The 129,619-nt window shown below is 45.1% G+C and overlaps 2 protein-coding genes and 1 pseudogene across 4 annotated transcripts; 1 reads left to right on the forward strand and 2 right to left on the reverse strand.

Annotated features, from left to right (window-relative positions):
* Positions 1-6,330: 6,330 nt before the first annotated feature.
* LOC147000626 (Nuclear RNase P) lies at positions 6,331-6,661 on the reverse strand (annotated as a pseudogene).
* Positions 6,662-10,126: 3,465 nt separating this feature from the next.
* Positions 10,127-11,897, reverse strand: LOC147000627 (uncharacterized). Its single transcript, XM_085832492.1, has 3 exons — positions 11,544-11,897; positions 10,783-11,103; positions 10,127-10,459 (listed from the first exon to the last, which is right to left on the reverse strand). Exons 1-3 carry the CDS (start codon positions 11,895-11,897, stop codon positions 10,127-10,129), a joined length of 1,008 nt encoding a protein of 335 aa, XP_085688618.1.
* Positions 11,898-46,605: 34,708 nt separating this feature from the next.
* On the forward strand, positions 46,606-121,437 carry Osbpl11 (oxysterol binding protein like 11). 3 transcript variants are annotated; one of them, XM_021184876.2, is made up of 13 exons: positions 46,606-46,829; positions 72,928-72,996; positions 81,546-81,721; positions 82,801-82,880; positions 86,455-86,631; positions 91,082-91,283; positions 93,457-93,602; positions 100,916-101,056; positions 102,958-103,456; positions 105,078-105,264; positions 111,161-111,343; positions 114,106-114,259; positions 119,858-121,437. In XM_021184876.2, the coding sequence occupies exons 2-13, from the start codon at positions 72,935-72,937 to the stop codon at positions 119,918-119,920; spliced, it is 2,070 nt and encodes a 689-aa protein (XP_021040535.1). In that variant the 5' UTR covers positions 46,606-46,829; positions 72,928-72,934; the 3' UTR covers positions 119,921-121,437. The 3 variants fall into 3 exon arrangements, with proteins under 3 accessions (XP_021040535.1, XP_029326250.1, XP_021040534.1); XM_029470390.2 differs by lacking the exon at positions 46,606-46,829 and adding an exon at positions 55,260-55,751; XM_021184875.3 differs by lacking the exon at positions 46,606-46,829 and adding an exon at positions 61,548-62,541.
* The last annotated feature ends 8,182 nt before the right edge of the window (positions 121,438-129,619 follow it).

Below are 129,619 nucleotides of genomic sequence, written 5' to 3' on the forward strand. Positions count from 1 at the left end.
GCCAGCCTCCAACTTGGGATGAGTCTCCTATCTCAGCCTCAAAAAAAAAAAAAAAAATTGGAATTATGAGTCACTATGCCCAGATCTTTGTTTTATTTTTAATTCTGATTTGCAACCCCTACACAAAAATTAAAGGAACTACAGACAAAAGAAGACTCAGAGACAAAGGTTAGAAAGTGGGTAACTCCTTGTGCTGAAAGGAATATAAATGTCGGGATGTAGGGGCCTGATTCAATCACTAATGCAGTGTTCCTCCCCACAGCACACAATCCACCAGCACAGCGTACACATCTGCTCTGCACAGGTCTCTCCTGCTCTGGCTGTCATCCTCCTGCCTCAGATAGGCAGCACAGCTGTCCCAATGGCTCGGTCACATTCTTGAAACATGGTCAGTCACCTTTTATTGAAGTGACCAGGCCTAGGACATAGGATCATCAGGAGGGCAGCCAGCAGGCTTTTTGGAGGGAACTGTTACGAATTACTCCCAACATTTAAAGCGCCGTTCCACGGTGCTGATCTGGAGCGCTGCCCTTTTGACCAAGCAAGCTATAGACAAATCCAGGAGACTCTAAACAGACCAGAGGTAAAGTTCAATAGCTGATACCTGACTAGCTCAGACCTTGCCAATGCCATGTACTCAAAAGAAGGAAGGACAAACAAGGTCTCACTTGTGTAGCCCTGTCGGCCTGGAACTTACTGTGTAAGGCAGACTGGCCTCCAATTGAGAGGTTTGCCTGCCCATGCTTGGGACTGAAGGCATGAGCCACCTTGCCCAGCAAGAATGCCTTTTAAAATAAATAAATAAATAAAAAGAAGCAAAGACCATTGCTAGCGTTGTCAGGAAGCCACATTTAAACCAGGGGCAGGTGCCGGAGCTGTGGCACGCAGACAGAGAGCCGAGCAGGGTGGTCCTGCTTTGGGATGGCGGAGGAGCCCAGTGTTCCAGAAAGCAGACCCACTACTGAGAATTTCACAGCCTGGCCATGCCAGATGTTGTGGGACGCGTTACGATGGGAAAGCATTCCAAGATTCAAACCACAGGAGTGTCAAGATGCGGAGTGCGTGCTTCATCATGTGTGCGTAGGGAGGGGGTGGCTACCTTCCCAGACAGAAAGGCTGCTGTGTCAGCAGTGTCACGGGGAAGAAGTCTTCATCTGGCAAGGTTTGTGCCCAAGTGTTGTGGAGGTGACCTAGGCAGACAGAAGCCCCTGCAGCTTGGGCTTTCCTGGTGGAAGCCAGTTGCTGGGTTCCTGCCGCAGCCTCTGCCGCTCACCCATTTCTTCTATTTACCAGGTGCAGCACAGTCAACAGCACATCTTCCAAAGCAGGTTTTCCTCTTCGTAAGGAGTGTGCTCACGAGGGGAGCATTTCCCTCTAGTAATTATTACTGATGGAGCAGTGTTCCTGGCTATTGGATTGTAATGCACTTTTTGTTGTTGTTGTTTAATCTGGAACTCACTCTGTAGACCAGACTGGCCTCAAACTGGCAGAAATCCGCCTGCCTTCGCCTCCTGAGTCCTGGGATTAAAGATGTGCACCAATCTCCCTGGCTTTTAGTGCACATTTAAACTGTATTTCTCTTTGATAGTCACAACTCTCTGGGTATGTATCCGACACTGCATTATGCTGGGGCTGGAGAGATACTCAGATAGTCTTCATCCTTTGACACAGGGTCTTAAATATCTTTTTTCAAGGTATCAGCTTTGAGGACTAGCCTTGGCTATCTAATTCCTTTGGTATTACCTCATCTTCCTGAAGAGGTCACACCCTTCTTCCTGCTGCTGTATTTTTCCACCACAAGCTAACAGTTAAATCCTATTAAGTCCTTAAAGTTCACTTAAAGGGGGCTGGTGAGATGGCTCAGCGGGTAAGAGCACCCGACTGCTCTTCCGAAGGTCTGGAGCTCAAATCCCAGCAACCACATGGTGGCTCACAACCATCTGTAACAAAATCTGACTCCCTCTTCTGGAGTGTCTGAAGAGAGCTACAGTGTACTTACGTATAATAAATAAATAAATCTAAAAAAAAAAAAAAGTTCACTTAAATGTCACCTTCCGGAAAATATTGATATTCTTTCCAGGTAGATGTATGTTTTGAATTATCTGTTCAGCTCCTCATGATGGTGACTTGTCTGTCAATATTCTGCATTCTTCCACAGACAGGATTATGTGTTATGTAGTTGTGTGGGCCACTACAATGTAACAAAAGGCAAATAAACTTTGGGACTTAAATCTGTCATCTTATTTTAAAGATTAACATATTTATTTTATATGAGTACACTGTCTCTGTCGTCAGACACACCAGAAGAGAGCATAGGATCCCATTACAGATGGTTGTGAACCACCATGTGGTTGCTGGGAATTGAACTTAAGACCTCTTGAAGTCCTCTCTTCAACCCCAAACTATTACCTTTTTTTTTTTTTTAAAGATTTATTTATTTATTATATGTGAGTACACTGTAGCTGTCTTCAGACACCCCAGAAGAGGGCGTCAGATCTCTTTACAGATAGTTGTGAGCCACCATGTGGTTGCTGAGAATTGAACTCAGGCCCTTTGGAAGAGCAGTCAGTACTCTTACCAGCTGAGCCATCTCTCCAGCCCCAACTATTACCTTTTAAAAGCATACTTTAAACAGATAAAATGCCTGATTAGGTCAGGCTGGCCTTGAACTCAGATCCACCTGCCTCTGTTCTGGGATTAAAGTTGTGGGACAGCACCTGGCTAACTCCAGGATCTTTACAGACTAGTGAGAGGACTGAGTTAGCCAGGGCCAGGCTGACTCCATGACAGGCTGCAAACTGACAATCTGGGAGACTAAGTTTCTGTTTCCCAGAAATGAGAACCCGGATCCAGGAACCCAGGGTCAGTGAACTGCAGCTGTGGGCAGCCACTCGGAGGACACCTTGTCATCTGGCCTGAAGAGGAAATAGGTAGCTAGAGTGAATAAGCAGCCTGGAAAGTCTCTAGATCCCTAACCAATTATAGAATCAGTTGGGACCCCTAGAGAGAGAGCTAACCAACCAAGGTAAAAGGATATACACCCCTCCCTGGAATTCCCCCAACTGACAATAGAAACTGGGCCACTAGGGGTCTCCATTCTCAAATGGGGAAACCCTTGCATGCAGGAAATTCAACTGCTTAAATGCTCTTTGCTTTTGCCTACTATTTGAGTCTGGGGTATATTCTTTGGCGATTCTTAGACCCTAATAGTAGGACTTCTTATGGCCAGAGCAAATGACAAAGGCAGGTGTATTGGGGTGTACCAGTCTGGCCAGTACAAAGTTAAGCAGTCCTCGGCAGGGGAGGTGTGGGGAGTGAAGATGATTTATAGGAAAGACGGAAAAGAGGACTCAGAGACAAAGGTTAGAAATCGGGAGTGCTGTCCAGTCAATACTGTGGCAGCCTGAGTTCAATTCTCTTAGGCTTTGTATACTTTACAGCATCGTGGGAGATGGAGTCAATCATGGGAAGCAGAGACAATGGCTGGCATACGTTCGATATCTGTACCCATCTGGAGGCCTCCTTATTCCTCCCTGTTGCTTCCTCCAAGACTAACAGAACATTCTGCCCCTTGACTTCTTGAGCTTCGTGTACATCCATCCACTCCTGTTCTAAGCATCAGCAGGCCAGGAAATCTACCAGTAGACCCTGCTCTGCCTTGACTCTGCCTGACAGGCAGGTTCTCACAAAAGCAGGCAACATAGCTGCCGATATCTCCCCTTTTTTTATTTTATACAAGCCAAAGCTGGCTCACCCAGTCCTCGTGGTGTCCCTGGAGTATGGGTAGGGGCCCCATCAGTGGTAGACAGGAGGGAGTCCTGAGGCTGAGTTTCCTCCTGCTGGTCAGGGTTGTCTTCAACTGCAAACGGGCTTGCAATTTGGGCTTTTGTAATGAGGCTCTAATCACCCCTGTTTCACAGAGGACATGAAGTTTATGAGTCCATTGGGCACCTTGAGATGGTCTAGCAATTGGTGATCTTCCAGTTCAGTGATGATCTCTGCCTATATAATAAAAAGAATTGGGGGTGGGTATCTTGACCTTGATTTCATGGTGAGTCCCCATCTGATAAGGGGAGTTTCGTGCCCAGTAGAGAGCAAAGGGAAGGAGAGTTATCCCATCATCACCAGTCGCTTAGGTCAATTTAGTTAAGGTCTCTTTTAGGGCTTTGTTCATTTTTCTCTACCTGTCTTGAACTCTGGGGTCTATATGTACGATAAAGTTTCTAATCAATGTCTAGAATATTGGCTAGACATATTCTGTGTCCCTGACTTACCTGGGACACAGAAACTGGTCCACTGTCTGACCCTATCATCTGGGGAAACCCACGCCTTGCCAGTATGTCCTCTAAGAGAGTCTTTATCACCATGGATGAAATATCATGCTTGGTGGGGCGTGTCTCAGTCCAACCTGAAAAGGTTTCTATAAACACCAGTTAATATTTATGTTTAAATGTTTTTGGTTTTATTTCAGTGAAGTCAGTTTTCTACTAGGCTTCAGGTCTCCTTCTATGGAGCCTGCTGTCAGAGTTTTTTTAATTGGCCACTACATTGGTGGCTTTGTAGTCTTTAACAATTTTAGCGATTTTGGAGTTGGCATTTCTTATCCTGTCATGTGTATGCCTGATCAGGTCATTCAGATAGCCATGTGGGAGGAACAATGAATCTTTTTCAGCGTGTGAGGTCCAAGCTCCTCAGAGAGAACAAATTTTCTGTCTGTCAGGGGCTGGAGAGATGGCTCTGAGGTTAACAGCACAGGCTGCTCTTCCAAAGGTCCCGAGTTCAATTCCCAGAAACCACTTGGTGGTTTATAACCATCTATAATGGGATCAGATGATCTCTTCTGGTGTGTCTGAAGAAAGCTACAGTGTACTCATATACATAAAATAAATAAATAAATCCTTTAAAATTTTTCTGTCGTTTTCTATCATATATTGAGGCATTGGACTGGGACAATGAATGATTTGGGGGGCCTTTTAATGTCTGTAGAAGGCAAGAATCTCTTTTGATAGTCTCTCTTAGAGCTGTCAAGAGGCTCCTCTCTATAGATGGCCCCATAGATATGGGCTGTGGCAAATGAATATAGTCCCAGCCTCTGATACTACCACTGCTCCTGCATACCTGTGTTCTTTTTGGATGAAGCTGTTGTCATAGGTAAACCTCATCATCTATCAAGGGAGTATCCTGAAGATCTGGTTTGATCCCATGGATGTGGGCCAAAATGTCCGAGGAGTCATGTAGTGGCCCGTTGGGGTCTGGACCAGGGAACGGGTAACTGGGCTCAGGGCAGTTGGGGTCTGAAAGGTCATGCTAGGAGGATTTAATGGAGAGAGTGGTAATGAGCCGTTCTGGCGTTGGTGAGCCATTGATTGGAAGTGGAGGCTGTTTGGATACCCATTCAATAGCTTGAGGCATAGTGATGGTCAGACTTTGGCCCAGTGAGTTTGTCAGCATCCTTAACCAGGAGGTCCATGGTTGTGATGATGCCACAAACAGGAGGGCCAGCCTCTGGAAACTGGGTCTAAAGTCTTTGACAGGTAATCCAGCGCCAGGGTCCGAGTCTAAGTCAAATATGTCTTTGGCTATCCCAGATCTCTCGTCCATGAAAAAATGAAAGGGCTTATTCATTTCTGGCACCCCTAAAGCTGGTGTAGAAATTAAGGCTTTTTTTCTTTCTTGGCCTCGGTGAGCCACCTCTGAACTTTTCTTAATATGTAACCTAGATAGGTCACCTGTGGTTGGCAGAGTTGGGCCTTTTAGTGGAGGCTCGACAGTCTAATTACCCAGGGCCTCCAAGAGGTCCTGGGTCTCCTTTAGTCATTGTGTTTGGTATCTGCTGTCACCAGGAGGTCATTCACAAACTGTCAGAGGGTCAGGTTAGGACGCCAGGCTCTGTACTCACTCAGGTACATGAAGGGCCTCGTCCTGTTGCTCCCTCAGACCCAAGACCTTTATGAAGAGACTTTGTCTTCAGGTTTTAGCAAGACAAAATGTTGAGCTCTCATTATCAACAAGGGAGCTGGTAGGTTTTTTGTTTGGTTTGGTTTTGGTTTTTTGTTGTTGCTGTTGCTGCTGTTGTTGTGTTAGGATTTATTGGTGCTCTACTTTTAGGACCATTTTTACCTCCTTCTCCGAATATCTGGTGGTACCTGGGTGATAAAAGCTAGAGCTACCACTGCTTTTGCTTCTGGTAATTCCAGGTCCATGGGAGTGTACTGTCAGAATGTCTCTATGATCCTCTCTAAGAAAGCTGGGGGGCTCTCATGGTCTTCCTGACCAATATCTTTATCTTTGGCTAAAGTAGTGGACTGTCCTGAAGCCACTTTGAGACCTGCCAACAGAGGCTGGTGATAGACTGAGAGTCCCCCCTTATATTTAGCTGTGTTGAAGTCCCAACCTGGGCAAGTTAAGGGAAAGTCAGCCTCAATAGCTGCTGACCAGGAGTCTGTTCCAAGCTCTGTCAAGGGAGACATCTACCCACTCAGGGCCTCTCCTGCCCAGTCTGTCCATGCTTGGAGCCCTGCTCTCTGGGAACTTACCTTCCTACTTTGGGAGACCCTGATTGGGGCCTAGGGAGGCCTCAGCCTCACACCTTCCCAGGGGCCATGGACATCTGTGTGAGGAGCAGGTGCGGCCTCTGCCCCAAGATGGCATCTGGGATGGCTGCCAGGTCTTAAGACTTCCTCATTACCTCAGACTTAGCCACATCCCAGCCACCTGCACTGTGCAGACTCCATGCCTGGTCAGCTTGCCTGAGGTGTTGTCACTTGCTGTGAACCAATGGACTGCCATTACGTGACTGGGGTGATTGGAAGGAGTCAGTAGGGTATTTAAGGCGTGCCCCGGGGTTGTTCACCGGATTCCCATTCCTGCATTGCAATGCAAAGTGTTCCTGAATAAACCTGCTTGAAGAAGGACAAAGTGGTGTTGCATCTTTCCTGCTGGTCCGGGTGGATGTGACACATCTGCACACAACAGAGCCACCTGCCTGATGTAGATTTAGGCTTGGAGTCAGCACCACACACACACCAACCCCCTTGTGGAGGCTTCTTCATGAGATGGGTATAGGAACAGACCCCATATTGGTCTGGGGTCTTATCACATTAATCAAGCTTCATCAAGCCTGAGAGAAATGGTGGTCCAGCAGGCATCTGGCCAATAAAGCAACTGAGGTCAGTTTGAAGGTATCTATGTAATGTCACAGGCAGGCTCAGTCCATCACAAAGACACAATGGGTGTATACTCCAATTGGTGTAGCCCAGCTACGGCTTTAGAAACCTGGGAGTCTGGTTCTGTTTAGAATCCAGCGTGAACATCTTATCATAATCAACAGAGAGATGTAACCAGAGGGATGTATATGAGCCAAACCTATGGAAAATTGAGAAGCCCTGAAGACCGTACACTTGTGAATTCCTCTCATGACAAGATCAGTGATGTCCTTGCCCATGGTGTATGCTCTTGGTCATAGTGATTGGCAGCAGCCTCCTTGTCTGAGATGAACCCTGGGCAGACAATGAGTACCAGAGCAACCATCATCAGTAATGTGGGTCCTGGTACTGTAGGACCCCAGACCTAGGGACCCCCACTCTAGTCCAGGGACAGAGGGCACCCACGAACACAAGAATCCTTTCTTGTTGCAAGACGCACGAGGCTTTATTGGCAGAGCTCTGGGTCAACACGTACCTCACACAGGAGGCAGGGGAATCGACGACAAGGCTCGGGAGTTAGGGGTTTTTAAAGAAGCAAAGGGTTAGGAATACAAAGAATTTTGACAAAGGCATGGGATTGATTCATTAACAGAAAGATTACATATCAGCAAAAGGGGCATCAGAGCTTTGTTCCGGTGGGCTTGGGGCTTATCTTTGTACCCGGCGCCAAGGGGTAATAGAAGGGAGGTTCCGGCCAGATGGTGTGGACTAGATAAGATGACCCTGCCTGTCTTCGGATTGAGGGGAGATTCCGGCCAGATGGTGTTAGCTTAGATAATATAGTCCCATTTGTCCTTGAATACCTTTTCATCTTTACGGCCAAGATGTTCTTAGGAATGCCTTAACAACAGCCCTGCCCTGGCATGCCTGGGGGCTGTTCTGCTTTGTTCTCAGTCCCAGATCAGGGCTGTGGGATCTTAAACAAGTTACAATATTCCATCTTCCTTCATTCCCCTCTTCTTCTACTAAATAATTCTAATCCTAGAATTCAGAACCCTGTGTCTCCTAATTCTTCTTCTATCTGAATTATGGGTTGGTATTGTCGTTGTAAAACCAGGAGTTTGACTGCATCTATCCTGCTCTGGATGAAAGCCATTCCCCTATTAATTATGCAGGGACCAAAGATCAGAATTAGACATATGAAAATAACGGGTCCAGCTAGGGCAGAAAATAAGGATGTCGTCCACGGTGACTGAGAATACCATGACTCTAACCATCCCTGTTGTGTCTCCCGTTCTTGCTTTCGCCGTTCGAGTCTTTCCCTCAGCTTTTGCATCGAATCCCTGACTATCCCAGTGTGATCTGCATAAAAACAGCACTCTTCTTTCAGGGCTGCACACAATCCTCCCTCTTTTAGGAAGAGCAGATCAAGACCTCTCCTATTCTGTAACACTACTTCTGATAGTGAGGATAAAGATTTTTCCAAAGCATCAATTGACTTCTCTAACATCTCTAGATCTTCGTTAACAGCATCTCTTAAGGATTGGATCCCTTGTCTCCCTTCAATTAAGGCCGATACTCCCGTCCCCATTCCTACTGCCATCCCAATGCCCAAAAAGGTGGCCAAGGTTAAAGTAACAGGTTCTCTCTTAAATCTTGTACCAGCGTACATTTCTTCTAGGCTAGATATAGAATGATAATACACTCGAGGTAACAGTTGGATCATAACACAGAAATCATGGGAAGATTTAAAAACCTTAGTTGATACACAGGGGGTAAGTCCTGAATTACAGGCCCACCAGCCAACTGGAGACGGCACAAGATAATAATTAGTTTCTGTTCTGGATACAGATTGAATTCGGCCACACAGATGTTTGTGGGTAGGAGGGGGGGTACCTATACAGAGACCTGGGTTTCTTGCCAATACCTCGGTCAGAGTCAATTTCTGCCCTGTCCCCCATGAGCAGGAGGCATGGTTGCTAGTTTTATTGAAATCTCCATCAAAAGCAATTCCTTCATAAAAAGGGGGGCCCAAGGACAAGCATAGCCAGCAGTCCTCAGTGGCATCTGGATTTGTTCTATGGAGGGCATAGAAAGCTCCTCTCACTAAATTAAACATTCTCTGTCCCGTCGAAGGGTTTGTTGGGGCCACAGTTAGGGGGTTTTGTAAGGCGGCGGTGGGAGTGAGAGAGGCAGTATAAGAGGGGTCCGTGGGCAGGGCGGGCATTTGAGTCGGGGATTTGGATTTGGCTGGGGGGCCCTGTTCCATAAGGACCTTGTTGGGCCCTATGGGTGCCACTGCCGGGTCTCCCACTGTCAGTCTGATCTTAAATATGAACCCAGGGTCTGTTGATGGAGCGTATACTCGCCAGCCCCACCTATTTCCCTTAAGCCAGCTCTGACGATCTTGTTTCCCTTTCTCGGTGAATTTTATAAGTAGGGGGTTGCAGTATTTACCTTTTCATGGTCCTGGGGGGCTGTTTCTAAAAGCACACCCATTTTCCGTATATTTAGAGGGGTCCCTTTCTCCTTGGTTTGACCCCTCATGGCCACTACCCCGTTTTACCGTGATTAGATCCCAGGCAGAGGAAGGATTCCAGTAGGCGTCTCCTGTTGTTTCGCATCCCCATGTACCGCAAAAAAAACTTGATGCCCCTCCACACTCCTGTCGAAGCCTTCTGCTCTGACCCTGACCAGGGCAAACATAGAAATCTGCGGCTCTAAGATTAGCTCGATAGAACTGCCCCGAGCATCCATACGTGCTCCCTATCCCGTTTGGGACACACCGCTCTTCAGGGGGTGGGTTACTAAGATCGGTATGATCAGGGAGGTCCCAAGTGAGAGATCCTGCCGCTAACTTACAGATGTCGGGTGTGAGATCAGGCCACCAAGTCCAAGGGGGGTGCACTGCAGTGGCCGCCCACACAATGTTTCCCTCTTCATTAAGCACTTCCCAAGACTGCTGAATTGGAGTGTGAGGGTTAAAGTCTGGTGGGGCCGCTCCTGCACAGCAGGCGTAGCTTAAGAGGATTAGCAGTTCTTTCCAAAGTCCACTCATCTGGGTCAGTTTCTGGGGGAGCCTTCTTGACATGGGACGCATGAACCCAGGCAGGGATTCCTTCTACTTTGATGGCAGTGGGTGTTGTCAGCAGCACCAGGTAGGGTCCTTTCCACCGTGGCTCAAGGTTCCCCGCTCGATGTCTCCTCACCAGGACAGCGTCTCCCACTTCGAACTGGTGCGGCACCTGAATATCACCGGCGACATAGGTTTCTTTTAATTGTTCCCAGACTTCTTTCCTCACCGTTTCAAGAGCCTTGAGACGGGCTAAAAGGCGAGTAGAAGGGACAAAGGAAATGTCTGGGCAAGTCTTACTTTCTACCGTCATATAGATGGGCGGGGGTGCCCCATATAATAATTCAAAAGGTGTTAGACCTAGGGCTCCAGGAGTGTTTCGAGCCCGGAATAGAGCACAAGGGAGAAGGGCTGTGCAATCATTCTCGCCGGAAATAACGCTAATTTGGTTAAGGTCTCCTTGAGAGTTCTATTCATTCTCTCTACCTGCCCTGAACTTTGGGGTCTGTAGGCACAATGTAATTTCCAATTTGTCCCCAACCGTCTGGCCAATCCCTGGCTTACCTGAGAGACGAAAGCAGGCCCATTGTCTGACCCGATTACCTTGGGTACTCCGAAGCGAGGAAGAATTTCTTCAAGTATCTTCTTGGCTACTATAGTAGCTGTTTCTTTCTTGGTGGGGAACGCTTCAACCCACCCTGAAAAGGTATCTATAAAGACTAACAGATACTTATTTCCATATCGGGCTGGCTTTACCTCTGTAAAGTCGACTTCCCAGTAGGTCCCCGGTATATCCCCCCTTAGACGTTTTCCACCATAGAGCTTACTGGATCCGGCATTGGTGAGTGCACAGGCTCGACAGTTTCTCACTAAACCCTCTGCAGCCTGTTGTAGTCCAGGGATGCGATAAGGGGACCTACTGACCAGTCTTATCATCTTTTTAACTCCTAAGTGAGTCAGGCGATGAATGTCAGCTAAATATTTTTGCCCCTCTTCTTCTGTGAGAACTCTTTTTTCAGTCCTCCCTTCAACCGTCTGGGGCGCGGTTTTGATTACCAAAGTCATTGGCCCCTGGGCCGCCTCCTTAGCCACTTGGTCTGCCATCTGGTTTCCTCTCTCTATTGGTCCAGTTCCTTTTTGATGTCTGGGCAGTGGATGATCGCCACCTTGAGAGGCAGGTGGACAGCCTCTAGCAGGCTAAGAATCTCTTCTCTGTTTTTGATGTCTCTCCCCACAGAAGTTAACAGGACACGCTGTGTATAGATTGCCCCATGGACATGAGCCATAGCAAAAGCATATCGGCTATCCGTGTAGATGTTGATAACCTTGCCCTCAGCCAGCCTCAAAGCTTGTGTCAAAGCAATAAGCTCAGCTTTTTGGGCTGATGTTCCTTCAGGCAAACTGCTGGACCATATAACAGATTTTCCATCTACTACCGCTGCCCCTGCTTTGCGCTTACCTTCCACCACGAAGCTACTTCCATCAGTGTACCAAGTCGCTGCTCCCGGCCATGGCTGATCTGTGAGGTCTGGTCGAGTTCCAGTTTCTTCTGCCAATATTTCTTCACAGTTGTGCACTGGAGTCTCGTCAATTTCGGGTAACAAGGTGGCAGGGTTGAGAGAGGTAGGAGCGGCGAAAGTCACTCGTTCAGTGAGGAGCAGGCTCTGATAGTGGGTCATTCACGCGTTGGTCATCCATCGGTCCAGCGGCTGCCTGATAATGCTCTCAAGGGAGTGTGGAGCCACCACAGTGACATTTTGCCCCATGGTTAGTTTATCAGCATCCTTTACCATCACTGCCATAGCCGCTACCACACGCAGGCAAGAAGGCCATCCGCTAGCCACAGGGTCCAGCTTCTTTGATAGATAAGCCACGGGACACTTCCAGGGCCCCAGAGTCTGAGTGAGGACCCTACGTGCTATACCGTTCCTTTCATCGATGTATAGGGTAAACGGCTTATTTAAATTTGGCACTGCTAGGGCTGGAGCCTGAAGCAAAGCCTTTTTCAGAGTCTCAAAAGCTGACTGATGGTCTTGGGTCCAGGTAAATTCCCCTTTTTCTTTCGTCAGGGGGTATAAAGGGGCTGCTAGGGTGGCAAATCCCGGTACCCACAGTCTGCAGAATCCTGCTGTTCCCAGGAACTCTCTTACCTGACCAGGAGTGGTGGGAGTTGGAATCCGCATCACTGTTTGTTTTCTGGCATCAGTCAGCCATCATTGTCCATCCTTCAGGACGTATCCCAGATAGGTCACCTGGGTCCTGCATAGCTGCGCCTTCTTAGCTGAGGCTCGATACCCCAACTCACCTAACTCGACCAGGAGATTCCGAGTTCCCAGTTCGCACTCCTCTCGTGTCCCTGCAGCTAGCAAAAGGTCATCTGCATATTGCACCAGAGTCACTTGTGGATTATTGACTCGGAAAGAGGCCAAGTCCCGGTGTAAGGCTTCATCAAACAGAGTGGGCGAATTTTTGAACCCTTGGGGCAGCCTTGTCCAGGTGAGCTGTCCCGCCCTTCCACTCTCCGGATCTCACCACTCAAAGGCGAACACTGGTTGGCTATTGGGATGCAATCTTAGACAGAAAAAAGCATCTTTAAGATCTAAAACAGTGTACCAAGTTCGTTCAGGTGGCAAGGTGCTGAGCAGGTTATAAGGGTTGGACACTGTAGGGTGAATGTCTTGTACTCTTTTGTTTACCTCTCTAAGGTCTTGGACTGGGCGGTAGTCATTTGTTCCTGGCTTCTTTACCGGGAGCAGTGGGGTATTCCAAGGAGATTTGCAGGGAACTAGGATCCCCTGCTGAAGTAATCTGGTGATATGAGGACTTATACCTTCTCATGCCTCTTTGCTCATAGGGTACTGGCGAACACCAATGGGGGTGGCCCCCGACTTAAGCTCGATCACTACAGGGGGAACTTGTCTTGCCAACCCCATTCCTCCTGTCTCGGCCCATGCCTGGGGAAATTGATCAAGCCAGTCTTGTAACCCCTCAGGGGGTTTTGACTTGCTTTGATAAATCTGGTACTCTTCTCCCAGTTGCAGAGATAGTGCTAGAGTCTGAGGCTGTTCTATTCCCCATGACACTATCGGCCCAGGAGGGGAAAAGGTTATTTGTGCCTTCAATTTAGTCAATAAGTCTCTTCCTAGCAGGGGCGCAGGGCACTCCGGAATGACCAGGAATGAGTGAGTCACCTGATTCCGTCCTAGGTCTACTGTCCTGGTAGTAGTCCATGGGTATGACTTTTGTCCTGTGGCTCCAATTACTAAGGTTTTCTCATTTTTTTTTTTTAACTTTCCTAGCGGGGTTTTAAGCACTGAAAACTCTGCGCCCATATCGACCAGAAAATTTATAGGAGTCCCCTCCACTTCTAGGGTTACCCTAGGCTTGGGGAGGGGGACCGAGCCCCGTCTCCCCTAGTCTTGACCTTCTCCGAGAGACAATACTTGTGTCCCTTGCTTCTTTTTTGGACACTTACTGGCCCAGTGGCCTTTCTCCTTGCAGTATGCGCACTGATCTTTTTCTAGGCGCGGTCGGTCTTTTTTGGGTCTCCTTGGCCCCTGCTTTTTTTCATCTCTCAGGTCCCCTGTATGTCTAGCTCTATCCCTTTCTCTACCTACCACTGTGGCCAGAATTCGAGTCAGAGCTCTCTCCTGTCTCCTGTCTCTCTTATCTTCATCCTCTTTTCTCTCCTTCTTTTCTCTCTCTAACTTTTCCTCCTCTGTTTCTCTCTTGTGATACACTTTCTCAGCCTCCCTAACCACATCCCTTATAGTATAATCTTGCAATCCTTCAATCCGCTGCAGCTTCCTTCTAATATCAGGAGCTGACTGCCCTATGTAGGCCATAATCACTGAAGCCTGCTGCCCCTCTGTCGTAGGGTCGAACGGGGTATACCTCCTATAAGCCTCCATGAGTCTTTCTAAAAAAACTGAGGGGGGCTCAGCTGGCCCCTGCATAACTTCTCTTACCTTAGCCAAATTTGTGGGCCTTCGAGCAGCCCCTCTGAGACCCGCAACTAGTGCCCGCAGATAATTGGACAGCCGTTCCCTACCTTGTGCTGTGTTATAATCCCACTGGGGGCGAGTTAAGGGAAATCCTTCGTCTATCTCGACCGAGGTCTGGACCGGCCGTCCAGCTCCATCTCGGACATTCTTCCGTGCCTCGAGGAGAATTCTCTCTCTCTCCTCCGTGGTAAACAGGGTTTGTAGGAGCTGCTGGCAGTCATCCCAGGTGGGCTGGTATGAGTACATCAGAGACTCTATCAACCCTGTAAGTCCTGTAGGATTATCTGAGAAAGAAGGATGGTTTACTTTCCAGTTATAAAGGTCAGAGGACAAAAAAGGCCAATATTGCAGAAGCTGTAGGTCATTCTGGCCGGTAGGGGGAGCTCCAACAGCTCTAAGTGGAAGCGCCATCTTAGAATTGGCTGGCCCCTCTGAGAGCACTCCCCGCTGGCTTCTCGTTCCTGCTGAGGGACCTCCCTCCCCACTCCCTAGACCCAAAGGTGGAGCCGAGGGCTGGGCTGCGGAGCTGGGAAAGGGTGCAGGTTGGAGGACTGGGGGATAAGGCGGTGGTAGAGAGTCGGGCCATTCCGGAGGTTCCTCTATCTCTGGATAGATTTTAGAAACAGCCGCTGGTTGCGGTGGGGTGGATTTCTCGCTGGCTCCTTCAGGTAGTATTTTTAATTTCTCCTTCTCAGCATTCTCTCGAACCGTCAGAACCTTGGTACCTGGACGTAGGGGTGGAAGAAATGGGCGAACCCAGGCAGGCGGGAATCGTGCTAAATCTTCCCACACTGTGATATATGGCTGCTGATCTGGAAACGATCCGGAGCCTTCCTGAAAAACAACGGCTTTTATGGCCCTAATAGTGGGGAGGTGAAACGTCCCTTCTTGAGGCCAACCCACTCCGAAGGTGGGCCATACCGAGGTGCAGTAAGACTGCCAGGGTTTCTTTTTAACTACTACTAAGTTTTGTCCTCTTGCCCTAACGTCCGTCCAATGGTCCTCAGTCAAAGATAACGGGGTTGAGATAGTCTGACCCATAACGAAAAACAAAAACAGAGACAAAACGAATACAGAGACAAGGGACACGAGAACGTCCAAGCACACTCGTCCCTGCCTGGACTTGTACAACCAGCCAAACGCTACCTCTGACGGAGTGGGATTCCACGTCCACTCCCGCTCTGGCAGAAAGAGCACTCTATCTCCCTCACTCTGCCAAAGGACAGCCGGGTCTTTCCAACTGTCTCTGACCCTGGGCACTTCCTCCTCCAGGATCGCCCTAGAAACATCTCCCCAGGGCTGCAGTTTTGCGGCTCAGGACGTCTCCTTCCGCGCGCACACACACTGGATCCTCACGGATCTCAGCGGCAGCTGCCAGAATACTAACACTGGAAAACCGAGACACAGATTCAGCAGCACCACACTCAGACACACCAAACTCACACAGACGTACCTTCAAGGGGTATTCTTGGGGTTCTGGGTGCCCCCAAAATCCCGGACGAGCCCCCAAGATGTAGGACCCCAGACCTAGGGACCCCCACTCTAGTCCAGGGACAGAGGGCACCCATGAACACAAGAATCCTCTCTTGTTGCAAGACGCACGAGGCTTTATTGGCAGAGCTCTGGGTCAACACGTACCTCACACAGGAGGCAGGGGAATCGACGACAAGGCTCGGGAGTTAGGGGTTTTTAAAGAAGCAAAGGGTTAGGAATACAAAGAATTTTGACAAAGGCATGGGATTGATTCATTAACAGAAAGATTACATATCAGCAAAAGGGGCATCAGAGCTTTGTTCCGGTGGGCTTGGGGCTTATCTTTGTACCCGGCGCCAAGGGGTAATAGAAGGGAGGTTCCGGCCAGATGGCGTGGACTAGATAAGATGACCCTGCCTGTCTTCGGATTGAGGGGAGATTCCGGCCAGATGGTGTTAGCTTAGATAATATAGTCCCATTTGTCCTTGAATACCTTTTCATCTTTACGGCCAAGATGTTCTTAGGAATGCCTTAACAATAGCCCTGCCCTGGCATGCCTGGGGGCTGTTCTGCTTTGTTCTCAGTCCCAGATCAGGGCTGTGGGATCTTAAACAAGTTACAATATTCCATCTTCCTTCAGTACATGAATACTACCTGAGCGCATGGCTGCTGGCATCTTACTAAAGGAGCCATCTCCTCCCTAAATGATCTCTTCCTTTGGCATCTGGCCATCTGGCTGGATGCATGTCCCTATAGTAACAATCCCAGCAGGCATTGCCAGTTAGATCCAAATGAAACTCCAGTTTTCCCAAACCTCAAAAGGCAGTCCAAATATCCAGAAATAGGATCAACCTGGACTATAGGAGGATGTGTGGTGGTTAGACAAAAGGCAGCATTTCTCAGGAACTTGTGAATCGGGTTCCCTTCTCCCAAAAGAAGTTGTTTCCCTTCCCTCTGGCAGAAGGGACAAATAGCTCTATGAGGTGCCCACTGGCATACCAAAGCTCATGGTGGCCTCCAGGCTCCCTCACACAAGTACCTGCGGCACATTTCAGAGTCTGTGCCAGCAGCTCAGCCCTTCTCACCTCCTACCCCAACCCTAACTTTCTCCAGCTCATGGGAAACTTCAGGTAGCCACTCACCCTCCTCATAACCCTGCTATTTTGCTATACTCTCCTTTCCTCTCTCTGTCCCCCTTCTCTTCTGCTCTCTCTCTATCTCTTTGTCTCTCTGTCTTTCTCCCTCTCCCTCTCCTTTCCCTCTCCCTCTCCCTGTCTCTCTCCCTCTCTCTCTTTCTCTTCCTCATTCTCTTGCTCTCTTGCTCTCTTGTTCTCTCTGCTCTGCTCCTAGTCTCTCCTGGCCAGATCCAGTCTGCTGGCCATGTTTAGCCTATGTCATTCTCTGTTCTGGTTCCTTCCAGATATATCCGCTGTTCTCTCTCTCATATTTATAATAAAAATCTTCCCCTGTGGTGACCATACCTTGGAGCAGTCATGTTGATAGAGACACTAGCCAGGCCAATTTAATTTTGGGCTATTTTTAGCTTCTAGAACAGCCATTGCTTGCCCCACTCTGTATCAGAACTAACATCTTGTGATAATTAATAATTAAAAAAAAAAACCTTTTAGAATCTATTGACTTAGCAGACCAAATGTAATTAGATAGCATCTAGACCTAAAGACTAGCTCCTCACATCTTGCTATACCATCCTCTCTGGCATACCTACCTGTGGTGGTTTGAATGAGAATGGGCTGTGCCCTTCCCCCAGTGTTTAGTAGGAAAAAGAACAACAACAACAACAACAACAAAACCCTGTTGGTTTTCTGACTTAGCAGGAGTCATTGGGCCTTGCTGTATTTGCAGTTTCCTACCAGAGCTTTAAGGAATTGACCACCTGCTGAGCTTGCTTTGCAACTCAATCTAGCTGAAACAAAGGATGGGTCTGTGGGTTTTCTCAATATAAACACAGAGCTGAAAATTAAACTTTGGGCCTTGATCAAGACCTTTGTCTTGGCTTCATTCTTCTCTCACCCCCCCCACCCCCACCCTCCCTCCTTCATTTCCAGCTTTCCTTTCAGGTATCCAGTTCTTCCATGGCTGAGGGACAGCTACAATGGGCCTTAAAGGCTCATATATTTGAATGCTCAGTCACATGGAATAGAACTGTTTGAAAGAATCAGAAGGACTAGGAGGTGTGGCCTTGCTGGAGGAAATATGTCACTGGGAGTGGGAATCGATGTATTTTAAGCTTGATTTATGATTTTATTTCTTCAGGAAATTTATAAAAGCTTCATAAAGTTACATCCACATTGGAACATGGAGTTTGTGTTCCCAAGGACCATGGTCACTAAAAATGGCTCCAGAATAAATTGTCTCTTATTTTCTTTAAGAGGTGAGCTGTGGTTTTGCATCAACAGATGACAGGAACAAATTCTGAACCCCAGCTACTAGATCACAACAAGCTAAGAACAGAGGTGGACAATGAACTCCTGTCAAAGATGCCGGCAAGAAACATAATGTTGCAGTAATTCTCCAACCTAAATGTGCCCCGGCAATAAAAACACAACTCAGTTAATATGAATACATGCTGTGTGCCTAGATTGGGCAGATCTACTGCTATACCACCATCTTCCACATCTTATGAGACCCCTTAGAACTTGCGGCTTCTCCAGACCACGTGCTTCTGCTCAGCTTTTCTCCTTCTTCCTCCTCCTCTGCATCCTCTCCCTCTTCCATTTTCTCCTTCTCTCTCTTCACCTTAAGCTCTACCTTCCCTTTCATCTGCCCAATCAGCTCTCCTTTATTTTACAAATTAAGGTGTGAAGCAGGTTTACAGGATATCACCTGAGTGCTGGCTCATTCGAAATCACTCCCAGGAGATCGGAATTAACATCAAATAAAATTAGCCCCAGAGCATCCACAACAAGCTAAGAATAGAGGTGAGCAATGGACGCCTGTCAAAGATGCCAGCAAGAAACATAAGACAGAAACGATCAGCTCTTTCTCCTGTCCCTTTAATGTCCTTTGCCTTTCTGTCCTGCCTGGGTGCTGAGTCAGTAGTGTTTATGTACAGTGGCACCGAGTCATCTGTCATAGCTCTGCCTATCTATCTCTCTGTCGTTTATATTTGTACCTATATACTTATCATCTACTGTCTATCTTTATATCTATCCATCATCTATTGTGTGCACACATAGCTCATGTGTGGAGGTCAGAGGGCAACTTGCAGATTCAGTTCTCTCTAGCACGTAGAGACTGAAGATCAACCTCCGGCCATCAGGCTTGGTGAGAAATGCTTTCCCCAGGGGTCAACCCCTCCAGCCCAAGAAAGAATGTCAAGGTAAGCCAAACTCTGCACCTCAGAGTCTGTGCCTTGCAGCCTGATCTGCCAGATTCTCAGTCTTTCAGTCAATTACATTAGGAGAAAGAGGCTGGTAGGTGTGGAAGGGAAATCTCCCTTGGAAGCTTTAGTTTTGGCTTAGGTTTGCAAATGCAGAGAAGGTAATCAGAAAATCTTCCTGGTGTTGGTTGACTACATATGGGACGGGGAGTGGGTGTTTTTAATGCCCCAAACTCTAACACAACAGTCCAATGAAATCTGTGTGAAGTAATGCTTTTTACCCAGCCAGTGTGAACAGGTGTTGAGGGGCTTGTGCTGCAAGGACCCTTTGCCTAGGGGAGCTCTGAATCTCACCAGTCTCTCCCTCCTCCCCTCCCTCCTCACCTCCCTCTCTCCCTTCTTTCCTCCCTCTCTCATGTATATAACAGCTTTTGTGTGCATGTATGCCTGTGCGCCACCTGTATGCCTGGAGCCCTCAGAGCCAGAAGAGGGCATCAGATCCCATTACAGATGGTGATGAGCCACCATGTGGTGCTGGGAACCCAACTCGGGTCCTTTGGAAGAGCAACCAGAGCTCTTAACCACTAAGCCTCTCTCCAGGCCCTCTGCAAAGGTTCATCTCTTGGTTCTCTCTAGGCTTTGTCCAGAGGAGAGGACAGAGCAGGCAGAACCAAAGGCTTCTCACCAGGCTCACCAACGGTTGTGTCGGAATGTGTCTCTGAGAAGGAGCACTTCCTGTCACTCACTGAACAGGCTCTCAAGAAATATTTCTTACGTGTTTAAGGAAATGGATCCGGAGAGATGGCTCAGTGGTTAGTGCTCTCCTGGCTCTTGCAGAGTGAAAGATCCTGACACATGTAAAAGGTCACAGAAGCCCTGAAATTGGCAAAATAGATTTCATTGCTAGCAGAACTAGCTTCACTGACTTAGAAAAATAGAGGTGCACAATGCTCTGGCCACTCCTAGAACCCGTGTGTCTGCCAATGTTTTGACCGTTCCTTGAACCCATGTGTGTGCCCACTGATGAAGCCCATTGCCAGGTGTTTGTGATATTGGTTGCTGGGAAAGAGTCGAAAAATCTCCCCAGCAACCACAGCCGGGCCAATCTGGAGTTGCTACACCTGCACCAGACTCTTTCCTTGTACCCCTCCCATACCCATTTCTTGGGAATAGACATTGTTTAGGTCTGGAAATCCCCTACTCCCCCCCTTCTCCTTTCCTCCCTGAGGGCCTATAAAAACTGAGACCCCTTTCCCCTCAAGGTCGACTCCTCTACCCCTGCCTGGGATATGAGTCGTCCCCAGAGCTCTGGCTTTCCTCGAACAAAGCCTCATGTGGTTTGCATCAAGCTTGGTCTCTTGTGAGTTCTTGGGTGTCCACTATTGTCCCGAGGCCTGAGCGTGGGGCTCCTCACAGAGTCTTTTAAGAGCACCTGGGTTTGGTTTCCAGCACCCACATGGTAGCTAACAACCATCTATAACTCCAGTTCCAGGATATCTGACCCCTTCTTCTGACCTTTGATAGGCCAGGCATATACACATACATGCAGTCACTCACACATATACAGAAAGTGTTTTAAGATTAAAAAATTTAAGAATATTTAAGCTCTAGGTTTTTTTTTTAATAAAGAATATTTGAAGAAAAAATGAGCAAGACACCTTTGCCTCAAGATGCCTGCTCTAAAAGCCCAAACTCTAGATTTGATCTGTCCCTTAGTCTAGTCTTTTTGGATTTTTGGACTTCCCTAGTTCTAGCAAATAACCCACAAGCCAGGATCCCATTAGTGGGAAAAAAAGGAAAAACAAGAACAAAAACAAAACAACCAAATAGTAACAACAACAACAACAACAAACCAAAACCCACCTAAGCCAGATGCATAAGGCTGTACTTAACCTTGAGGGCAGATACTTAGCACTTCCTTAGACTGAGGGCTGGGTTGTGAGGCTGCAGCAGCCCTCAGGACCTGATGAACTAGCTCCACGTAGTCACACAGTCACGGGAAAGGCAGTAGTTAAAGAGGATGAAGTTCCTTCCACATCACCAACAGTGTGCTAGAACCAAGCCCTGATCCTGCTGGGAAATTCAGAAGGTGTTGATAGCAACTGTCCTGAGCACTTACCTAGCAGTCCTCAGAGGACAGCCAGGGTTGAGTTAGGATATGCAGAGCTCCTTTCTTGGGCCCCAAATACTCCTGACCACACAGCAAAGCAAGAACCAGTTAACTGTATCCTAGCAATTAAAATGCTGGTCATGTCCCCTGTGTGGGTACAAGTGGGGATGAGGGTGGGGAGGTGAGGGTGTGGGGGGAGGACATTGCCATCAGCTCTGCCTTGCAAGCATTGCATATGCTTCCAGCTTTCCCACGTTTTCTTATCTAAGATACCCTCTCCCTATGTGCACAATGAATCCCAACAGGAAATATGTCCTTCGGACCATGAGCCTAAGTTAGTATTAAGGCCTTAGTCTTTGCTCTGCTGGGACTATAGGTACTCAGGCTTGTTGGAGTTACTTGTGCCTTGGCTTCTCTATTAGGGGTCTTTTTAAAAAGAGTTATTTATTTTATGTATATGAGTATATTGTTGCTGTCTTCAGACACACCAGAAGAGGGCATCAGATCCCATTACAGATGGCTGTGAGCCACCATGTGGTTGCTGGGAATTGAATTCAGATACTTTGGAAGAGCAGCCAGTGCTCTTAACCACTGATCCATCTCTCTATCCCCTAGGGCTCTTTTTCAATACAAGATTTCATTTTTATTTTTAATTTTGTGTATGTGCGTGGGAGTATGGGTGTGTGCACTGGACTGTAATGCCTAAACAGACCAGAAGAGGGCATCGGATCCCCTGGAGCTGGAGTCACAGGTGGTTGTGCTCGGCCTGATGTGGATGCTGGGAACTGAATTCCACTACTCTGCAAAAGCAGCTCACACTAAGGCTGTGTGTGGTGATGCATGCCTTTATTATATGTGGTTTCAGGGAATTGAACTCAGGACCTCTAGAAAAAACAGTCAATGCTCTTAACCACTGAACTATCTCTCCAGCCCAGAAAAGAGAATCTTAATTTAGAAAATGCCTCCATGCTGGGCATGGTGGCGCATGCCTTTAATCTCAGCACTTGAGAGGCAGAGAGAGGTGGATTTCTGAGTTCAAGGCCAGCCTAGTCTACAGAGTGAGTTCCAGGACAGCCAGGACGACACACAGAGAAACCCTGTCTCAAAAAAACAAAACAAAACAAAAAAAAAAAAAAAAAGAAAAGAAAATCCATAAGATTGGCCTATAGGCAAGTCTGTAGCATATTATTGTCTTGGTTGATGACTGCTAAGGCAGGGCCAGCTTCACAAGGGGGCAGCAGTGCCACCCTAGGCTGGTGGTCCTGGGTTGTGTAAGAAAGCAGGCTGAGCAAGCCAAGAGGAGCAAGCCAGTAAGCAGCGCTCCTCCAAACCTCTTCTTTCTTTCTTTCTTTCTTTCTTTCTTTCTTTCTTTCTTTCTTTCTTTCTTTCTTTCTTTTCTTTTCTTTCTTTCTTTTCTTTCTTTCTCTCTCTCTCTCTCTCTCTCTCTTCCTTCCTTCCTTCCTTCCTTCCTCTCTCTCTCTCTCTTTCTTTCTTTCTTTTTTGTTTTTCCATTTTCAGCTTCCAGATTCTTGGCTGGGCTTCTTCTGATCTGTAAGCTAAGTGACCCTCTCCCTGCCCCAGGCCCCGGCCCTGGCCCCGCCCCTGCCTTGCCCCCACCCCACCCTCACCCCCAACCCGCCCCAGTTGCTTTTGGTCATGTTACCACAGCAGTTGAAGCTCTAAAACAGATTGTTATTAAAATTTAAGAAGTCAGTGCATCCAGCAGCCCGACAACCTACTAATAAATGACTTAGAATAGATGCATAGAAATTCCCATCACCAAGAGCACAAGAGTAAGTTTTGTTCTCCTTCAATGACACCTTTTGCTTTGTATTAGCTTATTAAGTTATTTTACTCACTTGTAAAGATTTTATTCTTTTTTTTTAAAGATTTTTGTTTATTTATTATTAAAAGTAAGTACACTGTAGCTGTCTTCAGACACCCCAGAAGAGGGCATCAGATTCCATTATGGGTGGTTGTGAGCCACGATGTGGTTGCTGGGATTTGAACTCAGGACCTTCAGAAGAGCAGTCAGTGCTCTTACCCACTGAGCCATCTCACCTGCCCCCAAGATTTTATTCTTAATTATCTGAATATGTACGTACCTACGCGTGGGTATGTGCACATGAGTTGCAAGTGAATTGGAAACCAGAAGAAGGTGTAGGATCCTTAAATCCTAAATCCTGGAGCTGGAGTTACAGATGGTTGTGAGTGCTTGAAACTGGACTCTGGTCCTCTGCGAGACGAGGTGCCATCTCTCCAGTTCCACTTTGTTTTCTTTCCCTCCCTCTATATATCCCCAAAATGTCTCCCAGAAAGCCAAGCACACCTGGCCACACTCCTAGCACTGGAGAGGTTAAACTGGGCAGATTGCCAAAAGTACTAAAAAAAATAAAAGGTGCTTCTTTCCTCTTGGAAATACTAAGGTTTATAGCTTGGCGGCTCTCTTTTGTAAGCCATGAATTGTAACTCCAGTTCAGTATTTCAGGTCTTCTTTCCATTCTCTCTAAAACATCCCGTTAGTGCAAGTCAACCCCGTGTTTGCCTGTCCTGAACCCAGGTCAGGTCGGCGACATAACATCTCTCAGTGTTAGTCCTTCTGCTTTGTCTCCTTAAATCCCAAACTCAGGAATATGGACCGCTTTCACCTGCATCCATCTCAGTTCTGTGCACACACACACACACACAAACACAGACACACCATTCCTGCGGCACCCCACCAGATTTAACAGAACCAGTCTGGCTGCTTCCCATTGGGCTACAGAGGCTTAGTGCAGCAAGCCTCTACCAGGCCCCTATAACTAAACATCTCTTTCTGTGGTGCTAGATCTTGGGATTAGCCATGCATACCTGTGCTTTTCACCCTGTGGCAGTATTGCTCACGGAACACTCCTCTCCCTTGGCAAATGTTCATAATTTAGGTTTAGAGTGCTTATAAGTGGGCGTGTGTGCATGTGTGTGTGGTGTATGCACATAGCACGCAAGTAAAGGCCACACAGGTGGCTGCCCCCTAACTTATTGAGACAAGGGCTCTCAGTGAACCTGGAGCTGTGCTGGCAGCCAGCAGGTCCTGTCTGTAGCCCCAACAGTGCTAGACGCATGGCCACGCTCAACTTTTTTCAGTGCTGAAGTTTTGAATCCAGGTCCTCACCCACTGAACCATCTCCATAGTCTCATAATTTTATTTATTTATTTATTTATTTATCTATTAAAAATTGTTATAGGAGTCTGGAGAGATAGCGCAGCAGTTAAGAGTACCTGCTGCTCTTGCATGGGATGAGAATTCAGTTCCCAGGACCCACGTTGGGGAAGTCCTAACATCTTGTAACACCAGCCTGAGGAGATCCTCCGGCCTCCTAGAACAGCTACATTTACTTAAACATACCCCTCACACACACATGTATAATTAAAAGTAAATCCCTAAAAACTTGAAAAAAAATTGTTCTAAACAAAACAAAGTTTGCCACTTTTGGCATATCTAAGACTTTAGTTCAGGGTCACTGACTAGATTCAGCATGGTGTTAACCATCGCTACTACCCACAATCCTCTCACTATCCAAACAGCAGCTCTGGACCCTGCAGCAAGAACTCCTGGTTCAGTCCCCTCTCCCTGCAGCTCCTGCGGACCTGTAAGCTGCTTTCTGTTTCAGTGAACTTGCGTATGCTAGATATTCAGAATATCTGTTGTTTTGTGTCTGGCTTGTTTCACTTAACAAGTGTTGTGAGGACCTTGGGCATTCTGTCTTGTTATTTGGTTGTGTGTGTGTTGTGTGTATGTGTGTGCGCATGTGGAAGTTAGAGGCCAATGTGGGGCTTTTCTTCTATTGTACTCTGCCTTATTTGTGAGAGTCTCCTATTGAATCAGAAGCTTGGCATTGTAGCTGGTCTGGATGAGCGACAAGCCCTCACACACTACCTCACACACTAACTACCTCACACACTGTTGCCCGCCCCTACCCCAGCTCTGAGGTTACCGGCAAAAACCATCATGGCCAGCTTTTTACACAGAGCTGGGGATCCAAACTCAGATCCTAAGCTTGTACAACCACAAACACTTCACCCGCTGGGCCCCCTTCCAGTCCCTAGTTTTTTATTTTTTTGACACAAAGTCTCACTACGTAACTCAGGCTGGCCTTATACTTGTGGCATTTCTCCTGCCTCAGCTGCATAATATCCCATTATATATGCGACTTTTATCTCTCCATCTGCTGGCTCCACTGATGGACATGCGAGTTCTTCCCGCTTGCTTTCTGGTTATTGTGAACAATACAAACGTGCTTCAGTCTGTTTTAAAGTGTCTTAGACACTGTATATACGAAGACTGGAATGCCTATGTCTGGAATTACCAAACTGTCCTCCCGCCACCCCAGCATTCCATCTGTGTTAGGGATGTTTGTGGCTTATTGATTTATTCGTTCTTAATACAAAGTAATATGTCTTCCAGATGCATTTTAATAATTCAATCTTAGTTAAATCTGACAGATAGAGAAGGGGGCACGGCATAGAGAGAGATTTCTTGTACTGTGAAGACAGACAGGGTGGATCAGAGCATTTGACTCCATGGCTTCTTTCCATCATAGCAAAGACCTCTGCACCCCAGGGTCCAGGGACGTACTGGGACAGACTAATGACGGGAGCCATCCCTGTAAGCTTGCTGTTCACCACGCTGAAGGGTCCTGGGTAAGAGTCACTTGTCCAACAGTTTCTGGGATTAGATGCTTGTGTGATGGGAGCGGTGGATAGATACACTGGCCAGACTTCACTGGGGAGCAACTTTATAGCATTCTCAGTGCCTGGGCCCAGTGGGCAGAAGTGGGCACTAGCTGGTCCTACAATTTGGACCCTGCTGGGTTGGACTTGTGCAGTCAGATCTTGGTGACAGAGCTGGTGTCATCTTCATAGGCATTGCCACTTCCCACTGGCTGCTAATGGGTGGGATGAAGTCAGGGTGTGGCGACTTTATGGGTTCCCTTGCTACCTCATCCCTTGCAACAGCTGCCAAACCCCCTCCCCCAAGCACTAGGTAGGAGAGAGAGAGGTTAGAGGGGAAAGAGGGCATCAATATTGTTAGACTACTTCCTGCTGATTGTGGGCATCGGATTCCTTGGGGAAAGTCTGATCTCTGTAGTCAGGATACCAGCAACCACAGCAGAAGGAGCAGCAGGAGGAAGAACCCCCCCGTCCCCCAGGGCTGTAGCATTTTGATACTTTCTCAAGAGTTCCCAGAATTCCAAATGTCATATCATACATTTGCAGAAACTATTTGCAGCTGGCAAAAAAAAAAAAAAAAAAAAAGAATGCCCCTGTTAGAGCACGAGGCAAATCATAAAACCTACGGCCGTGGACAATCTAAAGCAGTCCCACATCTGATACCTAGGATTAAAAAAATATATATCCCTATAAGATTTTTGGGTTTTTAAAGAAATCAAAATTCCTACTACACAGGGTCTCCCTGTGCAGCCATAGTAACCTCCACCTCCTGTCCAGCCACCAGCTTGTCATCCACCGGGACACCACCTCCAGCAGCCATGGAGGACCCTGCAGACACCTCACTGGCTTCTTGGTCCTTCCTTTGGGTCCATGGCCAGTGCTGCAGCTGCACAGAGTGCAAGGTTCTTTGTTTTGTTTTAAACAACTATGAAAGCTGCTACTGTAGGTTGCAGACAGACTGTGCATTTAAATTTTTTTTCTTGCAGCCTAGAGTTCCTCCCAGCCTCAGATGATAGGCTGTGTTCCTTTTTAAATTCCGGGCCAGTTGGGAGAACAGATTGCACAACGAGAGAGGAGGCCCTTCTGGTCCTTGTAGATCTTAACATAGAGCAACCAAAAAACCAACACCAGAGTGAAAACAAGAAGCGAAAGCTGAGAGGATAAGCTTTTCAGTTGATCTGTTTTACTATTCCTCCCTCGTCAACTTGACAAATGTTCCTTGAGTTTCGTGTGGGACCAGCACTCTGTGCTGGAGCTGGGGACGCGGCAGGCAAGGAGGTCTCCAAGCTGGCAGACACAGCTTGGGAGACGAGATGGATAATGATGCCAAAAGACATCCATGCCCTAATCTTGGGACCTGTGAACCTGTTTGGTGCCTGGCGCCCAAAGTCTCACACGGGTTCCGCATTAGATAAACCATTGAGCTGTATTCCCGACTTGGGTGAAGGTTTTTCAGATATGATATTTTTCTCCATTATCTGAATGAGTCTGATATAATCACTGTTTTTTTTTTTTTAATAAGGAGCTCAAAGGGTTGGGGATAAGGCTCAGTAGATAAACATGGTGGGTGCTTGTACACACATGAACACATGTGCACCCCTCCCACAAGAGGTTCAGCAAGTAAAGCATGACCTTGAGGTGGCTTGGGGGTAACAATGCATGCAGCCAAGCCTGGTGTCCTGAGTTCCTCACACATAGGGTGAAAGTCAAGATCTGACTTTGGCAAGTGTTCTTGGGACCTAGCACAAGTACCACGGTTTGGAGCTCCCACACTCAGTCTTACATACACAGCAAGTAAGTAAGTAAATATGAAACATCTTAATAAAAATATAACATTGCCTTGGGGCAAACATTTTTTAAATAGGGACGCAGGAAGGTCACATAGAGGAGAGCTGTGGAGATGGAGGCAGGGTCACAGAGGTTGAGTGTCACCCTGTTGTTCTTGCCACAGAGGGAAGAGCCACCTAAAAACACATCTTTTTTTTTTTTAAAGATTTCTTTCCTTATTATATGTAAGTACACTGTAGCTGTCTTCAGACACTCCAGAGGAGGGTGCCAGATCTCGTTACGGATGGTTGTGAGCCACCATGTGGTTGCTGGGATTTGAACTCTGGACCTTCAGAAGAGCAGTAGGGTGCTCTTACCCACTGAGCCATCTCACCAGCTCCCTTAAGAACACATCTTAGGGGCCAGGTGTGGTGGCGCACGCCTTTAATCCCAGCACTCGGGAGGCAGAGGCAGGCAGATTTCTGAGTTCGAGGCCAGCCTGGTCTACAAAGTGAGTTCCAGGACAACCAGGGGTACACAGAGAAACCCTGTCTCGAAAAACCAAAAAAAAAAAAAAAAAAGAACACATCTTAGGGGGGCTGGAGAGATGGCTCAGCAGGTAAAAGCACTTGCTATGTAGTCCTGATGCCCTGAGAACCGGGTCATGAATTCACCTATTCTGTCTACATACACTTACACACACAAACTAAATAAATAAGTAAACAACAAAACCTAAACCCACTTCTGTTTAGTAAGGCATGCAGATGGGTAATATAGGACTTTGGAATGAACAAGAGGAAGGAGCAATTAGAGGTTCTGTCCTGGGAAGGTAGACTGGGCTGCCCTCCCCTCTCTTGCTGTTTTATACGGCACTATCCTGTTCTTCATTCCCCAGGTACCCAACTGCAGAGTGCTCTCTGCCCACCCCTCCCCTCAAGCCCCTCGTTGTATCAGTGAGTATCACCCAGAAGCAAGGATGTTCTGTTTTGTCCCTGCTCAGTCACGATTCATCTCTCTTGGGTAGATCACACTTGGTCATCTTCTACTTCCTTAGACAGCACAGATACCCTGTGTAGATCCATCTTAACAAGTATGCTTTGCTTGCTTGGCCTCTGGTGGCCACTGGTTTCAGGTTTTCCTGCCCACAAGGAGCTCAGTGGAGGTGGTAAGGGGGGAGTAGAGCCCTCAGGCAAGCAGGGCAGCAACCTGGTGGCTCTGTGGTTCTGGTCGAGGTACATCCAACAGCTGTGTCATGTGACTGCCTTTGCGTTCCATGAGATAACACCATTACAGAGACTTGTAAAGACTCTCCCTTTTCCCTTCAGCCAACTTTAGCTGAATTTTGTTATGACAGCCAGAGAATGTCAGTCAATTAAAAAAAAAATAGATTTCTGGGGCATTGTCTCTGGAGAAAAGCTGTTGACAAGGATGCTTCTGGGGACCCTCTGTCCTTTCATAGGACAGAGGCCAGAAAGCCTCTGTCTGCGTTTGCTGTGTTGACTGCTTTGGAATTTTGTTGATTTGAATTGCTGACCTTTCCTGCATGCAGTGAGGACTAGCCTGGAACTGACCTTGGACTCCTGAGCCTCCTGTCCCCACCTCTTCCACTGTGGAGAGGTGTCAGGAAAGGAACTTGAGATGAGAACTGAGCCTCAAAAGATCCCTTTGTCTGGGCTTCCTCTTTTCTGGAACCGAGATGCATGCCCTCTAACAAATTAATAATCCAAATATTTATCTAGTGAGTGCCTGTGAGTCTGTTACTGAGGATCCAGGGCATCTTTCATCACCTTCTTCATTTTACTTACTATATTACGTGTTCACATTCGAGTTTGCATGCCCGTGTGCACGTGTGTGTGTAAGTCAGAACAACTCATAGGAATCGGTTCTCTTCTACCACATGGGTCCTAGAGATGAGCTCAGATTACCAGGCTTGGTGACAAGTGCCTCTGCCCAATGAGCCACATCGCAGGCCACAACCACCTTCTGAAGTGGTCAGGTGCAATTATATGGACACAGCCTTGGGCTGGGGGCACCTGAGAGAAGGGGTCACATCCCTGCTTCTGGGTGTTTCCTGGTCCCTCCTTGTGTGAATCATCCTTTCCCATGTCTGGAGGGATTCTCAGGAGTCTCCCGGCTGGCCGCAGAGCATCCAGGCTGCCCACCCTGCTCACCCAGGGAAGAGCCCTGTTGTAGCAGAGGAGTGACAGATGGGACTCTAACAGGGACACCTCCTCTGGAGTCTGTGCACCCTGCCCATCCCTCTAAGCCCTGCATCCTGATGCGGCTTTTCCCTAGGGCAGGCAGGGAGCTGGCAGACAGGCCAGCCAAGCTGCTCCTGTTTTAGTCAGGTCACTTCTGAGCAGGGTAGCCAGACTTCAGCCAGCCGTGTCTCCACAAGCACATCAGCACAAGATGTAGTTGCAGGCCAGGCGTGGTGACACACGTCTTTAATCCCAGCACTTGGGAGGCAGAGACAGGCGGATTTTTGAGTTTGGGGCCAGCCTGGTCTACAAAGTGAGTTCCAGGACAGCCGGGGCTATACAGAGAAACTCTGTCTCCCCCCCCCCCAAAAAAAAAAAAAAGAAGAAGCTTCAGGAAAAACCAAACACACCCACCCGTAGCCTGCAAACCTCTCGATTTGGTGCTATCTCCATGCAGTCTATTTTTGTGTGACTCCCTCTATCTGCAGCCACTGTTTAGGGAACTTTCAATAACGTATGAGAAAACACAAACACATTCCCTTACTTAAAAAAAAAAAAATCAATAGATAGGGGCTCAACAGTTAAGAACACTGGCTGTTCTTACAGAGATCCTGGTTCAAAACCCAGCACTGAAAAGGTAGCTCACAACTCCAGGTCCAGTGAATCTGATTCTCTGCTGGATTTTTTGGGTACAAAGAGCACATGTGGTACTGAAAGAATCTGAGAGGAGCCCCTCGCTCAGGCCTCAGGACAATAGTGGACACCCAAGAACTCACGATAGACGGAGCTTGTTGCAAACCACATGAGGCTTTATTCGGGGAAAGCCAGAGCTCTGGGGAACGACTTGTATCCCACGCAGGGGTAAAGGAGTCAACCTCGAGGGGAAAGAGGTCCCAGTTTTTATAGGCCCTCAGGGGAGAAAGGAGAAGGGGGGAGTAGGGGATTTCCAGATCTAAACAATGTCTATTCTCAAGAAATGGGTATGGGAGGGGTACAAGGAAAGAGTCTGGTGCAGGTGTAGCAACTCAGGATTGGCCAGGCTGTGGTCGCTGGGGAGATTTTCTGACTCTTTCTCAGCAACCAATATCACAAACACCTGGCAATGGGCTTCATCAGTGGGCACACACATGGGTCAAGGAACGGTCAAAACACTGGCAGACACACAGGTTCAAGGAGTGGCCAGAGCATTGTGCACCTCTATTTTTCTAAATCAGTGAAGCTAGTTCTGCTAACACTGACGTCTATCTTGCCAATTTCAGGGCTTCTGTGTCCTTTTACATTCTGTCAGGATCTTTCAGTACACAGACATATATGTAGGCAAAACAGCCATACATCAAAAATAAATACATTATCAAGAAGCTGAGTATGCATATTGGCTTTTGGACGGGGGACCGGTGGAGGTCAAGATGTAGGCAGCTGAGCCCCCCAGTTCAGGTGGTGGATCCGTTCAGGGATCTGCTACCGGATTATTTAACTTAGAATGGCTTACAGACTAGGATGTTAGTTGTTGCGCTCATCGATTGAGTTACCTGTTGATTCTGGGGGCGGGGGGGGGGGGAGGGAGAAGAAGCTGAGTATGGTTAGCACACACCTTTAACCCTAGCACTCAAGAGGCAGAGGCAGGTGGATCTCTGAGTCTGAGGCCAGCCTGGTCTACAGAGTGAGTTCCTGGACAGCCAGGGCTACACAGAGAAACCCTGTCTTGAAAAAAAAAAAAAAAAGCAAAACCATAAACAAACAAACAAACAAAGATCCCACTGTCCACAAGGCTCCTATGCCAGCTGTTCTGTACACATCTTTGTTAGGTCTGAAAGAAGCCCAGGACAAATGGTGCCTATTGGCATATGGAAGATCATGCTGGCCCCCAGGCTCTCACTGCATTGTGAGTGCCTGTTCCAGAGTCCGTGCTGGCACCCAGGCTTCTCTCAGTTCTTCTTACCCTGCCCCCTTCCCTAAACTCCTCACTCTTGGTTTTCCCTACCCCAACTTCACATTCCCACATAACCCTGCCATTTCAGTTTTGTGCCGTTTTGCGCTCTTGGTTCTCTTGGTCTCTGTCTTAGTCAGGGTTTCCATTCCTGCACAAACGTCATGACCAAGAAGCAAGTTGGGGAGGAAAGGGTTTATTCAGCTTACACTTCCATAGTGCTGTTCATCACCAAAGGAAGTCAGGACTGGAACTCAGGCAGGTCAGGAAGCAGGAGCTGATGCAGAGGCCATGGAGGGATGTTCCTTACTGGCTTGCTTCCCCTGGCTTGTTTATCCTGCTCTCTTATAGAACCCATCCCAGCCCAGAGATGGCACCACCCACAAGGGGACCTCCCCCCTTGATCACTAATTGAGAAAATGCCTTACAGCTGGATCTCGTGGAGGCATTCCCCCAACTGAAGCTCCTTTCTCTGTGACAACTCCAGCTGTGTCAAGTTGACACACAACCAGCCAGTACAGTCTCTCTTGCCTCTCTCTCTTCTTTTACTTCCTCCCCAACCCCTCTTTTCTTGTGACCCTGTTCGATTGGCTGGCCATATCTAGTCTACTAGTTTCTCTGTTCTGGACTTAGAAGCCTCTGGCAGTCCTCTCCCTCATATCTTCAATACACGCCTCTTCAACCATCCCTTGGGCCAGTGGTGTCCTCATGTCACTTGGGCTACACACAGTCTGTCAGTACCGTGAAGCCGGGAGCAGGACGTGGAGCACAAGGATTCTCTGTAAGGTTTCAGGCCAGGAAAGCAGAGAGAAAAGCACAAAGCTCCTGCTTGTCACGTGGGTCCTAAGCAGCGGCCACTGTGGAGCCATGGGGTCCCCTTCCCAGGCTCTATCACTGGGAAATGCCACTCAGCCAACCCATCCACGTGAACTCCAGATCCAAAAATCTGACATGAGGCAGAGGTGTTTTGTTTATATTATGTTAATTTATCACATGTGTGTGTGTGCATGGGTGAACACACGTGCAATAGCCTGTGTGTAGGGGTCAGAGGGCAACTTTCAGGAGTTGGCTCTCTCCATCCACCACGTGGGTCCCAAGGGTTGAATTCTGATCATTAGGCACCTCACTGCACTATAGCTACACAGTTTTTTTGTTTTTATTTATTTATTTATTTATTTATTTATTTATTTTTGAGACAGGGTTTCTCTGTGTAGCCCTGGCTGTCCTGGAGCTCACTCTGTAGACCAGGCTGGCCTCGAACTCAGAAATCTGCCTGCCTCTGCCTCCCAAGTGCTGGGATCAAAGGCGTGCGCCACCACGGACCACAGCTACACGTTAAAGGAATGGAGCTTGGGGCATCTTCTCCCAGGACCCTGGGATCTTCCGGCTTTGCTTTTCTCTGTGTGGGTATCTGGGGCTTTCGTGGTCCTGGCTGATAACAGCAACCTCCCCCACCATACCAGTTTCCTTTACTCTGAATTTTACTTTACAACCCAATGTTTCTTTGGACAATTTGAGATATGGTACTTGTTATGGTCTGTATATGCTCGGCCCCGGGAGTGGCACTATTGGAATGTGTAGCTCTGTTGGAGTAGGTGTGGCCTTGTTGGAGTAGGTGTGTCACTGTGGGGGTGGGCTTTAAGACCCTCATCCTTGCTGCCTGGAAGTCAGTCTTCCACTAGCAGCCTTCAGATGGAGATGTAGAACTCTCAGCTCCTCCTGCACCATGCCAGCCTGGATGTTGCCATGCTCCCCCCTTGATGATAGTGGACTGAACCTCTGAACCTGTAAGCCAGCCCCAATTAAATGTTGTCCTTTATAAGAGTTGCCTTGGTCATGGTGTCTGTTCACAGCAGTAAAACCCTAACAATGACAATATTAAAAAAAAGAGAGGGTTTTATTTATTTTTTTATGTATATGAATGCTTGCTTGCATAAATAAATATGTGTGCACCACTTGAGTGCCTGTTGCCTGCAGAGCCCAGAAATGGCATCAACCCCCTTGGAACTAGAGTTACAGATGGCTCTGAGCCACCATCTAGGTGCTGGGAACTGAATCCGGGTTCTCTGAAAGAGGACCTCATGGTCTTAACCACTGAGCCATCCCTTCCAGCCACCAGGCCTTCAGTTCCCTGCCAGGCTCTACCTCCCAAGGCTGAGGTTAGAGTTCTGGGTTTACCCCTGGCAGATGAGGAGAGGGAAGAGCATCGAGCTTCAGCAGACTAAAGGTTGTGGGGTTGACGTACAGCTCACAACTGCCCAGGAAGCCTCCTGCCCAACCACTGGAAGGGCATAGCTCTGTGTAACAGGGGAACAAGTTTCTGTCCAGCTGGCTCTGGGCGGGAGGGGCGGCGGCGAGACCACGTTAAGTACTCCTCGTGAAATCCTGAAAGCTAAAAGCTCCAGCAAAGGAGCCAAAGCCGGGCCTGACCATCTGCTCCAGCTGGACAGAAAAGGGGGATTAGGCAGACATTAGAAATGCCGATCCAGCCGGGCAAGTGGCGCACGCCTTTGATCCCAGCATTTGGGAGGCAGAGGCAGGCAGATTTCTGAGTTCGAGGCCAGCGGTCTACAAAGTTCCAGGACAGCAAGGGCTACACAGAGAAACCCTGTCTCGAACCCCTCCCCGCGCCCCCTCCCCCCCCCCCCAAAAAAAGAAAAGAAATACCGATCCAATCGTGACGCTTAGAATCAGCGAGGAGGGTAGAACCTAGGGCCTCACACGTGAGCCGTGAACACTCAAGTCTGAGATGTGCGCCGGGTCCTTAGATGGGAGCTTTTGATTCTTTCAACTCAGAAATGAGGAATCTAAGGTTCTAGAAGGGGAAGTGTTTGGACAGAAGGGCACAGGTTTGTACCGCGGTTGGGGGGCGGGAGGGGGGCGGCGGGGGGATGCAAACTTCGCTCTTTTCATTGGCCTTCAAACCATCTGTTCAGCCCAGGAGCTCTCTCCAGTGTGTTCCCTTGTGCTGCATGGACAACAGCTTTAGCACCAGGCTTCTATGCTAATGTACACGTGTCTAAGATAGTGCATAATTTCCAGACTTTCCAAAAATTTACTTAGCCACGTTCTTTTTTAAAAACCCTGTATCTATGTACAGTCTCCAAAAGAGGATTAAAGGATTCTCCTCAAATGCTTAGGAAATGAGGCCTCGTAATGTACTCCACTGTTAGCCTCGGGGATGCACGCTCGATGTTAGCCTCCGGGATGCATGCCCACACACACGATCCTGATCATTCACACAGCCAAGCAATGATGCAGGGGCGCAGGACCCGGGATGGAAAACCATCTCCTACAGGCTGCATTGATCTCAAAGTGCTGGAGTCTGTGTGGTGGAGGGATGGGAATGTGTCTAGGACATAGCTGTTCCCTGGGATGAGGGGTTACCTCAGCTTATCTGGGGTCAGGGCTCACCCAGCCTCAGCCAGATTTAACATACACTGTTTCATTGGTGTATTGCAGGTCATTATCTTCCTGGACATCATAATCGGTGAACCAAGCATACCAGGTAGGACAATAGGGACACAATAAAAAGAAACTAAATGTCTTATACATGGACAGTTAGAAGACAGGCCTAGAGAATGGAGTCAAGGGAGGGCCAGCATGACTCACAGAGGCCACTACCACTGGATATTAAAGAGCAATTGAGAACTTTCCAGAGTCTGAGTGGGAGAAGGGAGGATCTTGTATGCATAGGCATAGAAGTGAAACTGCTGACTCAGGTGGTTCTTCCTCCCCGCCCATCCCAGGAATAAGACTCAGACTCAACATATATTATAAATACCTTGGCCATATAGCTAGGCCCTTCCCTGACTAGATCATAAAATAACCCAATTATTCTAATCTACATTCTGCCACGTGGCTGGTTACTTGTGCTCAGGTACCATGTATCTGTCTTGGGTGATCTTCCATGCCTGACACTCTCCCAGAATCCTTTCTGCCTACAGGATGTTCCACCTCCTATTTCCTGCCTAAGCTATAGGCCATCAATTTATTATGGACACCTGTCTTAGGATTTTACTGCTGTGAACAGACACCATGACCAAGGCAACTCTTTTTTTGTTTGTTTGTTTGGTTGGTTTTGGTTTTTTTGAGACAGGGTTTTTCTGTGTAGCCCTGGCTGTCCTGGAATTCACTCTGTAGACCAGGCTGGCCTGGAACTCAGAAATCTGCCTGCCTCTGCCTCCCAAGTGCTGGGATTAAAGGCATGGGACACCACGCCCGGTTTCAAGGCAACTCTTATAAGGACATTTAATTGGGGCTGACTTACAGGTTCAGAGGTTCAGTCCATTGTCATCAAGGTAGCAATATGGCAGCATCTAGGCAGGCATGGTGCAGGAGGAGCTGAGAGTTCTACATCTTTATCTGAAGGCTGCTAGTGGAAGACTGATTTACAGGTAGGATGAAGGTCTTAAAGCCCAAGCCCACAGAGACACACCTATTCCAACAAGGACACATCTCCAAATAGTGCCACTCCCTGGGCCAAGCATATTCAAACCATGACAACAGGTCCCACATACCGACCCATATTTTCTCTACATGAAACCACATGAGTCTTGTTGGTAAGAAGGGGACAGCATGCCAGGGTAGGGAGTGAGGATCTATGAGGGACTGGCTTTGTGAATCAAGAGGAGGGGGTGACTAATGAGGCCCATCTAAAGGCGTCAGTCAGATGGAACTGACTGGATAACACAGGAGGTCAGTTAAGGAGACCTCTCTGGGGGAGAAGTCTTGGTATTTGGTTTACCTTGGAGAAGAGAAGCATCCCACACAGACTTGTAGGAGGGGCTAGAGTGTAGGTAGTTTGGGGGAGGATTGAGACAGACAGCTGAAGCTGGAAAGTGCTTGGGACCTAAGAGTTAACGTTTGTGCTCCATACTCTTACCGTGGTCTGTGGGCCTCAGAGCAAGCCCACACCAATCCACATAAATTCCTGTTCCTCGGCTGCTACTCTAGGCAGAGCTAGGTGGCCCAGGAGCTCATCTGAGGAAAACACCTCTCGCTTGCAGTAACAGGTCCTCCTCCTTTTCAACTGTCATTTAAAAACAACTACACTAGAACCCCATTCTCACTGGTGATTCTTGTTCAAAGAGAGGAAGGCGGGTCTTAGAAACCCATGACCCCCAAGGACCTCCACTCAGCCTCCTCGCCACACCTCTGCTGGGAGCGCCAGTGTTGGGATTTGTACCCACAATGCTGTTCTCCTCTTCAAGCTCTGGCTGATGCTGGTTTCCCACTGACTTCCATGTGCATAGCCCTCTTCTGGCTACCTCACAGCTAAAGCCTTACTTATCACCTGAGATTTGTTTACTCAAGGCTCCTCTCCTCCAGGCACCGCCTCACTGCCACACTGATCCTGCCCTGTGACCTGTGCTGTCTCATGCTGCCTTTGCTTGCAGCGAGCACCTGAACCGCATTTGTCATGCTGGATTATGGAACCTGTGGAGGGATCCATCATTTCCTGCTATGTTATGGTGCTGGGGATTAAACCCAAGGCCTTTAGCATCCAGGCAAGTACTTTACAGCTAAACCATGCACCCAGCTCTGGCATCCTTCTTCGTCTTTAGACTTGAAAGCCTATGGGTACAAATGATTTCTGCCACTGTGTTTTATTTATTTGATTTGGGGACAGGGTCTTACTATGTTGCTGTAGCTAGCATGGAACTTGCTATATAGATAGACCAGGCTGGCCTTGAACTCACAGAAATTCACATGCCTTTTCTTGTGTGTGCTACCCAATAGGCATGCAACCAATAGTTCTTTTTCAAGATTTATTTTATTTTTAATTATATTTGGGGGGGGTACCTCTGGATGCCATAGTTGACGGATTGCCCATCTCTCTGGAGCTAGCATTTACAGATGGTTTTGAGTCATGTGATGTGGGTACTGGGAACCGAACTCAGGTCTTGTGGAAATGCAGCATGCATTCTTAGCCTGAGCTCCAGACCCCACTGAACTGAAAAGGGGGTAGGGCATGGTAGCACACACCTTTCTTTAATCTCAGCACTAGGGAGACAGACGCAAGTGGATCTCTATATGTTCGAGGCTAGCCTGGTCTACAAAAAGTGTCCAGGGCAGCCTGGGCTATACAGAGATACCCTGTCTCATAGAACAAAACAAAGCAAGCAAGCAAGCAAACAAACAAACAAACAAAAAAGAACTGAAAAGGATTCAAGACAGTATGTGTCCAGCTGTCTTCTTTTTTCAACGACAGAAAGCACTGAGCCCCCCCTCCAGGTCTAACCTCAACCACACTCTCCCATACACAGCTATCACACAAGTAAATAAATAAAATTTTATTTTTTGAAGAGTTTAAAAGTAATATTTACACAGATTGTCTTAGTTAGGGTTTCATTGCTGTGAAGATACACCATGACCAAAGCAACTCCTATAAAAGAAAACATTTAATTGGGGCTGGCTTACAGGTTCAGAGGTTCAGTCCATTGTCATCATGGTGGAAAGCATGGCAGCATTCAAGCAGACATGGTGCTGAAGAAGCTGAGAGTTCTATATCTCCATCCAGAAGGAGCCGGTCTGTCTTCTGCACTGGGAGGAGCTTGAGCATAGGACCTCAAAGCCCCCACTCACAGTGATGAACTCCCTCCAACAAAGCCATACCCCTAACAGTGCTATTTCCTATGGGCCAAGCATATTCAAATCACCACACAGATAGACTTGAAGGATTTGCAAAAACAAAGGATGATGTCACATTTAAACTTCAGGTGTGAGAGCAGAGGTATCCCCGAGTGAATGAAGCCAAGTGGATGTGTATATTGCTTGACATGAGTACAGTCGTGTCAAGGACCCTCGCTTCAGATCCACATACCTCCTGCTGGGTGAGAGGCTCAGAGGGCAGTGGCAAAGCCTTCCTTTGGCCCGAGTGTGAATGTTGATAGTGTGCAGAAAATACCTATTATGGCTCCCTCTACATTTATAGCCTGCAGAGTGCCCTCCAGCTCCCATGGCTGTTAGTTAAGTCTGCCTGCTTGCTCATCAGTGTCTAATAACCCAGTCTCCCTTTCATCTGTATAGAACCCTGTCACCTGTTCAGATGTATGTAATAACCCTTCCTCCTGTTGATCTGTATATAACCCTGTCTCCCGTTCATCTGTATATAATAACCCTGCCTCCTGTTGATCTGTATACAATAACCCTGCCTCCCATTCATCTGTATATAATAACCCTGCCTCCTGTTAATCTGTATACAGTGACCCTGCCTTTTTGTTCAGATGTGTAGTGAACACTCTAGGCTTCCTGGGTGCTATGATTTCTCTATCAGGAAGTTCGTTGGACCCTGTCCTAGTGTTTTTTTGTCCATGTGTCTTTGTCTGTCATACCCTCATTGCTCCAAGTCAGGTCAGTCCCTGGAGCTGAATGAAGAAGACACAGCACTCACTGTTAGCAAGCATTGACTCGTCTACACCAGGAAACAAGACTGAGTGACCTTTGACCCTTTGACTAAGCAGCCCGGGCTTCTCCGGCTGAATGGCATTCTGTGACAAGTATTAATGTCACCATCCACACCAGGCACAGTGCCGCACACCTGTAATCCAGTACTCGGGAGGCTGAGGCAGGAGGATAGGTACAAATTCAAAGCTGGCAGGGCTACATAGTGAGAAAAAAAAAGAAAAAAGAAAAAAGAAAAAGAGGGCTGGAGAGATGGCTCAGTGGTTAAGAGCACTGACTGCTCTTCCAGAGGTCCTGAGTTCAATTCCCAGCAACCACATGGTGGCTCACAGCCATCTGTAACAAAATCTGATGCCCTCTTCTGGTGTGTCTGAAGACAGATACAGGGTACTCATAAAAATGAAATAAATAAATCTTTGAAAAAATATTAAAAAAAAAAGAAAAAGAAAAAAGCTTGGTGGACAGTGTTTGCCTAACAAACACCAAGCCCTGGCTTGTGCTGTTTGATCTCAGTGCCTGGTGAAGACCTGTGTCACAGCAGTTGGGAGGTGGAGGCAAGAGGCTCAAGCAGTTCAAGGTTACCCCCCTCCCCCGCTCGTGATAGAACAAAATTATTGTGATCAGCTGGGGATACCAGAGGCTCTGTCTATAAACAAACAAATGAATAAATAAATAAAAATGTAAAGACAGCTCAGGGGCTGGAGAGATGGCTCAGTGGTTAGGAGCACTGGCTGCTCCTTCAGAGGATTTGGGTTTGAGTCCCAGCACCTACATGGCAGCTCACGACTGTCTGTAACTCCAGTTCCAGGGGATCGGGCACCCTCTTCTGACTTCCTCAGGCACCAGGTACACACATGACACACAGACACACGTGTATCAAAACATCCATATACAATAAATAACAAACAAGACAGCTCTTTTTTTGGTTGGTTGCTTTTATATACAGATGAACAGGAGGCAGGGTTATTGTATACAGATGAACAGGAGGCAGGGTTATTGTATACAGATGAACAGGAGGCAGGGTTATTGTATACAGATGAACAGGAGAAGCCGAGACACGTTAGACCTGTTCTCTAATAGGGAGCTGCAAACACAAGCCAGGAAAAAAAAAATCATTCATTTCTGAACTTCTATTTTTCTTATCTGTTAAAACAAGAATCCTAAGAACAACTGGAGAGAGTTGTTGGAAGTGCACATAAGACAGTGGGCTCTTGGGAGTAAGAACATGTCACTTGTAAACTACAAACCATAGTGCAAGCATATTGACTGTGACTTTAATTCCTTACTCAAAATCAGAGGTCGGGGGAGTAGGGAGTAATAGGTCTATTCCTGTCCTGAGGTGCAAAATCAGACGTCTGCTCCCAGGATAATCTGCCTTGCTCCCAACCCCTCTCTTGGCACAGCCTCAAACCCTGGCTGTTGGCCCAGGCAAGGAGAGTGATGAGAGCTGTGTCCTTGATTGCTGAAGTTGCAACACAGTACCCTGAAACGAGGCCGTGCAGTTGTTAGGAGCAACTAATCGATGCCTGGAACACCTGATTGACAACATTCCGGCCTGGATAGCCCACCCCCCCCCACCCCCCAGAACCTGTCTGTGGCTGTGGGAATTGGCACTGTAACCTGATGACCTTGAAGGTACTATAGAATGCATAGGCTATTCTCAAGAAGGGACAGCTTATATAAAGTTAGACAGAACTGCAGGAAGCATGCGTGCGTGGCAGGCACTCTAGAAAGAATTCAGAGCCAGAGCAGAGCACGGCTCACTGAGATTCCCCACGGTGGCTCTTCTCCCCATCTTACTGAGAGAGTCACAGTGCATATTGATCATCTCTAGGACTAAACCAAGGAGGAAAGTAAGAGTGTGACTCATTCGAGCCAGGCATGGTGACACGTGCCTTTAATCCCAGGTAGGCAGATTTCTGAGTTTGAGGCCAGCCTGGTCTACAGAGTGAGTTCCAGGATAGCCAGGGCTATACAGGGAAACCCTGTCTCGAAAAACTGGGAAAAAGAAAGAAAGGAAGGAAGGAAGGAAGAAAAAGAGTGTGACTCACCAAGAATATGGAGAAGTCTGGGTGTGGTAATGCAAGCCCGTATTCCCAGTATTCAGGAAGCCAAGAAGGGAGCTTGGAAACTCCAAGGCCAGCCTGCACTGTGCAGCGAGACCCTGGCTGTCCTGGTTAGTTCTATGTTTGCTTGGCACGGGCTAGAATTACCTGGGAAGAGGAACTCCATTTGAGAAAATGCCTTCATCAGATTGCTTGTAGACAAATCTGTAAGGCATTTTCTTGATTAAGGATTGATGTGGAAGGGCCCAGCCCACTGAGGACAACACGACCTCTGGGCAGGTGGTCATGGACAGTTAAAAAAAAAAAAAACAAAAACAACCAAAAAACCAAAAGCCAACCTAAGGGTTGGAGAGATGGTCCAGTGGTTAAGAACGCTTGTTACTCTTGCAAGCGACCTGTGCTCAGTTCCTAGCATTCACATGGTAGCTTACAGCCAGACAGCCATAACTCCAGTCCCAAGGGAACTGACCTCTGTAGGTACCAGGCAAGTGCATGGTGCACATACATGAAGACAAAACACTCATAAACACACATTCAAAAAGAAAAAAAAAATCAATTAAAGAAAACAGGCTGAGCAAGCCATAGGAGAGAACCCTAAGAAGTATCCCTCTACAGTCGTTTCTATTGCCTTGGCAACCGTGAAGATGGGCTGTGACTGTAAGCCAAAAAAACCCTTTCCCAAAGTTGCTTTTGGTCATGGCTTTTATCACAGCAGTGGGAATACCTAGGACACTGTCTCAGCACCCCTTCATTTCCTACAAGAACAAGTGACAGGTCAGGCATGGTGGTGCACGCCTTTAATCCCAGCACTCAGGAGGCAGAGGCAGGCAGATTTCTGAGTTCGAGGCCAGCCTGGTCTACAGAGTGAGTTTCAGGACAGCCAGGGCTATACAGAGAAACTCTGTCTCAAAAAAAAAAAGCAAAAACAAAAAACAAACAAACAAACAAAAAACAAGTGACAGACATGGTAAGACGCAATATGAAGCTACAAGGGAAGATGCTCATGGGAAGTTTCTGTGTGGAGTATGATGTCAAGAGAGCCCTGCAGGCAGACGGGAACCCTTCATCAATACAGCTTTTAAGCAACTTTCAATATCCTCTCAATAATGAGTCAGACGAATTCCATCTCCAAATACAGCTGATTTTGTTAGCTGAGGCGGTGTGGCGAGGTGTTATAAAGTATAATGTGATATAAAGCGGCAGCAGGAGTAAGGGTGTACCTGCTGGGTCCCTGCCAAGGCGTCCCCCTGAGAAATCACGACAGACCTGATTTATTTATTTATTTATTTATTTATTTATTTATTTATTTATTTATTGTAGGGGAGGGAAAGGGAATGGGCTCCTGGAAAAGAAGCAGAAGCAGAGATAGGGGGGACAGAGAAGGACAAAGAGAAAGAGAGGTCGGCTGAGAACACATGGGAACTGAGAGAGTAGAAGAAGGGGGTGCTGGGTAACTAGCAGTCCTCTGGCAGGCAGCAGGTGATGGTGAAAGCCGAGGTCCCTGGGAGGAGCCTAGCCAAATCAGCTGTTAACCAGCATAAGGTAACAACATAGGCTGGTTCTCTTTCCCTTCTGTGGTAGCTAGCTGTAACTGTCAAGTTGACACACCCTAGATCATTTGGGAAGAGGCTCCAGCGACTATTTAAATTGGGTTATCCTGTGGGCAGTTCTGTGGTGACTGCCTTAACTGATTGGGAAGACTCAGCCCACTGTGGGTGGCACCACTTCCTAGGCTGCTGGTAGTGGTGGGGTATCCTGAACGGTGTAAGAGTGGAGAAATCAAGTGGAGAACAAGCAAGCATCATGAGTGCCTTTGGTTTTTTATGGTTTTTCTCTAGAGTCTAGACTGAGGACGTCTCGTGACCAGCCTTATTCCTTCTTATGTTGAACTGCAACCTCGAATTATGAGATAAAGTTATTTTGTGTCAGGGTATTTTATCATAGTGACAAAAACAAAACCAGGGCAACAACAGTCAGAGGTATTATTATTCCCTCGCCCCTTTTTTGTATGTTAGTGGTACATTTTATTACTATATTATGATTTTATTTGTTTTTATAGGGTTAAAGATCAAACTTGGGTCATTGTACATACTAGACAAAAGGGCTCTAGTTCCTGGCCCTCTGTATTAGTTTTTAGTTGTTATACAAAAGTCATACATACGGGAACAGAGAAACGGCTCAGCTCGGCAGATAAGAGCCCTTGTTACTCATGTAGAAGACTCAGACTGATTTAGAACACCCATTCAGCGGCTAATGGCGATCTGTAACTGCAGTTCCAGTATATCTGATGCCCTCCTGTGGCCTCTAAGGGTATTGCAAGCAGGCAGTGCACTGACATACATACAGGTAAAAATATACACATAAAAATAAACAGCTCAATTTTTAAAAATCACACGTGTTTGAGAGGGAACTCACTGTGTAGCCCAGGGTAGCTTCAAACTCCTCCCTCTACTTTCTAAGTGCTGCAATTACAAGCATATAATGACATATATATTATGAGGTACCATGTGACAGTTCAACCAACAGGATGTAGAATGATCAGATATTTATTTCTGTGTGGTAAGTAAGCCTTCAGGATGCTATAGTTTGAATAAGACCATGCAATTATAAACAGGTGAAGTCAGGATTCACATTGAGGGCTGCTGAGATGGCTCAGTGGGCAAGGCACTTACCGCTCATCGGACCATCTGACTTCCAGGCCTGAAACCCATAGAAAGGTGGAAGGGAAGCCAAGTCCACAAGGTTTTCCTCTGACCTCCATATGTGTGTTGGGGTGTGTGTGCACCCATATATGTCATAAATACACACACACACACCAATAGTAAATAGTATTAAATTGAAAGATAAAGGGATTCAGGGAAGGTCTTTCAGCCTCTACTACAGAGACTGGCGAAGGCCACACTACTGACTACCAGCTTCCAAACAGGGTGAGAAGAATTACTCTGGGAATAATTCTTCTCAGTCGATTGTTCTCAAACACTCGTTCAGGAACTTACTTTCACTTGGGCTACAGACAGATAATTTGATCTGGGAGGTTTGTCTTTCTGATGTATATACTCATAGAAGAATCTTCATTCATTCATTCATTCGTTTGTCTTGTTTTAGAGACTGTCTTACTACAAAGCCCTGGCTATCCCAAACTTGATCTGTACACCAGGCTGGCCTTGAACTCAAAATGTTCTGCCTGACTTTACCTCCTTAATGCTGGGATCAAAGGCAGCATGTGCTACCACACCCAGCAGTGTTTATTGTAGCATTTGTCTACATCCTAGGGATAAAAAGATGTGAGAGAATGGAGAGATGGCTTAGTGGTTAAGAGCATTGATTGCTCTTCCAAAGGTCCTGAGTTCAATTCCCAGCAACCACACGGTGGCTTACAACCATCTGTAATGAGATCTGATGCCCTCTTCTGGTGTGTCTGAAGAGAATTACAGTATACTCAAATAAATAAAATAAATCTTAAAAAAAAAAGACATGAAATAGTGCCTTTCTACAACTTACTTACACACATGCTATAGTGTGTATGTGTGTGCATGTGTATGTGTGAGTGTGTGTATATGTATGTGTGTGTATGTGTATGTGTGAGTATGTGTATGTGTGTAGGGAGAGAGCGAGGTTGTGTGTATTAGGGATTGCACCCCAAGCTGTGACTTTGATAGAGTGCTTTAACGCTGATCTACATTCTGATTTCTTCTCTCCTATAATCATATTTTATATCTTATAAAGATTATAATTTATAGATTATAAACAGGAGTCTGTGCTGTGGGCTTACTTTTTAGTGGGGTTGTGAAGGGCTCCCTCTGGACGTTCCTCAGTTAGGGACCAGAAGGACCAGTGACACAGGGCTGAGTGCCTTGCTTCCCTTCAGCAGTGAATTCTGACAAGTTCGAGTGCGTATGCAGACTGAGCATCCTATAGGAATTAATTTCCAAAATGCTTGGAATAGTTTCATACTTCAACATGGGCGAAAAGATGTAGTCAATAAAGACCCCCCCCCCCCAGCCTGCAACAACCTGGAACATATCCAAATGAAAAGACTAAGTTACACCAAATGTGGTGTCAAATCCGGAGATTGGTTTGACCTATGAAGTGTCTAAGGGCAGAGGACCTCCAGGAAATGGAGACCAGGTGGGCTCTGGTACTGTGACCCGGCCCCAGCCTTCGTCATGACAGTTCGAAGCTACAACTTTGTGAGCATCACACTTAGGCTCTCCCTTCCCCCAGCCAAACATTTGGAAGCATGCTTTACTTGATTGATTAAAGCTTAGAACATGTGTGAGACAAGTCACGCATGGAGCCATCCCCAGCCTGAGCAGGCTGGCTCAGACTGTTCTTTCTGCCACTGTCAGCTAGCCCACCGAAGGTGAAATCTTCCGACCTAGGTCTATTCTGCCACCTCTGTGGATTCCTCCAAGACGCCACTACCCACTGAGAGGCTGAACCTGTTCTCCTGACACTATCCCGAGGAAAGGAGATCCTGGCGTGGTGGGGGATGGGATCCCCCCTATATAAGCTCAGACTCTCAAGTAAACTTTGGGCCTTGATCAGTATTTTTGTCTTGGTCTCCTAATTTCTCTCGCCATTTTCTCCCATGCAGCCCCAGCCTCCCTTTCAGGAACCTGGTTCGTGTAGCTGTGGGCGGCTACACACGCATGTATTCATTCATTCATTCATCCATTTTTTTTTTTTTTTTTAAAAACCACTTGGAAATGCCTGTGTTCCAGAGGGGAGTGCTGAGATGAACACAGCTCTCTCTTCTAACTACATGTATTTCTAGTGGGGACCACAAGACGAAACTACGGTTTGAAGTGGAAAACTTCTGATTTCGTTGGAAAGTCAGTTATGTCAAATGATGTTCTGTTGGGACACTCGAGTGAAAGGATATTTTGCTGAAGCAGACACATGAAGGAAGGTTTTGCTGAAGCAGACACAGGTGTTTAGCTAAAGCAGACACATGAAAGGACGCATGACGTTAAGAAGGAAATAAATATGACCCACAGACGGTGGATGGCCCAGGGATGGTATTGCCGTCCCTTGCCATTCCTTATTGTTCGTTGTTTGTCATGACTTCATAAACAGAAATGCACCAAAAACCTTCTGGTGGTGTTCTGGCAGCTTCTCGCTGCTTCCACAGACTCAGGCTGACTGACAGAGTGAAATGGAAGTTTCTGGATGTGTCAGCATCCAGAGGGAGCTCTTCATGTGGGAGATTCACATGGTGCTTTGCTGAGGCAAGGCCTGTGGGAGGACACTTCATGTTTGGAGAGACTATAAGTAGGACTCAATGGACAGTGACAGGGGCGGGGCGGGGCGGGACTGACATTGCTAGCTTTGCAACACTTTGTTGGCCTCTGTCTTCATCTTTGCTAATCTTCACTTTGTTGAGAAAGGCACAGCAGAGAACTTGTGGTGTCCCTGCTGGTCCTGGCCGCTCCTGCCAATTCAGCTGAGGCCTGGCTATTTCTGCTGGGCTGTGCCACCTCTGGGATTCCGTGTTTGCTATCCTGACACTACTGAACTGGACGGCTGGTGCCTGCGAGGGGATGGAGCTGCCCTGCTGAACTGAACTGCTGACATCCTGACAGTGCAGACTGGATTCTAAACAGGTCCACTTCCCCATATCCTGACAACCTTTCTTTTTCACTCCCTCTGCTGGGTGGTGGGCTAGAAGGGAGGATAAAGCCTTTAAGAACCTTTATCAAAAGTAGGTTTTGAAAAAAGAAGCCTACAATGGCTTGTACCTCAAAGCAGCAGTTTGACACAGAGTGGGGGAGGAGTGAAGTGGCCTGCTGGAACAAACTAGAGTGCCCTGGAGGTAGAGAGCGAGAGGGCTGTTCAAGTCTGTAAGCAGGGGGCCTCACAAGTCCAAGGCCACCTGTATGTGAAGACCAGGAAGGCCCCCGAGGACCACGCACAGTAAGTGTGGCTAGAGAGCAGAGTGTGGGCCTGGGTGGGCAGAGTGGCAGACCAGAGCAAGGACGAGCTGTGAAGGGCTGTCCCTCCTTGGGAGCTTGGGATGCAACAGAGAAGCTTAGGCTGCCACCATTAAATGTGGTCATTATAGTTAAATATTTGAAGGGTGGTGATTGGCCAGCGAGATGGCCAGTGTAAAAATTCCTGCTGCTAGGTCTGACAACGGGAGTCTACCTTCCCAGACACACACAGTGAAAGAAAAGAACGGACTTCCAAAACTTGTCCTCTGACCTCCACACACTGTTTGGAGAAAGATAATCTGGTAAGAACTGTGACTATCCACCCCGGTGTGTCAGCTGACTCCGCCCCCACAAATCCAGAAGGCTCTGTCCTAGTTAAAAATTTGCCTATCTCTTGCCTGAATACTAATGAGAGTCTTTAGCCAAAGTGAAGGCAAGAGAAACATTGGCCAGAGAACATACTATAATAAGAATCCAAAGTTCAACAGACTGGGGTCATGAGAAAGTCTTGCAAGGTAAAGGTTAGTGGGGAAATGGTGGCAGCTGCAGGCAGATCTCTGTAGCACGCCTGCAGTGGATTAAAGACCTGGTTAGCATTGGAACATGGAGAGATGGACTGTGGTGGTTATAAACTGTATTTACAGTGCTTGATGTTAACAGGGAGGTTAATGGTCTGATCTATTTCACACTCTGTCCACGTCTGTAAGTCTGTTTCCTGTTCAAGACATATTAAGATAGCAAGTATAAAAGGGTGTACAGTGAAAGAACTTGAAATTACAGACTTGTTTTTCCTGATTTTTTTTTTTGAGACAAAATAATGCTTGCTTGAAGCCACACTTTAAAAGGAATAGCTGCGGTAACCTTGCTACACACTGGTGTCAAGGCTAGCCAAGGCTACATGAGACCTTGGGCCAAAGGAAATGTATCCCATCTCCAAATATAAAGAGAGGGGTTGAGGGAAGTGAAGACCTTGGCGTCTAGAATTTCTTGGGACAGCTTTCTAGGGATTGAGCTCAGGGCCTTGTGCCTGCTATACCCATGCTGGAGCACTGAGTCACAACCCCAACCTGAAAATGGAGGATTTTTATGTAGAATAATGAGGCATGACGATGCACAGTACCTCAGAACTAGGAACCAAAGGGAATCCTTCCTTAAGTTGCTTTGTTGGATTTTTTTTTTTTCATCACAACACCGAGACAGGTAACTAATACAGAGTCCTTCAAAGAAACCAACCCCCACCATCTTCCTTCCACTCAGGCTGATGGGAAAGCAGCCGGTTGCTATGGAAACCACCCAGTCTCTAGCACTTTGTTATAATAACCATGGCAAATATGCTACATTTTCACTGGTCCTTTGGCCCCACATATGGTTGGTAAAATAGCAATGAAAACGTTGCATTTATACAACCCTTTTCCAGGACTAGGGCTGTACTAAGCTCGAGTACTTGCCAAGCATGTGCAAGGCCTAACACTAGAAAGAAGATTCAAAAAATTCTCAAAATCCCCAAATAAAAAGACACTACTAGCCGGGCAGTGTTGGTGCTTGCCTTTAATCCCAGCACTCGGGAGGCAGAGGCAGGCAGACTTCTGAGTTCGAGACCAGCCTGGTCTACAAAGTGAGTTCCAGGACAGCCAGAGCTATACAGAGAAACCCTGTCTCGAAAAAACCAAAAAGATAAAAAAAAAAAAAAAAAAAGAAAAAAGAAAAAAAAAAAGACACTACTAAGATAAGTGCTTATATTTCATCAAAAATCAAAATATGGTATTTTATCTCTAACTGCAGATTGACGGTAAGAACTGAACATAATAAAGTGGATATGATGTTGCGTGCCTGTAACACCAGTGCTTGGGAGGTAGAGGCAGGGGGATGAGAACTTGAAACTCATCCTCCACATAATGGGGTCAAGGCTATCCTAAGCTACTTGAGATAAGGTCTAATTGAATACATGAGCAGCTCTAACTAGACTTAACAAACTATCCGAACAGACATGAATTTAGACAGAAGGGCATCCTGGGGAAGGAATGAGGGGAGCTAGAAGAGGGAATGAGGGTGGAGACAACCATATTTCATTGTCTAGATACATGGAATTTTCTAAATGAAAATAAAATCTGACATAGTTGCACATATCACACACCTGGAACCCCAGCTTTTAGGCAGGCTGAGGGAGGACTGCATAATATAGTGATACCACCGAGGTGGGGGTGGGGGAAGAGGGGGGGGAGAGGGAGAGAAAGAGAAAGAGAGAGATTTAGGATCAGAAGTTCAGTGTAGGGTACAAGAGACCCTGCCACCAACAAACAAACAGCAAAACCCCCTGTGTAACATGCTCTCCATCTTAAAAACAAAGCAAATGGATTTCTATCCACCCTCTGGGAAGCCAGCAGAGAAGTCTTAGTAGATAAGGCTGAAAATTTTTTTGTATTTTGTTTTGCTGAAAAAATTGACTCATGTTTTTTTCTTCTGGCATAAAGGCTAGGGACTGGTGGGTGTGGTAAGGAAGAGAAAGGTCACCAGCAGGTGGTGGGCTCAACCTGGGGAAGACTGGAGCCTGGAAATCAGAGGGCTAGCTGAATTTGGCCTTGGGCAACCAAGCTGCTCTAAGTTATTAGCTGCCTGGCATGCAGACAGAACTGCATTTGCTCAGATTGCCAAAAGCCAGCACAGACATGGTTTCAAGTCCCCCAGGGTCGGAAGCAAATTGAATCAGAGATGGTACAGGACCAAGGGTACAGGCTCTGCTCTCTGAGATGGATTGATATCCTAGGCTATGGTCTCCATGAATTATCTACATCTAGTATCTTCCTGGAATATCTGAACATTCAGCTAAGTAAGACATGGTGGTGATTAAACTTCTAAATCCAGGAGCTAGAGAGATGGTTCAATGGTTAGAGCATCTGCTGTTATAACGGCCCCCAGACCTTACTTAGCACAACTGCTGCCTCATTAGAGGCTCCATTCTGACCTTAAAACCCAGCATGTAGGCCCAACACCTGCCTAAATGGGAACAAAGATCCAATCCTTTAAAGACCCAGCCCATAGTTCCAGGAAAGTCCCTAAATGGACCACCCTTGGCTTTTGGCTTCTGTAGTTCTGCTTCTGGCTAATTGATGTGGTCTTGTGCACACACACACACACACACACACACACACACACACACACAAACCCAAAAGGCTGCAAGGTTCAGGGCTGCAGGATTTGAGCAGGTTCCCTGTGCAGCTAGCCACCAGCCCTCAATTAAGACTTTCTTTTCAGTTGTAAGAGAGTCTGTGTGGTGGTCTCTGGTGGCCTTACCTCGAAACACTGTTTTTGAGGACTGCCTGGGTTCAATTCCCAGCATCCACATGGTAGTTCACAACCATCCCAGTTCCAGGGCATCTAATGCCTTCTTTTGGCCTGCATCTGCATGTGGTGTATATCCATATATGCAGGCAAAACACACTCTTAGTTAGGGTTTGCTGCTATGAACAGATACCATGACCAAGGCAACTCTTACAAAAACAACATTTAATTGGAGCTGGCTTTCAGGTTCAGAGGTTCAGTCCATCATCATCAAAGTGGGAGCACGGCAGCATCCAGACAGGCATAGTGCAGGAGGAGCTGAGAGTTCTACATCTTCATCTGAAGGCTGCCAAGAGAAGACTGGCTTCCATGGAGCTAGGATGAGGGTCTTAAAGCCCACACCCACAATGACACACCTACTCCAGCAAGGCCACACCTTCTAATAGTGCCACTCCCTGGGCCACTTGGTATATACAAACCATGACAGCATTTAATCCATAAACATTTGTTCATGGGGCCAGAGAGATGGCTCAGCTGTTAAGAGGACTTGTTGCTCTTGCACAGGGCCTGGGTTCAATTCCCAGCACCCACATGATGGCTCCCAATCATCCATCCCTCCAGGTTCAAGGGATCTGATGCACATACATGGTGCATATATATATATATATGTGTGTGTGTGTGTATATATATATATATATTTGTTTTACATATGTATATAAGTAAAACACTCATATGCCCAAAAATAAGTACATTTTTAATTGTGTTTAAACATTTGGCCAATGACTGTAGCAAAAGTTTTCAGAGAACAATAAATAGCTTTTATGGTTTTGACAATCTGAGCCATCTTTCCTCTTTTCATTTTTGAAGATCTGCCAAAATCCTAGAAGACCTGTAAGAAATAATACATAAACTCCCCTAGAATAGAAAATAATCTCTCTCTGGTTAAATTTGTGGGCTCCATCTAGGCAACCTCTGGATGGTCTGGTATAATCCTATCCTCATTTTACTGGGTAGTCTTATCTTTTTTTTTTTTTTTTTTTTACTAACTATGCATGTCACCAAGCCTGTGGCATTTACAGTTTTCTTGTTGTAAAAAGTTGCCTTTGGCATCATCAACCATTTGATATCTTCCCTGTGGTTCCTGCTCTGACAAACAGCCATTCTCTGGCTTCCCTCTCTCTCTCTCCTCCTTCTTCCTCTCTCTCTCTCTCTCTCCTTCCTCCTCTCTCTCATTCTCTCTCTTCTTCTCCTTCTCTCCCTCCCTCCCCTTCCCCCATCCCTCCATCCCCTTCCCTCTCTCTCCCTCTGTTCCCTCTCCTTTCCTCTCACAGAGTCCCATGGAATCCTGACTGGCTTTGAGCCTGCTATGTAGCCAAGGCTAGCCTCTACCTGTCAGGTGCCGAGGTTGGAGCACGCACTACCATGCTTCACTTCCTTCTACTCTTCCTGTATCTTGGTTACTTCTCTAAGTTGCCTTGGCCACTGTGTCTTATCACAGCAAGAGAAAAGAAAGCATTTAATTTGGGCTTACAGTGTCAGATGGTCAGAGTCCATGATGGCAGAGTAAGGGCACAGTGGCATGAACAGCTGGGAGCTCACATCTCAATTCACAAACCTCAGAGCCCACGCCCAGTGACATGCCTCTCTCAACAAGGTCACACCTCTGAATCCTTCCCAAGCAGTTCCATCAACTGGGGACCGAATATTCAAATATATGATCCTAGGGAATCATCCTCATTCAAACCAGCACAGCTGGTTTTAGAAAACCATCTCCTCCCAGGGCTCTGGCTGACGTGATGGAGTGTTCTATGGCTTGATCCTCTGACCCTGTGTGAATGTATCATAAATGCCACCACACCATTGGTGTCTGGAATAAAGCTGCCTTCCCATGAGCCATACCAGAGAATAACATTCAGCTGAGAGCCAATGGACTGCAGAGTTCTGACCTGCTGTGGGGAAACGCACTTACAGAGGTCCACTTTGCCAGTCTACATGTAGGGGTTCACATGACCTATGGATCTAATAGACTGCTCACAGCCTGGGCAGGGGTGGGAGGGGAGAGGTTTGTTACATGAAAGGTAATTCCTGATCTGCGTTATCAAAGTGTAATTCAAGCAAATACAAACAGAGCCCCAGTATGGACCGTAGACTTTAAACACAGAACCCATAGGAGAGGTCATTTAGCATCCCAAGGAGAATGAAGGTCAAAAGATGGCCCAAGGCAGAACCATCAACCTGTCAAACTTCTAACTCACTGTTGCTTAGGCTGCTAGGGTCTGGTGACCCCAGTTCCGTTTCTGTCACAGTATTCCCCAACTTCACCATTCTGATTCTTCTTATTATTATTATTAGATATTTTCTTTATTTACATTTCAAATGCTATCCCGAAAGTTTCCTATACCCCCCCTTCTCCTCTACCCACCCACTCGTGCTTCTTGGCCCTGGCATTCCCCTGTACTGGGGCATAATAAAGTTTCCAATATGAAGGGGCCTCTTTTCCCATCTTCTGCTACATATGCAGCTAGAGACAAGAGCTCCGGGGTACTGGTTAGTTCATATTGTTGTTCCACCTATAGGGTTGCAGACCCCTTCAGCTCTTTGTGTGCTTTCTCTAGCTCCTCCATTGGGGGCCCTGTGTTCCATCCTATAGATGACTGTGAGCATCCACTTCTGTATTTGCCAGGCACTGGCATAGCCTCACAAGAGACAGCTATATCAGTGTCCTTTCAGCAAAATCTTGCTGGCATATGCAATAGTGTCTCGGTTTGGTGGATGATTATGGGATGGATCCCTGCAGCCGCCTGCAGCCATATGTACTGGGTTCTCCTAAAAGGCGGGCTGGGACTGAAAGAGATCAGACGGTGAGAAAAGAACGAGGCCAAGACAAACCTTTCTGTTCAAAGCCTCTGAAGTTTACTGAGAGTCTGTGCTTATAAAGAGGGTAGGCCCATACCCTGCCAGCCCATTCTTGGTGCCTGGAGCCAGCCCGTAGGTGATCTACAGGGTGTGTCACCAGAACGTCTCAAGGACCTTACAGCAGGAAGCAGAGTCTTGGAGAAGAGCAAATAGAGCCATCAAGGTCAGAAGGCTCTACCCTAGTTATCTCCTTCTTAGTGGCAGCATGGTCAAAGTCTGGATCAGCCTGCTTCAAGGCTGAGGGAGGCTACAGATCCCCACCAGCCTGATTCTTCTCTCCTTGAACTACACTGATTTGTGGCAGGATGGAGGGGGAGAGGGTGAAGGAGCTCAGCATCCCTCCTCCTCTAGGCAAGATCTTTCTCCATGCCTAGCATGCCCGTAAACCACCAGCCTTCTCAGACTGTCTAAGGCATTTCCACACACACACCTTCACTGGGCTCACTTTCATTTCCCACAGGTTGATATTAGCAGGTTTTGGAATCCCAGATGAGGACAGCAGCATCTTGTCATGGCTCCGAGGGCCTTGGCTGCCACTCACTCTTGTTTGTTTGTTTGTTTGTTTGTTTTGATGCAATATCTCACTTTGTAGCTCAGGCTGGCCTCAAACTAACGTGTGTTGGGATCACAGGCTTTAGACACCATACCTGGTGTACTGGCTGCTTTTGTGTGTCAACTTAACATATTAGAATCACCAGAGAGGAAGAAGCCTCAGTTGAGAAAATGTCTCCATGAGATAGATCCAGCTGTAGGGTATTTTCTTAACTACTGATTGATGTAGGGGGAGGGCCCAGCCCTTTGTGGGTGGTGCCATCCCTGAGCTGGTGATCCTGGGTTCCATAAGAAAGTAGGCTGAGCAAGCCATGGGGAGCAAGCCAGTGATGGAGCCCTTCCATGTCCTCTGCATCAGCTCCTACCTCCAGGATTCTGCTCTTCTTGAGTTCCTGTCATGACTTCCTCCAATGATCTGGAAGTGTAAGCCAAATAAACCCTTTCTTCTCTAACTTGCTTTGTGGTTATGGCGTTTTGTCACAGCAGTAAAACGCTGACTCAGGGACTTTGTAGGCTCAGTTTTCTATCTCTTTTGTGAAGTCTTGCCTATTAAATTCTCTTAAGTGTTACACAATAATAAAACCACTTTCACTTTGATTTTTATTTAAAACATTTTAAATAAATATATTAAAATATCTTAAATAAAATATGTTTATTAAAATATTTTAATAAAATATTTTTTAAAATAAAATGTTTCAAATAGATCTAATCACTGCAAGAAAGTTTTAAAATCAGTAGCCACCGATTATCCTGTAGAGAACAAATGAAAAGGCCTGCCCTATTTGCTTTCTGTGAGCTGGTGAGCTCTCTTCACAAGGGATCTAAGTAAACCGACCCTCTCTGGCCATCTGACTCACTTCATGGGAACAACTTCCAAGGCCGTGGTGGAGGCTGTGCCGCAAGTGTGCCCAGAGCTCCACCCCACCCTGCCCTGAACTTCACACTAATGGGCATCAGTTGCTCTTCCTGTCTCTGCTTTCCCAAGGTAACCCTTGGCATTTGACACTTACCCATAGAAATCATGTGACTTCAGGCTTGGTCGCCGTTTGTGTGGGCTTCTGTGAGCAAAATACTATCTGTACCACTAGCCAAAAGAGTCTAAAAATAGACCAGAGACCCGTCTCCCAAAGAGCTCTGTTCCCCTTTTCTAATACAGCTTTGAAAAGCTAATGTTACTGACTACTTACTGGGTGTGTAGTGCCGTATTTTTAGGTTGACCGGCATCCAGCACAAAGGCGTTGGGACTGGGAGGAGTAAGACACTGCAAGAGAACATCTCATTTTACCCACATGGGAGCCTGGCGGCAGCTCCTCTTCAACCCCTCACCTTCCTTTCTCCTCCCGAACACAAGCACCAGCCGCCTCTGTTTCTTTAACTCCCACGAGGACTACAAGCTCGGAGCTTGGCAGAGGTTCTTTCAGGGCAAAGCTGTTCTCTTGGAGCCAGGCAGCAGAATCATCCCTTCCGGGCTGGGAAATTGCTAAGGAGTTTCTGCCCACGTGGGCAGGGAGGGGTAGAATGTGGGCTCCGGATGAATCGCAGTTGTTTTACTAAGGGAGTACATTGTAGTGAATGTGAACGTGATGTTCCCTCCCTCGATCCTTTTTCAGATTACTGCCCCGCTCCCCGCCCCACCACGATACCCGCCTTGCGTTTATGAGATCTGTCTTGCTTCCCAAAGCCTTTGCGCCTGCCTTTCTGCCAGTTTCTCTGTAGCTTTTCTTCATCTTCACCCCAGGTTTTATGCTATCATAGTTTAAAGCTCAGAGAGAAAGCAGGTGTTCTTATGCTTCAAGGAAACAAGCCATCCTTCCATCCCTGCTCCGAGCATCTCAGCTGGAAGAAAAGGTAGATGTATCATACTACATAGTGTGTTTTAAGAAAGATTTTATTTTTATCTATGTGTGTCTATGCTGGTCAGATTTTCGTGTGGGTGTCAACTTGACACAAACTAGAGTCACCTAGGAGGAGGGTGCCTCAAATGAGTAAATGTTTCCTGTAGGTAAGTCTATGAAGGCATTTTCTTAATTAGTGATTCCTGCGGGGGAAGGCCCACTATGGGTGGTGTCATCCCCTGGGCTGGTGATCCTGGAGTCTATTAGCAAGCTATGAGGAGCCAGCCAGTAAGAAGCATTCCTCCAGGGCCTCTGCTTCAGTGCCTTTACTTCCTAGCCTGGCTCTCCTCAGTGATGGAGGATGTGTAAGCGAAATAACCCTTTCCTCCCTAGGTTGCTTTTGATCATGATTCATCACAGCAGTAGGGAGCAAAGTAACATACTGTCTGTGTAAATGCACGCCAGGGTGCCCCGAGAGACCAGAAATGGGTGTTGGTCCCCCTGAAGCTGGAGTTTCAGGCAGTTATGGGCATCTGATCTTGTGTGTCGGGAAAGGAAGTCAGCTACTCAGCACTTTTCCCCATGGAAGCATCCTCCCTAACCCCCTGTACTAAGCACTTTGTACAAGTCTTCCTAGTCTCAGAAGAGGAAACTGAGAAACTTGCCAAAATAGTTTGCTCAGATCACATGCAGTGCCACGAAGTTTGCAGCCTAAGGCCAATGTACATAGTGTGTTTGTTTGTTTGTTTGTTTTTTCCCTTTTGGTGTTGAGATTGAATTCAAGGCTTCACATAGGCTAGGCAAGCACATAATGTGAGATGCCATGAAGAAAATGAAAAGGTTGGAGGCGTAGCTCAGTGGTACAGCACTTGACTTGCATGCACAGGCTCTAGTCTCAGTCTCCAGGCCTATAAACATACACATGCCATAAACATACACACACACATACATGAGTGTGCACACACATACACATACATGTGTACACACACACTCACCATTGGTGAAAAAAACCTAAACAAATCAAGGCAATAGATAGAACAAATCAAGGCAATAGATAGAACAATTTAAGAATGTATGCTTTATGAAGAATGGCAAGGGAAGGGGCCAGAGGGATGTTCCATGGGTAAAGGCTCTTTCAGTAGGTCTGAGGGCCTGAATTCCATTCCCAGAACCCGCATGGTGGAAGAAGAAATGACTCCTGGGAATTGTCTCTCCTCTCTCTCTCTCTCTCTCTCTCTGTCTCTCTCTCTGTCTCTCTCTCTCTCTCTTTCTCTCTCTCTCTCTCTCACACACACACACTGAATGAATAAATATTTTATAATAATAATAATAATAAAGAGTTGGCTGGGGAAGCCTGTAAGGAGAGGATGGTGACCTAGAAGCTGAGGTGACTATGTCCCTGCACACTCACCAACTGCACATGCTGGTGACTCCAGATAATATTGTTAGGATTCTGCACCTACAGAGACATACAGACGGGTCTAGTTGTAAAGTCAGAATCTGGCTAGAAAAGAAAACTACATTTCATTTGGGGGACAAAAGTGGCCTTCGTAAAGAAAAAAAAAAGGTTTTGGTGTGTTTGCAGAGCTGACCTGCAGAGATACAGGATGTGGCTGGATGGTTCAAACAGCAGGAACAGCTATTCTCACAGCTTGGGAGGGTGGAAGTCCAGGATGAAGGCACAGTGTGCAGGCTTTCTGGTGTGGGCCCTCTTGCTAGCATACATAACTGTTTTCTTCCAGCATCCTCAGATGGGAGATCTAGCTTTCTCAGTCTCTTCCTACACAGTAACGCCTAAGCCAAGGACAACTGTCTACACTAATCTACACCACTTAATTTAACTGTAATCATCTTTTGGAGGTCCTGCCTTCCAAACACCAGCTCACGGAAGGGAGAGATAGGGCTTCAACAATCTGTGGGAATGAAGACACAGTTCAGTCCTCCACAGAGATGTTACTACTTGACAGATGAGGGAGAACAGAGAGGTTTATTGGGTCCGTTGCCTAAAGTCACATGGGCAGAGCTCATGTCAGTTTTACCTCTTGAAGCCACTCTGAAGCTTCCCCCACAGAAGAGGAGACTCGGATCTACTGGCCAGCAGGATTGCTACGGAAGGCACCCCAACCTCCCAGCATCCGGCGTCCCACTGACGGAAACTTTCGGAAAAGTGCATTCATCTTCCTTATTCAAATCCTGGTTTCCCCTGCCTTGGACACTGAGTGAAGGTCAGATTTAGACCCTAATACACAATAACAAAAACAAATATCTAGCTGGGCCTGGTGATGCAGGCTTGTAATCCCAGCTATGGGGGAATGCAGAGATCAGAGATCATAAGTTCAAGGTTAGCTTTGGCAACTTAAGACCCCCAAGGTAAAATAAAAAGAAAAACAGGGCTGAGGGTATAGCCCAGTTGTAAAGCACTTGCTTAGCATGTCTGAGGTCCTGTGCTAGATCCCTAGTATCACAGCACAACAACAACAACAACAACAAAAGCCCAAATCCATGCAAACAGTTTCTCTTGTTCTGATTCCACAAGGGTCTCTCATCATAACTTATCCTGGTGAGCTTCTTATACAAAACAAAGTAGTGACATTCAAATTGCATTCTTTTAGCCTGGCACTGGTTTTCCCAGTAAATGCATTCTGGCTACCTGGGGTCATTCCCTGACTCTTGCCACAACAGTCCATGCTACCCTCATGTCAACCCTGGGTTGACGTATTCCTCATCACACCTGCTATGACTCCACTATCATTTATGACCTACTTTTGTATAATTATCTGCTATTAATAACCAGTCTTCCTTTCTCTTTCATTAAAATCAACTCTCTATACACACTTCGAGTTTATTTTCCTAACAAACATGGTCCCATGTATCCTGGTCTCGCCTCAGACTCATTATGTGACTGAGGGTAACCTTGAACTTGCGGTTCTCTTGTCTCTACCTCCCAAGTGCTGGCTTTACAGGGGTGCCACTATGCCTCGTTTTTGTGGCGCTAAGGGTAGGTACACTGTAGCTAGCTTTAGACACACCAGAAGAGGGCATCAGATCTTATTACAGATGGCTGTGAGCCATCATGTGGTTGCTGGGATTTGAACTCAGTACCTTCAGAAGAACAGTCAGTGCTCTTACCCTCTGGGCCATCTCTCCAGCCCACTTAAAAACTTTTAATCAGGTCACAGGCCCCTCCCAGTTAAAAATCTTCCATGACATTCTACTAGTTAGACCTGCTGCTTGAAGACCTGGTCAGTCTAAGAGGCCAGATATGGTAGCCTTGGGAAAGTCGGGCCATGCTCCCCTAAAGTCTGTCCTTGAGACAAAAAATTGACAGGCTCCAGCTACGGCTGGAAAACAAATCATGTTTTTCTCCCTGGAAACTGAAAAAAAAAGTTTATGGTCCTACCTGGTGCCTGCCTCTGTGCCAGGAGTCAAGTAGGCTAGGTCGGCTGTCACATGGTGTGGAAAACCCTGCCACCCGCTTAGAGAAGTCAGAAACCTCCTTGGTTTTGGGATTTGAAGGTTTTCCTTCAGGACTCCCATCATGTGGGAGCTCTCTCTCCTAACACAGTTCTTCCCTTTGCATCCTTGTCTCTCATCCTCTCATTTTAAATGTTATCTTGTGAGACATCCCTTTATACACGTTTTCCTTCTCTAAGTCAGGTTCTCCACCACATCCCACCGATTATCTGTTTGATTCCCCAAATCCATTTATTTATTTATATTTTCAGTTGTGGGGGTTACTTCCATGTTGTCCAGATGAACATAGTAAAACATGCCTTTTAGACAAGAATTCCCCTACACCCAAGGCTGATAACCAGAACCCAGGGATATCACTCACTCACAATAACCACCAGACCCAGGACTAGGTAGACAGAGAACTCCATGCGGTTCACTTGACACTGTATGAGACCAAGAGCAATGTTCTTTAGTAATAATCCAACTCAGCCTCCTGCTGAAGAGGAGATGGTCTTGAACAGAAGACTCCTCGCTAACTGAGATATGCCATAGGCTTCTGCATTCCACAGAGGCCACCATCCTTAAACCCTTTTCAGGCTACACTTTGAACAATTTAAGAGGCAATAGGAGACTGCAACTCTGGGCAAATGGGACAGTTCCACAGCAAAGTTATCATCAGGACTGTCATGGCTGCTCCTGGTGGTCAACTTGACTATATCTGGAATGAAGGGCACACCTGTGATCCAGATCTTGAGGCTGGAAGACAGGTTTCTGACCTGGATCTTGACATGGAGATCTTGAGCCATAGTGGCTATGGCTAGTCTAGGAGACTGAGGCAAGCAGATCTTTGAGTTCAAAGTCAGCCTGGGACAAAGCAAGTTTTAGGTTCAGGTATGGTGGCACACGGCTTTAGTCTAAGCCACATCTTCTGCTGGAGGCCTACATCAGGACCTTGAAGAAGGAATATTCATTCTTCTTCAACTGATTGCACTTACTTGCTAGCAAGCCTGTTGGAATCTATTTCCACAGAAGACCAGCTTACACTAGCCTCACAGGCCTGACTTCCCACTCACAGCTGCCCATTGTTGGGTTAGTTGGACTACAGACTGTAAGTCATTACAATAAATTCCCTCAATATATAGAGACATTCCATATGTTTTGTGACTCCAGAGAACCCTAAGACAAGGATTAGACAGGATTTTTTTTTTTTTTTTTTTTGGCTTTCTGAGTCAGGGTTTCTCTGTGTAGCCCTGGAACTCACTCTGTAGACCAGGCTGGCCTCGAACTCAGAAATCCACCTGCCTCTGCCTCCCGAGTGCTGGGATTAAAGGCGTGTGCCACCATGCCCCGTCTAAGGATTATTTCTTTCTTTTTTTTTTTTTTTTTTTTTGGTTATTTGAGACAGGGTTTCTTTGTATAGCCCTGGCTGTCCTGGAACTCACTTTGTAGACCAGGCTGGCCTCGAACTCAGAAATCCGCCTGCCTCTGCCTCCCATGTGCTGGGATTAAAGGCGTGCGCCACCACGCCCGGCTAAGGATTATTTCTTAAGTACACCAGTGTGGTTCTGTCAAGTAGTTGTTACCCAGGTTAACCTTGCCCACCTGGTAGAGGTAAACTTTCCCTGTGCCTAGACAAAGAGTTAATGGCAGGCCGGGCCTTGCAGATGGTTGTGGTCCTGCATTGCCCCTGTGTTTTGTCTTAGGAATGCTCTTTGATGGGTATAATGGCAGGTTGTAAGTCCAGGTTGTCTCCTCTTGTTGTGGGAGTGGAGCCTAACTGGAGGTCAAGCTGAGGGGATAAACAGGAAGAGAAACTTCTTCAGAGACCCCAAACTTCCAATTATGGTAAAAGTTTTCTTTCTTACAGTTTGTAACAAACGTGGCAATAAACTACTTTTCTTCCAGTCCTATTGGTAGAATTTGTCTTCTTTTAGTTAAATTCTACTTTGTGCAATTAATATTTCTTAAGTAAGCTTATTAGTAAATCCTTTTTATATCAATCTACTTCAAGTTTCTCCAGCATCACCAAGAGCTCTAATTTCCAAGACAATTTCCTTTTCTTTAAGACAATTTACCTTAGTCCAATATCATGTTGGGTTTTTTGTTGTTCCAAAATGACTGATCAGGTTTTTTTCCCCCCTTTGTTCTGTAAATTCTTATTTTTTTTAGGTTCCCTTAAAAGGCAAGGAATGGGGCTCCCCAAGAGAGTATAGGACCTGTTTAGCAAGGCAGTTCCATTCCCTTTTTCTTCCTCCCTCCCGGTGCCTCTTTCCCCACTGCTTCTTCTTTCAGCTCCTTTTCTCCCTTGAGGCTCCGGTCACCGCCTCCTTTCGGGATCGTCTGCCCGCATCAAATATGGCGCCGGCGCTTCAATGCTAGCGGAAATGAGCTCACACGACACCGGAAAGGAAGGCGGGGAGAGCTAACAGGCGGGTGGGTGACCGGCTGTGGGTGGGGCGGCGGCCCGGGCCCTGGCTTTTACGTTCAGGGCTAAGGAAGCTCCAGGGAGCGGTCGGCTCCGGTCAACAGCATGGGGCTCCAGGGCTAGCGCTCTCGGAGGAGGCCACGGTGAACCCCACGCCTCCGGCCCAAGCTCAGCGGCCTCGGAGCCCGCGTCCTGCCCGGCGGCGTCTGCCCGACCCTCCGCGGGCGGCGCGCGATCGCTCCGGCTCAGTTCGGGGCTGCGGTGGGAACCGCGGAGCTGGCTGGACAGGGCCCTTTCTCCGGAGGACCCGGCTGAGGAGAAGAGGCGGCGCGGCTGGCCCGACCCCGGAGTCCTGAGGTCAGGCCGTGGGCTCCGGGGCTCCCGGGCCGTGGACCCGGTCCTTGTCCCGCGTTCCCGGGCAGAGGATCCGCGACCTCGCCCGCGCCGCCCGGCTGCTCCTTGGAGTGTGGCACCGAGCCCTCTGGCGGGGTGATGTGTCCTCCTTGTTCTTGCTCGGGAGAGGCATCTATCTGAAGGGTACCCGTGCTCTTTAAAACTTTTAACCAAAGTGGAAATGCGTGTCCTCTTTTTCCGGACCACTGTCGATTTCCACTCTAGCCGAGGTCTGAGATCCCGTTGAGAGTAAAAAAAAAAAACGAGAGAGAGAAAGGGGGAAAAGTACCTACAAAATAACTCTGCACTTGGTGTCCCCCGCCCGAGAAGGGCAGATGAACTTTGTAGTTAAGATGCAGGGAGGTGAGCCGGCATCAGTGATGAAAGTCTCCGAGAGTGAAGGGAAGCTGGAGGGCTTGGCCACAGCAGTGACCCCGAACAAGAACAGCGGCAACAGCAGCTGTGGGGGTGCCATCAGCAGTAGCAGCAGCAACAGCAGCCGCGGTGGCAGTACGAAAGGCTGGCAGTACAGGTATGGCCCTCCAAAGTGATGTTCTGGGGTGGCTCGGAGTGTGATGGGGTCTGCATATCCCAGTTGGAAGGCCAATTCCAAAGCGGCTGATAATCTGACTTGGAGATAGAACCCTGCTTTCGTGAGCAGGATTGACTTTCTTCAGAAATTCATTCAACAGGTATTTGTTGAGGCCCTTTGAGGAATTCAGAAATGTACCCCAGAGTTTTCTCGATTATCCAAGGGTTTTTATTCTTCCTCTGATTTATCTCGACACTCACTTCTGGTTTTTGCCTCTGTTGTAATCTGTTTACAAGCAAGCCTGAACCGCTGTTAGAGCAGAAACTGTGGAACTCAGGCTTTGAGAGGCAAATGCTGGTCTTCAAAACTTGTGGAATGATTGGAGTAACAAGAGTCAGAGAAGATCTTACTTATCCTTTGGTTGCTTGTGACTTAGAGAAGGGGAGGGACTTAAATACAGAGGCCGATAAGCAGTAGAGTCTGATCAGGCTACTTGAAAACTCTTGAAATTCTACATTTGTTAGTTTTTATTAATGTAAATGAAAAACTTGGAGAAATATAAAAAGCTTCATTTTGGTGCTTTTAAAAATATATGTATATATGTGTGTGTGTATATATATATACATATATATATGTATATATATATATGAAGTATAGGGAGAGATTACTACCCATAATTCTAAGAGTGAATGGAATTAGGGCATCCTATAATGTTGGATCTACACTGATGAATACTGAAATTTTGGGTAACTGCTTGTATGTTTAATGCTAGTTGGTTTTGTTTGTTTGGTTTGGTTTTTGATTGTGTTAAACTCTTTGACTGCACTTGTAAAACTTGGAAGGGGTAGGAACCAAGATGTTGTGTAAGCTACATATTTATCATGAGTACTATTCATATATATGAAGTGTGCATGTATTACAATATGCAAATATGGACTGGGCGTGGGGGTACTCTCTCTTAATCCTGGCACATGGGAGACCGGCAGGAGAATCTCTGAGTGTGGAGGCAAGCCTCATATCTGCATAGTGAATTCCAGCACAGCCAGGACTACATATCACCCTGTATCACCTGATATGCAAATATATGTCTATATGAAGTATGCAGGCATGAACCTACAGAAGTGAGGAGAGTAGCTAGCTTTGTAATTGGCAAATGGGGATTGAAGTCAAGCCAGTGTAACTCTCCCCCTTTGTGTTTTTTTCATTTTATTTTTTTATGGGTGTGAATGTTTGCCTGCATGTATGTATGTATGTTTGCATATGTGTGCACTGGCTATTGAATCTAGCAGAAGGCATCAGATCCTCTGGACCTGGACTCATGGAGCTGCCACATGGGTTCTGGGAACCAAACCCAGGTCCTCTGGAAGAGCAGCTCGTGTTCTTAACTGCTGAGCCATCTCTCCAGCCCCTCTCAATTTATGTGTTAAGATGAACCATAAGGAAATTCTTTTTTGTGGGGATATTTTGATATCATTCAAGGAAGTAAGGAAAAGTTCAAGATAACCAGAGGTCAGACTTACAGTAGCAATTCTGAAAACCACTCTGAATTAAGTGAAAAATGAAGTAGAATTAGAGCAAATATTAGGTGCTCAAAACTCGTGGTCTCCTTTTCTTGGCTTCTCCCCCAGGTTTAGAGTCTAAAGATGTTTAAAACCAAAATAATAACAATTACAAAAAGTGACCTAATCCTTTGCTCTGGAAACCAGTTAACACTTACTGCTTCTCAAACAACTCAGGCCATTTGCTCTGTCCCTGCTAAGGAACAATGAGTACTTTTACGTCTTTCTTCCACCTGAGTTCCCTGTAAGTACACATGCTTTTAGAATTCTTTCTTGAGTTCTCTGAGAAAGCCAGCCCTTTCATCCCTGAGCCACAGCTGCACTGGCACCCCACTTTCTTGACTTCCTGACAGAAATTTCTCTTTGTTTGTCCTCAGTGTCTCGGTGGTGGTTGGCTTTTCTCTCCTTTGGTTGCCTAGGTTGACTTTTCCCCTTTTCAAGGCTGTCTTACTTGTGTTGTGGACTCTTATCTCTTTCTCCTTTCTGACCTCAGCTAATGGAGTCTGAGTCAGGAAATCTTTCAGGAACTCAAGAGCCAGGTCTTTAACTGCCTGTCTGAACAGTGCAAATCTCACCAGTAGCTTTAATCTCTACTGTAATTTGATACTATCTCAGTTTTGAAAATGTACATAGTTGGGTACATTGTGTGTGTGTGTGTGTGTGTGTGTGAGAGAGAAAGAGATTGATTGATTGATTGATTGATTGATTGATTGGAGAATGGCTGAGGATGACATTGAACTCCTGATCCTCCTAGTCCTAATATTAATATCATATTTAAAACATTTTGTTAATTTATTTTTTAAAAATATAGATAGAAGGATTACGTATTTGCCTTAAATGCTAATCCCAGCCACCTAGTTTCCCTCCCTGGAGAAAGTATTTTTACTGATTTCTCTTTTTGTTTTGTTTTCTTTGAGACAGAGTTTCTTTGTATATCCCTGGAACGCACCCTGTAGACCAGGCTGACCTCAAACGCCCAGCAGTCTACCTGCCTCTGTCTCCCAAGTTTTGTTTTGTTTTGTTGTTTTTCCTCTTCTTGTTTTTGTTTTTTGTTTTTTTGTTTTTCAAGACAAGGTTTCTCTGTGTAGCCCTGACTGTCCTGGAACTCACTCTGTTGTAGACCAGGTTGCCCTGGAACTCAGAAATCCGCCATCCTCTGCCTCCCGAGTGCTGGGATTAAAGGCGTGCCCCACCACTGCCTGGAGTTTTTTCTTTTGTTAAACTGTGTGTGTGCATGTCTTTGTAAGCATGTTCTCATGTGTGTGCAGTATGCATGCCTGTGAGCACAAGGAGCCCAGATAGGGCATTGGGGTCCTCAGAGCTGTAGGTACAGATATTTGTGGAATTGGCTTGTTAAGTGGGTACAGGGATTTGAACACCAGTCCTCATGGTTATGTAACAAGCAGTATTAACCACTTTCCCATCTCCAGCCCCTGCCCCTTGCCCCCTACCCCCTTTATTTGAGACAGGGTCTTACTATGTAACCCTGCATGGCCTGAATTTATAGGTAGAACAAGCTGGTCTCAAACTCACAGAGATCTGCCTGCTTCTGCCTCTCCAGTGCTGGGATTAAAAGAATGCAGTACTACACCTGGCTCTTCAACCCTGTTTCTTTCTGTTTTGTTTTTTTGGGTTTGGAAACAGGGTTTCTCTGTGTAGTCTTGGCTACCCTGGGACTAGGGACTAGTTCTGTGACCGAGCTGGACTGGAACTCAAAGATCTACCTGCCTCTGCCTCCTGAGTGTTAGGATCAAAGCTGTGAGCCACAGTGCCAGATAAAGCTGTGTTATTTCTTTATTTAGTAAGTACTTATATTCAATGTATTTTAAGATTTCACTTACTTTTAGCAATATAGGAGACAAACCTAGAATCTTGCAAGCATGTAAGCCAACAATAGTTTAGCTTTAAATAAAATAAAATGAATTTTATTTATCTGTCTGTGTGTGTAGGCATGTATGCCACATGGGCATGTGGAGGCCCGAGCCAGGAGTCAGCTCTCTCCTTCCACTATGTGCATTCCAAGGATTGAACTCAGTTCACTAAGCTTGGCAGCAAGTGTCTGTACCTACTGAGCCATCTCATTGGCCCCTTAGAGCACTTTTAATGATAAAGAAAAAACTTGTGTGTATGTATGTGTTAGGGTGTGTGTAATGGTGTGTGTGTGTGTGAACGTGTACCAGGGTGTCCCTGTCACCCTGGTCAGAAGGGAGTTGTGACAGTCAGTTCTTTGCTTCCACTTGTGGGTTGCAGAGATGGAACTTGAGTTGCCAGTCTTATGTGAGGTGACAAATGCTTTTATCTGCTTTCTCTGCAGCCGTCTCCACTTTAAGGTCTCTCTAAACCCAGGGATCCCCTTTCTCTGCCTCACCAAATCTGTGAGGAATTTACTAAACCATACCTTTGTACCTCTGAGGGAGGTGGCAGGAGGACCAAGTAGGTCTCCTTGTCCCAGGCTGGGGCCCTGAACCCCAGGCCTTCCTGCCTCCAACCTTCCAAGTTGATTAAGGACAAGTTACCACCATACCCCGCTAAAGCAGCAGCACTTACTACTTCACAGTGTGTGTGGGTTGAGTATTTTGGCGAAGCCAATTGTGTCCTCTCTCTGTTTTCCTCGAAGTCATGGTCACCCAGAACCTTGAATTTAAATAGGAAGGGTCTGCTTTTTAGCTCTCTCTTGGGACTCATGGTATTCAGTTCTTTTTGCCTTGTTGGACAAAGTTCTCAGGTCCTGGTGACTGATGGTCAGAGACCTTGCTAGTACCTGGCCTCATGGTCCTTTCTATAAATTGTTCTATAGCTAGACTGCTTATTTCATCAGAGGCAAGAATTGAGAGCCAGAGCTCTAGCCAGGCTTATGCTCTCAATAAGTCAGTCTTTCTAATCTAAGCATAGAAGCGGCGTCACGTCACTTACTTTCTTCCGGGTGTCAGATGCTGTCCTACTCAGGGCATGTCCACCAGCTCTCTGGATCATTGGGTACATGCCAGAGAATGTCGACCATTGCTAGTAATTAATGGAGCCATTTTTAGTAATTAATGGAGTCTGGATGATCACCTAATATCGAATCATTGTTTCGTGTGATCTAACAAATTTGATTTGATTGTTAGTGACTAAGAGGCAGTTAGGTGCTAGGAAATGAGCAGCAGGGACCAGGACACCAAACAGTAAGGGTAAAAGGAGGAGTGGGTGAGGGGTTGTAGCGAGGAAAGGAAGGACAGTTGACCCCAGTTGTCACCCACATTTAAAATTCTGAAAATGTGGAGGATAAATGAATCTGGGGCAGTGAGATTATACCCTGGGCTTTAGATGTGTCCAGCTCAGTATGCCTGAGTGAATGCCTCACATTCAGCTCGCTTCAGAATGAAGGGACTCGGACTTCCTACAGTTCTCAGAGGAAGGTAATGGGCACTGTCTCTGTAAACAGAGAAGAGAATGGAAGTTGAAATGAGTTGGCCAGGATCCCATAGCTAGTAACTGGAAAACTTTCTATGACTGGTTATTTGCATAGAGGTATTAAAAGAAGATAGGCTGTAAATGAATGGATACTTTTTACTGATAGTGGTAACTAGTTTAATACATGGTTTGTCTCATGTTTTGCTACGATTCTAACTCATAACAATGATTTTTGAGACCGCTCAGTGTGTGAGCCTCTCTGTTACTCAGTTCCCAATTAAGTGCACACCAGTAGAATGGAAGCCGGAAGCTCCTGGCCTTCATTTTCAGTGTCAGGGAAGGAAAGGACCTCTTCCGTGTTTGCTGACTGTCTCTTGATTACTGTAGGAAAAAGTTGGTTGAATTTATTCCATTGGCCCTAAGTTATCTTTCCTTTAGAGTCATTTATATTCAGTTCACATATGGATGTTACTTACCATTTATAGAGAGGATGGATTTCTTAATTCAGGGTCCCTTCTTTTTCACTGTGAAAGCTGGCAGTTCATAGATGAATTTTCTCTTTATTTTTCTATTCTCTGTGTCAGCTTTTTTTGTTGTGTTGTTGTTTGTTTTTGTTTTTTGAGACAGGATTTCTCAGTGTCGTCTTTGGCTGTCCTGAAACTCCCTCTGTAGACCATGCTGGCCTCAAACTCAGAGATCCACCTTCATCTGCCTCCCAAGTGCCGGGATTAAAGGTTTGTGCAAAGGCAGGCTTACAAATCTGACACTGCGCTGTTTATTGAAATGGATGGAAAGGAACAAACCAAAGGAAGTGCTAAAAGGCAGGCTGGGCATGTGTGGTAGGGACTGCCTCTCCAAACTTTAAATACTTCAAACCTTGTGTTTTTGGCTCTCTACCTGCTAAAGACAGCTAGCTGAAAGGCAGGTCTCTTAGCAAGCAGTTTTGCTTTTCAGAGGAAGGACTGGCGGAAGCCTTGGAATGTGCCTCTGTCTTCTAGGCTGCTGTTACATAGCCTTGAAAACAACTATGGAACAAAGGGCAGCCAGTACCTCTGCACACCAAACATTCCTTGGAAGACAGATCATGTGTGCCATTGCTTATATCTTTTTACTGTGATGAAATTTAAGTCTCATGTGATGAAACAAAGTCTTACTTGGCAGAGTCAGTAGTACAGCTTGCTGCTTTTTGATAATACGTGTGTTCTAGCCAGGCCTTGAAGTTCTGCCCTTTAACACACTCTGTCCTGGATGTAGGTGTTGCTTGTCCTCTTTGTGACCAGTGTGCTGCTATTGCCCTGAGAAGTGAAGTCTGTGTCCATTCCTGCACAGGAGTCGTCGGTCATTTCCCTATGAAATTGTAGCCTGTTAATTTGCTAGCTTGTAAATAGGGCAATCCTGAGACCCTCTGTAGTTCTAGTAGAATATCTACTGGAGAATATTACAATAATGAAAATGATTAGTTTGGGTGCTGGAACAAACCAGTGGCTTTTTCTCTCTCACGCTGTCACTTTCTCATTTCACATCTACTCAGTCAGCAGATCCTGTCACCCCAGCCCTGTTACCATAGCCTCCTGTACTCTGTTTGATGAGATATTCTTTTTAGACAGATATAATACATAGTCTCTGGTTTGTAGCTCTTAGATTGTGTATAGATACATAAAATAGATGCATGTGACTGTGATGTGAAAGCAGATGCAGCCCTGCCCTGTGGGACAAAGGGGACTGATGGGAGGGAGGGAGGGGCGTGGAGAGAGGGTGCTCGTATACACCGGACCCTCGAAGGAAAACTTGAAAGGCAAAGAAGAAAGGTCTTTAAACAACACACTCCGCTTGTTACGTGCTCCAGTGCCACAGACCCGTACCGCTGGTTTCTCTGTGTGACGTCTTTCTCCTGGGGAATTGCTCTTACTTTTCAGTGGGTTTTCAGAATGCTTTGTAACAATCCCTTTCCCTCCCTCCCTCCCTCCCTCCCTTCCTTTCTTGTTTCTTTTTCCTGTTTGTTTGTTTGTTTGTTTGTTTGTTTGAAACAGGTTCACTCTGTGTAGCCCTGGCTGTCCTGGAATTTGCTGTGTAGATCAGGGTGGCCTCAAACCCAGAGATCTGTCTACCTCTGCCTTCTAAGTGCTGACACTAAAGAGGCAATCCACCACTGCCTGGGAGTCACTTGTTCTTAACTGAAAGGATCTGAAAGTGTTTAAAAGCAAGGTTGGTTTTAAAAATTTTATGTAACTTAAGTCTGATAAAGGTTATTGGTTGGAGCCTAACACCTGTGACACCACCCCTTAGGGAGTTGAAGTCTTGAGAAGTTCAGGGCTAGCCTAGGAGGTAGGTAGGTAGGGTGTGTGTGTGTGTGTGTGTGTGTCTGTCTGTCTGTGTCTGTGTCTGTGTATATAGCAAAACTATCAAACAAACAAAAAGAAGTTAGTATGGAGTAATAATGGAATTTGGGAATTGAAACAATCTAGGAGGAGTGTCAGACTAAAGCTATTAATACCACTGGGCAGATAGAGCCAATTGTGAACCATCCAACATGGGTGCTAGGAAGAGAACTCAGGGCCCCTGGAAGAGCAACCACTAAGCCCCTTCACTAGCTGTTTTCCTAGACAGCTTCCAGGACGAATTCCAAGGAGATGATACTTTGAAATATCAAAAATACATCCAATTTGTGATCAGTGGTATTACTGAAGATAACTTCTTCATAGCTTAGTTTTCAGTGTCTTGTTTTTAATCACCTGATTCATGGAACATGAAATATCATGATAAAATGAGGTATGTAATGTTTTCCTCAATTAGCAACCAGATTGTCTTAATATTAAAATGTTCATTAAGATCTGCAAAAATGTATACACTTCTAAAGAGTGGAGCGTGAGGTAGAAGGTTACACACGCTCAACCACAGGCTTCCATCAGAAACTTGGTCAGCAGTGTTTCAGGCTGAGAGCTTTCAGATTTTGGTGTATGCATTGTGGGAATTAGAACTTGGCATATTTGGATTAGGGGCTGCTGGCTTGTATTGAAACCAGTCTGGGCTATAGCATACCCACAGCTCACAAAGCAAAACATTGAGTCTCACAGCATGGCCAGCAGGTGGCACAGTCTTCCCACATCAAACAGTGGTGCTAACTAGTTATTGGACAGAGAAAGGGAGAGATGAAAGGGAGCCTGCGATTGTCCATGCCTAAGGATGGTAGTACTCAAGCTGTTTCTGTACAGTCTGGGGGCTGGTGTCTCATATATCAAAACAAGCAGTAGTCTACACTTATTTAAGTCTTGTTCTTCTGTTGCTGTTTTGAGACAGGATCTCTTTTTATGTAGCCCAGGTTGGCTTTGAACTCATTCATATACCTACCTTAACCTTCCAAAGGCTGGGACTTCTGGCAGGTTGCCACCATGCCCAGCTTGAATCTGCTTCTTATAAGACTGGGTTTATGCTGTTATTAAGTCAATCACCATCAGCGTCTTTCTTGTAACTTCTATGAGAAACTTAAACCTTTCTTGGAGACTGTAGTTTTATTTATCTCTGGCCTGGTAGCTGACCATGGCTTTGAACTCCTGATTCTTTTTTTGCCTCTTGAGTTCAGGGATCACAGGTATGTGCTAGTATGCCTTATTTAAAATTAACTCTCTTTATATGTATTCACCAATAAAGAATTCATAACACTAGAACACAAATCACTGTATTGTGACTTGTGAGGAACCACTTTGGATTATTTTTGTAGGTAATACTATTGGAATTATATATTTAAATTTTTACTGTTGGCTATTAAGTGACTGGTACAGTAACTTGCAAATGAGGAATACCATTAGTAAGAAAAGAAAAGTGGTGACTGAATAGAGGTCATGTAGGTTCGTGAAGGTCAGTGACAGGTGACTTCCTCCATCACTCTCTACCTTTGTCTTTTAAATATAAATACACACACACACACACATTTAGTGTGTCTGTGTATACATGCACAAAGCATGAGTATGTGCCATGTATGTGGGAGTGTGGAAGTCAGAGGACAACTTGCAGGAGTGACCTGTTTCCTTCTCCAGTGTAGGCTCCTAGCTGGAAATCCTATCATTAGATTTGTTGGCCAGTGCCTTTCCGTGCTGAGTCAGGTCTCCAGCCCTTTACCTCATTTCTGGGATGGTCTGTCACTGAACCTGGAGCTCACTAGTTGGCTAGACTGATTGTCCAGTGAAGCCCGGGATGACTTCCCATTTCTTTCCAGCACTGGAATTAAAGGCATGCGATTGTGATTTTTTTTTTTTTAATGTCAGCTAGGGATCTGCATTCAGGTCTTATACTTGCACATGCAAGCCCTTTGCCCACTGAACCATATCTTCTGACCCCCTTTGATGGCTTTAACATGTCTATGCCTTTCTTAAGGTAGTTAGTATAGTAAGATTTTTTTTTGGGGGGGGGGTTCGGGACAGGGTTTCTCTGTATAGCCCTGGGGCTGTCCTGGAACTCACTTTGTAGACCAGGCTGGCCTCAAACTCAGAAATCCGCCTGCCTCTACCTCCCGAGTGCTGGGATTAAAGGCGTGTGCCACCACGCCCGGCTGTATAGTAAGATTTTAGGAAAGTTTCTCCCCATAATCCACTAGATATGGAGAAAACCTCCCTAGATAACCCTAGAAGTCCAGTTCTTGCAGGACATGCTCAGCTGCAGTGCTTTTATGACGTGCCACCAGGCAGGGGAGGACACCTTCCAGAGACAAGGCTTGGTGTAGAGAACTCAAACTAAGAAATGACTTTCCAAATGGTGAATTATGGACACCTTGATCCTTTGAGGAAATAATTTCTGTTGTGTTCTGCCTGGGGCTTTGCAGGTTTAATGCAGAGTACAACACTCAGGTTATGGGGCTACAGGACTGGACAAAAGAGTAAGTCTCATGGACAGAAACGGTTCAGGGAAAGCAGACTATATGCTAAGCACCCAGAGCAGAGAAAGACTTTAGGAAATCATTTCTGGGGAGTTGTTTTAAATAGAACATTCACATTGTATTTGTGTTTATATTTATGTAGCTTTATATTTACATGACTATATTTCAAATAATAATAAGTGGAATATTGTACTTGTTTTGAAGAAATTATTAAGCTTGACTCTTTTCTCTCTCTTCTCTTCTCTTCTCTTCTCTTCTCTTCTCTTCTCTTCTCTTCTCTTCTCTTCTCTTCTCTTCTTGGTCTTTTGACACAAGGTGGTTTCTCTGTATCCCTGACTGGCCTGGCATTCAATATGTAGACCATGCTGGCTTCGATCCAGCATACAGAGATTCTTCTTGCCTCTGCTTCCTGAGGACAGAGACTAAAGACGTTCATGACCATGCCTGGAAAATTTAATGAGTTATTGTCTCTGCAGCTGTTTTCAAAACTGAAGAGTTGTCTGGGTTTGTTTGTTTTTGTTTCCTCATATTTCCACTAACTTCAGCTCTGTTCTTTTGAAACAGTGACCACATGGAGAGTGTTAATGGCTATTTAATGAAGTACACCAACCTTGTCACGGGGTGGCAGTACAGGTAAGCTGACGGTCCTACGATGGCAGTCTCCGAAGAGGTTGGGAACTGGTTCTGTTACACACTGCTGTCGGCACAGAGCTGGGGAACTTGTAGAGGAGGATTTACCACGTCTCTCCTACACATGGGAAGGCTTTCTCCTTAGAGATGGAGGAGTTGGCCTGTGTCTCAGTGGCAGCCTCTAAATCTCAGCACTGTCGTTAGGAGTAGAGAGGTGTGTTCACCTGCCACGTGCTGGTACTGTGTGCAAAGGCGAGGCTCTTAGTGGGGAGAGTGGGCATTTCTGCTTCATTCTCAGGCTGTGGCCTTGGAGGGTTAGTTAGCAGCCCACAGCCACATAGGCAGTTGGTGAGTCGGGAAGCCAGCTGTGCTAAGTACACTGTAGACTTAATAGTTGCAGGGCAAGGGTTATATTAAGGTTTTACTTTTTAAATTGACATTAAAAAATAAGATTTAAGTCATCTAACTCAGTGTAATTAAATATGTTCACCATTTTGTACAACTGTGCGAACTGCTGATCTCCAGACCCTTCCTCATCGTCTTGAAACCCCATACCTTTCATATACTAGCCTCCTCCTCCAGCCTCCTCTGTTACAGTCTCTGGACTTTACCCCTCCTTCTGCCTCGTGCCCAGGGAACATACGCTGTGTGACCTCTTGTGACTTTTTTATTTCACTCTGCATAGGGTTCAGATTCACATCATAACTTGGTGGGGTGTGATTTGTTTGTTTGTGTAGCCTAGGTTGTCCTAGAATTCAGAGATCTGCCTGCCTTTGTCTCTTGGGTGCTGGGATTAAAGTCATGTGCCACACCACCTAGCTCTTTGGTGTTGTTTTTTTCTCACTTTATTTTTATATTTATATATATGGATGTGTCCGAGAGTGCACCTCTGTGTGCCAGAGTGTCACAGACAGTGTGGAGATCAGGGTCAGTTCTGTTTCCATCATGTGGTTCCTAGGGATTGAACTGTCTTCAGGCATGGCAACATTCCTTCATCCACTGAGCCATTTTGTTGGTCCATTTTTTAAAATTACATTGATTGATTGTGTGTGAGTGTGTATGAGTATGTGTGTGTGTGTGTATGTGTGTATGTATGTGTCGCAGTCAGAGGAAATCTTACAGGAATCAGTTTTTACTTTTCATCATTCAGGTCCTGGGATTTAACACAGGGCATCAGGCTGGCAGAAGTGCCTTCACCCAATAAACTATTTCCTTGATCCACATCATTATTTAAAGGGCAGTAATATTCCAGCATTTGTATATGAAATATTATTTATCTATCCTGTATTGATGGACATTTGGGTTGTTTCTTTTGGCACTTGTAAATAAGGCTTTGCTGTGAATGTTGTGCCAATATCTGTTCAAGTCTCTACATTTTTGTGTCTATGTCAGGAAGTATAAACTAATAGATGATAGTGGTTTTTTTGGTGTTTATTTTTTTATTTTTTTATTTTTGGTTTTAAAGAAATAAACTGCTGCTAGGCATGGTGGCACACATCTTTAACCCCAACACTTGGGAGGCAGAGGCCAACCTGGTCTATGTAGTAAGTTCCAGGACAACCAGGCTACATAAAGAGACCCTGTCAGCCGGGCGTGGTGGCGCACGCCTTTAATCCCAGCACTCGGGAGGCAGAGGCAGGCGGATTTCTGAGTTCGAGGCCAGCCTGGTCTACAAAGTGAGTTCCAGGACAGCCAGGGCTACACAGAGAAACCCTGTCTCGAAAAACCAAAAAAAAAAAAAAAAGAGACCCTGTCTCCAAAAAAGAAAAAAATAATAATAAAATTAAATAAATTAAATTAAATTAATTTTTTATTTAAATAAATAAATGAACTCTCTCCATGTGGCCTAGGATGAGCCCAAGCTCTTAAGCCCCAAACAGTTCTTCTGGCCTTAGTATCTGGAGTGGGTCGCTAGGACTACAGACATGTGTACTTTTGCCTATTTCTATCCTTTTATTCTAACCAGCAAAAGTTTATGCACAGGGTTCTTATTTCTCTGCACCTCCCTTACCTCTCAGGGTCCTCATTTTTCCACCTCTCAATGCTGGGGTACAGGCATACACAGCCATGCCAGACACTTATGTGGGTGACAGTGACTTGGACTCAGGTCCTCGTGCTTGGAAGTACGTGCTCTCACTCACTGAACCATCTCCCCAGCCCTCAGTTATTCTTTAAAGTAATAAAACTAACATTCATAAGCAACTAATTTTGAGTCCAAAGTCTATTTTTATAGACAGATTATTTTCACAGAACCATGTATGATGCTGTTTATAATTCGCATGCGTTTGGAGAGTCTGCCGCCATGATGGGGTAACCCGGGTTGTGCTTTTCTTCCTACCTCAAAACAACACAACCAGAAATAATACATGAAAGAATGTCTTTCTTTTTGAAAGAATGTTTTTCATACACTGTAAAGAATAGCAGAAATGCCCATGGAAAATAGGAGTTTTTAAAAAGAAGCCATGGCGCATACATTCCCACCCTCCCACCAGACATGCACACAAATCTTACAAATAAGGACAAAACCATTTTTTAAAAAGAACAAAAACGCCTTCACATTCCATTTCTGACCGCTGTGTTGGAGGTCGTGAAGCACTGCATAAACAGATTAGCTCTTGAGTGTGGGATGGAGAGGTTGAAGGATGAGATGGGAATGGAGGGATTAAGACGCTGTTGAGAAGCCAGAGGCTTAGGGAGCTCTGTGGCTTGCCAAGCTACCTCTTCTGTGCATTGCAAAAAGATTCTCAAGGGACAAAAGCATTCGGCCTTTGCCATCTATTCAAGGCAGTGTCCTTCCCTCCAAGTCATTTCTATTTTGACCAAAAGCAGCTTTGAGCAGGCTGGAAATACCTACCTAGCACGAGTGTGCTCTAGAAAGTATTGCTTGATGACTGCTAAGATAGCTCAGTTGACAGGCCAGCAGGATGGCTCAGGGCCACCCACATGGAGGGAGGAAAAGACTCCTGCAAACTGTCTTCTGACCTCTACAAATGCACCATGGCACAGTCGTACATACACTACATACATGAATGTATGTAATACAAAAAAAGATGGCTCAGTTGGCAAATCACTCGCCAAGTTTGATCCTCAAAGCCTATGTTTAAAAGCCAGGCATGGTGGCTCACACTTGTAACACCATCACTGGGCAGACTGTCGAGCCATCCAAAATGGAGAGTTCCAGGCCATTTTGAGATCCTGTCTCAAAAATAAGGTGGATAGCATTCCTAAGAAACGATAGCCGAGGTTGTCTCTAGCCTAGCCTGCAAACAGTTTACATGAAACAGTTAATTACTTGAGCTGGGCATGGTGCTATATGTCTAATTGCAGCACCCAGGACTGAGGTGGAGGGTCAGGTGTTTAGAACTGTCCACAGCTACGTAGGGAGTCGAGGCCAGTGAGGAGTGGCCCTGTCTGTGCTCTTTCGCCTCCACCCCACCCACCCCACCCACCCCGGGAAGAATGGCTGGCTCTGGAATAGTTTCCTGACTCCACTTGCTTTCAGTTTGGACTCTAGACCTTGAAGGCGTCTTAGGATCTATGCACGGCCTCTGGAAGCCTCTGGAAGGTGGGAGCAGAGCACGCAGCTGTCTTCCTGTTAGAGCCATCACTAGTGTTTGTTTCTGTACTTCAGAGTTAGAATACAGTTGTGTGTGATGAGGTTTAAGGGGTGGATGCCCCTGAAGCGTGACGTAAGTTACTTCTTCAAACTAGTGGTCTTTCACTCTGCAGTTGCAAAGGCAAACAAACCAAACCCACAGCTCCTTGCCGTGTCTCCCTTTAACAAGAATGCTGAGCGTTACGTTGTGGAGGTTGTGCAGAAAGTTAACCTCCAGTGGACTCAGCCCTGACTCAGACCTGTCTAGTGTATCGTGCAGGCCAGCCTGCTAGGACATGCCTAGATGAAGAGTCTAGTGCCTTTGAAGAAGATGGCTGGCTTTCCCTCCCTCACTGTGTGGGCCATCTTTCTCTAGTCTGTACACTTCTTTTTCCTTCTGCTACTGGGGCCTTGAACCACAGGCCTTGCATGTGCTAAGGAAGTTCTGCACTGAGCTGTCTCTTTAGCCTTTGTCTATCTTTAATTTTGAAGTTTTATCTCAGTAAGTTGCCTAGACAGGCCTTAAATTTGAAATCTGCCTCGGCCTTCTAAATGCTAGGATTATGGCCAAAGAACCACCACACTTGGCTTGGATGATTTTTTTTTTCTTCAATATACTATTTCTATTGATTCTTTAGGAATTTCACATCATATGCCTGATTACACTCGCTTCCTAGTCCTTCCATGGCAGTGTCCCCACTTCTCTCATTACACCACTAACAAAACAACGGAGCAAAACAAAAAAACCCAAGTCCATTTCGTGTTACCCTTATACTCACTGGTCATGGTCAAACTCTCAGTGGCCTGCCTCTCAAATAGAACTGAGTCATTTGCTTCCCGAGTCCCCACCAGAGCCGTCAGGTGTGGAGAGCTAACGTCAGCGTCCTTATCACACTTTTAAAAAAAAATAGTTTCAGAGCTTTATTGTAGAAAGGCAGGGAGAAAGAGAGAAGATAGGAAGAGAGAGAGACCCGCCATGGCCACGTGGGGAGAGAGAGAAGCAGGGCTAGAGATGAGAGTAAGAAAAGTGAGAGTTTAAGAGCCCTTATCACACTTGTAAGACTTCTCTTTGATGGCTTCCTGTTTAGGCTGTTACTTTTTGGGGGGTTGGGGCGGTGAAGGGGAAGGGGTCATCAGGGAAGCCTTCTTCTGTGTTCCTTTCTCAACTGTGTGTGTGCAGTTATCAGTGTCACTGCCAAAGTAGCCTCCTTGCTCTTTACAGTCAGGGGGAACACATCATGGGCTTCCACATAGTTTCTGGTGGCGGCTCTGACCATGAACATGGCCCTTGCCTGCATTAGGACCATGGACCCAGACAAGGTCCTCAGAGGCCCTGACCACAGACATCAAACATGGTCTCCAGTGGCTGTACAGACAATTCACACCAACATGGCCCCAACATGGCAGTACAACCTGTGCACGTCAGCATGGTCTCAGGCTGTAGCACAGACCACACATAGCTGCTTGGCCTTCAGTGGTAACAGGGGCCACAGACATCAGCACAGACCCCGGCCTTAATAAGACCACAGATCCTTGGTGGTCTTTGGTGGCAGCATGGGCCCTGACATCACCATGGCTTCAGGTGGCAGTACAAGCCACTCAGATCAATGACACCTCAACTACAGCACAGCCCACAGACATCAACTTGGACAGGCCCTGGCTGCCACAGGGCTGCTGCCCCCCCCCCCCCCGCCCCCAGGCCTCAGTGGCACCATGGGCTACACTGGTCCTGGGAGGAGGTCCAGGACATGAAGTGAACCGTTCCTCATTCCGGGCCTACATTATTGCTGTCACCCCCAAGGCCAGACACTGTGTTGAGGACCTGAGGGCTAAGTCTACTATGCAAGCTGCAGGCTACTACTGTATACCATCCTGTGACTCCACTGGGCAATGGCATGTTCCCCTGGTGACCTCAGCTCTCACACCTGTCACTACCCTGATGACTCCAGTTCCACCTCTCTCCACAGCTTCTTGGTCACATATTGTTTCTTCCTAGTGTTGCTGGTTGGCCTGGGCATCATGAGCATGGGCAGGGGTGGGCTTCTGGTTGGCTAAGGTGGCTCCCCTCTTTTTTTTTTTTTTAATGGAAGATTCATATAGATATTTTATAAAGACAGGTTTAGAAACTTAAGATCATATTAATGTCTGCTTGTGGGACAGTGGAGCTTGCCAGGAAACGGTACGGTAGAGTAGGTCTGAGTCCCCGGAAACTCGGCTACACACCTGAGATGGCAGGCGGCTCCCTGCTCCCTGCCAGACTCCTGGCCTGGAACACATGCTACACTTCCCACATAAGGAAACTCGAGGTCATGTAGGCCCAGAACAGAGTTCTTCATGCTAATGAGGTACCTAGTAGCCCCCAGGGTTTAGCTAATAGCTCCCCTTCCCAGATATTCTTTTCAACAGAAAGGTATTTAATCTCTGGTCCACCCTGAGAAGTTGGTATATATCTATTTTCTACGAGTTAAACAATATGTATAGACATGGATTGTCTGTTTCATCAAGAACTGCTGTGGGGGTCCATAGATAAGGCCTCCGCCTGCAGAGCCTCAACCTAAGCTTCTCGTAGAAGGCCTTTGCGCTTCCAGACAACCTCCAGACAACTTCCACCAAGCTAAGGACAATCACTGATGAGCTAAGCTGGAGCTCCCATTCCCCCTGACCCGGCCTAGACACCATCCTCAGCCTGCAGGCCCCCAACTCCGCTCCCAGCTCCTTGGGACTCAGCGATGCCTAGATAGATGCCCAGGAGTTTGGGACTCCTAGTCCAGGTCTTACTGTGGGCCCAGGGACTGTCATGCTTATTTCCCAACTTCTCTGTGCAGCTCTCCAGCAGTAACAGGAGGCCTAGAAGTCAGAGAATCCCAACATCTTAGATTGTGTCTTTCTACCCCTGAGGAGTGGTCTGGGCACCTCCCTGAAGCCCAGCACCAGACATTGGTGGCATAGGATAAGGATAAGTGCAGTTAAGCTCCCTGAGTTTCAGTCAGGCTCCCAGAGTTGCTGTCACAGCAGCTGAGCCCAGTGGTGACTGGTTGGAATGTGGACTCCCCACAGCTGCTTTATGTTAATTCAAATAATCCCTTTAAATCTTTGAAAAAAATAACTTAAAAATGAGCAAAGATGTGATTGGCAGTTCATAATGTTTAGCAAACACATGAAAACGTTTTGAACTCAACTCCGCCAATAATCAATGAAATGTGAGTTTAAGATTACAAAAATGTCACCGGTTGGAGCTCAGTCAGTAGAATGCTTGCCTAGCGTGCATGCGTGAGGTGCTGCATGGGAGCCTCAGAGCCACACTCAGCTGTGTGGTATACCTGGAGACAGAGACAAGGAGATCATAATTTAAAGTTATCTTTGACTACATAGAGAGTTTGGGGCTTGCCTGGGATATATGAAACCCTGTCACAGAAAAACAACAACAAAGCCAAAGAAACAAGGAGCTGCAGAATTATTCAAGTTAAATTTTTATCAAAATCTGTAAACACATTTTTCCAGGTCCAAAAGCTTAGGAGGAAGCTGAATATGGTAGCACATGCCTTTAATCCAAGCGTCCTGGAGGCAGAGGTAGGACAACTAGGGTTGTGTAGAGAAACCCTGTCTCAAAACAATAAAAGACTTTAGTCGAAAAGTCTGTGTTCTATCTCTCTTCTTAGGCAGTTTTAACCTTTTTATTTTTTTATCATCAACACAAGGCTGATTCCGTTCTCTCTGACTCCTTTGATGCGATCATTTCTCTGTCACTTGAGACGGTGAACGTCTTCCTGACTCGTGAACTGGCTCACACTCTGCACCAGGTTCTTTTATGAATGTGGCTTTTCTGTAGAATGCTAAAAAACCTTCCAGAAAAAAACCCAAGCATAAATTTTGAGAAATTCACACCTTTTTGTAACTTTTCAAGAAGAGATCTATTACACCACTTAAATTGGGATCTGAATTGGTGCATCCTAAACTAGCCAGTCTATAATTGAATCAGAACATTAAATTCTTTTCCAAAGTCCAACGGTGTTCCATCAAATTCTTTGCCAAGGTGTATCAGTATTTCATCATTTAATCTCAAGTTCCCTGAGTTTCTGTGTCTCTAGTTGCAGTCTTTTCATTTTTAAACAGGGCAAGTCACTTGTGACCTATCTAAAGGTCCAGTCACAACATCCTTCTGCTGTGACATTATTCCCAGTGTATATGTCACTGGTTACATCTTAGATCACACTCATCTCTTTGATTACTGAGGCTTTTTTTTTTTTAAGATTTATTATTCTTTTGTGTGGGTGGGTGGGGAGGTAAGTAGGTTGGTAGGTAGATAGGAAGGAGGTACCTATAGAAACCACAGAAGGGTGTTGGGTCCCCTGGAGTTAGGGTGTTAGGATCCAAACTCCTGTCATCTGCAAGAGCAGTATGTGTTCTTAACCACAGGGCCATCTCTGCAACTCCCATAGTCACTTCTTACCTGGCATTATGCCAGCCCAGAGTTCATATTTTGTCATAGTATGAACATAGTATGTCCCTTGTCTGCAGTTTATCAGGGAGAGATGTTCCTCTAAAGGAGGGCTGTGCCTTGTTTCTTTTTGTACTTACTGTGTTCTAACCTGAGAAGCACTTCTGAGGCTAGTGATGGGGCTTCAGTGGAGTATCTGCCTAGGGTATATGAGGTCCTGGGTTTGATCTTCTGGACCACAAAAAATTATTTAAAATAAATGCTTCTCCTTCAGCTCTGCAGCTTGCACCTTGTATTAAATGTGCTCAGTTTTATAATAATTTTTATCCTAGGAAATTTGGTGTAGTGTTTCTGGGTACTTGTTGGCATGCTTTAGTTTTAGGGGGGTTGTTTGTTTGTTTGTTTGTTTTGAGTTTTTCAATATAAACTACTGTAGTTTTTACATGTTTGAAGTTTGCATGCTTTAGTTTTAGCTAAGGCAAATGTTTAAAAACCATAACATTTTAAACATCTTTGCAGGTTTTTTGTCTTAAACAATGAAGCTGGGCTGTTGGAGTACTTTGTAAATGAACAGTCTAGAAATCAGAAACCCAGAGGGACTTTGCAGCTTGCGGGGGCCGTGATCTCTCCCAGCGATGAGGACTCGCACACCTTCACAGTGAATGCCGCCAGCGGGGAGCAGTATAAACTCAGAGGTGGGGTCCCCTCAGCACCACTGCCACTGGTGACACACCACGGGATGGTCTTAGAACTGCTCTGACAGATGATGAAATCTACTTTAATAATGGTTTTCAAGTTGCCCAGTGAATGAGTCTGTTTAGTGAATTATTTTATAAATGAAACCCTGACTAGTGATAACTGTACAGCCTAGACATTTAAATATTACTGTTTTTTGTCTGCCTCAGGTAATTTTTCTTTTTTGCCCATTGTCCTTTTGACATCTCTTAGTGACATAACTACAATCAGAAGTATTAAAATGTCCATATTCATTAAGATAAATTATAATTTACCATGTTTGGTTTGGGGTTTGGATTTTCATACTGGTTTTTGATAAAATCAGGACTGTTCAGGGTGATCTGACCATAGACTTGCTTGAGCTTTTGAAAGATAGGGTCTTGCTATGGAGCCTAGGCTGGCTTCAAATGCTTACCTTCTGCCTCTGAGAGCTGTCGTTACAGGCTGTGCTGCCATGCCTGGCTTATAACCTCTGTCTAGGTTAATTTATGAAGAAATGTGTTGGGGTTTTACTGAATAAATATACATAAAGTATAGTGGTTATCCTGCTTACCATTCTGCTAAGGTCTGAAAGCACTGCTGAGATTTCAGAGTCTTAATCAAGGTTGTTTATTTGAAAAAAGCACATAATCAGCTAGCAGTGGTAACACACAACTCTAATCCCAGCCCTCGGGAGGGAGGCAGAGGCAGGGGGATCTCTGCATTGGAGGCCAGCCTGGTCTACAGACTGAGTAGTAGGACAGCCAGGGCTACACAGAGAAACCCTGTCTTGAAAAACAAAAAGAAGTAAATAAACAGAAACAAATGTGGGCATACCACCAGGAGGAACTTAAAGATGTATTGCTTCATGTCCTCACCTGGTTACATGGGATTTGTGCACTCCTAGCAAGGGCAACCCTTTAGTCTTCCTGGTCAGTGACATTTTCTGTAAAGAAAGTAGTGCTAGCCTTTGCTTTTTACTCATCCATCCCTGTGCTGTGGACAGTTGTGCTCCCCAAATAAATATAAAAGTACGTGATATCTGTATTCTTTTTATCAGCCACAGACGCTAAAGAGCGGCAGCATTGGGTGAGCAGACTTCAGATATGTACACAGCACCACACGGAAGCTATTGGAAAGGTATGTGGGTTTGTACACTATGCACAAAACAGGAAATAGGGGCTTTATGCTTCTAAATGTAGACAATAGAGCCAGTGAGGAAGAGTGATTGCCACCAAGCTTGACAACTTCAGTTTGATCCCTTGGACTCACAGGGTTGAAAGAGAACCGTCTCTTGATAAATGTCCTTGCTTTCTCATGTACGCTGGTGATGTTCATATGTGCATATACACACAAAATAAATGATTGTTTAAAAAACACATCGAGATACCATTCACACATTATAAAACTGATACACTATAAAATATAATCCTGTGGTGTCAGTGTAGTAACAATAAGATTATGCAACCTTGGGTTGGAGAGATGTCTCAGAGGTTAAGAGCACTGACTGCTCTTCCAGAGGTCCTGAATTCGATTCCCAGAAACCGCATGGTGGCTTACAACTATATGTAATGGAATCTAATGCCCTCTTCTAGTGTGTCTGAAGACAGTGACAGTGCACTCATATACATTAAACAAACAAACAAAAAATTGTGCAGCCGTGGCAGCCATGTGACTACCGAATATTTCTATCAACCCCTAGACAACCCGAAGTAATTAGCCACGTCTGTTCTCTCTGTAAACCTGGGGTGAGCAGTTAATCTATGCTCTTACTTGTGAGGACTTATGACTGTAATTTCTTGTGTTGGCTTTTCTCCTTTCAAGGTTCATGTACACTTACACATAACAAGAGTTGTCCCCCAAGCCCTTCTCTACTCACCCTGCTGGCCTTGAAAATTACCTCAGCTTTCCAAGAGTTGGGGTCATAGATGCAAGCCACCATGCCAGCCTAGCTGTCCTCTTCCTTTTTTTTTTTTTTTTTTTTTTTAAAGATTTTATTTATTTATTATATGTAAGTACACTATAGCTGTCTTCAGACACTCCAGAAGAGGGCGCCAGATCTCATTGCGGATGGTTGTGAGCCACCATGTGGTTGCTGGGATTTGAACTCTGGACCTTCGGAAGAGCAGTCGGGTGCTCTTACCCACTGAGCCATCTCACCAGCCCCCGTCCTCTTCCTTACTAATATACTTTCTTTTAATTTGTTTTTTGAGACAGGGTCTCAGTCTAATTCAGACTGGCCTAGAACTTACTGTATAGCCTAAGTTGGCCTTAAACCTTAAACTCTTGGCAATCTTCCTGCCTCACCTTTTTTTTTGAGATAGGTTCTCATGTGTCTCATGTTGACCTGAATGTATGCTTTTCCTGCTTCTCTTCCAAGTACTAGGATTATAAGCACACTCTACCACATTGGGTTTATATGATATCCTCCTCATCTAGGACTTCATCCATGTTAGACTTTCTGCCAGTTAAGCCACATTCCCAGCACTCCTCCTGTCTCAACCTTGTATGTATGTGTACGAGTACGTGAGTGCACATGCACCTGCGTTTGTGTGTCGTCTCTACATGTTTATCTTCTTCAATCCCTCTTTACCTTTTCTTTCTTGGCCTGGATCAGCTCTATGATGTGTGAGTAGCCGAGCTAGCCAGTAAGCTCCAGGATCCACCTGTCTCCTCTTTCCCAACATTAAGGTTATAGAATGCTCTACCAAGCCTGGCTGCTTAGTAGGTGCAGGGAATATAAATTCCAGTCCTCACACTCAGGCTTAACTGACAGCCACTTTCCTGCCCTTCTTGCCTCAGCCTCCTAAGTGACAGGATTACAGGGGGGAGTCCCCGTATTTGGCTTAGTGTCTTCATTTGATAGATACTAAGAATGAGGTGAACTATAAATATTTGGTTTATGTTTCTGGGTGAACATACTACTGTGAGTGTGTGTGTGTGTGTGTGTGTGTGTGTGTGTGCGCGAGCATACAGGTGGAGATCAGAGTTCAAAGCCAGGTATCTTCACTTTCCACCTTTTCTTTTTTGAAACAGGTCTCTCAGTGAACCTGGAGCTCACTGCTTTGACTAAACTAACTGGCCAGTGAGCCACAGGGATCCAACTGCGTTCATCTCCCCTGCTCTGGGATTAAAGACTCACACCACTATGCCTGCCTATTTAACACGGGTGCTGGGGATCAAATTCAGAGCCTCATGTTTTTTTGGCAAGCACTTTACCAGCTGAGCCACCTTGCCAGCCCCTTCTTTCATTTCTTTGAAGTATGTATGTATGTACGAGTAGAATTTCTGGGACATATGGAAGTTCATATTTATGTGTCTGTATATGGGTGAATGTGCATGTGGAGGCCATAGGTCAACACTGAGTGTCTTCCTCAGTCACTCCCTACCTTATTTTTTGAGACAGGTTCTTGAACCGAGTCTGAAGCTCACTAATTTGGCTTCTCTGGCAGGCCACTGAGCTCTTGGGATCTCTGTCTCCCAAGTGCTGGGGTTATAGACGCGCCCCATTGTGCCCATCTTCTTATGTGGGCCCTGGCTATCTGAACTCCACTCTGTCGCTCTAAAGCTGTAACTACTTTATGGACTGAGCCATTCCCCTGGCCCCTAATTTTTCTGTATTCTCCAGTGATCGCATGATTTTCAACTTATTTCTCAAATGATTGATCATGTTGAATACCTTTTCATATGCTTGTTGGTTATTAATTTGAATATCTTTAAAAAAGATTTTTGATTATTCTTCTGTGTGTGCACATGGGAATGCACGTGCATCCCTCCCATTTTGTGTGTGGAGGTCAGAGGATACTTTAGGAGTGGGTGCTCTCCTTCAGTGTGGGTTCCAGAGATTGGATTCAGGCTGTCGTGCTTTGCAGCAAATGCTTCTATTCACTGAGTCATCTCACCAGCCCGATAATTTATGTCCTTTTATGGAAGTGTTTTGTTTGTTTGTTTACCATGCTTGGCTGTTTAGAATGTTTTTTGTTTTTTGTTTTTTGTTTTTTAAGATAAGGAGGCACTGAATTGTTGAATTTGGGGTCTAAGCAGTGGTGCTTGAGTAGCTCATTTAAAGGATTTCATATCTGAGGATAACAATATTTTCACCATATTTTATCTTCTATTTTTTTTCTTCCTAGCATTTCCCCCACTGATTTTTTTTCTTTTTTAGTTATGACTTAGGTCTGGGAATGGTAGACCTGTAATAATAGCATTTTGGAGGCTTTATAAATTTGATGCTAGCTTGGGCTAGACCCTTTCTCAAAATACTGCAAATAAAACATTGTGTTTAGGTGTGTGGCCTAGTCTGCAAGTAATATTCTCCTTATGGTGCAAACTGCTAGTCGGTGGCAGTGATCAGAAAGTACCAGGGGACTGAAGTTTCTTTTAGGAGATGTACTATATTGTTGCATACACAACATGTATATTCCTTATTGTGTTGTCTTTGTGGTTTAGTGTTAAAATAGAAAATAAGAAAAATCTTATTCTAATAGACTTTCAAAAATATATAAAAATTCTTTCAGAATGATACACTGCAAATTTCAACTTTATAATTTTTCAGTAGCATAAAATTCATCTTCAGAAATTTGTCTAAGTCAAATCTAATGTCAATATAGTCTCAAAATTGTACCTGTATAAAGCCTGAAGTATATGGTAATATGATGGCAAGAGAGCCAAAACTGTAAAAAGCACAAGAGAAATTGTTTTCTTTTTCTGACAGAATAATCCTCCCCTGAAGTCCCGGAGCTTCTCGCTTGCATCTAGTGGTAATTCTCCCATATCCCAGCGGAGACCAAGTCAGAATGCCATGTCTTTTTTTAATGTTGGACATTCCAAACTGCAATCAGTCAACAAAAGAGCCCATTTGCATCCAGACCATCTGGTGGAGGTCAGAGAAGTAAGTATGACTGGAAGGCCAGGTACTCAGGGCAGCAGTGTGCCTGGTTCTCTGTTTTGTGTTTTGAGGGCCCTTCAGGGCTTCCCACATTCAGCTAGGATACGTGATAAAGACGTAAGATTGATAGATATTCTAAATTCTTCATGTCTTACAATTATGTGTGGAGATACTGTCATTTTCCCAGAATCTATATATTTTTTAGTTTTCTTTTCAAAAATCTGTGTCTGGCTTTTCATTCTCAAATAAAACTACTGGTTCCTTCATTATAAAATTAATGACGAAGGAGTCATTAGTCTGGGCATGGTAGACTGTGCCTGTAATCTCATAGCACTTGGAATGCCAAGGAAAGCGACTCGCCAGTATGAGCTGCTGCTGAAGTTGGTCTTAATGTGCTGTGTATTCAGATACTGAGTTCTGTGCCCCAAATCCAAGCTGCAGTCTGGACATGGACGTTGTATTAACCAGTGTGCTCTAAAGAATGTTCGCCAATAATGTCTTGATTGGTCAGTCAAAGGCTAGAGCCTATACCTGGGCAAAGAGGATACGAAGGAGGGACAGGTGATCAAGTGAGGGGGCTCAGAGAGAGCACAAGTGGAGAGGAGGAGGAGGAAGAAAGGAGAGGAAGAAGAAGGTTGCCTAGGTGGGACAAATTGTCAAGTAACAGGGCATTTATTTGGTATTAACAGCCTATTCAGGATAGAATAGATCAGAATCTACACAGCATAGTTTTACCAGCTTGTTAATAAAATCTAGTGTCTGGGGGCTGGAGAGATGGCTCAGCAGTTAAGAGCACTGACTGCTCTTCTAGAGGTCCTGAGTTCAATTCCCGGCAACCACATGGTGGCTCACAGCCATCTGTAATGGGATCTGATGCCCTCTTCGGGTGGGTCTGAAGACAGCTGCAGTGTACTCAAAAAAAAAAAAAAAAAAAAAAAAAAAGACATACTTAAAATTAAAAAAAAAAAAAAAATCTAGTGTCTGTGTCATCGCTCAGGAGCTAGGAGTCCAGTAAAGGAAGAGACCTTGGTAGCTGGCTTTAGGAATGTAATCCAATGGTTTTAGCAAGGCAGAGGGAATAGGGGAGAAGAACAAGGCCTGCTAGAGCCACATGGTCAAGTGGGCTAGTGTCCCTTCATTGGTGAAAATTCTTTGTTGCAGAGTCTTGCCAAATAGCCCAGGTTGGCCTTGAAGTCAGTCATTCAGTAGCCTTGTTGACCTTGAACTTGAGGCAGTCCTCATGCCCTAACGTCCTAAGTGCATATGCTGCCAGACCAACCTACTTTGTTACTCCATCAATTCCCTTTTTTCCTTTTTAAGTTTGTGAGTACATGCATCTGTAGAAATGTGTGTCACGTGTTTGTGGGTCCCTTCAGAGCCAGACTGTCAGAGTCCCTGGAGCAGGACTTACAGGTGACTGTGAGCCACTTGACTGGATACTGGGCATTGAACTCATGTCCTCTAGAAAACCAGTGTGTGATTGTAGCCACTAATCCATCTCCATGTTTTCATAAGATTTTTAAAAAAAATGTATGGTATGAATGGTTTGCCTACATGTGTAAGTATACCACATGCGTGCCTGCTGCTACACAAGAGGAGATTGAATCTCCTGGAACTGGAGTTGTGGATGGATCTGAGCCACCACAGGAATGCTGGGAGCCAAATGCAGGTCCTCTGCCAGGGCAAAAAGTGCCCTTAACTGCCACTGTGTGTGTGTGTTTTTTTTACATGTGTGGGTGCCCCTAGAGGTCAGGAAATGTCTGATTTACCTGTAGGTAGTTAGGAGTTGCCTATTATGGGTCTGGGAACCAAACTAGGGTCCTTTGGAAGATTAGCAAGGCTTTTAACCACCTAGCCATCTCTCCACCCGCCATGTCCTCATTGTTATTACTATTACCACCATCATCATTTTGAGATAGAGTCTTGCAATATCTACCTGGGTGATTTCTAAACTTCAGTCTTCTTGCCCTGACCTCCAAGTGCTGCTGTTGCAGGCATGCTGTACTCTTGTCTTGCAGTGAGTGGTAGAGAATGAACCTAGAATCCCTTGTATGGTTGATAAGCACCCTACCACTGAGCTACATCTCCAGCCCTTTTTTAGTTCTAAGAATCTTTTGGTAGGATTGTTAGGATTTTCTAAGTATAGAAACATATCATGAGCAAAAGGAACAGTTTGATTTCCTGTGCTTTATTTCTTTGGCTCTAATTTCAACAATTACATTAAATAAAAGTGGTAATGAGAGTGGACACACTTTCCTTGCTTTTTTTGTTTTTTTTTTTAAAGATTTATTTATTTATTATATGTAAGTACACTGTAGCTGTCTTCAGACACTCCAGAAGAGGGAGTCAGATCTCCTTACGGATGGTTGTGAGCCACCATGTGGTTGCTGGGATTTGAACTCCGGACCTTCGGAAGAGCAGTCGGGTGCTCTTACCCACTGAGCCATCTCACCAGCCCACTTTCCTTGTTCTTGATGTCAGCAGAAATACTTCAGATTTTTTCCTCATTTAATAGGATGTTGGTCATGACTTTGTTATATGTAGTTTTTATCATGTTGAGATATGATCGTATACCTAACTTAACAGGGCACTTTATCATAAAGGATGAATGCTTTAGGTTTTCTTTTTGCATCTGTGTTGTTTAGAGCCTGTAGTCACCACCACCCATCTCACAGTCCTTAGGGTGAACACAGGGCTTATTTAGGCTAAGCAAATGCTCTACCACTGAGCTCCTGTGTCCCAGCTCTGTCTTCTCCTTTTGTGGTATGTTCTTACCACATGGGGTAACAGGCATCCGAGGGTGGAGATGTCCCCTCCCTCTTTTTTTAATGGGATCCTTTCAGGACTGTTGCTTTTAATTCTTTCTTAGACGTCTGGCTAAGCACTGGGCATAGTAGTGCATGCCTTGAATCCTAGCACTCTTGGAGCAGAAGCAGGCAGATCTCTGTAAATTCAAGGCCAGCCTGGTCTATATAGTGAGTTGCTAGGTGGTCAGCACTATACAGTGAGACTATGTCTCAAAATAAACAAAAGAAGTCTGGTTAAATATAGCAGTGAATTCTTATGTCCTAGGCTTTCTTTGTTGAAAGCTTTTATTTACTTTTTACTCTTCTCTGTCTGTGCATGAGCTTGTGTGTTCTCTGTGTGGTTAAGAGCACTGGCTGCTCTTGCAGAGGACTTGGGTTCATTCTCCAGCACCCACATGGTGGCACACAACTGTTTGTTTGCAGTTCCACTCCCAAGGGATTTGATGCCCTTTTTACTGCATGAATGTGTTGGACACATAGATTAGCAGGTGCACACACACCTACACATAAATAAGAATTTAAAAAATTAAATTTTTGAGCTGGGCAGTGATGGTGCATACCTTTGATCCCAGCACTTGGGAGGCAGAGGCAGGTGTATCTCTGAGTTCAAGGCCAACGTGGTCTACATAGTGAGTTCCAGGACAGTCCAGATTACAGAAAGAGACCTGGGGTGGCAAGTAGGCAGAAGTAGTGGTGGTGGATAAGGCTCCTAATCAAAGAATGTCTTAATTAAAATATTTTTTTTTCTGAAAAGTTTTTATTGTAGCGCTTGCTCTAAAACCAGACTAACAATAGCAAGAACAAGAAGTCTCCTGTTTAGGAAGTTAGGTGAGGGATGAGGCAGGGGACTATAATGCTTTCACAGTTGCTCACAACAAGCCCAACTAAAGTATTAGAGGAAATGATGGAGGGCCCAGACTGTGGAATTACAAACTCAGTACTGCTGTTGACAGTGTTCTGAATGATCTTTCTGTGACTTGGATAAAGTAATACTGTTGAGCTGGGCAGTGGTAGCGCATGCCTTGAGTGGTCCCACCACTTGAGAGGCAGAGGCAGGTGGATTCCTGAGTTCCAGGCCAGCCTGGTCTACAGAGTGAGTTTACAGCCAGGGCTACACAGAGAAACCCTGTCTTGAAACCCTCCCCACCCCCACCCCCTACCCCCAAGTAATACACTTAGCAAAAAGTGTAAGCATTTTGAGCTTTATTGCTTCCAGAGAAAAATTACAGCTGTCAAAGGTCACAGCCTTCAGTTGGTGAGCACCATTAAATGCCCTTTAATCGAAAATAGCCTAGCCAGGGCTGGAGTGGTGAAGACCACTGGCTGCTCCTACAGAGGACCTGGGTTCAATCTCCAGCACCCACATGTGGCACACTCCTGTCTGTAGCTCCAGTCCCAAGGGATTTGATGCACTCTTCTGGCCTCTGGGAGCACTACATGCATATGGTACACATATATGTGTGCAGACAAAAAGACCCAAACACACAAGATAATAAAATAATTTTTTAAAGCAAGAAAATAGCCTAGCAAACTTAGATAAATTTCCAAGCCCAATACACCCTGGCAATGCCTCAGAGAATGAATACTGTTATTCACATGTGTCATTCATGCTGTGAGTGAGACCCACAGGACTGCTATTTCCTCAGATGATGTCTCATGCGGAAGGACAACAACGAGACCTAATTAGACGGATTGAATGCCTTCCTGCTTCTGGCCTTCTCAGTTCCTTGGACCAGGACCTCTTGATGCTCAAAGCTACTTCCATGGCAACTATGAACTGCTTAAACGACTGCTTTCACATTCTGCAGCTGCAGCATGCCTCACACCAGAAGGGTGCACTGCCCTCAGGTGAGTCAGTCACAGGTTAGGGAGGCCTCCACTGGCCTGAGGAAACGGGAAGGGCTGCACTTGGGTCCTTGGGTCGCTCTCATGCTGGGAAAATAGGTTTTGAAAAGAAGGGAGGGAAGGAAAAAAATCAGTTGAATCTCTTGGTTTTTAGTTGAGACACTAGTGTGATTCACACACTTCCTGATTGTGTCCTTTCTTGAAAGAGTAATTTTAGTTCCAATGTTTAATATTATGGAATATGCCTTTAGAGACCTCAAATTCAACAAGTCAGAAGATAAATGTCCAGCTCAGTTTCTGTTAAAATGCATGGCATCACTCTCTTATTGTCTTCAGGTACTGAGGGCAGAGTTATTGCAATCGTGTGCCGACCTTCAGCTCTGTCCGCTGCTCACTTATTCCCTAGTATTACATTGTATTATATCATATTAGATCATATCCTGTTATGTGTTTTTACTAAATTTCAGGACTTTTTCAGGTTACATTCTTACGCTAAGTAGTATTTTACTGGTTGTATTATATACTTAAGTGAGTGCTTTGGTTTACCCCCCTAATTTAAACATTATATGAGTTACCCTGATATAAGAAATGTGGGCTAATTTCAGTTAATGATTTTGCTAAGAAAATGAAACAGTTTCTTTCTAGTCAATACTATTTAATCTTTAAAAGTCTATCAGGCAGCACTAGTGCTGGATACTAGATTAAATGGTATGTATCATGTAAAACATTTGTGAAACTTTAGTGTGGCTTAAACTAATACAGTCTTATTTTTTGATGTTTTCTTCATGACTCAGAAAAGATGTATGAGTAAATTAAATTCTTCCATGACATGAAAAATGAAATCTCTATTCAGAAGAATGTTTAACTCCATGAAGTCATATTTTCATCTCATTAATTCATGCATAAGGTATCACTAATTAGTCTGGGCTGACTGTAACCTCACTCCACATCCCGGGCTAGCCTCAGCTACTCCTACCCCAGCTTCCTAAGTTCTAGAATGACAAGTGTGTATTACTGTGCCTGGACCATAGGGCCTGAGTAGATGTTATCTAAAGACTCGGTTGTCTGTGTGTTGATTTGGAGGGGCTTGTTGTCAGATCATTGGTTTGATAAAGTCTCATTATAGTTTCTAGTTAGCTCAGTAGACTTCTAAAATGGGTCTTTTAATTAATAGTCATGTGTCTTTTAGTTTTAGAAAAAAATCTGGATAGTGATAGCAAAATTTAAGTTAGAGGGAGTGTGTCTTCATTTCTGTACAGCCTTACAATAGGCCCGACAGTCCTTCAGTCTCAATGCCCCCACCTGCTTAGTGCCGACTGCCATTACAAAAGGCAGACATTACTAGCCTGGTGGGTAGTTTGGCGTTTATTTCTCTTCTGCAGTCTGACGTTTGACTTAGTGCATGTCCTCCTGTTGTCTTCCTGTTAGTAGTCTGAGTATTCCTTATTCTTGTAGTCCATAACCTAGCTTCTGTGAAACCCAGATCAGCCTCTGAAATCAAATGGAACATTTCCATTATTGATTAGGCATAGAATCTACTTTGTTAGACTAGTTGAGGGTAACAAGAGACCATTGACTCATTAACTGAGAAGATGACAGGTCTCTAAATGTGACTACTGACTTTCACTAGGTCAGCTCTATTTATTCAGTAGAAAAGAATTTCAGTTTAAAAGTTATATTAGGCTGTTTATGATTTAAATAGAGGATATATACTGTGGTATTTCAGTTAGAGCTAGTGAGTTATTTTGATTGGTTAGGAAAATTGTAACCCCTAATTTAAACAAACTATGCTGTTTTACCATCTCAGGTTCCTGGAGTGGCTCCCCTCTAAAGTCTAATTATATACATTTTGATTATTAGAGGGACATAATTGATACCAACGGCTAATTGAATGGGAGCTGCTTTCATGATTCACAGACTCGTCTAAGAAGCAAGATCAGCCCTATTCAGGGTTGATTTCTTTTCATAGTGTCTCATTTCAAGTTGCAAGTTGCCTGTTGTGAAATACCCAATCATAGTGCTCATGCTAATGAGGTTGAGCAGCTGTCTCCTTTCAGTGCAGGTTGAACTGTCTTAGTCTTGGAGAGTCAAAACAAAATTGTTTAATAAATCCAAATCTGCTCACCTACCCAGATTATGAGCAAGCCTTCGCAAAATATTTCTCTTACTTCATCAGGGACAACAATTGAATGGTTGGAACCAAAGATTCCTTTATCAAACCACTATAAAAATGGAGCTGAGCAGCCCTTTGCAACGGAGCCGAGCAAGCCTATGGCAGCCCCGGAAGCACAGTGTGTTGCAGAGTCTGGAGTATTAGCCAGGGTAAGGTAATATGAAAACTTGATTTTAATGGAATAAATGAGGACTCCTTAGGAAGGGAGCTGTGTTGTTTTGTTGTTAAGGCAATTGTATCAACAGAGGTGTTGTGTTATCACTCTAGTGAGAGTAATCAGCATGCTTGCAGCTTCTAAATGTTGTCCTACTTAGTGAACTTGAACATGGATTTTCCAGATAGAATAATGTCCCTGTTTTAGTTTGGGTTTTCTTCTGCCTAATACACATATTTGTTTTGTTTGTTTGGTTTGGTTAATTAATCATTGTTATTACATTTATAATCTTAGAGTTGTATTGAGACTGCAGGCATTGCTCACTAAGATAGGGTTACAGATGTTACTCTGTAGCATTAATAAAGCTGTGCTCATTCTGTCTCCAGAAGCTATAGTGCTGGATTCTGCTGTAGCTGTACTGTTGTTATAAATTGCATTGTTTTTCATCTTGTTTGCTTTGCCTTCTGTGTTCATGTCTGCTATTTTTATGGCTACCATAATTACATAGGTAGTTGAAGCTATTTTCTATCTTGTGTTCTGACCTATATAATTAATGTTTGAAAGTCAAAATAAGATGCTGAATTAATGTCCCTGTTGTTAAATATCTGGTTTAACTTTCTTCTTATTATAAAAATACTATTGTTAATTATTATTTCCCTCCTGTGATTTTTGATTATTTTTTACATTATACCGCCAATATAATTACTTAGTCAAGAATAATGAAGGCTTTATAGTTATTTATATACTAGTAAGTCCTTTCTTTAAAGATAAGACACTAGGACTTTCAAACCTGGCAAAATCTTTGACTTTATGAAAGAGCCCTAGAGCCAGGAACATGAAATGTCCAGAAAGGTTCAGGGAAGCAGGCTAAATAAGGAAATCATACACACACATATGCACACTAGTAATTACCAGGCTGTCTGGAATTAGAGGAAAGGCACAAATGAGACGTTAATGCTTTCACTGAAGAAGGTGGACTCTGCTTGTAGCCACAGCTTCTGTACACTAATGCAAGCAGGTGGTGGCATGAAACATCTTTCCTTAATTGATAGGACTTACACTCCTGTGATCTGGCCCTTCAGAGATAGACAAGGAGTATAGAGTGATGTTGAAGAGGGATGCTTTGGAGACAAAGCTTTTAAATGGCTCTGAACAGAGGCAGGGTTTGAGAAGTAGATGGCATAAGTGGATTCAGAATGACAGAGAAACCTGGGTGGGTCTATAAAGTTGAGTAGTGTGTGTTTACTGCCTGATGATTTTGAACTCAGAATTTTCCATTTAATAATGTGAACCAAAGGTTGGGCATAGTAATGTGCACCTTTGACCCCAACACTTGGTAGGTAGAGGCATGTGGAACTCTATGAGTTCAAGGCCAGCCTGGTCTACAGACTGAGGTCTGGGCTAACCATGGTTATAATATGAGACCTTGTCTCAAAAAAACAAACAAACCAAAAACCAAAACAAACAAAACACCTAAAAATGATGCAAACCAATAATGATGCCACTTTGAGCTTCAGTGAGTGTCCTCACTAATAAAGTCGTGCTGCTTGAGCCTTGTGAAACTGTGAAAGATACAGCTGATTTAGCAGAGTGTCTAGCTTACAGGAACCAATCACAGGGTTGTTACAGGCTATAGTCATGTATTCGGGATGAAGTGGTACTTTCTGCAGCATTGCTTCATAGCATACAGTGTGATCCATGCTTCCAAAGAACTCAGGCAGAACAAGAACATAGACTTCATATGCAGGACAGTAGGGCCGTGTGCCTGGGAGAGGGATGTGTGGAAGACTGGTATATGACGTGGCTTGGAATTAAAATGTTATAGAAGACTGTGGAAGTAGAAATAAAGGCAAATGAATCGGCAGCATGCATTTCAAATGACAAAAGCCAGTCATTTCAAATGACTATGACAGATTGGAAGCTTTTGAGCCAGAATAACAAAATAAAATTGTGTTGCTAATCACAAAGCAAGGAAAATCAGAAAGTGCCTTCTGAGCTGGTTCTGGGCATGTTGGATATTACAGGGAAGGGATGTGACAGTGCTTCTGAGGAGCACTTCAGATGATAGGCATAGCTCTGGAGAGGGCCAGATGAGAGACGTGATGCATTCAGACCATATACTGCAGGTCAGGCAACCCAGCATGCTATCCCAGCATGCTATTCCACAGAAGAATGCAAAGCATGGCGGGAGTAAAATAAAACCTTCGTAAGGAATGGGACACGGGATCTGGGAGGAGACTGCTGTATTTCCAAATCCTTCTAATGTGACCAGATCACCTAGGGCAGACAGAAAATATGCAGACAGTTGTTGCTGTAAAGGCTGTTGGACTCTGCTCAAGCACTCTAGAATAGACCTTTGTGCATTCTGTTCACTGTGATATAGTAGAAAATAGTGTGCTGTCAGCTAAGGGAGAAAGTGCACCTCCATCAAACTGGAATAAAGAAAGACATTGTTCCTGGGCTGGCAGGATGGCTTAGTGGATAAGGGCACTTGCTGAAGAGCCTCATGGCCCAAGTTCTTCCCACAGAGTCCAAACGTTAGAAGTAGAGAACCCGCTTTCCTCTTCCCTCCACGTGTGCCATGCACATACACATACATTTAAGCACATACACACGCACATTCATTCTATGGCTTCTTATTGCCCCTGAGGCTGACATCAAGACAAAAAGAGAAGCAAGCCTTGATCTGGTAGAATGGTGGGGTTTTTTCCCTGTGCCCTGGGCCATCTTCCCATGGCTCGAGCTCCTGGACACTCAGTCTTGGCCATCGTCACTGTTAGCCATCTGTGTTTGTAGGGATTTCATATTTGAGCATGGGTTTTGAAGTTTAGTAGTGCATTTTTAGTTTAAGCTTTTAAAAAAATAATAATGATTAATATTTGTTTAAAAAATAAAAAGAGCACCGGGCTAGGTGTGACAGCACACACTTTTAGTCTGTGCAACACAAACCTCAGGGCTGTCCTGTGCTGCCTCTGACAGGCCAGAGAAAAAGAGAACTTTCTGAATTCTTCACCCCAAGGTTTAGAGTTAGCATTTAGCTGTTAAAATTTCTTTTCCCAGGTGTGGTGGTGCTTGCCTTTGGTCCCAGCACTTGGGAGGCAGAGGCAGAGAGGCAGATCTCTTAGTTCCATGCCAGTCTGGTCTACATTACAAGTTTCTGTCTCAACAAAAAAATTTTTTTTTTAAAAAAGACTTATTTATTATTATATGTAAGTACATTGTAGCTGTCTTCACACACCCCAGAAGAGGGCATCAGATCTCATTACTGATGGTTGTGAGCCACCATGTGGTTGCTGGGATTTGAACTCTGGACCTTTGGAAGAGCAGTCAGTGCTCTTAACTGCTAAGCTATCTCTCCAGCCCTCAAAAAAATTTTTTTAAAATATTTTGTTTTCCTATTCCAATATATTATTTGATTTTTGTTTGTTGTTTTAAAGCAATGAAAACTGGGCCAGCAAGATAGTTCAGTGGTTAAGGCCCTGGCTGCCAAGCTTGACAACTTGAGTTCAGTCCATGGAACACATATGGAAGACGGCGAGAACTGATACCCTAATGTCTTCCCACTTCCATATGTAGACTATGTGCCCACACATATACACACATGCACATGTACAACGTACACATACATACAAAGTAAGTAAATGGACAGTAATAGTTTAATACTAAAAACTGTTACTCTAGAGTTGTTCTTCATGGTTGTTTTTCTTTAATACTACCTCCAGCAGATGGAGTTTAGATCGGGAAGTAACTGGGCTTTGCTGTTCTCATCTCTGCTTGCTGGTTGGTGCTGAGATTGAGCATACCAAGGGCTCAGAGAGCTGAGCAGGTGCCCCCTCCAGTGACACTCAGCTAAAGCTGGGTTTGCATTATTCATCTGTAGTCTGTAAGCTCCAGCCTAGATTTCATGGTACCTTTCACAGTGCTGGAGGACATTATTTAATCCTCCATCATCTAACCATGAAAGGCTTTCTCTGAGGAGTCATGTGATTAGTCACCTCATACAGTGGTGTGATTTGGTGTTCATGTGTAGAAAAGGCTGTCTCTACCCCCTTGCTTTAAGAGTGAATGTTCAAGCAGACTGTGTGCAGCTGATGTAGGCTCCAGAGCAGCAGCAGCTTCCTGACAGGTAGATCCTTCACTGAAAGACGGACAGAAGAAGGGTTTGACATCTCTCTTCAAGGTCATAAAAACCAGAAGTCTCTCTGGTGTCACATACAAAATGTGTCTGTGCACTCTTAACGTAGGAAATAAAGAAGACCATAAATGATTTGTCATAATGTGAGTTTACAGAATTCCCTAAAAGAAGAAAACAGGGGCTGGAGAGATGGCTCAGTGGTTAAGAGCACTGGCTGCTCTTCCAGAGGTCCTGAGTTCAATTCCCAGCCACCACATGGTGGCTCACAACCATCTGTAATGGGATCCGATGCCTTCTTCTGGTTTGTTTGAAGACAGTGACAGTGTACTCACATACATACTCACTTAAAAAAAAAAATAACAACAACAACAACAATAAAACACAAGGAGAAAGATAAAGCAAAATGATGCTTAGAACCCTGGCCAGAGAGCATGGCTTGCTACATGAGCCTCTTGCCCTGAGTTTGGTACTTTGAACCTAGGGAAGAAGAGAACAGAATCCAGAAAGCTGTCTTCTGACCTGCACCTGTGAGGGCGCATACATGTGTGAACACACACACACACACGTAATAATTAAAGAATAGTGGCTAGAAGCCCATTACCTTATAACTTGATTGTTGTTTTACAGGATTGGACTTTAAGGTTCTTTAGGAGAGTGTGTATGCACAGGTGCTTGCCCCCCATCCCCATGTGTGTGTGTGTGTGTGTGTGTGTGTGTGTTGTGTATAGGCTTTGGTTTTAGTCTAGCTACACAGAACAAAAACAGATGAGTATCTTATTTGATAGAATTTTTACTTGTGGTAGGGGAAATAAAAATGTCACCAACAAAATCCTCATAGCTTGAGCTGGAGAGATGGCTCAGTGGTTAAGAGCACTGGCTGCTCTTTCAGAGGTCCTGAGTTCAATTCCCAGCAACCACATGGTGGCTCACAACCATCTGTAATGGGATCTGATGCCCTCTTCTGGAGTGTCTGAAGACAGCTACAATGTATTCATATACATAAAATCTTTTTTTAAAAATCCTCATAGCTATTCAAGCATGATGGCTTATATCTATATGTCCATCTCTGTGGGGTTGAGTTAGAGGAAGCAGTACTCGGGGTTTAAGACTAGCCCCGGCTACAGTGAGACATCTACACCACCCCTGCCTGGCTAAAAGAGAGTATCCTACATACAGCTCTCTGACAGAAAGATGTTAACAGTCTGTTCTGCATAAACATGCTGACTGCTGATCAAGTTGTATTGAACCTCGGTATATTTGTTGTTCAATGTAAGCTGGGCAGGTGTGATAGTCAGCCTTTAAACTCTGTACTTTAAACCTTTGTACTCTTGTGGAACTTTGTACCACAAGTTCAAAGTTAGCCTGGACTACAAAGTGAGTTTCCAGGCCAGCCTAGGTATGTGCAAAATAAGACCCTGGCAAAATAAATAAATAAATAAAAGCCAGGGGCATTAAGGACTTGGCTCCTTCAGCCAGTTCTGTTGTGCAAGTGTGAGCGTCTGAGTTTGGGTTTCCCAGTGGCCGTGTGAAATCCAGGGGCAGTGGCGTCTTTAACTGCAGCGTGGGGAGCAGGGGTAGGGAGACAGAGACAGGCAGATACCTGGAGCGCACTGACTAGCTAGCCTAGATGAATCTGTGAACTCCGCTCATTGAGAGAGCTAGTCTAAAAAATAAATGAAAGGCAATACAGGAAGAGCTCTGAGATCGCCTGTGGCCTTCACGTGTGTGCACACAGTCAGAGCCACAGTAGGTGCTCACTGTACGATTATGTAGGAAGCAGATGCAAGAGGATCAGGAGTTCAGAGACAGTAAGTTCAAGACCAGCCTGGGCCATTTCAAAACACTTCCAAACAAACAAAAGTTACCAAGTATTAATAGGCATGTAGCCTGGGCTGTAGAGTGGAGCTCTCCTCCATCATCTCAAAAATCCAAAGACCATAAACCCTAGTAATCAACATGCAATTGTGTGAGCAGTCATTAGGAACTGGTGATATGGAAGTACACATTTTCAGTTTCTAGGTGTTATTGATTACAATACAGAATGCTTTTGGTGGCACTGTGACTGCCTGAGAAGGTAGTGTTTTTACGCGTATCTAGGGTCTCTCTTCAATCACAGATCTTCTCAGGCATGACTGAATAGCAGAATACAGTTCACAGTGGATAGACTTGACGTGGTGTGCATTCACCTTTAAATTTTACTTTATGGCTTTAGCTTAAACAAGCACACATATTTCATCCTTAGATCCCTTGAATTTTGGGTTGGAGAAATGGCATAGCGGTTAAGAGGGCATCCTGCTCTTAAAGAGGACCTGAGTGTGGGTCTCCGGTTGGGTGGTCACAACCCCAGATTCAGGGAATCGATGGACTCAGGCCTTTCCTGGCACCTGCACACTCACATTCACATCAACAGACACACTGCCTGCCTCCCTCCCTCCCTCCCTCTTTTTCTCTTTCTCTTTCTCTTTCTCTTTCTCTTTCTCTTTCTCTTTCTCTTTCTCTTTCTCTTTCTCTTTCACACACACACGCACACACACACAAATTTTTTTTTCAATTAATAAAAAGCAAAACCTGAATTTATCAAGACTTGGTGGCTTACGCCTGTACTCCCAAGACTTGGGAGGCTGAGTTCAAGGCCAAGAGCTTGCCTTATATGGTGAGAGACTTTGTCTCAAAACAAACAAAAAACACTTAATATTGTAGATGTGGTGATTCCCAGGTATGGGTCAAAGATAAATTTATTCAGGGGACATTTCTGGCTCTTTTTGAAAAATATTGTTCCTGAAAAATAAGTATATTTTAGCTGGGCATGCCACCATACTCCTCTGGTCTCAGTACCTAGAAAGCTAGACAGGAGAACTGGCACAAGTTTGAGGTCTGGTTACATGGTGAAGGCAGGGTTAACCAGGGTTACACAGAAAGATGATGTCTCAAGCCAAACAAAGAGTAAACAGAAACACATGTTACATATGTCACAGGACTACTCATCTCGGAGTTATGGTCTCCCCAAAGGGAATTTATTTCTTGGCTTAATGATGGGATTTGTATTTCAGCAGGGTTTTGCCTACCCTCTGACTGTTTAGACTTAGTATAAATGTCTCCAAGGCTGACTTGTTTTTCTCAGTAGGCGTTAATGAGTACCTTTAATAGTGGACTCTGCTTTCTCCCACATCAAGGAACCTGAAGACATCAATGCAGATGATGAGGTAGAGGACACCTGTGACAACAAGGAGGATGACCTGGGGGCCGTGGAGGAGCAGCGCAGTGTCATCCTGCACCTTCTGTCACAGCTCAAGCTGGGCATGGACTTAACCAGAGTAAGTGACAGGTCAGCAGCCTGGGAGGCCAGGGCTCTGTACCTCAAGCCTCAGACTGACAGGAGACAGCCCCGTGTGGAGCTTCATGGCTGCCATCCTTGCACAGGTGAAACCAAGGCAGGAAGATGGCCAGCCTGGGCTACTTAGGAGACATCTGTCATAAATAACCCGAGATTTGGGTTCCATGGAAAGCTGTAAATGAAAGTTTGTTTTCCACACGTGCCTGTCAGGGCACTTTAAACAGAAAGCCTTTCGTCTTTAGACTTGACTCTACATCACTGAAAAGTCAAAACTGCTCTTTGTTCGTTTGTTTGTCTGGGGGGTGTTGTGCTTGGTTGGCTTTAGTTTTGTAACTTAGACTTGCACGCTTGATAGGAGCCTTTTCTTTTGAACCTGTGTGTCTATATGTGTGTGGTGCTGCAGGCAAGAGTCAGTTCTTTCCTTCCAGCATACTTTCCAGAGGTCAAACTCGGGTGGCCAGGCTTGCAGTGCAACACCGCAGGACACACTGTCAAGAGAGCTGCTGACTAAAGTTTTCATGACCAGTGAAGAGGTCCTTACCTACAGCTTTTTGTTTTGTTTGATTAAGACAGCCCTGTATCTCAGTTTGCTCCTCTGTTGCTGTGATAAAACAATGACCAAAACTAACTTGGAGAAGAAAGAGTTTATTTCCGATTACAGCTCATAGTCCGTCATGAAGAAAAGTCGAGACAGAAACCTACAGACGGGAACTGGAGCACAGGACGTGGAGGAGTGCTGCTTACTGCTTATTCCTTGTGGCTAGGTTAGCCTGCCTTCTTATACCATCCAGGACCACCTGCCCAGGGGTGGTACCTCCCACAACGGTCTAGGCCCTCCTAAATCAATCACTAATCAAGAAAATCCCCTATAGACTTGCCTACAGGCCAATCAAATAGAGGCATTTTCTCCATTGGGGTTCTTTCTTCCCAAATGATCCTGGCTTATGTTCAGTTTATAAAAATGAACTAGTACATACTGGCTGGCTCACATTTGAAGGAATACTGCCTCATGCTCACAAGTGCCTTGATTGTAGGTGTGTGTGCTGCCATGCTCAGCTTCGAACAATTTATCTTTTTTGTTTTGTTTTGTTTTTGTTTTTCGAGACAGGGTTTCTCTGTATAGCTCTGGCTGTCCTGGAACTCACTTTGTACACCAGGCTGGCCTCGAACTCAGAAATCCGCCTGCCTCTGCCTCCCAAGTGCTGGGATTAAAGGCGTGTGCCACCACGCCTGGCACAATTTATCTTTAAAGAGACAAGGGGGTGTGGGCTGGAGTGAAGGCCCCAGCAGTAAAGAGTGGGCACCACTCTTGCACATGACTTCCGTTTGGTTCCCAGAACCCTCGTTAGGCAGCTTAAACCCATCTTTAATTCAGGGGACTTGAAACCCTGTTCTGGCTTCCACTGGGCTTCCACTCGCCTGTACAAATATAGACATAGAGTTAAAAAAAAATAAAATTAAATCTTTAAATAAAAAAGGAGAAAAAAAAAACATGTGTTATCTAGTAGTTTGGTAGTTTACTATGTGTTGATATATTCATGTACCCTGGAATCCTGAGAACCTTAGGAAGAGGGTCAGACACAACCCTGGAGCAGTCCATGCTGCTCTGGAACTCACATCAGTCCTTCTGTCTGTTTTTTCGTATTGAATTTGTATTTAATCTTAACCATTCAGGCAGAGCCTCACCTCCTTTTAAACATGCTAGGGCTTCTTCCTGCTTTAGTTGTTTTTTTTTTTTTTTTTTTTAATTTTGTTTTGGTTTGCATTTCTGTTTCCAATACCTGTCTAGTCTGAGATGCTCTTGGATGGTAGAGATCATTACTTTGCAAATATGTATGTGGATTAATCCCCCTTCTTAATTGCTTTGTATTGATGTTTTAGGTGGTGCTTCCTACATTTATCCTGGAGAAGCGTTCCTTACTGGAGATGTATGCAGATTTCATGTCGCATCCAGACCTGTTCATAGGCATCACCAATGGAGCCACGCCAGAGGACCGAATGATTCGATTTGTTGAGTACTACCTTACCTCATTTCATGAAGGCAGAAAGGGAGCCATTGCTAAGAAGCCGTATAACCCTATCATTGGAGAAACTTTCCACTGCTCCTGGAGGATGCCTAAGAGCGAAGTGGCATCTGGTGTGAGCGGCAGCTCCTCTACCCCAGCCATCACTAATCATGCTCCTCTGCTGGAGGAGGCTCCGACCCAGGGTGTCTCAGACTGCTACACTGTCAGATTCGTTGCTGAGCAGGTTTCCCATCATCCTCCAGTCTCAGGATTTTATGCAGAATGTGCAGAAAGGAAGATGTGTGTAAATGCACATGTCTGGACTAAAAGCAAGTTCTTAGGCATGTCAATAGGTGTGACAATGGTTGGAGAAGGTGAGTAGAAAATGTTCTCCAGTTTTTATATGAGATTAGCTAAGCTTGGAAAGGCTCTATAGGTATTACCTATAGGGTTTTTAAGGTTCATTTGTATGTATGATGCAGGATAGCCTGAGCTACACAGAGAAAAAAACAGAAAACAAAACATAATAATAATAATAAATAATAATAATAGTAAAGGTGGAAGCTGGGTATGGTAGACACTTTTTAATGCCAACACTTAGAGGCAGTGGCAAGCAGATCTATATGATTTCAAGGTCAGCCATGTTACAGGACGATGCTACATGTTGACCTCAGGCCTCCTGATCCATACACACAAACACACATAAATATATGCATGCCCCTCCTACCCCACACACAATTGAAATGGGATCTATGATCAATTAATTCTGTCTGCTTTTCTTATGTTCTTCAACATTAGAGAGAAATTAGTTTAATTGCTAACTGACAGGAGGTGGTGGCACATGTCCTTAATCCCAGTGCTTAGGAGGCAGAGGCAGCTGGTTTCTGAGTTCAAGGCCAGCGTGATATATAGAGCAATTTCTAGAACTGCCGGGGCTACACAGAGAAACCCTGGCTTGGGAAAACAAAACAAAAAAAACCCTGAGATTTTAGGATTCTGAGTCTTCTCACTATATTTATTCAAATCTGGTTAAAATGAGGTCTCTTTGTAACCCTGGCTGACCTGCCACTCACTGTGTAGATGAGGTTGGCCTTAGCCTCACAAAGATCCATCTGCCTCTGCCTCCCATGTGCCAGGATGAAAAGCGTGCACCACCACACCCAGTTCTATTTGTCTTTAATTATTCTAACATTTTAAATATCTTAACTTGTAAGAGTAAGTTTTATAAGCCCATTGCTGGAGAGGTCAGGATAAGTGGATCCATAGGGCTTGTTGCCAGCCGCCTTCACTAGGCTAGTAAGAGACCCTGTCTCCAAAATAAAAGCTGAATGATACCTGAGGAACAACACCCAGTTGTCTTCTGGCCTTCATGTTTATACAGACACACATATAGACATGCTCATACCAATAAATGGAATATAATAAATAAAACTTTAGGGCAGTAATATAGCTTGTGTGTGCTTAGTGTGTCTTAGTTATCTTGTACAGATCAGTTATTCACTAGTATAATCCCTTTTTCCCTCTCTTTAATGTAACATCAGTTAATATAGAAACCCCAAATATAAATATATTTGCTTGAAAATGACCACCTGGCTCTCTAACACCTCTTGTGTCAGAATTTGGCAGACAAAATTTAGGATGATCATAGTTGATTAAAAAGATGACATTTTGTTTTTCTTTCAAATATGTAAACTAGAATGCAGAACACTTTCTTGTCGTCCCATCTGAGTGACAGCCAAGCTGTGCCCAGGCCTTAGCATGGTGCTGCACAGCAGGCTACCACCTCAGCCCCAGGGCTCAGGAGCCCCAGAGGAGCAGGAAGGTCACAGTGAAAGTAGCTCCGATTCAGTGTGATCAGGAATTGCTCTCAAATGAAGTCACGCTATCAAAAGATTAATGAATATAAAGTCATAATGCTTAGTGCTAGACAGGAAAAGGAGATTTTTAAATTGTGTCTTTGAAGAGCTGTAACCACCCTCCTGCCTTCACACTCAGGTGTCCTTTGTCTGTTGGAGCACGGAGAGGAGTACACGTTTTCCCTGCCTTGTGCGTATGCCCGCTCCATTCTCACTGTCCCGTGGGTAGAACTAGGGGGCAAAGTCAGCGTCAACTGTGCAAAGACGGGATACTCAGCCAGCATCACCTTTCATACTAAGCCGTTTTATGGTGGCAAACTGCACCGGTAAGAAAGCTTTAGTGATGTCTGCCTCTTGTTCTGCTCTTTGATAGTATAACTCTTTGACTCTTTTTCTGTTTTGTCTTACCTATCTCAAAAACAAAACCAATAACCAAAATAGACTTGAGGGATCGAGTTTTGGTGTGTGGTGACTGCTCACCTAGAATGTTTGAGACCCTGGGTCCAGTCTCTAGAACCATGAGCAAGCAGTCAATCAATTATGTGTCATATCTCTGTGCTCTAGAGAAAGAAGAGGGCAGAATGGACCTGCTGTTGGAAGCCAGCTGTGGTGTACACACACATCTCTAATCTCAGCATGAGGGAGGCTGAACTAGGAGGATCATTGCGTTCCAGGCCTGTCTGGAGACCAGAATACTCCGGAGAATTCTTTTAGGAAAAAAAAAAATCATACATAAAACAAGTTAAACTAATAAAGGAGGAAAATACTATGATTTCCAAAACTAATTAGGTCAATGGTATAACTGGAAATGAAATTCAGTTCTCGGCCGTGGTGGTGCATGCCTTTAATCCCAGCACTCGGAAGGCAGAGGCAGACAGACTTCTGAGTTCGAGGCCAGCCAGGTCTACAGAGTGAGTTCCAGGACAGCCAGGGCTATACAGAGAAACTCTGTCTTGAACCCTCTAGCCCACCTCCCCAAAAAAGAAAAGAAATTCAGTTCTGGTTGGCTTATCAAATATAAAAAAAATGTGGTGCTTAATATGCTTCTCATTCTGGTAAAGAAAGCATGTCCTTTTTTCCAGAAGAAGAGGAACAAAGTACTGGGACTTAGTACTGAATTCTAGAAGCATTTGCATAGGTTCTTGCTCCCAGCCCTGAGGAACACAGTGGGGAGATGGTGTCTGGTGCAGTATAAAACTGAGATATTTCTTTTTTTTTTTTTTTTTTTTTTTGGTTTTTCGAGACAGGGTTTCTCTGTATAGCCCTGGCTGTCCTGGAACTCACTTTGTAGACCAGGCTGGCCTCGAACTCAGAAATCCGCCTGCCTCTGCCTCCCGAGTGCTGGGATTAAAGGCGTGCGCCACCACACCCAGCTCTGAGATATTTCTTAATACACCATGCATGCAACCCAAAGGCAAAGCTTTAACTTTGAGTAAAAGCTCTGTTACTTGTATTGATTTGCTAGGTCCACAGACTTGTTGGTATCCCAAATAGCTAAACCCAATTTTAGTTTATCTCAAAGTGTCGCTTCTTATTTTACAACTAGACACTTCTCACTGTCAAGTTTCTATAAGTGAGAGCAGCTCCTTTATCAGTTACCAGTCATTCAGTGTAATATTTAGCTTTGAATGTCTTGAGTTCGGCATATTCTATATTTTGTGCCATTTATTTTTGAGACATGGTCTGGTATAGCCCAGGGTGGCCTACAGTTCTCTGTGGCTAAGGATGACCCTGAATTCCTAAGCCTTTTGCCTCTTCCTAAGCACTGATATCACACATATGCGCCGCCACACTCTGCGTGGTGCAGTCCTGAGAACCGAACCCAAGGCTTTCTACATACAGGGCATTGAGGTACATTCCTCAGCCCCACTGTATATCTATTGATACTGTGAGTTAGGCCAAGAAATCTTTTCTTTTGCCTTCAAAATAAATCTTGTATTTGAAATGAAGCCACTGTGTTCTGAAAGCCTGCCTGAATTGTGGAGATATAGACCTTGCTGTTATTTTTACCGCTTGAATCAGGGTCTCTGGCATTCATGCCAGGCCTGTCCTGAGCTCAGGCTCCTAACTGAAATGCTGAGGTTAGAAGTACACTACCATGTCTGCTGAATGTTGATCAGTGTCAGTATCTGCATGATACTGTTCAGTTTTTAAAAGTATTTATATTTTATGTGCATTGGTGTTTTGCCTGCATATATGTCTGTGTGAAGGTGTCAGTTACAGATGGTTGTGAGCCACTGTGTTGGTGCTGGAAATGGAACCCAGTTCCTCTGGAAGAGCAGCCAGTGTGCTTAACTGTTAAGCCAGCTCTCTAGTTCCTATGCAAACACTTTTGAGTTTTTATAGATGTATTTGTTTTAAGTTGGGATAACTGTTTTATGTAGGATAGTTAACTATTTGGAATGTTTTTATCTCTAGACTTATGTGTATGTTTTACCTCCATGTATGAATGTGCACCACATGTGTGCCTGGTTTCCAAGAGGAATGAATGCATCAAGTTCTCTGGAACTGGAATTACAGGTGGTTATGAGTCCTCATGTGTGTGCTGAACCCAGGTCTTCTGGAAAAACTGCACGAGCTCTTACTTCTTAAGGCTCACAACCATCTTTAACATCTTTAACAAGATCTGACACTCTCTTCTGGAGTGTCTGTAGACAACTACAGTGAACTTACGTAGAATAAGTAAATCTTTAAAAATAAATAAATAAATAAATAAGGAAGGAAGGTTACTCATCAAAAGAGTGGTTAATTTCAGGGTCTCTGTAACCTTCACAGGCACAGAGAGATAATCCATGGAAAGCAAGAACACAGCATAGCACAGCTTACTAGCCAGCATTGGGTCAAACTTTGGGAGGCCGGCCCCAGTCATTTATTGTAAGCATATATAATAAAGCACAGCACTGTTTGGTAAAACACTGTCCTGGTGATAATTAACTCACTCCTGTGTGAACAGCAAAGCACACTGAAATCTTGAGGAACAGAGGAAGCTAAATACAGATCAGAGGTGACTACATTGATAGTCTTTGTAAAGTCCATAAATATAGGTTCTGTAGATTGACTCAAAGAAACAAATTATGCAAGGGTCTGGTGCCAGAAAATTCTCTAGTCACAAAGATAGAGTGAAGTTCACCAGGCTAGAACTACACCCATCCCCAGCCTTCTGTAGGAGTAACAGATACAGTGATCCTTCTTTCGAAGGAACAACCCCATGTGTTTAACATTTCAGGTTTTCTTAATGCTTATCTATGAGCACAAGACCTCTGTGTCTTGTACAGTTTATGGAAAGTAACTTATTTGAAGTAGTTAATCTAAACCAATGACTGTCAATCGGTGAAAGTTTTCTAGACAACAGAGATGTCCATTCTGAGAGTCAGAACCCAACAGGGAAGAGGCCACATCAGCTGACAGATTCCAGCAAAGCCAGAGCCTTTAATACAGGGGTTTAGGGTTTTTTTTGGTGGAGTTTGTTTGTTACTTTTGTCTGCTGTGGATGGACACATATAGAACTTTACTTAAAACAAGTAGATACCTGTCAAATATGGCTGGAGATGGCTCTGCAGTTAAGAGCATAGAGGGTATGGTGCACGACCCGTCTATAACTTCAATTCCCAGAATCCAGTGCCCTCTTTGACCTCTGCTGGCACCAGGCATGTAAATGATGCACATATATACAGCACATATATACATTCAGGCATGTGAGCACTCACACACACACATATATAAACATATAGATACATACACAGAAATACTTTTAAAATAAAATCTGACAGGAGTATTTCAGAGAAAGGTGGTAGTTTGTCCATTTTATGGATGAAAAGATTAAGTCTCTCTTAGGCCCTCAGAAGTATTTAATAATAAGACTGGTAATTTTAGCTTTTGCCCAAGGTTAGCAGTTACTATATCCCAATTTATTTAACCTCATATCTACCACTAATAAAACTTTCTTACTTGTCTTTTTCCCTTTTAAGATGTATTTATTTTATGTACTTGAGCGCACTGTCGCTCTCTTCCGACACACTAGAAGAGGGCATCAGATCCCATTATATATGGATGGTTGTGAGCCACCGTGTGGTTGTTGGGAATTGAACTCAGGACCTCTGGAAGAGCAGTCAGTGCTCTTAACCACTGAGCCATCTCTCCTGCCCAACTTTCTTACTTTTCAGATGGTGGCTTTTAAAACTTGGTATAAGTTTTACTACCAAATTGCTCACCTCTACCTTTGTCATACTTTTGAGTCAGGAAAGAATGTCAGAGCTTGACCCCTGTCTTAGTGTTCTATTGCTGTGGAGAGACACCATGACCACAGCAACTCTTGCAAAGGAGAGCATTTTAATTATAGCTTGCTTACAGTTTCAGAGGTTTCATCAGTTATCATCAGGGTGGGAAGCATGGTGGCATGCAGGCAACTGGAAGACTCTGAGCCTGGTGTCTCTTTGAAACGTCAGAGCCTTCCCCAGTGACACTTCCTCCAACAAAGCCACAGCTCTGAATCCTTTCAAATAATGCCACTCCCTAGTGACCACGTATTAATCTATGAGCCCGTGGGGCCATTCTCATTCACACCACCACAGCCCCATTCCTTGAGTTGGTTCCTTAATTCCTTGGTCTTGTAAAGTAGTTCTTTGAGGTCCCTTATCCCCATGTGCACGTTACTGCTACAAAGCAATGGCTTGTATCAGGCTGGATTACTTACGGGAATGTGTACCTAGACATGTCAGACAGAGCTTGGACTTCAGAGGCCATCCAAGCCTGTACTAAGATCATGCCTTTGTTACTAGTTGTGTGATTTGGAACAATTTACATGATTGTTTTTCTACTTCTGTTTCCTCATCTAAAGAAATAGGATAGACATAGTCTTGGCACATGAGTTGATTTATCTAAAATGCCAGCATTTTGAGGTATTTTGTAGCTGCCAAGCAGTCTGGCAGTCCCTGGGGCACTCCTATACTCTTGCTTGTTTTGGGTAGTGCTATCACTTTGACCATGTCATTTGACCCTTACAGGCTTTGTTTTCTCATTTATTGATGCAGGCAACGTTTCTCATAAACCTGCTATGCACTCACCCCGTGCCTGTTGAGATTCCAGTCATGCTGGACATGCTGGTTCAAGCCATTAATTCTAGCACTCGGGGAGGCAGATCCAGATGGATCTCTGTGAGTTTAAGGCCAGCCAGGACTACTTAATGAGACCTTATCTTAAAACGAACAAATAACAAAGGAGTGTCCAGTCTAGGTCGGGGCTATGGCAGTCCCATAGTAACAGTGATGTGATTGCCCAGGTGCATACAGTAAAAGCACATAGCTCATGTTAGAGGTGAGAATTGGCTTCTAAACGAAAGCTGCCTCTTGGCTGGGCAGAGTGCGTCATGCCTATGACATCAACAGTCGAGAGTAGAAACAGGAGGATCAGGAGTTCAAGGCCAGAGCCTTGGGTCCTCCAAGTTCTCTTCTGAACCCAAATAAATCAAAGTCGGTAAAGGCCTTAACCTTTAACCTCTGCCTGCAATTCCCTGGGTTTTGAATCTGGCTCATCTAAGTCCCATAAGGAAACATAGACTTCATTAGAAATGGTTGAGCCATTCCTCTTTGTGCTTTCTACCTGAGCTGAATCAGCACCACTGTGTGTGGACAGCCAGGTGACTGCTCATTTCTCTGTTTCTGCCAGGTAACTTAAGATTTTAATTGTGTTTCATATTTTTCTAACTCTTAGTGACTTGTACAGGTTTTGTATTAAATTGTGCATTTTGGGCCAGGCATAGTAGTTTAAAGGTTCCTTTGCATGCCTTTAATTTCAGCATTTAGAGGCAAGGGCAGGTGGAACTCTCCTGTGAGTTTGAGGTTAGCCTGGTCTACGTAGTTCCAGGGCAGCCAGAGCTATAGTGAGAGCCTGTCTAGGCGAGGAGAAAACCATAAATAAATATTGGCTACTTGATTTGTAGAATTGCAGATGTTGGCTGAGAGGACTAGTGAGAGCTAGATTAGATACCGTAACAGTTTAGACTGTAATAAATATGTTAGAGGTGATTCTCCACTTATGCTAATGAAGCCCAGGCTGCTGCCCGGTGTGCTCTGAAGAGTGAAGCTGATGCGTTTCAGCGGTTACCTAGGACTCAGCTGGCTTAGGCGCTGACAGGCCGAAACGTGCTCTATACAGTGGGTTTCCAGATGTGTCCTTGGGCTTCCACATTCTAAGGAAGAAACCTTTGCCTCCCGCCTGCTCTAGAGTCACAGCTGAAGTGAAGTACAACCTTACCAACACTGTGGTGTGCAGAGTCCAGGGAGAATGGAACAGCGTTCTGGAGTTCACCTACAGCAACGGAGAGACCAAGTTTGTGGACCTGGCTAAACTGGCCGTGACAAAGAAAAGAGTGAGGCCTCTGGAGAAGCAGGATCCCTTCGAATCCAGGTGTGTTGCCTCCCAGCCAGGCAGGAAGGCTGGGAGCTCTGCAGTCTAGTTAAGCCATGTCACTAAGTCACTTTACAGTTTATAGCAGCTGTGCCATCTGTAGAATGAAAGACTTGGTCTGATTTCCTCCACCCAAAAACCCTTTGCCAGTACAGCATCTTATGGTTCATAATTTTAGTATGAAAAGGTAATAGAAAAAGTTTTGTCTCCTTTATTAAAACTAACTTTGAAAGCTACCAGATGCCTGATTGGGAGGTAAAGGCACTTGGCCATGTGTGGCTGACAGCATGATCCTTTGAACCCACAAGAAAAGTAGAAAGCACCACTCCACAGGCTAACCTCTGACCTCTACATGCACCGTGCAGCTCCTTTTCCCAATGATGAGTTCAAAATTTAAAAAGCAAATTACCACTGACCAAGTCTTCTCATAATACCAAATATTTGAACTATTTGAAAACTTAAAAGTACTGTCTTTTACAACTGATTCTGTCTAAAGTCAGCTTTTCCCACTAGATTGTCTGCTTGTACCATGTAACCTATCACAGTAGACTGAATATAGAAACAGATGGATGGGTCTGCTATTAAGCCAGACATTGGAGAGACACTGCTGGATTGTATTTCATAAAATTTCTATTGAAGGGTTTTCTGCATGTGTCTTTGAGGCTATTTATCAGTAGTGTTCTTTGGAGGAAAGCTTAATTGCATCTTCAATGTATAGGGCTTTTATAGTTACCTACATGTTTTTGAGTCAGCATCTCACTGCAGTATAGCCTTGGCTGACCTGGAACTCTCAGAGATCCACTTGCCTTTGTCTCCCAAGTGCTGGGAATAAGGGTGTGAACCACCATTTGAGTCAGCTCTGCAAGTTTGTATCTTTAAGAAATTTATCAGTAGTTTATTACCTTACTCCTATGGATCTATCTAGGATATTTAGTGGCTCCCCATTCTCATTTTTTATATTAAATCCCCCCTAGCCACCCACCCTGCCCCATCAGTGCGACTAAAGACTTAATTGTATTCAACCATCTTTTGGTTTCATTAATTTCTTTTCCTTTGGTCTGTTTTTCTATTTTCTTCTTAAATGTTTTCTGTTTTTTATTGTGCTGTGTTTCTGTTTTGTTCATCATTGTTTACTCTCTTTGCCTCATAATGTTAAAGTTAACACATCAGAGACCTTTTGACACTGTGGACATGGTTCTCTTTCCCCTTACTCTGGATTCTGAGGATCCCTCTGGTCACCTGATGTGACTTTTCTGTACCTGCTCAGAGACTCAGTATTCAGGCTTAGTGGGCCAGATGGTGTCTGCAACATCTGCTTAATTCTGCCATTGTAACATGAAAACCACGAACATGGTGTAGATAAATACCTGGACACTGTTCTAAGATTTTTCTGCACAAAAAAGGCAGTGGCACAGTGTGTATGACTCCTGGTTTAGGTCATCATGGGGTTTTGTTTGTTTCCCTAAATGTTTAATGCAATATGTCTTACTTTAAAGACTGTTTTATTAGTTTCCATTACATTGTGGTTTTAAAACAGTCTGTCAGGCTGGAGAGGTGGCTCAGCGGTTAAGAGCACTGACTGCTCTTCCAAAGGACCCGAGTTCAATTCCCAGCAACCACATAGTGGCTCACAACCATCTGTAATGGAATCCACCACCCTCTTCTGCTGTGTCTGAAGACAGCAACGGTGTAGTCATATATATATATAATAAATAAATATTTAAAAAAAGAAAAGAAACAGTCTGTCTGTAGCTCAGGCAGAGAGAGCTGTCCCTTTTACCATCTCTAGCCTAAAAATCTGCCATCTATGTTTCTATGTTTTGTGTGTAAATGTGTCTTTTCTGGGTATTTTCTATATGTGGAGTCATATAACATGTGATCCTTGTGACCAGTTTCCTCCAGGTCCATCTGTTACCTAGCTTGTATCAATAGTCAATTCTTTCCTTTTAATTGCTGAATAGTATTCCATTATGTGGGTATGTCAAATCCATTCTACAATTGATACACATTACTAGATTGGGACTATGATGAATCATAAAACTGAATATTTTACCATCAGCTTTTGTGTAGACATGTTTTTCATTTTTCCTGGGTAAATATCCAGAAGTAGGATTGCTGTAGATTGCTATTTTCCAGTATACCATTTAACATTCCCACTGGCTTTGAATTATAGTTCCAGTCCCTCCACATCCCCCATCATCTATCTGTCTCCTATACTGAATCTAATAAAGTTCCCATACTATAATTTATACTTCATGTCAATCTGAAACTAATGAGGCATTAGCATGGTTTTATAGTTTATCTTCTTCTTGCATTATTTGTCTTCTCTGTGTTTAGAGGGTCTTTGTGCCATAGGCTGGCCATGAACTCTTTGTATCCTTGACCCTCTCCTCTTCAGGCTCCCACTCCCCTTATCTGGCTTTCTGTGGAGCTGGGGATGGAAGGCAGCAGCAGCACACTCTGCTAGGCAAGCCCCCAGCAGCTGAGCCACAGCCTCAGCCTTTAAAGTATCTCATGTTACTTGTGAATTCTGAAAGTCTCCTAAAAACAAAGTCGCTGTTCTTGTAGCTTGAGGAAATGCTTCTTAATTGAACTTCTCAATTTAAAAACGATCAACAGTTTAAACAGTCTGTGTCTATGCTCTCAGAACTCAGGATTGGACTGCAGATCTGACTTAGAAATGTAAATGTTGGAAATTACTGTGACTTCTAAATTATCTCTTTTGAGGAGGATGTTTGTAAAACAGGCCATTTTCATTTTAGGCGATTATGGAAAAATGTAACAGATTCTCTGAGGGAATCTGAAATTGACAAGGCCACAGAGCACAAACGTTCCCTGGAAGAACGCCAGAGAACAGAAGAAAGGCTTCGGACTGAAACAGGCACACCCTGGAAAACCAAATATTTTATTAAAGAGGTATGTCCTGCATGCATTCGGCCATGGCTCATTGTGTACCCAGTGAGAACCCTGTCTAGTTATTGTTGCATTGCTGGCTCTTGTGCATCTTTATTTTTAAAAGTAGTACAGCTAGGGCTGGGGAGATGACCCAGTCAGTCAAGCACGTCTGAAGAAGCACGAGGCCCAGTTCAGATCCCCAGAACCCTGAGAAAGCGAGTCCAGTGACTCAGAGAGCTCCAGGTTCAATGAGAGGTGGCTCAGTGGTTAAGAGCACTGACTGCTCTTCCGAAGGTCCTGAGTTCAAATCCCAGAAACCACATGGTGGCTCACAACCATCTGTACAGCTACAGAGTACTCATATACATAAAAATAAATAAATAAATCTTTAAAAAAACCACAAAGGAGAAGGCCACCGAGGTGATCCAACGCGTAAGGCACCTGCCACCAAGCCTGACGATCTGAGTTTGATCTCCAGAATCCACATGGTGGGAGAAAAGAACTCACTTCCCCAGGTTTACCTCTACCCACATGCACACAAAATTAATTAACTGATTGATTAAATGTAATTTTTAAAACTTAAATAAGCCAGGCATGGTGGTGCACGCCTTTAATCCCAGCACTCGGGAGGCAGAGGCAGGTGGATTTCTGAGTTTGAGGCCAGCCTGGTCTACAGAGTGAGTTCCAGGACACCCGGGGCTACACAGAGAAACCCTGTCTCGCAAAACCAAAAAAAAAAACAAAAAAAAGCTAGATTTATGTCTGGCTTCTACCCTCATGCAAATAACACAAATGCACATAACACACCACACACACACACAGAATCTAGAATTTAGCTTATGTGGGAGCTTTCTCGTGAGCTTTCCACAGCTTGTTCAAGTACTACAGCTTGTCCACAGCTCAGATGATGGGCGGGCACAGGGTGCAGTTGACTGTATTCGCTTCACTTTAAGGGAGACAGAAGTTTCATTGGCCATTCAGAGGAGGTGAAGTGGCTAGATACAGGGATGCTCAGAAAGAAAATCAGGGACACTTTGTGATATCTTTCTTCAAAGTATATGGGCCTCCTGCATAGAGACTTATATCAGTGACTAGAAGTGTATCTTGTGGTGCACAGTTTGCTTGACATTTGAAAACTCTGGGTTGATCACTAGAACCAAAAAGTTCAAGTACTGGACTAGAACGCAAATTACCAACAAGCAAGTCTTGGAAATAACAAAGTAAGAACATAAAACAATCTATCTCTGATACCTGGGTATGGTGGCACATGCCTGTAATCCCAGAACTCTGGAGACAAGGGCAGGTGGATCTTAAGTGTTCTAGGATACCCAGGGCTTCACAGAGAAACCGTCTAGAAAAAACAAAAATAAGACACAATGTATCTCTGGCCACTAGAACATACCACCCCTTTCATAGATTTGGAGACAGTAGTTTCGAGTTGAACTAAATGATGGAAAAAAAGAAAAAACAAAAACAATAATTTGGAGTTGGAGAGGTAACTCAGTATTCCCAAGCATTTGCTGTCTTTGCAGATGACTGGGATCAGTTCTCAGCATCCTCAAGTGGCTCACAGCTGCCTGTTCCAGGGGGGCCAATGCCCTCTGACCTCCTTGGACACCTGGACATACGGTACTCATAAATTCATATAGGCACAGACATATACACATAAATAAAAAATACTTTTTAAAAAAAATCCATAATTCAGGCTGGAGAGATGACTTGCCAGTTAAGAGCACTGACTGCCCTTGCTGAGATCCTGAGTTCAAATCCCAACAACCATATGGTGGCTTACAGCCATTCCTAACAAGATCTGATGCCCTCTTCTGGAGTGTCTGAACACAGCTGCAGTGTACTTACATATAATAAATAAATAAATCTTAAAAAAAAAAAAACTATCCTTCAGGCTGGTGACATAGCTCAGCAAGGAAAGGTTCATGCTCATGATGTTGATAATCTAAGCTTGATCTGGGATCACTCCCTCAGGCCTCTGGCCTCCATGTGTACATTGTTCCACACACATGGCCGGACACTCATATATACCCATACAATAACAATAAAAATTTAAAGTTTTTTAAAATCCAAATTCATTTTAATAATTTGTGTACTTTATTTTTCCAATCCTTTGTTTGTATACAAAGTTGTTTGTAGGAATAATAAACAACATTTTTTTAACTCCCTACTTTTTTGTTTTTTATTTTGTTCTTTTGTGGCCAGAGGGACTCACATGATCTAATGGGAGGAGAAGGACAACTTTGTGAAGTTGATTCTTTTCCTTTTACCATGTGGGTTGCAGGATGGTTGCCAGGTCTTGTGATTTTACATGCTTAGCCATCTTACCAGCTCCATCCTTATATGTTTATATGAACAAATGGACATTTGTAACTGGATTCAGAAGTATACCCAGCTTACCTTGGGTTAAAGAAATAGGTATAGCAGAACAAATTTATCTATTATTTCAAAGTAGCTCTTTGCTGAACAGGGAGCTAGCTCTGCTTTTGTTTAAAAAAAAAAAAAAAAAGTGCCAATGACAGAATTGAAAAGTAGCCCTGGGGGCTGGTGAGATGGCTCAGTGGGTAAGAGCACCCAACTGCTCTTCCAAAGGTCCAGAGTTCAAATCCCAGCAACCACATGGTGGCTCACAACCATCCGTAACAAGATCTCTTCTGGAGTGTCTGAAGACAGCTACAGTGTACTTACATATAATAAATAAATAAATCTTTAAAAAAAAAAAAAAAGAAAAGAAAAGTAGCCCTGATTCATGCATTCATTCACTCATTCATTTTTGCTTTTCTTTTTTTAAAGATCTATTTATTTATATATTTTATGTATGTGGGTCTTTTGTCTGCATGTACACCTGCACACCAGAAGACAGCATCAGACATTTGTGAACTGCCATGTGAGTGCTGGGAATTGAACTCAGGACCTTCAGAAGAGCAAGCAGCAAGTTCTCTTAACCACTGAGCCTTTTCTTTTTTTTGAGACAGGGTGTCTCCTTGTATACCTAGCTAGAACTCTTTATATCAACCAGGCTAGCCTAGAACACAGAGAGATCTTCTTGCATCTGCATCTGCCTCTGTCTCCCAAGTGCTTGGCTTAAAGCTTGTACTACCATGCCTAGTAGCACCCTGACATTGTTGCTACTGATACGATAAGTGTCTTCGAGTTTTATTGCTGTGAAGAGACTCCATAGCAACTCCTAAAACGGAAACCATTGAGTTGGGACTGACTTACCGGTTCCAAGGTTTAAGTCCATTATTGTCATGTCAGGAGGCATGATGGTTTGCTGGCAGTCATGGTGCTGGCAAGTAGCTGAGAGGTCTGCATCCTGAGCTGAAGGCAGCAGGAAGAGAGGATGACAGTGATCCTGGCTTGAGGTCCTGAAACCTCAAACCCACCCCCAGTGACAGACTTCCTCCATGTCTACTCCAGCAAGGCCACACCTCCCTATAGTGCCATTGCCTATGAGCCTATGGAAAACATTTTCATTCAAACCACCTCAACATGTAAACATCTCACTTAGGTGAGTTATTGAGAGCCTATTCATAAGAGTAGACTTGAAGATTTATTTCACATGTGTCAGTGTTTATCTGAATGTGTATGTGCACAATGTGCCTGGTGCCTGCAGAAGCCAGAAGAGGGTGCCAGGTCTCCTTGAAGTGGAGTCACAGTTGTGAAACTAAACCGGGTCCTCTGCAAGAGCAGCAGGTGCTCTCAACTGTTAAGCCTCCTGCCTGCAGCCCTGGTTGATGTAAAGAGTTCCAGGTAGGAATGCAAAGTGAGACCCTGTCTCAGAGAAGAAAAGGAGAGAAAAGGCTGGAGAGATGGCTCAGTGTGCCACTTTTTATCTTTTAAATCCCCACGTGCTGTGATGGTAGACAGGTGAAAAAAATAAGTGTAATGAAATAATGGGATTGCTTTGGTAGAACCTAGAAGTTCTTTGGTAACTGCCTCTGGGATCATAGTTTAGCATGCAAGTTTAAATCTGGGTCCCTTTGAGGGTGCTGGCACACAAGTACATCAGACAGGGTAGAATGTCTGATGTTAATGCCCTCCCTTGTTCTGTGTGCGACTGCATGGGGCCATGTGCCATTACATGCGAGAGCACTGCAGGGTACAAGGGTACCAGTGTGGCTGAGGGTGGTCACAGCATATCACAGATGCTTCCTCAATATCTAAAGTTAGAATTTTTACTTCCCCCAGCCTGTTTCCTTTCTGCTAGACTCAAACTCAGTCCTCCTGCCTCAGCCTATAAGTGCTGAGAATATAGATGTGTGCCACCTACTGAGCGCAAACCCTCTGGGTTTTGTCTATAAAGTAAGATAATTGACTGGCACATCATTTTTATATGATTGTATAATGTGGTTAGCCGACAAAGAGCAGTGTAGCTGCCGAGGTCTGTAGACCAGATAATTTCATATAATAAACAGCCCAGTTGTTGGCTGTTGTTAAAGACATGAAGGGAGAGCGGAGAGATGGCTCAGCGGTTAAGAGCATTGACTGCTCTTCCAGAGGTCCTGAGTTCAAATTCCAGCAACCACATGGTGGCTCACAACCATCTGTATTGGGATCTGATGTCCTCTTACAGTGTGTCCGAAGACAGCCTCAGTGTACTCATATACATAAAATAATAAAATAAAATCTTTAAAAAAAAAAGACATGAAGGGAGACCCCATTTAAAACAGTGGCAGCTGAGAGCAGAGAGTAACTCAGGTCTGAATTTGAGGCTAACAAGTGGGGATTTCTAGGTACAAGGCAAACGAAAAGAATGGGTGAGAATGACTGGGGGTTGGCTAGTATTGGGTGTAGGAGAAGGAGTTGGATTTTAAGTTTGGTAGATTCACATAGCTAGTCCTTAGGATTCATTGGTAAGACAAGGTCACATGAAGACAAAGCTTACTCAAGACAGCCTGAAGGAGCCTGACTGATTTAGTTAAATTCTGACTAAATTAAAGAGACTGAGAGCATAAAGGCAGAGTTCAAGGCTAACCCTTTGCACACTGGCCTGCAGGCCTCATCACCCTCACCTTGCCCACCACATTCCTGCTCTGTGTGTAGCATTCTGCATGTCTACATTTCTGCCACAGCTCTTTCCTCCTTCTGCTCTTTGGTGTTGACTTCATGAACATTTCCTTGTACTCTGCCTCCGTCTGCAGCACCTTGGCAGATGGTTTAATTGCTAGAAGTGGCCTCTGCAAACTTACATGTCCAAGAGTCACACACTAAATTTCCACATACCATGGTCACTGTCCTTGCCTCTGGGACAGAATACCTGACAAGCCACTGAAGAGGGGAGGATCCTGGCTTATGCTTCAGGGGGTATAGTCTGTTTTGGTGGCAGGCTGGGGCCTGCTGGGAGCCTGAGGAAGCTGGTTGTCACCTTGGCAGTCAGGTCCATAGGAGGCAGAGCTGGGCAAATCCTCCCAGGATCCAGCAATCCCCTACCTCCTAAACATACCCACAGTAGGGAACAGTTCACATGCAAACCATAGCTAACATCCCCCTCATCTGAGGTCTCAAGCGAGGAGGCTGGGGAACTCCATGTTGCTGTTGGTTCTGGTTGGGTTCTGAATGGGAGATGCTGGCAGGATGGTGCTCTGACTCCCTTTCCACTTGTTTCAGGGAGATGGCTGGGTGTATCACAAACCTCTGTGGAAAGGAATTCCATCACAACCAGCAGAGTGACACACGCTTTCTAAGACTGGACAAACGAGGTTCTCCTCTGTGTACCCCAAGCCCTCTCAGATGGAGTCGTTGCACTGAGTGACCTGTTTGCTAATAACTGTACAGCCTGAACACGAATGTCCCTACTGAGCCCATCCCCCTGCAGCAAGACCAAAGTGTTAAGGACAGCCGATGGGCCTCCAGCCTGCTCCCCAACACGAGCAGTGCCATCTCAGAGCCTTCCACCTACCGGTTCCTGCATCATCTGATCTGATCTGAACGCTGCTCAAGCCTCTGGTGTTTTCGGGGGCAACAGATAACAGCAGAGAGAGCTCAATGACTTTGGTTCCTTTGTAGTAAGATGTAAGGTCTCTTGCAGCATCTGTTTTGCTTTCTGTCCATAGCTGAAGTACTCACTGCTCTTGTCAGCCAGCAAGAGGAAAAGGAGTGTGACCTTCAAGTGGGTTCAGCCGCTGTGCCTGAAGTCAGTGTTCACACATCACTGGGCTGTCATACCAAGGCCTCTCTCCTCTGGAGGCCATGCCTGTGTCTGAGGAGGGCCGTCAGTGCTCTGTTGGAACTCTTTTAAAAGTGTATTTATAATTAGAATTGTAACCATGGAGGAATTTTTTTCTTCTGAGCATTTTAATATACTTGAAAACAACATTGACTTGAAAAATTTCAGAACATTTTTCAATACCTAGTTTTATTAAATATTACACTTAAGAGACAATTTTTTAAAATGTGTTCATGTCCATATGAGATTTTGGGCTTTCTCAAGAACTAAGGCATTAAAAAAAAATAGAAAATATTAAGAACAAAACTGTTACTTTTCCTTGCCTATTTTCACTTGTAGGTTCATATTCAGTATTATGTGCTATCCTGAGCAAGTTCGCTTTATCTGACCTCTGTTCACTCAAAAGTTAAAACTTCAACCTGTTCATGTCTGTCAGTAATTCAATTATGTCTGTGGCTGAGTACACGAAACATATGGTTTTATTTTATTTTTCAAGGAAATGTAAACACTGAAGAAAGGGTATGAACTAAAAAGCAGGAATCTGCATTCAGGTAAAAATTGGTTTTTTATAGGTATTTTATTGGGGTTGAAGAATTGCTGGCGATGAACAGAATCGTGCTAATTATGGTTTTCATTTATTCAAGTATTTGCTGAGCACCCACTCGTGGTGCTGACTCTTGTTACTGCGAGCTACCTTACTGTCCAGAGTGGTGCCTTACCCTGCTCCTGCCCATGTGGTCTTCCAGTCAGTGTGCAAATGCACCTGTCGCTCTCTCGTAGGCCGTGCCAGGCGGCTGCGGCTGCGCTCTGAGAAACCGTTCTCTTAGTAGGGTTCATAGGATGAAAACAGCGACAATGATTTTTCAGCAAATTGTAAATTAAAAGAATTGGTCTGTGTACAACCATTTTAATGATTCCGTTTTCATTTTTGCTGTGAAGTGCACTGAAAAAAAAAAATCTCAAAATGAGCTGTCGTTCATGTGTTGGGAAAATTGAAAAACAATAAAAATAGAGACCAGCAGTGTTGGCGTCTCTTTCATAAATGGAGAGAAGGGTTTGTATTGGTGACATACACCTCAACCCAAAGCTGTCTCCAACTGACAGCCACTCGCAAGTGAAAAATTAATTCTAATCCCCTAGGGGCCTGTTCATCTGCACCCACACCTCCAGAGCCAGCTCCACTGTGTTGCCTAAGCAAGGCCCGCTGTACTGAGAGGAATGCTGCAGCCCATGAGGGACAGGGACAGGTCACCCACTCTCATGACCCCAGGGTCAGCTCTCCCATCCCTCTCTCGATCATACCCTCAGGGACAACTCACTCGTGCCCCCCTCTACTCTCCACCATCAGGGCCAGCTCTACTGTGCTGGTCAGACATGATGTAGGGCCTGCATTCCTGAGTGTTGCAGCCACCGAGTGGCAGGGCTACTTCTCCCACTGTCATGACCCTGAGGCCAGCTTTCCTGACCACCACAGGTGTTAAGGGGCGAGGTAGAGAAGCCATTACCCCTGAACCAACACTCACAGGAGATGAGTTTCAGAGACCAGCTCTCCCATGGTCTCATCCTTGGAGCTGGTACACCTAGCCTCCACTACCAGGGGAGGTGCACAGCGTACTCCCAAGGGCCGGAGCTGGTAAAAAAAAAAAAATGGGGCCAGCTCTCCAGAGTGTTGCACAGTCCCTGGATATCCTACCAGGAACATCTCCATGTTGTCTACTGGTGGTAATATGAGCCTTGAACATTGGCAACAGTCCCTGCCACTAGCCACAGACGCAGACATGGCCCTCAGTAGCATCTGGGCCTGGCCTCGCCATGGACCCGGGTGATGGGGCTCACCATGCACAACAGGCTTGAGTTTCCAGTTCCAACTCTCATGATAACGCTCAAGCTGCTCCATCTCCTTCTCTCCCATCTGCCCACCACATTCTTGCACATTGTGGTGGCTCCCGATACAAGATGGCCACTCAGCTGGCTGGTCCCTGGGTGACATCATTCATCTGTGTTGCGTGATATGACAGCAAGCAGGTGTCTGGCCTGCCTGTGCAGGAGGGCAGGTCTGTTGGTGGCATGAGAGTCCACAAGTCTCTGTCTTCCTGCTTCTGTACTGAACGGCCTAGATTGGACTGGATTGGATTTTTGAGTCCTAGGCATAAAGCAACTTTGGCCACCAAGCCAGGCATCAAGCTAGGAGGACAGCCATCTGCTCTGCTCCTGACTGATATAAGAACACCAACAACAACAGTGTCTCTTTGCCCATTGCCAGGGTATTTAATGAGCTTTTAATTGTTTATGTATGTCTGTGGAGCTTCATGTGCACATTGTGGAGGCGTGTTGGATCCCTAGAACCAGTTACAGGCAGTTAGTCATAAGCCTCTTGACTTTAGTCCCCTGGAAGAGCAGGAAGTGCTCTTCACCCCTGAGCTATCTCACCAGCACCAACATTTAATGTGTTTTTAAGGGCACTATTTTTAACTATTAATACAGAAACAAGAATGCTTGGAGTGTACTATGGAATCCAAGACATACTTTCATTTACCTTTCTATACCTTTAGAGAACCCTAACTAGCATGCTCACTAAATAAAATAAAAATGCAATTAACTAGGGTATGGGCATAGGCCTCCAATCCCAGTACTTGTGAAACTGAAGCGGGGGCATCTCAAGTTTGAGACAGTCTGGACTTACAACTGGACAATCTCCATTTTCTCTCTGGGACCTACTTACATGGTGGAAGAGAGAAATGACACCTGTAAGCTGTCCTCTGACCTCTGCGCAAAGTCAAGAAGCTGGAAGCCTCATGCTGGAGGGACCAGTGATGCAGCCCCAGCAATGCCCCGAGGGCCTAGCAGGTCCTGGAGGGTTGCTGGTGTGAATCCACATCCAAAGTTCAGAGGAGTCTTGGGCCTTGACAGCAACCAAACTGCACCAGTTGAAGATGAATGAGGTTAGTATCTTAGTCACTGTTCTATTGCTATGGAGGGACACCATGACCTAGGCAGCTATTATGAAAGAAAACATTTTAGTTGGGAGCTTGCTTACAGTTTCAGGTTTAGTCCAGTATCATGGTGGGGAGCACCAAGGAGCAAGCAGGCACTGGAGCAGTAGTTGAGAGCTACATCCTGATCCATAGGCAGAGAGAGAAAAAGAGAGAGAGAGAGAGAGAGGCTTTTATTTTAAAGATTTATTTATATGTAAGTATATTGTGGCTGTCTTCAGACACCCCAGAAGAGAGCATCAGATCTCATTACGGATGGTTGTGAGCCACCATGTGGTTGCTGAGATTTGAACTCAGGATCTCTGAAAGAAGAGTCAGTGCTGTTAACCGCTGAGCTCCAGCCTGACATGGGCTTTTAGACCTCAGCTCACCCCCAGTGACACACTTCCTCCAACAAGGCCATGCCTCCCAATCCTTTTCAAATAGTGCCATTCAAAATATGAGCTTTGGGGGCCATTCTTACTCAAACCACCACGGCTGGCAGGCATGTGTGCAAATGAACATCTGTTTACTGTCTTTCATTCTGCCCGGGCCCCATCTCACTGGATGGTGCTGGCCACATGAGAATAGGTCTTCACTGACCTACATGCCAGCCATCTCTGGAAATGCCCTCACAAATCTAGGCATCAGTCCAGCCAATGAATGATCAGGCAGAATCCCAGAAATCCAACCTGCAGTGCTCCCCCAGTGGGGGAGTGGGGGGGGGGATCCCAACTGAGTGAAAGAGAAGATAGGTTTTTTTGGTTTTGGTTTTTGTTCTTGTTTTTTTGAGACAGGGTTTCTCTGTGTAGCCCTGGCTGTCCTGGAACTCACTTTGTAGACCAGGCTGGCCTCGAACTCAGAAATCCTCCTGCCTCTACCTCCCGAGTGCTGGGATTAAAGGTGTGTGCCACCACGCCCGGCTGAGAAGATAGTTTTAATTTCCCAGAATGGAATGGTATAACTCTAATTTCAAATTCCATAGATACCCTGAGACAGGCTGACTCCATGACAGGCTTCAAATTGGCAGTCCAGGAGACTAAGCCTAAGACCTGGGCAAGTCCAGGCAAGCTCAGGAAAGTCAGTTACTAGAAAAAAAAACCCGGGCTTCAGGCAGCTAGTCAGAAACTGCCCTGCTATCAGAAGCTACCCTGCCACCTTGCCTGAGGCAAGGACAATGAGTCAGCAGCAGTTTCCAGACTTCCTCAGCAACAGTTTCCAGCCTCCATGCGCCGGTAATGGACTCTTCCTAGAGATGGAGCAAGATAAAGGTCACCTACTCCCAAATCCCCTAATGTGCTTTAAATTAGGCCTGTGAGCTCACTTGGTTGTCTCTCTAGCTTGGTAATGGGAGAGCCCAGCATGCTGGACTTCTGCAGAATAAAATACTCTTTGTATTTATATACTTGTTGTAAGAGTCCAGGGTATCATTCTTTGGTGAATCATAGGCTCTTATATTGACCCTTACAAACCTACAGATTAAGGGGAAAATAAAAGCCAAAACCAAAGCACATCACTGGAGAAGTAGCTGAGAGCTACAACCTGATCAGATATTGAAAAAGTATAACGTAAAAACAAAATTCTAGGCCTTTAGGCCCTGACTTGGGAATGTGGCCTTTGTGACTCAATGCTCCAAGGTATGCTAATCATAAAACAGATAGCGACATTCCTCCACCCACCTGCTTCCTGGGTTCAAAGAGTGTTCATTCAAAGAATGTGCTATTGTTAGGGGCTCTTAGAAACTGTCTTGAGAGATAACCTGAACAATTACCAGGTATTCCTTGTGACCCTTGTGACTTTGCACTTCCTTGTGCCTCTTAACTGGTATCTTTGGTATTTTCCAACAATGCCCTCCCCACTTCCTTGAGTTGTGGTTTCTTCCTTTAAATACCCCCTTACCCAGCTACTCGGGGCGCCATGGTCCTCTACCCCTGAGTGGTGTATGACCGTGGGCCCGAGAGTGCTCTTGAATAAAAATCCTCTTGCAGTTTGCAGCAAGACCGTTTCTTTTTTTATTTTATTTTATTTTTTTTTAAGATTTATTTATTTATTATATGTAAGTACACTGTAGCTGTCTTCAGACACTCCAGAAGAGGGCACCAGATCTCGTTACGGATGGTTGTGAGCCACCATGTGGTTGCTGGGATTTGAACTCTGGACCTTCGGAAGAACAGTCGGGTGCTCTTACCCACTGAGCCATCTCACCAGCCCGCAAGACCGTTTCTTGTGGGTGATTTGGGGTGTCGCCTCTCCTGAGTCAGAACGTGGGGGAGTCCTCACGTTGTGGGTCTTTCAATATCAAAGTCCTGGTCCTAGGAGGTTTTTGTAGAGACTGACAAACTTGCTCTTACGTTTATGTGAAAGTAGAAAGATCTAAAACAACCAAACAGTGCTGAAGGACAGAGTTGGAAGTCTCACTACCTGACTACCTGACATATATGACAAAGTACCGGGAAGCCTTTGTAATGAAGAGACCCTAATAATCGGAGCCAGTTACTTGGTGTTCTTTTGAGGTTGGTGAACACTTCCTGATACAACATCACCATGCTTCGTGCCATGATAATAATGTACTGTGAACCTCTGGGACTCTAAGCAAGCCCTGATTAAATGCTGCCTTTTTAAAGATTTGCCATGGTCATGGTGTCTCTTCACAGCAATAGAACACTGACCAAGACAACATAGATACATACATACATACATAGATACATACATACATACATACATATGTAAGTAGGTCAATCTTTTAAAAATAAATACAATTTAATTTTTTTTTTTGTTTTTTTTTTTTTTTTGTTTTTCGAGACAGGGTTTCTCTGTATAGCCCTGGCTGTCCTGGAACTCACTTTGTAGACCAGGCTGGCCTCGAACTCAGAAATCCGCCTGCCTCTGCCTCCCGAGTGCTGGGATTAAAGGTGTGTGCCACCACGCCCTGCACAATTTAATTTTATCTTGTGCTGACGTCTTACAGCCTATTAAACACTTCATGGAGATTTTCTGAAGATTCCAGTTTTCTACATAGACGACCGAGTAGTTTTACTCTCCTTAGCCAATCTTTTGTTGGCTTGTTTGTTTGTTTGTTTGTTTTTATAGACAGGGTTTGTCTGTATAACAAATCCCTGGCTTTGTTGGAACTTGCTCTGTAGTCCAGACTGGGCTCCCACTCATAGAGATCTGTCTGCCTCTGCCTCCTGAGTGGTGGTAGGAATACGAGTGTGTGCCACTCCTGCCACCTGGCTGTTGACTTTTGTTGTTGTTGTTGTTGTTGTGTGTATGAGAGACAGACACAGACTCAGAGATAGGATCTCGAGTGCCCATGTTGGCCCTGGACTTCCCATCTTCTATATATATATATATATATAGCACTGTGATCTCCAAGTGCTGGGATTACTGGCATTTGCCGCCATGCCTAGCTTTCCCAGAGCTTCCCATTACCCTGAAGGCAACCACTCTGCAATCAATCACAGATTGTTTTCTGTGAACTTAGTGTGATGAAATCATACAGAATGTACAGTTTTGTTTTCTGTGTTAGGTGGGATCCTGGTTAAGTAATGTTCTGAGTCTAGTGCTTGTCCCTCTTGGCTGGTTTCAAGCCGAGCTACTGATGACTTCCATTCATGTTAATTAATGGTGATTGTATCTATGAAATGTCATTACAAAAGGCTAAGCATGCAAGCAGAAAGTTGCAAATCTCTGCCTGGAACTCCTTTCTGGGACTCAGGACAAGCTTCTGGCTATAAAGTCTGGCCCATACAGATTTTCTAGCTTTCTAAAACTTTATTTAAATTCATTGGCAAAAATAGCTATAATACTCATGAGAGTAAATATCTCTGTTTAGCTAAATGTGCCATATTTATTCTGCCTAGAGCCCCTCCCTCTGAACTTGGTGTTTAAATAGCTTCCTTTGAACTACAAAGTCCCAATAACCAGACTGTAAAGCTATTAGCTGACTAGCGGGGTGTATTTCTAAGACCAAATAATTTTATTTCTAGGAAAATCGTTTCATAATTGGCTCAAAGATTAGAAGGCAAGAGACTGCAGATTAGAAACCAAAGGATGGTCTGCTTCTGATTGTACCCTATATATTGGACCTCTGTCCCACGTTTATTTTTTTCTGAAAGCCTAATTAAAACTTAAAAGAGAAGGGAATTGAAGTTAGCCAGGCACGGGGGACACATATGTAATGCCAGCACTTGTGAGGTGGAAGCAGGAAGATCAGAAAGGAGTTCTAAGTCATCCTCTGCTCCATGGTTCAAGATACAAACCAATCAACACCAAGAAGACCAAATGAGCCGGGCGTGGTAGCGCATGCCTTTAATCCCAGCACTCGGGAGGCAGAGGCAGGCGGATTTCTGAGTTCGAGGCCAGCCTGGTCTACAGAGTGAGTTCCAGGACAGCCAGGGCTACACAAAGAAACCTTGTCTCAAAAAACAAAAAGCAAAAAGAAGACCAAGTGAGAGAGACCCAGGGAGACAGACACAGCTCTCCTCCCTCCCACGACTAGGTGACTTTCCTCATTGAGAAAAGGTATTTGAAGGATTTTTCTTTTTTCAATACTGGGAATAGAGCCCAGGCCCTTGCACAATCAAGGCAAGCTCTCTACCACAGAACTGTAACAGCCCAGGAAAAACTTAGCCCAGGAGCTATAGCACTGTGATAGACCACTTGCCACAAATAGACCCATAGACCCTGGGTTCAACCCCCAGCGCTGTACAAAGAAAGAACAAGAAAAGCTGTCCAGCAGTACTTGAATCCATTTTCTCCTGGAAAAAGATTCCCAGCACAGAAGGTGCAGAAGTCAAAAAGGCCTTGTGCACACAGATGTTGGGAGTTGGTTCTATTGCTTTGTCTTAATTTGGTTCCCAAAAGTCGTGTTTCCAGACTCTCAGTGTCCCTGCCCTCAGCTGGCTTTGATTGATAATAAAGAATACAGCCGGGGGCTGGGCAGGGAGACAGAGGTGGGACTTTTAGATTGCACAGGCAAGGGACTGAGGAAGAGAAGGGAGAGAGGAGAGAATCGCCATGACTAGGAGGCAGTGGGGTAAGATATAAGAGCTGCAAGAGAGAAACCATCTGGAAAGAGCCCTAGAGTCTGGGAACTTGAACTTAATTTCACCTTATGATCAAACGGAGTCTGAAAACAAAATGGCAGCACGTAGGATAGGTCTCATTTGTTTGATCCCAATAGATGTAGGTCAGACTCCAACTTGTCTTGGCCCAGCACTGGTTACCAAAATCAGACTAATGTGAAAGCCAGTTACGTTTTAAGGTTTAATTACTGTGCCTGAAAGAGCCATGAACAAAAATGTCTCACCTATGAGCCCCTCCCCAAGGATAGACACTTCCCTAGACGCTGGAGCCTACTGTATATGGGTGGCAACGAGCCACATGTTTTTGCTCCCCTAAACAAGTTTATTTGATCACACTAGATGTGCTTGATCACGTGTAGTCAGGAGGTACTCAGGCATGAAAGATGTAGGGAGGCACACTTGCCTCTGATTGGCTGTGACGGGAAATATGGGAGCCTCATGTGTTTCCCTTTACAAGCCTCTGCAGAATCCCTGAATGGACCTCGCCAGTATCCGTCATCCTTGCCAGTATTTAATTAAAGCTTGCTTCAAATGTGGCTCAGAAATCATGGTACTGGTCTTTTTCTGAGATTCTCAGGTTTAACATTGTTCCAAGTTTCATTCTTATCTCACCCTGATGGTCTTTTCCTGCCTGCTGTAAAGCCTGCAGGGGACCCTCCCATAGAAGTAACAAGTGAAAGCTTCCAAGTGGGGTCACTCATGTGGCCCCACTCTGAAACAGCACCAGTATGGCGGGCCCAAAGCTCCCCTAGCCTCTTTTCCCATCCATTTCCTATTTGTGCACTCGTACATGGGGTGGGTTATAAAAACATGCAGCACCGTCCTTGCCTCCTTTCCCTCCCTGAACCCTGCTCTGCACAGGGAGTCAGAGCAGAGGCCGAGTCTATGAACCTCTTTTGGATCCTGGTTTCCAGTGGGGGAAAATCCAAACCCACTCTGGGGCTTGTGAAGCCATTGCTTACAGCCAGAATCACCTCCTCCAGACGAAGCGTTCCTTCCCTACAGGAAGCCTTTCTCTGAATAAGGCAGGGCTTTTCCGGAATAGACTTCTAGGCAGAGAGGTTCTACCCAGTGTGGTAGTGGCACTCAACCTGTTTTTCTGGCACTCAACCTGTTTTTCCAGCACTCAGTAGTGGAGGATAGA

This window comes from Mus caroli, unplaced genomic scaffold, assembly GCF_978045245.1.
Source record: "Mus caroli unplaced genomic scaffold, Mus_caroli_1 scaffold_17, whole genome shotgun sequence".
Taxonomy (NCBI): Eukaryota; Metazoa; Chordata; class Mammalia; order Rodentia; family Muridae; genus Mus; species Mus caroli.

Coding starts and splice junctions, on each gene's coding strand:
- LOC147000627 (XM_085832492.1), bottom strand. CDS start 11,897: ATGACCCACTATCAGAGCCTGCTCCTCACTGAACGAGTGACTTTCGCC. Junction 11,104..11,543: donor TGAGGCTGGCTGAGGGCAAG/GTTATCAACATC, acceptor GGACTACAACAG/GCTGCAGAGGGTTTAGTGAG. Junction 10,460..10,782: donor GGCCTGCTTTCGTCTCTCAG/GTAAGCCAGGGA, acceptor GCCCGTCTCAAG/GCTCTTGAAACGGTGAGGAA.
- Osbpl11 (XM_021184875.3), top strand. CDS start 62,345: ATGAACTTTGTAGTTAAGATGCAGGGAGGTGAGCCGGCATCAGTGATG. Junction 72,997..81,545: donor GTCACGGGGTGGCAGTACAG/GTAAGCTGACGG, acceptor ACATCTTTGCAG/GTTTTTTGTCTTAAACAATG. Junction 82,881..86,454: donor ACACGGAAGCTATTGGAAAG/GTATGTGGGTTT, acceptor TTTTTCTGACAG/AATAATCCTCCCCTGAAGTC.